Below are 144,179 nucleotides of genomic sequence, written 5' to 3'. Positions count from 1 at the left end.
ATTTATTTGAAAAAATATTTTCTGATTATCAATTACTATATACCAACCTATCTCAAAATTTAGTAGCTTAAAATGAAAGACATTTATTATGTACTATGACTTATGGGGGATAACTTAAATAAAATTTGGCTAGGGACTTTTGATTCACAAATATGACCAATTCTTCTTGGTTTTATTCAAATGTGAGTGGCTTTTTTTCTTTTATTTTGTTCAATTTTTTTACTTATTTAATTCAACTGTGAGTGTATTCTAGCATACTTAATACACTGAAATGAAGAACTGACACTCTCTCTCTGCTTAGTTTCAGAATCTATGTATTTAGCCTCTGTATTTGGTCTCAGTAGACTGTAGAACATCACGTTTTGCAATCATTTCAAGGATCAAGATACCATGGTAAAAACCTCTACCTTCTTAAAGGCAAAAATCTCGTATGACAGAATTTTTTATCTGGGCTATATGCAGTTGTCCTTCCAAACCTGAGGGAGATTTGTTCCAGGACTCCAATGTTTGTACCAAAGTACAAACATATCCAAGTCCTTTATATAAAATGACATCATATTTCCACAATTACATATTTTCTTATACACTTGAAATAATATATTTATTGTTTTAATACCTAAATGATGCCAAAGCTTTGCAAATCATTTTTGATTATATTGTTTTCTTAAAATGAGGAAATAATTTTGTACATGATCAGCACACACATCATTATATTTTTTAAAATGTCAATTTATTTGGTTGAATCTGTGGTTGTAAAACCTAGAGATATAGAAGTCTGGCTGGGCTAGACTGATCAGAACAGTTACAGGCCAACCAACATTCAAAGAGAAAGGCACTAGATCCCCTCTCATAAGACAAAGTCCTAGCAAAGAATTGGTAGCAATCTTTCCCATAGTTTGTTCTCTGCCCACAAATTATTTACATTTTTCCTACATATCAAAATCCTCCATAAATGTCACCTTCTCATGCCATTTACAACTCCATATCAAAATACCAAATAGTGAATTTTATCATATGAGATGCAGTACATAATAAAGGATTAACATTCAACTCCAACTAATTTGTGATAGCACATGGATGGTGATTTTTTACAGCAGTACTAAGAACTCTTTCAAGTTTATCCCTCAATGTTGTATTCCTCACCACTATCCAATTATTCAGCCAATTTCATTGCTGGGTATTTGTACTGATGCTTACCATAGACTCCATATCCTTTCTAATTTATTTTACCTTTTCTTTCACAATCAAATATGGTTGTTTAAATGTTTATTGCATTCTTGTTATTTCTTTTTAATTTTGGAGGGGACAGTACTAGAAATTGAACTCAAGACCTCATACTAGTAAGAAAGTACTCTACACATAAGCCATGCCTCCAGCCCCTTTTTGCATTGGCTATTGTCAAAATGGGTCTCAATTTCTGCCCAGGCCAGCATGGACTGTGATCTTTCTATGTCTACTTCCCTATATCAGTGAGAATGACAGGTACATGTACCTATGCCTACCCATTGAGATTCCCTCATAGCTGAGATAGCAAGTATGCATCACTACAATCATTAATTGAGATGGAGTCTCATGAACTTTCATGCCCAGGCTGGCCTTCAACAACAGTCAGCTGATTTTACTTCTCTAGTATCTGGATTAGAGGCTTGAGTCCCTGCCTTAACCACATTACATTTTATTCAGTAAGTATATTCATAAGAGTCAGTTCATGGGGCTGGGGATATGGCCTAGTGGCAAGAGTGCTTGCCTCATATACATGAGGCCCTGGGTTCAATTCCCCAGCACCACATATACAGAAAATGGCCAGAAGTGGCGCTGTGGCTCAAGTGGCAGAGTGCTAGCTTTGAGCAAAAAAAAAAAAAAAAAAAAGAAGCCAGGGACAGTGCTCAGGCCCTGAGTCCAAGCCCCGGGACTGGCAAAAAAAAAAAAAAAAAAAAAAAAAGAGTCAGTTCATGATAACTCTAGAATCTCACTTAACTCCCCCTTTGTTTTGCTTCATCAAGTGCTGATTCACCTAAAGTGTTCTTCGTGCTTCGTGGTTGGTTGGGATCTTTCTAAGGCCTAGGCATGTAGTGTTCTTCCATGAATGGTGAGAAGTTTTCCTATCCTTGTGCTAGACCCAAGAAAGACACAATCACTTGGAGAAACTGTTTCTACATCTGATTATGCAGCAAACTGATACACATGTAGTATGCAGTAAAAACATTTTTCCCATTTAACTTATGCTCTGGCTTCATAGCTCACCTTCTGGATGAAGCTGACCCTCATCCTGCAGAAACCTGTGCCATGGCCAACAGAGATTCCCTCTATGGCCCTCCATGTTGTGGGTGAATAAGAATCCATGAGGATACCATGCCTTCTGTGACCTCACTGATTATACATTATCCCCCAACATCCCCAATAACCTTATAATTTTATATATTATATGTATAGCATATATAGTATATATAGAGAGAATAATATGTTGCATGTATTAATCTATACACTATATACCTATATATCAATCAATATGCTATGTGTAGTTATGCATTACTCTACATGCTAAATACATATAACTCTATATGCTAAATATACATTTACTCTATATACTCTATAGGATACCACTGACCCCATACAAACATATTGTTCAGTGAAATAAAGAGCAAACATTCCATCATTTTTCCCATCAACTTAAAATAATTGTATTTACTTAGCAATGGAAGGATTACCCTGGTGCATTTAAAACTAAAAATTGCTGGCCAAGTGTTAGTTTCTCATCCTTGGAATCCTAGATGTTTGGGAGTCTGAGATTTGGAGGGTTATGCTTCTGGGCCAGCTTGGGCAGAAAAAGGATCCTTTCTCAACCTCTCACTGAATACAGGGCATCTGTCTTCACAAGATTCATGGGAGCTACAATAAGGTAAAACTTCATTTTGACCAATAAGGACAACATAGTCTGAGAGATCCCATGGGAAAGAAAGGATGCTGTAAGTAACTATTGTAACTATTATTGTAACTATGGAAAGTCAGAGGTAGTCACATGCGGTGTAAGTGTATTCTTGGAAGGGTGGCTGGAGGAATGGCTTAGAGATAGAACTTCAACCTAGCAAGTGCAAGGCCCCAAGTTCAAATATCTGTGCAATAAAACAAACTGTAAATAAAAACTTACATCAAAATTTGTGGAACCAATCATATATGCTATTTTTTCCTTAGTTGGTTCATGTATAAAGACTCAGAACACAGAGAACAAAGGTGCATGGTCTCGCTGATATGTGAATGTTGGGGGGTGGGGCACGACGGGGAACAGTAGAGATCATGTCTGTAAAATAACAAACTTCTTTTCAAATGGTATCTCTACATGTTTTGGTCAGTGACTTTACATCATGTTTCTAAACCCAATCAATTACTAAATAAACATAAAAATGTCTAGTATAGACCTGTCAGAGGATCACAATAGCTCAACAGCTATGCACATATGGTTATATAAGATGAGGCTAAGCAAAATGAACTCCAAGAGATAGAAACAGGAGGATTTTATTGTTGTCTTTATGTTTAATATACTAGGTGAATTTCCTATGGCTTATCCCCTGTGGTAACTGTATATGATTTTGGTACATTGGATATTGTATATATGTTTATGAGAGCTAGGGAAGGGAAAGAATAATGAGGGAGGATTTAACAAATATGGCAAAGAATGTACTCACTACCTTATTATGTAACTGTAACCCCTCTGTCCATCACCTTGACAATAATATTTTTTAGAAAAGACTCAGGCTTTGCAGTTTAATGATTTGCATTAATTTTTTTTCAAATTTTTATTATCAAACTGATGTACAGAGAGGTTATAATTTCATTCATTAGGCATTGGATACATTAAAATTTTTAAGTCAATAATGTAGTTTGCTTAGTGGAAAAGTCTACATTACGTCTCATAAATAAGCTTTTCAATGAATTTTATTTTTCCAACATCTGCTAGAAATGAAAAATACTTCGTTTTCAAAATATAATCTATTGTCCTATCAAGTTAACTTTGACTTTGATTCGTCAGTTCTACTTCACTGTGTATATTTGGAGCTTCTCTGTCAGAAATTTAAGAATTATATTTTAGGAGATGTTTGACATTTTTTGTCAACATGAAGTAGCTTCTGACACAGCCTTTTACAATCCATTAATTACCATCCACAACACTCATATCATTATAATATCAAGTGACCTAAAAGACTTGGCCATCTGTTCATTTATACATAACTATTCCTATCTGTGTAATTTATAAGATATTTTATTGCATTATATGTAAATGTAGGACCTTAGAATATTAAAATGAATGATCTTAGAAACAATAAAAATAATTGAAAACTTTTCTAGTATTTGAATCCTACTGGGATATAAATTTCTGGATATATAGGATTTTTAAAAGTTATATTTTCAGCCAGGAGTAGGTAGGAGACCCTGGTTCTTATATTCTACCTAAAAATTTTTTGTCAAACATAAGACATTCATTGAATTTTTAAACTTATAAAATATTCTATCCACAGATTTTCTATCAGTACCCTGACCTGCTCTCTATAGGGTATCTTAACTTTCTAAAATAAGGAACAAGAAATTATTTCTTTTAATTGGGAGTAGCCTTTTCATTATATTCTTAGTTATATTGGATGAAATTTCAAAACAAATGTGATAAAAGATGTATGACATAAAATTAAATTTAAATGCTATCAGCTATTCTTGTGACACATAAAAATAATAATTTTTGTGTTTCATGTTTACTACTTACTTCTCTGTTTTATTTTCATTTGATAACATTTGCTTGGAAACGCAATTACTCTTCATAGAATGCTTGATCCTGTGATCCTGGTCTTTGTTTTCCTGAATTAAACTGTCTGGGAGTGTTTCATTATAAAAGGGTGTATGAAGGATATATTTGTTAAAAGTGTTTACATTTAAATATCCTGTACTACATTCCTACCATCACAACACTTTAATAAATTGCAAGTCGTGACAGTGATCAAGATGCATTTTACCCATAAATTGACAAGTTGAACTAGAGTCTTTTTGAATGACTATTTAAAGATAATTAAAAAAAAATTGATGCTGGAAAACATCCTTAATTCAATATACTTTACAGTAATTTATTTCCAATATTTTTTCCATTGGCACACTAAATTTTGATTTGTAGAAACATTTTAATGCAGGATATACTTATTTTTCCATTGTATCTTTAAATTGTTACTGGCTACTTCTCTCTCTCTTTCTCTCTCTCTCTCTCTCTCTTTTGGTCAGTTCTGGGCCTTGAACTCAGGCCTAAGAACTGTCCTTGGCTTGTTTTTGCTCAAGGCTACCACTCGGCCACTTGCTGGCTACTTTTCTCTATTAATTCCTCCAATGAAATCAATTGTCTCCCCCTCTTGTTCCCCTGCACAACACTATCTGCACTTTCAACGTGAACATTAATTCTGGTACTATATTTTGTTCTGCATTCACTATTTTGATTTCTTTTGTTTCCTTCCAAATTGGGCAATTAGTTTGTAAGATGTGGAGCCTTAAGTCAAGACTTTGTGGTTAGTGAGTAAAACTGATGTCTGTAACAGAGACTGCACGTTTATGCATATCTTAAAATAATGTTTAAGGATTAAATGACTTCTGTAAGCCACATAACAAGTGTGGTTTAATTATATCAACCAGATATGTCAGTAAGATGATAAGTAGAATTCTACCAAACAGCCTTAATATTTGGAGATGAGTTTGTCATGAGTTGTCACCAGAATAATTTTAATATTTTGCATGCTGGTGACCCAATTCTAGTAATTGAAATTAGCTACAGTTTATTAAAAAAAGAAAAGAAAAGCATCAGTAGTAGATTTATATGAAAAAGCCATAAGGAAGATTTGAAACTCCTATTGTTTTGTAGTGCTAAAATGAAACAATCATTAAAGCACATTAATATGTCCACATGTTTCTAAAGAGAACATTGTGGTTTGGTGTCTATTACTCTGTTAATGTTTACAACTCTATTTACAGCATCTCTAGGCTATCCTTTAATTTTTAAATCACCCATATGGGGTGCAATGTTGGCAAATAGATAGTCAATAACTACAATGAGTAAACAAAACCAGGAAACACTTCTGTAAAACAATGGTCTGCTCCTCAGCAACTCAGATTATAACAACAAACTCATGCTCTTAAGATTTATGTGTCTTACATTATTTACTTTGCATTATCATCATAGAAATAAATTTCTCATAGAAATAAATTTTTTAGACTGCTTTTATTGTTGCTATATCCAAAATGTGGCTTTTATCATACGTATTTTGTACTTGTTAGCCAATACAGTAGTGAGAACAAAATTAGGCAAAGGGGAACCTAGCAAGTGAGTCTGTACACATTGTCAAAGCTATTTCTTAATCATTTGAAATTTTTCTGTCATAATAATAAAATTTTCACTCTACTATCTTCAAAAAAATAATAATGAATTACCTAAGAAAACACCTTCAGATATCTTATTGTACTTATAAATATTATAGAGTCAAGACAAGGTTTAAAAGACACCTTTGATTTGATCATTGATTTAGACTGAGCCACTCCAGTTTTAATTGGTGAGCTACACAGAAGGCAAAGTATCTGAGAACATTGGAAAAATAAACTTACAATGAACAGTCACAGATCGAATTCATAAGCACATGTGATTCCTAAAATGAAAAAATTCAGGAACAACATTTGGAACAAGACAATGAAGAACAAATAAACAGAAGCTCCCAAATTTATTTAGAGTGACAAGTTAAAGAAATGTGTTAAATATAAACAAAAGTTATACTAATGACAGAAAACAACAGATTCCAAACAAAAGGGAGAGTTTCACAATATAGTGGGCATGTAACAGTGTCAAATGTTAAGATTAAATGAAAATATAAAATCGATAAGTGAAAGCACTGAAAATTTTTAATTGCTTGCTTTATTAGTTTCTGATGAACAAAGTTGAGAAAGAATACAGTAAAAAGAAATGATCTGAAACACAGAAAGAGAGGTTCTAAAAACTGTAGAGAGGGAGAGGAAGAAGGATGGAGGGAGAGATAAAGATAGAGACAGAGAGAACTATGTTGACTAAATGCCCAATTACCTTAGTATTGCAGACAGTACTTAGACATTACTTCCTCGAGTGTTATTAACATACAATTTTAGCATGATTTAATATCAATATAAAAGGGAAATTTCACTGTACTAAACCAAATGCAAAACAAAAACATTTTGGAATTTTTCTTGAGTTTATCTCATTTGCTTTCAAAATAAATAGTTTACCAAAATATTTACTATCTTTTAGAAAACAAGGCATGTGTATTTTTTAAAGTGCTTGAGAAAGAGCATGAAATTTGTCAGAGATTTGACAAGATACACCAAAATCAATGTAAAGCCAGTATTAATGTGACACAAAATGGAAATGATTTCAAAGCTTCTTATAATAACCAGTTATTAAAATAAGTAATCCATCACTTGAAAGGTGAGACCTCTTAAAATAGTACTCTTGGAAAAAGAAAGATGTTTTTAGAAATTTTATATAAAGAAGACAAAATTTAAGATGTTGCACAATATTTACTTTATTGTTTCTTCTTCTGCATTTTTACTTTTACCGTAGTGTACCTCTGTGGTCTAGGGTTTCTTTGGTTTATTTATTTATTTATTGTCAATGTGATGTACAAAGGGGTTACATTTTATTTTGTAAGGCAGTTCGTACATTTCTTAACCAACTTGTTACCTCCTCCCTCATTCCCTCTCCCCCCTCACCTTCCTCCCTCTCTATTGCCCCTCCCCACCATTAATTGTGCAGTTGTTTTACAGCATATAGGTTTGTATGTATTGCTGTTGCATTAGTTTGTCTTTTTATGCTTTGTCTCTCAATTTTGATATTCTCTTTCCCTTCTCTAGTTCCAATACACGTATATACAATATGCAGGGTACCAAAATCAGTTAGAGTGACATCAGAGGTAAAACCATGGGAAAGAAAGCCAAAAGAAAAAGGCAGACTTTCATATAGTATGGTTTGTAAAGTCAGAGTTAATCTGAGACTTGGGTTCAAGTTATGGTTCTGCACTAACAGTATATCTAATTCTAGCCACTTCCAGAGTCACAAATAGTTGTTTGCATGGTTCCATCCTTCTTTTTAGCATAACCAGGGCTGTGTTAAAATTAATGATGTAAATGTAATTTTGCATAACAAGAAATGTATAATTCTGAAATAAATGTTTACATTGTCAGTACTGTTGATTGTAACCTCAATTTAAAAGTTATAAAAGCTAGAGGATATATTAAGCAAAGGAAACAAAAGTAAATATAAAACAAAATTTGCTAAAGACTGGAAAATCAAGTTTATCTCTCAACTGTGGTTGCAATATTTCCTTTGGGGGAAGCTCTGTTGCTGTCACCTTTGCAACATGAATGGATCAAATCAAACCAAAACTTCTTTGCCACCTGATGCTGGTGGCTTACCCCTGCAACCCTTGCTAATCAGGAGATGAAGATTTGAGAATAACATTTCAAATGCAGTCTAGGCAAGAAAGTCTGAGACTCTTATTTCAAGTAAACTGCCAAAAAACTGGAAGTGGAAATGTGGTTCAAGTGGATGCCTTGAGCAAAAAGAAGCTCAGGGACAGTGCCCAGGCCCTGAGTTCAAGTCCCAATACAAGCATCAAAAAAAAAAAGTCTCTGCCTATTTCTCATTTTTATATACACATATGTATTTCATATTTTAATATGTGACATGAACATAACACATATTTTAAAATATTTCCTTTAAGTATAATTTACTAAGTCAGCCATGTTACTATCAATTGTAAAGTACAGTACTGACTCACAGTTGGATTGTTCCAAAATACTATAGAAATGTCTTACCTAAAACTGTTCTCCTAATCACTTATAGGCACTGCCACAAAAATCTAGGCTCTTATAGAAAACCTCTGCTTTTAACTTGGAAGTGATAATCAAATATACACAGTTGTAAATGTCTTTCTTTGGGGCATGTTCTAGAATAGATTTATCACTCACACATATCAGGGAAAGAGCTGCTAGATAAATGCCTTCCTCCCTTTCATAAAAATACCTTCCTTCTTCATTGTTTTATGTGAAATGACTAGGATAAACACCATGTAAAACTCACAGTATTTTCTAAGACAAAGTATTAATCAACCACCAGGGAGCTCACCCTGTATTAGACCCCCTGAGGATTCTGAAAGTATTTTCAGTAGAGCAATCCAAATGCCTTTGGCAGACAAAGGGCTTGAGAATGCTAAACTCAATTGCAGTTTCCATTGAATGAGTAGGGGGATGCTTTGGAATGCTTAATGTGGTAATATGAAGCTGTTGTCACAAAGGTGTAGATTCAGCTGTGCATTCCTACATTTATTTTACCTGACAAGATATTATTTGTCTTCGATATTTAAGTCATGAATACTAAAGGTGACAGTTTGGGGTAATTTAACAAACTGCATACTCCTCAGTTTCCTGGGTGTATTTCTTGGGGATATCTCCTCCCCAATAAGAAAGAATGATGTTGGATATCAGTGAAGAGTGTGGGCATGGGTAAGAGACTTTGGTTCAGATTGATTTCATTTCACAGAAGCATGAACAAATTTCCCAAGTCAGGAAGGCTCCAGTAAATTGTATTACTAAACAAAATGTTCATCTCTAGTTTTTAAATGTTTTAGAAACTATGATTTGTTTACTTGGATACTGATTGTATTTGGAATTTCTTATGACATCTCAATCATTTAAGTTTAAATGCAGTCATAAAATGAACTGCCCCTGTTTTGCATACATGGCAAAAGTGTAAAGGGAGGGTAAGGTATGGCTGGCTTGGCTGTTTTAATTAAAATTCTATAATGAATTACTTACAAAGTTTTTGTTTTTTTTCACATTCTACTGTTGGCTTTATTGACCTTGTGCTTAGAAGGAGACTAGGGAAAAAAATGTTTCCTCCTCTGATACTTACAGAAACCCATTGTATCTGGATGTTCATCTTTCATAGTCCAAATGCTGCTTAGTTTTGCATAGTAAAGAATTTTCTGATCAGGGGTTGAAAATGTTGACTGTTTTTCTAATATGTTTTGATTGCATCTAGTTTTCTTTTAATATAAGAGATTTTTATTATCTAAGGATTGTTATCAAGAAAGTTCAGTTAAAGTAAAACTACATTTACAAAGTCAGGATATGCCACACTTGGTATATCATCTTAAAATAAAATAATAAAGATTTATTTTCTTCCTCAATGGTTAACATTGCAATCATGAGATGTTCTGCATTTGATTTATTTGATTGCAACAGTTACAGTCCTCTAATACATTTCCTTTGCTTTCATGAACTCATATATATTTCTTGAGAATTTCAGTTTTCATGATTGAAATGTGTCTATGTTGGTATTGCATTGAGCATTGTTGCTTATAATATGGTATTCTGAAAGGTAAACAGCAGCTAGAACTTTGATGTAATAAACATTGAGGTTGACCAAAGCCCTAAATAAGTTCTCTCTTCTTTGTAAAATTCTCCTATACCTAGTCAGACATTTTTAGTCTAGCCTGTCCATGATTAAGAAAACGTACAATGCTTTCCCACTTCATTCCATTTTCCATGATAGCCTTTTCAGAAATTCAGAAAACCTGAGTACTACTGCATAACCTCTTTTTGTGAAAATATTTTCATCTCTTTACCCTGATCTAGGTACATAATATTCCTCTCTACACTGTTCTCTGATTATATAATGCAGTAGTTCAGCCAAGATCTGTTAATTTACTCCACTTTTAAGACCATATACATGGATATATTAAACAAATTTAGACTCTTAGTCCATACTATATGTTCATACCCAAGTAGTAATAACATTTTTCAAAAATGTGATAAATGGTAGCATTTCACTAATATTTGGAAAAAACAAAATAATGACTTTGTTAATTCTGAAGAAAGTCTTCCATTTAATTAAATGTGAGCAGAGGATTTAAGGTACTTACTTTTCTCATGCTAAGAATACTAACTAATAAAGAATTATTAAAAGCTAAAATAATCTACATAAATTTTAATATTAATCTATTTAATGTTAGTTCTAAGTTTTCCATACTGTATAAATAGACATGAAGGTGGAATATAAATGATAACTTGCTTTATTTTCTAAAAATCTTGTGTTTGATTAATTCATTCTTCCAATAGCAAGGAAAAAAGTGAAGTAATAGTCTTTTTCATTAAGTAGGATGAAAGAATGATTGATTGATTGCTTAATATTTAAACTGTTCTCCCATGTGCATTGAATTAATGCCTCTATTGATAGGATCTTTGTCATGCACAATGCTTAGACAGCTTAAATAACGAATTGTTCCATTAAAAGAACTGCAGTATCATCCTTACTATTTGTTATTTTCACAAATTATGCTAATGATTATCATGTCATTATTTTAAAAAGCTTAAGTGAAGTAGCTTATAATTGGTCAGTGGTTTTAGGACAGAATAGTAATGTGCTAAAATATCTGCTAGGGTTTATATATGTACTTAAACAAGGTGTTTTCCAATTCATCAATCCACTGTTTTTATGTATCTTGCATACATTTATAAGTGTTTGATGACATTCATTCGCAAAACCTCATAACCAATTTCTGATATGTTGAAACATTGGTTATTTATGTTGGTGGTTGTGGTGGTATTATATGTGTGTGTTTTATTTCTGCTTCTTAGAGGTGCAAAGTTGGGGCACAGAACAAGTGCAATCATGGTATTCAGTATACACTATTTGGAAAAAAAACTATGTACTTTTTGGCCAAGAACAAGATGGGGATGATGGAAGAAAGCAAAGGAAGGTGTTATATTATCTAAAAGAGAAATCTGTGCATTACCTGAATTGTGAAAGGTAACCTTCCTATACAACATTAATAACATCAACAAAATTAAAACTTAAGAAAAGAAATATTAAAAATAAAAGGTTGAACCAGGTACCAGTAGTTCACATGTGTAATCCTAGCTACCCTGAAGACTGAGATATTGGAATCACTGTTTGAAACCAGCTCAGGAAGTGATACATTCATCTCCAATTACTTACCAAAAGAGCTGGAAAAATGATCTCTGGCTCAAGTGGTAGAGTGCTATTTTGAATGAAAAAGTCTCAGAGACAGAGCCCAGGCTTTGAATTTAAGCCCTAGGACCAGCATTTACACACACACACACACACACACACACACACACACACACACAAACCCCATTGACATATTTGTCTTTCTTAACTTACACACTCAGATGTTATGCCACAAATATTAAGCATTTTTTCATTTATCTTTTTGTTTGTCCACCTGCAATAAATGTTTATCACAGCTACTTGGACCAGTTAAAGCCAGTTCAGATGCCATAATTGCATAGCTTTTCTGACTGTTGTGTTTTAAAGCAACTGGAGAGACATGGCCCTGAATTAGCCTATGCTCCACTAAGCCTTCTGACAGCAGTGATATAAAATTGCTAAAGACACGCACAGCAAGTTAGAAGAGGGAATTGGAATGTAGCTTGGCAGTAGAGTGCTTACCTTGCATGCACAAAGCCCTGGGTTCTATTCCTCAGTACCACATAAGCAGAGAAAGCAGGAAGTGGCTCAAAGTGTAGAGTGCTACACTTGCCAGGGACAGTGCTCAAGCCCTGAGTCCAAGTCCTAGGACTGGTAAAAAAGAGTTAGCACAATTTAATTCAACTTTTACTGAGAGGATCCTATCTACAAAACATTTGTGCTAAATACTATGGGATACACCAAAATAGGGCTTTCACTATTGTATTTCATTTCTTTAAATTTAGGGATTTAAAATGTGAAAAAAATGATTAAACAAAAATAATAGTGTCAAGGGCTGGGAATATGGCCTAGTGGTAGAGTGCTTGCTTCACAAACATGAAGCCCTGGATTCGATTCCTCAGTACCACATATGTAGAAAAAGCCAGAAGTGGTGCTGTGGCTCAAGTGGTAGAGTGCTAGTCTTGAGCAAAAAGGAAACCAGGGACAGTGCTCAGGCCCTGAGTTCAAGCCCCAGGACTGGCAAAAAAAAAAGTGTCAATCAACATTTTTCATGAGAATTTGTAAATGAATTGTTTTTATTGTCTAAGAAAGGACAAGAACAATGATAGGATTTACAGAGATGTACAATTACTAAGTAGGCCCTAACACATATTAAAGACAGCCTCCACGAATGTCAATATAAAATAGATTTAAATAGGTAGAAAAATAATATGTTGAAAGCATAGTATTCAAGAGGGAAAATACATAAAGACATTTAAGAGTCAGAAGATACCATGTATTATCTGATTACCACTCTATTTCACCTTTAGTGAAAATTCCATTTCATTGTTGAGTAAAATCCTAATCCTAATTGTTGTGACTACAAAAGAAAAAGATTGGGAATATATATATATATTCCTTTCCCAATTCTATCACAATAATTGTCTAGATTTTTTTTTTGTATAAGTCTAATGGCTACTACCATAGATGCAACATCAACATTCTAAATGAAAAAAATGGGTCATGTTGTAGCAAAACTTTCCCATGAGATAGTAATGTAAAGCAGCTAAGAACAAAACAAAATAGATATAAAAATAAATCAATATGAAAATGGAGTATTATTTGCCAAATATTTTCTTTTTTAATTGAGTGGTTTTTTTTAATTAATTTTATTGTCAAGGTAAGAGAGAGGCTACAGTTACATATGTAAGGTAGTGAGTACATTTCTTGCCACACTTGTTATCCCCTCCATCATTTTTCTCCCACTTTCCCACAGCCCCAGTCTTTCCCCCACCCCAAGTTGTACAGTGAATTTCTAAAATACCATCTTGTGAGTATTGTTGTTGCACTGGTTCACCCTTTATCCTTTGTCTCATCATTTTGATGTTCCCCTTCCCTTCCCCTAATTCAGATAAACATATATACAATAACCATGGCATCAAACTCAAATACAGTGACAACAGCAGATAAACTATAGGAAAGAAAAATGAAAGAAAGAGAAATGGTTTTACATAGTACATCAAAAAACTACAACAATAATTAAAAAGCTCTTGTTTCCGTATCTTGGAGTTCGTTTCACTTAGCTTCATATTATATGATCATATGTACATAGCCATTGAGCTATTGCAATCCTCTGCTAGGACTGTCCTAGATATTACTACCTATTAAGAATGAGGGAAACCATAGAATCTGTTTCTTTGGGTCTGGCTCACTTCACTTAATATGATATTTTCCATCTTTCCATTTCCATATGCATGAAGCAATGTCATTCTTTCAGCTGGAAGCAAAGAATTCCATTGTGTATATACACCATATTTGCTTGATCCACTTATCTACTGAGGACCATCTGGGTTGATTCCATATTTTAGCTATGGTAAATTGGTAAATAATGCTTCAACAAACATAGTTGTGCTTGTAGCTTTAGTATGGCTGTGTTTGTTATCCCTTGGGTAAATGCCCAGAAGTGGGCTTGCTGGGTCATAAGGGAATCTTTTGGGAAACCTCCATACTGCTTCCCAAAGTGGTTGAGCAAGTTTGCACTCACACCACTAATGTAGTAGCATTCCCTTTGGACCACATCCCCACCAGCATCTTTTGTTATTAGTTTTCTTGATAATGGCCATTTTTTTCATGGCTGAGGTTGAATCTCAGTATTGTTTTGATTTGCATTTATTTTATGGTCAGTGATATTTAGCACTTCCACATGTACCTCTTCACACAGTCTCATTTCCTCTTCAGAGAAGTCTCTCTTTAAGTCTTTAGCCCACTTATTAATGGGGCAGGGTTTTGGGTTTTGTTTTGTTTTTTTTATTTATTTTATGGAGACTTAATATTTTGAGTTCTATGTATATTGTAGATATGTAGCCCTTGTCTGTTGTATGGTCAGTGAAGATCTTCTCCCAATCTGTGGGCTTTCTATTTATCTTGCTAGCCCTGTCCTTTGCCATGCAGAAGCTCTGCAGTTTAATTATTAACCAAAACCGTGAAACATCTGTATGATGAAAACCTTACAAAGCTGGAAAAGGAAAATGAAGCAGAACTAAGAAAGTGGACAAACCTCCCATGCTCCTGGATTGGGAGGATTAACATCGTGAAAATGGCAATACTGCCAAAGGATATCTACAAATTCAATGAAACTTTTAATGAAATGAAGTAGTCCAAAAATTCATATGGAAAAATAAAAGACCCTAAATAGCAAAAACAATACTTAGCCGAAAGAACAGTGCTGAAGGAATATCAATACCAATTTTCAAACTCTATCACAAAGCTATAGTAATAAAAACTGCATGGTACTGGCAAAAGAGCAGGCCTGAGGACCAATGGAACAGAATTGAAGACCCAGAAGTGACCCTGCAGACTTTGCCCACCTAATCTTTGACAAGAGAAAGAGAAGAAAAAAAAAGGATGGAAAGAAGACAGCCTTTTCAACAAATGGTGCTGGTGGAATTGGCTAAACACCTGTAGAAAACTAAAATTAAACCCTTATATATCACCCTGCACCAGAGTCAATTTCAAATGGATCAGACCTCAAGGTAAAAACAGATACTCTGAAAACATACAAGGGGGAATGGGGGGAAACACTAGGGATTCTTGTCACAGATCAAAACTTTCTTAATAAAGACCGAGAAATGCAACAAATCAAAGAAAGTTTGCCAAATACTTTCTAGAAATTTCTGTAAATATCTGCTTGGTAGAGTGTCACAGAACGTGGTTGGATGGCACCATCTTTGTCTGCACTATTCCATCATTACCTCTGACAGGACTTTTTATGACAGTAAGAGGAATCTTAGAGCTTATTATAATGTTTATCAATGAGAGAGTATTGGCAAAGCAAGGTATAGGTTTATTTAAGAACTTTCTCTTCCTATCTCCTCCTTACCCTTCCAATCTCCTCTTTCCTCCCCAACTCTTTTTCAGAAGTCTTATTTATACAGGACCAAAAAGTTTGGCCAAACCAAAACACTTTAAATAACCCATGCAAGTATATTTGGGGTGTGTGTGTGTGTGTGTGTGTGTGTGTGTGTGTGTGTCTTCTCTAGGAAGGACATTAGCAAACCATAGCTGACAAAGGAAGAAACTATACCTGGTTTGGCAAACCATTTTATTTATACACTATGAACTTCCTGAAGACTATTCAATATTCAAATTTGTCCTGATTTAAGTGATTTGATCTAAAATAGCTGAGACATATATTTCTGTCAAGGCTTCATACTATCTGAATACAAATTAATATTAATTATCTCATTAATGTTAGTGTTTGCATTATATAAAGGACAAAGATTCACTTGAAAATTTTATCTTCAACTGTAAAATCAGTAAATTCATTTTACTAATATCAAATGTAAGAAAAAATATTTCATTCTATTTTAAACCATTCTATTTTTATACCCACTAACCAGTTATTCATCATAATTTTATCACTTATCACCTATAACTTGTTTTCATTTAAACATCATCTGTGGGAGATGATGAATTCATGAATCGAGTTAAACAAATTGTCACTTGTAGTATTATTAAGATGAACATGTACATGCAAATAACCAATTCACATCACAGAAAAGTTATAGATATTCTAAAAAAAAAAAATAGATAGTAAGTGGCAAACCCAGATGTTAATCAAAACAATATGCCTCAAGTCCATGATGTTATAATACTCTGCCATAAGGGGAAATCAGAGAAGGAAGCTAGGCAGGAGCATTGCCTCGGGGGGCTGGGGGAGGGGAGAAAAAGAAGACTATTACTTAACATTTAAGTTGAAAAAACTAAAATTTCTAAACTTCCTTTAATTTGTGATCCTACTTTACATGACACCTAGGCTTAATTACCATAATGAAGTCATAGATGTAATTTAGAAGAAAAAAACTAATAGAGGTATTCATGATATTGTCTCACAAAAATACATATCAGAAATTATTGTATTATAAGGTACATGGATGCTGGGGAAAATTGGGTAGTGTTTTTACATTTTCTTAAGGGAAAACCTACTTAGGTTAGAAAAACTAGACAAGTGGGCCAACTCTGCCTACAAGAGTCTGCAAGTGCCCTTGTAGGTAACGCTTTTGGGATGACCTTCTCCACAGCAGTGAGACTTCCCTCTAGCTGAGTCAATATATTCAAGCAGTATCTGTCAGTATCCTTATAAAGACAGTTAAGAAGTTGTTCTTCTTAATTATAGATTATTGTTCATACTGCCAGATAATTAATGTTCAGAACATTATTATTCCACTAATTATTTCTGAAAATAGCAGACAAATATACAAAATGATGCTGCAATTTCTTGGAGCCACAGAAGAATCACTAAAAACATATTGTGTGTATTTGGATTCACTTTCTTGAACAGTTCTGAAAAATTTGACTTTGAAAAGAATTAAAATAGAATGCGAAACAAAAGACTTTTTTTTGGATAGTTTTGATCAATTAGTATTCTAGTTCTTGATTCTACTATTAGATATCATGACCTTATTTCCTCTTCACCACATGCATTGTATTAAGTACAATATATTATGACTTAATTCAAATTCACTAAACTACACAATTAGCAGCATATTTTAATGCATGCTCCTTGCTTTTTTTTACAAATGATTCTCAGAGATTTACTTATGAAAATAAATGAAGTGACCTTGAAGAAGGCTCAGTAACTGGGCCTTAGTAAATATTATAAAAACAATGATGTCTTCATCAGTATGGGGAACGTGTTTCAAAAAGCCTGAAGAATATGAATTAAATGTTCTCTGGGAGAAATGGAAAAGGTTAAAATTCATCATTTTAACTGATAGGTTTTGTACCGGAAAATAAGCAATGCGAAGAATACCAAATGCAGTTTTAATTTTAAGGTCTCCCAAATACATTTTCAAAGGGAAAATATCATTTAATTATTTCTATTGTAAACAAGCTGTTATGACAATTATTGATTTTATACTTAATTGTCTTTAATGAGACACACTTCAGAGTGAAAAAAAAAAACATCGAACAAAAGAATTTAGCACCTTTCTTTTTTCAAATTCAAAGCAGTGTGTAATGGTACTAACAACCCCTCTGTGTTTGGTATGTTAAGGCTCATATTTGACTTAGGTCTGAAGCTGTCCTTCATGGGTATAGACAAATAGAATTAATAAACTAAGAGTTTACCAACAAATGCATTGTTTCTGTCTTTATGATGTTTATACTTGCAAGGCAATAAATTAAATAAAGTATATAGTCATTAGCAAGTCTACATTGTCATCAGGGTAGAGGGAAAATTTTAAAAAGTGATGAAGTTTGATTTCAAGTGGAAGGAATATATTTCATTTTCAATTTTGTACTGATTAATGCCAGGGCAAACATGGTTGTCATGATGAAAGGCTCTAAAATTATTCACTTTACTTAGACAAAGAAAGAGAATAATTCTTAACTGAAGATTAAGTTACAGATTGTCTATAGGCAATAGAAGCCAGGGAATAGGTGTTTTACTTTTGAATTTGTGTTCTGTTTTGTTTGCTTTGGTTTGGATTCTTTCTGTTTATTATCATTTCTCCTTCCTTCTTTCCTTATCTCTGTTTTTCCTTCCTCCCTTCCTTCCATCCTACCTTTCTCTCTCCTTCCCTTTTCTTCCTGCCTTCTTTCTTTTGTTTCTTCATTCTATCCTAACTTACCTGCTTCCTTCCTTCCTTCCTTCCTTCCTTCCTTCCTTCCTTCCTTCCTTCCTTCCTTCCCTTCCTTCCTCCCTCTTTTTTCCTTTCTTTTTTTGTTCCTTCTGTCCTGTTTGGGAAGCCCATAAACAGTATTCCTAGGCCAGAGTGAGAACACAAAATTCCTAAACATAGTCATTGAAGGTACAAGGAAACATGATGTTAAGTGGCATTAACAATTTAAAAAGAAAGAAAGAAAGAAATGTTGATTTTATTTGAAAAAGGAACTTGCAAACATGGTTCCAAGTGAAGTCTGTGAGAGCGTTAGGAGAAAGTTGGACAACAGGCTAAACATGAAGATTCAACAATGGAGAATCATTTGCATACTGAGCTCTCTAGTCATCCAGATGGGCTTTGGAATTTCTTTTGTGGAAGGTGAAATAGGGTTGACTTTTCTAGGAGCACTTTATATAAGTAAAGCCAAAGAGAATAAGAAGAAAAGGAGACCCAAACAAGGTCAGAGTCAGTAAAGTATCCATTGATTCCAATTAAAAAAAAAAAAAAAAAAGCCTAAAATCCAAAGTGCAGTCTAAAGCTGAGCTAGGAAGGAATACTGAGCTGACAGCTAAAGTGGAAAGACACTGACTTAATACACAAATAATTGAGTGAGGAAATCCTTGGTCTGCATTTCAATGTACAAATGCATTCCCAACACCAATTTTTGCTTGCTTAGTTTATTTTACCCAGTTTTCCATGACTTACATTGTATGTCCACACTTAAAGAAATGTAATCAACTTAATAAAATAATAAATGGAAATTGAGTTATGAGTATTTTTAATCTAAACAATTATTACCCAAATATAATTTTGATTTAAACATTAACTAGGATGTTCATGAGTCTTCGTGGAAGTTTGTTAATCTTGTAGAATTTCCTCATGTAATTTCACAATCAAAATGTGCCTGGGACAATTAAAGATGTATGTGAAATGTCTGGTAAATAGCTATTAATAAATGACAATTATTATAACTCATCGTAACATTCTCTCTCTGCTCTCCTAATTGGACATTCTGAAGATGGTTGAATAAAAGTTTTATTTTAGTCAGACATTGGGCATGTTAACTTGGCACCACCCATTTTCCTCATTATTATACTTCTAAGTGTGGCAAGTAATTATCCTTTGTCATAGCTCAGGTTTGTTTGTTTTTTTTTTTTTTTTAATCCCAAGGCTGTAGAAGAGAGGATCGAGGTCAATAAAATCTCGTTATTGCCCTCAAGCTATTCACCATAATGAGCAATTAATTTCCTTTCCTGGATAGTTTCATACAAAGTCTACTTTGGCCATGAAAATAGCCTAAATATAATATTGAAGTATTTGTTAACAAAGGGGTAATTACATATAAATATCTAAGCAACATAGGTTCCCTGCTCTTATAAATTTGCAGTTATATTTTGCATTTCAGTGTTGATTGAAGGGGCCTAATTTTCTGTTATATTAAATCATTTTCCCTGTTAAGAGTGTATATTTTCTTTAATATACATTAATTCAACTATTTCCCATGTATTTATTTCTCAATATTTTATCCTATAGTGTAATAAAGGTAATATTATTTACACCAGGGCTCAGTCTATTCTTTGCTCACATAAATATGTATTTCTAAAGCTGTATTTCATTACTATAAGCATATGAGTAACTAGGTTGATTAGTGTATATTTCTAATACGCTAAAATTGTGGCATCTTTTCAAAGGCCAATCATGTTACTTGGTCCACAGACCATAACCCTAATGTAAGACAAAATTATACTAAAATTGAATGTTCTCTACTGCAAGGAACCAAGATGTGAAATGTATATGATTTTTTGTCACAACTGGGGAAAAAAATCCATTCCTACACCTGTACAATTTAACCACTGTAGTCTTACAAAAATATAGCACATTGCTTTTTAATAATCTTTACTGTATAAAGTCTTGTCTTTTTTTCCCTATTCTTTGGCAACAAATTAGCTCATTGATATTCAAAGCACTTTAGTTTGAATCCTTGTAATTTGTTCATTCCCTTTCATTTGAATAAGTCCTGCCCATATTCTTCAAATCAGGAAGATGAAAGATAGTTCTTGCCATGGATATTCTGTCTAGGTCTGGAAAGCTTACAAAGAGCTTCACCTCTCATTTTATTCTCCATGAGCCCACAAATGAACGTATTATTTGAACTTATAGGTCAGTTTCTGTTTTTACACTGAGTTTGATGGATGATCGTAGCTATAGCAGTGGTGTGAATTCAGTTTATGATTCCTACAGGGGTGGTGAGCCTTTAGAATACCACCAATACCTCTCACCATTAGTTAGTCGCGAAAAGTGTGACTGAACATTTCAAAACAGCTTATAAATCATTACAATTAACAACCTTCAACTGCCCATCTGAAGCCACTGGCTTAGCATGCCATCTGTTATTTTTCTCTTAAAACCCTCTAGTCTGTCTAAGGCTCTCATTTAACATTTAGAATGATGTTCCTTTTTAAGGTGCATGATGTGCCGATGAAGACAAGCTTTTGTTTTAATTATCAACAATTTCTGTGATGCAATATAATTTTTATGGTACTCAGGACCCTTTACAAATCAAAAAGAATCCAACTAAAACAGTAATTAATGTCAAATGAGTAGTCACAAAAGGACCTATTTAATTTAAAAAAAAAACAACTTCTAATCTTTGATTAAGCCTCATCACATAGTCTCCTGATTACACAGTGTTGTCTGATAAAAAGGAAAGTAATTGGGTACATAGACTACTGTTGCTCCAAAACGACACCTGCAAATTATATCAAATGACTATGGTTGTCTTGAGAGTGGAAACTCATTCTTAAGTCAGATCTATAGAGTTGTTGTTTCACTGCTGTTGCTTTAGACATTGTTTTTACTATATGTTATTTCATTTTACCTAACAACGAATTCATTTACCCTCTGTGCTTTAAAGAGAAACCTTATTTTCCACCAAATAGAATAAAGTTGGAAAACAGAATGATGAGATAAAATTCACTGTACATTAAAAGTCTGTTAATGATATTTTCTGACAACTCTTTCTTCAAACTGTAGTTAAGTATCTTTGTCCTTGTAAAATCAATGGACAAAACTGTGAGAAAATGTACTATTGGGCCAAATTGTTATGGCAGTTGTATGTTTCTAAGTAGGCATCCTTTGAAAAGTAAATGATTTTTAAATTCACACATTTTCTTTGAATTCCATAAGCAAATTGTTTTTCATTGTGTATTGAAGTCATAGGGGGATTCAGTTTTTTTTTTTCTTCTATCTTGTTTACTGTTGTACTTATTTAGATCTTGGCCACAGTGTTAGAGTTATTATGGGAGACCTAAATTTGAACTTAGTGTTCTGGTGTTTGTTGTTGTTGTTATTTTTGTTCATTTAAGTTACCTAATACCAAGTGGAAAAAGAAAACAAACATGTCCTATTCCTAGAAGTTCTTACGATTATGTGGTTTCCCCATTTTGATAGCAGGAATCTAAACCATGCCCAATGACAGAGTATTCATTCAAATGTTAATTCATGCTATTCACTAGAATGTAGTCTTAAAAATAACTTTTATTATTATAGTCCGGTCTATGGTGGCATCATTTTAAATTACTATACAGACACCGATTTTATGCTAACCTCAAGCGCCATTCTAATCTAACTAGTATCATTTTGATCATTTATATTTTTTCCAAAAGAAAGAATAAAAAAAATTTAAGAAAAGCTAAAGAGCCCAATAGGTGTGCCCTTAGGAATACATAAGATGATGCTAAGTGAAATGAACTCCATGTTATGGATACAAGTGTTATATCATTGTTGTAATTATTTTCAACATGCCATGTAAAACCATACTTTTTTTATTCTCTCGTATTCCCTTCCTGTGATTTTACCCCTGCTGTCACTATATCTGATCTTAGTACCTACTGTATATATGTGTATTAGAACTAGGGAAGGGAAAAGGAGTACAACAATCAAGAGACACCGAATAAAAAGACAAACGATTCCAAAAGCAATACTTACAAAACCATTTGGTGTACACCAACTGTACAACTCATGGGGGGAAAAAGAAAAGGAGGAGGGGGAGGCCGGGGAAAAATGAGGGAGAAGGTAACAAGTTGAAAAAGAAATGTACTCCCTGCCTTGTATATGAAACTGTAACCCCTCTGTACTTCACTTTGACAATAAAGGGACAAAAACGAAAAGGTATAGAATAAGGTTAAAGGTTGTTGCTTTAGACATTGCTTTTACTAAATATTATTTCATTTTACCTAACAACCAATTCATTTACCCTCTATGTTTTAAAGAGAAAATTTATGTAGATACATATCACATGAAATACCTATAACAATGAATATGTAAATAGTATCTTAATTATATTTATAAAAACCACACATAGTGTAATTAAAACTTTTTGACAGCAGAATTTTTGCTTACTGCAATTCAATATCTCACAAAGTATTTTCAGTTCTAAGAGCAAGCTAGTGACTAAAGAAAGAAAAGTATTTCCTCCCTTTTAAAATAGAAGATATACTTGATTAATTACCATAGCACATTCTAAACTTCACTATAATGTTATTTGTATATATGGCTTACATGTATAAAGCAGTATGGTAAAATTTGTGAAATGACACTTATTTAAAAAATGCAATTATCTTCATGCAGATAATTGAAACAATAAAGCAAGTTAAAAGACATCTTAAAATGATTGCAAAATTCATCTTTTAACATATGATGTCAAAATTGATACCATCTACCTAAATGAAAACATATATAAATTCTTATTGAAATTTGATGACTCTCTTCACTGAAAATTTAATATGGCTCTATAAACCTTTTATACATAGTAATTTAATTAATTCTCTAATTCTGGGGAATCATTTTATGAAAAGATTTGTAAAAGAAAATTGCAGTGAAAGTAATAAAAGCTGTATTCAAGACTGCAGTAACAGAGAGAAGAGACTGATCACAATCCTGAAACTCCAAATTACAGATCTTTTACATGCTTGAGGATATGAACGCAAAACTATACAACACACACGTATCAATTTCTTTTGATATATCCCATATTACATTTTTTTTTTGCCAGTCCTTGGGCTTGAACTCAGGGCCTGAGAACTGTCCCTGGCTTATTTTTGCTCAAGGCCAGCAGTCTACCACCTGAACCATGGTGCCCACTTCCGGCGTTTTCTGTTTAAGTGGTGCTGAGGAATTGAATCCAGCATTTCATGCATCCTAGGCGAGCACTCTTACCACTAAGCCACATTTCCAGACCCAGATGTTTAGTTTTGAAGGAGACACTGGCTACCTGACTGCATTCTCCCCCCTTCTCCTCTCCTTTTGTTTACCCTTTCCCCCTTGAACACACCCCACCCCTTTCAAGTTCCCACTTCTGTGTTTAATTTAACTAGGACTTTGACTTTCTAAGAAATTATGTTATTTGAGTCCTTCCTTGAATCCACTGTATTTCAGTTACACAAGTATATACCAGTGTATTAGTTTCTTTTTATAAGGCTTTTTAAAAAAGTAAATGTTATTGTTTGTATTATGAAACAAGTTCTTATCAGGTAGAAACATTGCCATACAATGAACAAGCACATCTGTTTCCCCCGCCAAATCATGCACTTGGAGCAGAATATTGCTGATAATTGGAGTATCTTTTCTTTTCGAAAGCAAAATTCTAACCTTTCACTTGACAAATGTTTTTGTAAAATGTCATGTAATATTTTGAGAGCCTGTCAATATAGTTCTGTTTATACTGCTCCATGTTGGAAAAGAAACAAATGAAAAATAAACAAAAGTGAAAGTATTGCCTAGTGAGCTACTTACAGATAAGCACACTAATTAAAAGCAAGTTAACTTCATTCAAATGTGTGAAACATTTAAGAAATTGATCAAATAAAATAACAGCAAGAATATTCAAAACATTTAGAACATATGATAAAAATGAGTTGTGGGATAGTAAAATGATTGGTAATTAAGAAATATAATAATGTCTTCTGTTAAGACAAATTCATGATTATTACATGCTTCCTGCACTCATTTAGTGAAGATTCCATGACAAATGATCACTGCTATTATAAAGGTAAGAATTATTCTTCTTAAAGTTAAAAAACATGTGTCACAAATACTACGCCATCCCACAAATGAAGTAGGAACAGTATTAGGTACTGCATTATCATTGAGTTGCAGAATTTTAGTTTCAGTAGTTAAATGATTTTGCTTTAGAAAAAAGAACAAGTTTTTTTTTTTCATTTTCAGATGAAAACCAAGATTTTCTGCTAGCTTTTTCAGCATGATTAAGGAAGAATGCTACCCTGAACAGTACACTTACATTCAACTCTAAGACTTTTAGAAAAATTTAGGAACAACTAAGACTGCAAATGACCCCAGGTTCTTTATCATGTAGTATGATTTCAGTTTTTAATGTGTTTTTGAGTAAGCTCAAACACTATGAAAATGCTTACTAAGACGACATAAATTAGTTTTCTATAAGTCTGCATCAGTCATATTAAACTCATCTGAATAAATGTGTTCAACTACACATTATTAGGACAACTGTTTTAAATAAGCAGGATATATTACAACACTTTATAAGCAAAATCCAATATTTTATCATTATGACATTAATATAATATTTATTAACTAAAGAGAGTCATCAGATATTGAACTTTACATATCTGGCACTAACAGAACATCATTTGTCTTCCTGTTAAGTTTCAGAAACAAAATTGAAAATACTAATATATTTTTGAGATGTCCAATAACAGCATACCAAGATATTGGGCTTGGATTTCATTTACCTAAAATTTAGTTCCTGTTATTCTCCTTAATTTGCTTCCTAAAGATTTGCCGGAAAGATGTTACCAGTTACACAAATGATATTGTTACTCCACTTGGGGGATAAATTATTTACTACAAATGTAATAATGGAAAACAAGAGAGAAAGCTATATATATGTATATGTAACTATACATACACATATATACATTTATATATATATATATATAATCAGTTGCTTGCTTGGGAATTCAAGAATTGTGGAATCTTGAGAGACTTTTGTGGAGAAAAAAAGACATGGTAATGGAGAAAAAAACAAACAGGGAAAATCATAATCTTATTATGAGAAGTATGTTAATAGAAAATAACACTACTGAAATTGTTTACTTACATCTTTTAGCACATTAATATGTTTATAATAAAAGTGAGTAACATAAAAGAGAATAAGTCATCTACCATCCAGACAAATGTTTATTCCTTAACTTAAAATGCCTAATATTTTTGTGTATAAATATGTACTCACCAATTTTTAACAAAATTCTTACACTATATATTCAGATTTTTAGTCTTTTTCATATCAATTTTAGTTTTATTATACGTTTTTATTACCAAGTATATAAAATTTTCCTTACAATGTATTCAATTTTTTCATTTACATACCCAGTTTTTTTATATTAGTCAAGATGCTCTCCTAAATATGTCCAAGCAGTATCTGAAGTCTACTAAGATGTTGTGCAATGTGGAAAGAAGAACTTTCGAGATGCAACTAAGGTTACATAACTTATTGGATTGAGTACTTGAACAGACCTAATTTAATCACTTGAGCCTTAACAACAGAGAAGTTTCTTATGCTGGAAGCCAATAAGATAAATTTGAGGAATTCAGATAGAGTTCAGTCTTGAGAAGAAAGAGGCTGTGCTGACTGGAAGCTGAAATGTCAAGAGGACATGGGAGTACAGCCAGCCACAAAATTCCCTTGGTGGATAGCCAGCATAGGTACCTCAACCTAGAGCCACATAGGGCTGAGTTTAGACAGAAACTTTGCATCTTGCATAAAGAAATTTATGTCTTACCTGTTGGCTCTTATATTACAGGGTCTAAGGTTTATACCTCATTTGCTAAGTCAAAGAACAAACTGATTGTATTTCTCTTTTTATAGATTGCTTTTGAATGTCACTTGTAGCACTTTCTTGTTCTTTATCCTTTAGAGACAATCCATCTACTCTTCCTGATTTATAAGAGCTAAAAGTTCTGTATTAAATATTTACCAAAATAATAAATTTAGGAGAGGAATCCTTTTTATACGAAAGAAAAATGACATCAAGATGAACTAGTAACAGCAGTTGTTCGGCAAACTATAGGAAGAAGTACAGAATCAGGAGATGGAACACACACACCACATACAACAAACTTTTGAAGTTGTCTGCCATAATACTCTGGACAAGTAGGGAAACTCATGAAGCAGATGGACTGGAATGTGAGAATCAAGGTGTAAAAAAAAAAAGGCAAAATAAAGTTAAATCACTATACTTGGTCATGAGGGGGAGTGAGGGTTTAAAATGACTTCTCTATAATTAGTGAAGTCCACAAGGGAAACCTGTTTATACAGTGTGGATAAAATATTTTACACTGAGGCCAAGTGCTAAAAGAGCTTTCGAGATGTTGCAGAACTTTGTTTTCTTTTATGATTTAAGGACAACAGATTGCTCAAAAATCAAGCAGCAAGCAATTGAGTTTTCATACTTCATTGCTCTTTCCTTCATCAGCCTTGCTGTCCACAAATGTCAGTGGAGACAAGAGAGGCCCCTTTTCTGTGGATCAGTGAGTTGGAATTTGAACAAATACGGTCAATTTCTGCTCAAGTGGATTCCTGCTCCTAACAGAGAGTTACTCAAAGCAGCTCCAGCAGTACAACCTGAAGTGAGAACCTAATGGTAATGCTTTCCATCATCCTTGAATTTCATTAATTAAACAAATATACATTGGTTTATATACTTAGACGGATAGCAGATATGCTAGTCTAGTTTTAAAACACAGGTATTTTACAACTTCTTCCGAAGAGGTTGTGTGTGGTTTTTTCCTGATTTTTGTAGATATATATATATTTTTTTTCTCATTCTACTGTTTTTCTGTTTCTTTCATTAACTCTGTTAATGGATACTGTTTAGCTGTGGCACTTGTTTTTCTCTGATATTTTCTCTTCATCTACTTGTTTGCTCTGAAATGATGAGTTTATGTGAACTGCTATGTAGGTTTTCTTTTGTACTTTTTCCAGTAGTTTTGTATTTCATAGTCATGATGTTTTTACATTTATTACGTATTTTTTAATGGAGATACTGAAGTTTGAATGCATGGCCTTACATTTCCCGGGAAAATGCTCAACCATTTGAGTCACTCCTCTAGCATTTTTAGTCTGGTTATTTTTTAGCTAGTCTTGACTTTTGCCGAGGACAGCCAGAATCATGATTCTCCTATGTTAGACTCCCTGTCATAGTTTGGATCACGCAAATACCAACATGCTCAACTTTTTCAGTTGAGGGTCTTGCCAACTTTTGGTCCATGCTGAACTTGAAAGGTAATTATCCAGCTCTCAGATTCCCAGGTTGCTAGGTTTGCAGAATGAATCCCTCAGGATGGCTTAGCTTTCATTTTTCTTCATGAGTCATATTCCCACTTTCATTTTATGGAGATGAAATAGTCTCTATAATGATTCCATGTGTGTATCTGTAGTAATTCTACCTCACAAAAGTACATAGCTATCATTCTGTGATATCCAATTTACCAGAAGGATACCTACATACTGGTTCATGAGTGCAGAGGAAGGTTTTTATTTTTTTTCCTGGTACTGGAACTTGGCATTGAGTTCTCATGAGACTGGTGTTCTACTACTTTAGCCATGCCTCTACTTCCAGCATTTTGCTGCTTCATTGGAGTTAAGAGTCTCATGGACTTCTCTGCCTGGGCTGGCTTCAAATGGTAATCCTGAGATCTATCCTGAGTAACTAGATTATAGGTATGAACCACCGGGAATGCTGGTGAGGAATACTGGTGATGAAGGTGAACTTCCTCAGAGGGTCTAGATTTTGGTAAGGTCCAAACAGAAATCAGGGCTTACTCATCATTATTTTCCAGAACTAATAAAAAACAAAATACATAACCAACTCTCTCCACACCTGATTTTCATTACTTCTTTTTATATAATGTCCAGGCCCTCTCCATTCCCATCTCCCTCTCCCCTTTTCCCTCTCCTTCTTTTCCTGTTTGTCTCCCCCTTTCTTCCAAGGGAATGAATGAATCTGGGAACTTGAAGCTTGAGTGATCATCTTCAATCTACTGTCATCATATCTGTATGCACACATCACTGTTATTCAAATCTGTTACTGACACTTATTCCACAGCCTTGACCACTTCTGTTTTCCAGTGCTGTTCAAATGAGAGCTTAACAAGATTTGAGGAACACCAGTGATAAGTATTCAGGCTGCCCATTCACTATGCAATCTGAACAAGAATTTAGTTGTTGTTGAGTGTACTTAAAATCAAGAATATATAAGTTTCCTTTTCTTTAAGATTTCATTTGTTTAAATTTTACTCACCTGAGGTGAATCATTGTGCTGCTCAAATAGCTCAAAATTCTTCTAATCTGGGGTCAGTTGCAAGGAATTCCATTGGTTGCCTCTTTACGGCTACTCTTGTAAATAATTCTAATATTTAAGCATAATAAGGTACTATCTTAATGTCTATTTATATGAAAACATACTGGAAATACATTTAAAATTCAAATGCTTCCAATGATCTCTTGGAAAGGCCCATGACTCAAACGTCTAGTTACTACTTTCAGCATGTGTTTTTTGTGTCTTTGTTAAAATGCTGAGCCATAATATAAACTTTCAAATCCTCATTATCTTTAACTTTCTTCTCTGACTTTTCTTATCAGTTGACATGAGCAGTGCCCTTTACTGCTAACTAGAGACAATTAGAATACACATCTTTCACCAATCAGAATGAGAAAGACCCCATGGGATCTGTTGCTGCAGGACCTGAGTGATACAGTGGAAAGCACAGATTTCTTTGGCTTCTCTGCCGGTTTAGAGTATCAGTGAACTCAGGATGGTTAGAAACTATCAAATATTCATTGTAGATGAGACTTCTGGCCATAATTACAAGAAAGTTTTACCTTTTTATATATATTTTTCAAATAATACAATAATCCAGAGTAGTACAATTCATCACACAAACCCATCTCACTTCTTGAGGTTTTTTTTTCTTTAATATTAATGTTTTCCTAAAATATTCCAGTGAGTATTTGGTCAGGTCTATGTAATTCCTACAAGAGTTCATGAAAATATTATTATGAACTAAATTTAGTGATCTGTCAAACTAATGGCAAGGATTTCTACAGTCCTCAGCAGAACCGTGAATGGATCTTGGTCACAAAACAAATAAATTATCCCTGGTTTCATTGATACAGTCTCAGAATGTTATTAATTTCTATTTGTATGAGTAGCTTCATAGTGTAATGCCTTTTAAAATTTTTATCTTTCCTTTATTTACATACCATACTCATGTAACCTTGAGTCATCTAATTATTTTAACCTACATACATCTAAATTCGATCTGTCCTGTTCTCAGAAAAATTAGCCAATATTTTTTAAAGCATAAGGTGTCTCAAATGTATTTGTTTAATGCCATTTTCATGAAGGTCACATATCAATGTGACCTTTATGAAAACCACCTTCAGTAACAACTACACATGTATCATTCACTACAGTTGAACTTGAGACTTTCAGTGTTTAATTAAAATATTATGCAATTCGATTTCTCTTTTAGTTTTGGCCATTATGAAGAAGCATGATCATTTTTCAATTTACTTTTCTTACCATTGTTTAGAAACAGATGATACTAGATTGATTCAGAAAACTAAGAACAGTCTTCAAGTACTTGAATTTAGATGCTCCAAAAATCAATTCAGACACAGTGATTTTTAAAGATGTTTCATTGTAGTGATTTGATTTGACATGATTACAAAAAAATATCAAACAAGCAAACATAAAAATTATTTTATTGGATTATACTTCTTTATGTTCGTTGCAAGCCAGGCAAGCAAGGAAAGGTTATGTACTTAAACAATAGCATGCTATTTTGAAGATGACAGACAGTAGCTGTTTTGCCAGGCTCAGTATTCAACTGAACAGCTCCTAGGTTTTTCAAAGATAAAAGGAACTAATATGACTAACTCACTGAAAAGAGGAATTTACATAAGGGGGAATATAATTATCCAAGTAAGACCTTGTCACTGAAACTTAGGAGGGTTAATGATTATGATGATAATTAAAATGCAGAGGATTTGTAAAGCACTTATTTGCTTTCTGAAGAGTTCTGCCAGAATTCCTTTGGCATAGTCTTTTCATTGATCTCTACGTGATAGCTAGCAGGCTGCTTAAATACCTTAGTATTATGAAAGGAAATGTTCGACCTCTAATAACCATAAGTGATCATAAGCTTTTGGTTTTTGCCTCACCTAAAGTCAGGACCTTCTCTGAAACGGTGTTTTGAAATATCATTTCAGACCACCATTGTAAAACTGACTCTGAGGAAAGAGTGCCACCTACTGAAGGAGATTTCCCGGGTCCCCTCTAAGGGCTCCCAGCCTAAGCTTTGTCCTAACATGTTTAACTATTTTTAAAAAATGTTTAAAAATTATGATGATGGTGTGATTACTACACCTAGCATGAAATAATGTTATTTTCTTTGTTCCCTGATGCAGCCACTTAATTTTACCGATCTCTAAATTAACTATTTTGTGCTGCTTTTCATTTGCATATAAAAGAAACAGAAAAAAGATTAAAGAAATCTAATTTCCCCATGCAACAAATTTAACAAGTAATTTTCTGTCATCTGTACAGTCAAATGCATCACAAGGGGGCGATAGCAGGCAACTTCTCATGGGGCAAGAGAATTGAGAAACTGAGAGGTTGAATGATTAATCAAATCCTTTTATGTCTGTCTGCCACGACAGAGGAGATATGAGCATGACATTGGGAATGCATTATGCTGAAGAGAATTTTTCTAGAGTTTTAGTTTACACGATTCAAGTCCCCATTTAATATATACTAGCCCATCTAATGTTATCTTTTTGGTCTGATAATTACATTTCTTGAGTGGTGTAGCGTGTGCACACACACACACACACACACACATTTTAGCCACACTGAATCACATATAATTGCCAAACTTAAATAGAAAATTCTTATCATCTTAAATTAGGCATTAAATCTCTCTTCTTTAGAATATTAGACCTAAAAATTGTATAACTGTTTGAATTGATCAACAGTTACTAATTTAAGATTAATCTCTTTTGATTTAGAAGCTTGGGTATCTGCAGAAAATATACAGATACTTGTAAATTTAGCTCTTCCATATGTGAATTCAAAATTAATACTTTGAAAACAATAGCTTACACATGTTTAATTCTATAACTTTTAAGTGTTCACTGGTAAAACAGTGCACTAAGGAAGAGGCCACATACACATGAGTATTTTATTATATGTAAACGTGTCAATATAACATGACACATACATAATAGGAGACAAGAAACATTTTCTGACTTAAATTTTCTAATATCAATATATAATTACAGTAAATACTAGGAAAATTGTATTTAAATTTTAAATACTGCATAGAGACATATTTTTAACTTCCTGAGTTCCAGTGTTTTGAAGAGACATTGACTTCTCACAATAAAAAAAACAAGTTTAAGTTAGAAAACACTTCTGAAGCTTCAAAATTGGAGTTCATTTTCTTTGTCTTTATAACTCATTTATCATTATCATATTTATCATATATTATCATACAATTATATTTGTCATAAGTTTACAGAAATATTCTTACTAGTATTGTGGATTTCTCATTTGTTGAAAGATAATACTTAGATTGGAAGTCAGTAAATGGTCAACATTTATTAGATATTAGTCTACAAATACCTCTGAAAGCTAATGCTATAAAGGCAATAGTAAATTCACTTGAGGATTTAAATGTCATAAGAAATCTTTGATACCTCTAATTCCTATCATTTTAAATTCATTTTACAAATTTTATGTTAACAACTAAAAATAAAATAAGGTAGGGAGGGGGTAGTAAATAAATGGTAGAGAAAGAAATACAAGAAGATTTTTTCATTCCCATAAACAGTGTTATGTTGTACACACCAGAATAAAAATGTCTCTCAAGAACTGTTTTCATTACTAAGATTGAGCTAAATAGCAACCAGTACAAAATGCAGAAGAACATTATAATCGCTGTCACTCTCAGAACTACAACTTTACCTGATAAACATATATCGAAATACTCATTCTGCAGAAAAACAAAACAGATTGCAAATAATGATATCAAGTTGCATTTTAAGTTCATCCCTCAGTAATAATGTAATTATCACAATAAATAGCAGTATTAGTTTTTAATGTCTATAAAAAGGTATAAAATGCACATTACGTATATACACATATATTCATGTGCATACATCTATGCATAGCTAAAAATATTATCTTCAATGATAATGTAAACATAAAATCTACTGATGTGTAAAAGATATAACTTAGAATATAATAAAATTTAAATGTGTTGATAATATCTAGTTAAATTGCAAATGAAACCATTGGGATATGATACAGTTCAATTCCATCTCCAAATATAAAATTAGTATGGGACATATAGATAAGGGTTAATTATATGTGATATATGTTAGCCTTTAGCAACAAATTTCAATACTCTAAGTTGAATAAAACATATTCGCTTTATTTCTCTTTATCTTTAGCAGAAACCCAGGAGTACATAATGTATGAATGTAGTTCTCTTCCCACACACAAGGGGGCGGTGTGGCATAATTACTCTGGAGGTTTTTTTCCCCCTCCCCCTAGGAGGATGGAGGATGTGTTTTTCATGCCACTGGTTTTCATCTTGAGAACTGTATTTTTAATCTTACACACACACACACACACACTTACTGCATGGCAATACTTTTAACAAGACTAATCAATAAAGCATAATATTTGTTCTTGCGATTTTTTCCTCTTGTTTTTACCTTGTGAAGTTCAAGCAGGCATATTTCGACTTTCTTCCAGTTGGTATGCAACTCAAAAAAAAATAAGTTTGTCACATTAGGAAAGTAACTATTGGGGCTGGGAATATTGCCTAGTGGCAAAGAGTGCTTGACTCGTATTCATGAAGCCCTGGGTTTGATTCTCCACTACCACATATATGGAAAATGGCTAGAAGTGGCACTGTGGCTCAAGTGGCAGAGTGCTAGCCTTGAACAAAAAGAAGCCAAGAACAGTGCTCAGACCCCGAGTTCAAAACCCAGGACTGGCAAAAAAAAAAAATTAGTCATAAGAAAGTAACTATTAATATGGATGGGGCTGTAACTGAGATTAGAACACTTGTCAATCATGTATAAGGCCCTGTGTTTGATCCCACTGTTAGTGTAATTCTACATAAATACGAGTGTGCAATCAGTATGCTTTAAGTTAGATACTATTTTCAAAGTCTCGCTTTTGGAGTATATGTGCTAGGCCTCATCTCACCCAGACATAAACTAGAGTTTTTCAATCCCTGGAGGTTAATCACCCACTCAGCAAAACCACCATGATTTCTAGAAGGCTCTAATCTCTGGTTATTCATGATAAACTACCTGTTTAGAAAAGGCAACGACATTTTAGGACATGAAGGTCTGGCTGTGAAGAGCTTCTATTTGAATTTTTAAACTGTTGAGTTTCCTGAGGAAAACAGCTCAGCATGCAAGTTTGGGCTTGGCTTATCTTATTGAAGCCTTGAAGAAATAAATAGCTAGCTCCTTTACCTGAATCTTTAAACAATTATCCCAACAACATTCTAAAGAACTTTCTTGTAATTCGTCTAGATTTGATTTTCTTTGAATCTTGAATGATTCATGTTACAGAATTGTATGTTAGTCATTCACAATTTATAAATGGCAACTTAGCTTCAGTATTTATGAATTGCAATCAATACTCTAGCAATCAAAACACTCACCTTTTCTATTTCAATACCATTTTCTTTTTTTATCTTAACTATTTCCCAGAATGGCTGGGACATGAGCAAACCAATCTTCACTTGTAGAAATTTTTTTTATAATACTTTGGGGGATTGAGGCAAAAAAATGAATTTTGAAATTTCTGGAGTTGTAGGACAATTTTGAGACAGAGAGAGAGAGACAGAGACAGAGAGACAAGAGACAGAGACAGAGCAGAGCAGAGCAGAGCAGAGCAGAGAACAGGAATCTTTACAGATCTACTTACTGTTCTACCTACATTTTTCAGTTCAGCCTCCAAGCCACTGAGCTTTGGCAAATGTAGCTGTTAGGGGTTAGCAAGATAAAATTCAAATTGCTCTGTGGAACTAAAAATTTAAATAGATGGATGAAAGCAGAATGAAGGTGAAGCAGACACAAAACTGCTGCGTGCTGGGTGGGGCCTGGGATTTATCTTGAACCTGAGCTGACTTTGGAGGAGAGATGGCATGGCGATGAGCACAGTAGGACCTAAGTATGTAGCCACACTTGAGTTTTAACCAGTTAAAGAGTTGTGTTGATTACCAAGCTTTCTCCTAGAAACAGGGATTCTTTTTCTCTAAGGAGACACAGCCTCACTTTCCAAGGGAGTCTGCTTTTCTTCTGAAATACTTTCATAATCAAGTGACTTGCCTTGCATGAGTGCCTGGGGACGGCTGATTTTCCTCTAAGGATGAAGGGAGTTACATATTGTTGCTTTTGTATCATGTTTGCTTTGGCAGGGAGGGAAGCACCCTGGAAGTTTCTGGAAGTCTCACCCCCACTGAATGTCCAGGCCATCCGTTATCAACGCACACACACACACACACACACACACACACACACACACACACACACACACACCCTCCTTCGCACCTCAATTGGATGGGCCCACGAAGAGTCAGCAAATCTGCTGCGTCTCCCGTCTCCCTTTGCATGGATGTGTAAACGACGATGGCCTGTGAGCATTAATGCGGTTGTATTTGTGTGTGTGTGTGTGTGTGTGTGTGTGTGTACAAAAATCCAGCAGGGAAAACTGCAGCTACCTTGTTCTGCCAAGCATGCGGTGATTCCCATTCTAGTACACATCCAGTCAACCAAAAAATAAATCTACTATCAAACTTTCATTTAAAAAAATAAGAGAGAAAAACAACAACAAAAGCAAAAACAACAAGAACGCACTGGACGTACTGCTCCCTCCCGAGTATTTAAAATATCCCAGGAGCCCCGGTGTCGGCGAAGCTCTGGGCGTCGCAGCCACTGGCAAAGCGCAGGCTCCGCAAACCCCAGTGTGGTTTTCCCTTCTCACTGATCTAATCAATGACTCTCAAGCGCTGGGGCTCCTGGCCCCGCCCCCCGCCAGCCTCTTCTCCGCCTCCCATTGGGCGTGGGTCGAGTGGGCGTGGCCGTGCTCCTCCCGCGGATTGGCTGGCAGGGAATCAGTATCAATGTTTAAGCGGCGGCGTGAGGTGAATAGAGTCAGTCAGCGAGAGACGCTGGGGAGCGAGCTGCGCGGCGAGCCGAGCCGAGCGCGGCGGTTGCGGCGGCGGTGTTGGTGGCGGCGGCGGTGGCGGCGTCGGAGGGCGGCTGTGGCGGGGACAGTAGCGGAGACGCCTCTCCAACTGTTGAATTGAATTTCCCACCGCTCACGCCCTCCCTCCGTGGCTTCGCGGGAGGAGATGGATTTATTTGGTTTGAAACCCGCACGTCGTCCTCAGGCTTTGGGGTGAAGCGCCAGACTGAAAAGAGACCACCCGTGACGGGGGTAGGGGGTGAAAAAGGAGGATCAGACATAAGACAAAATAAAATTCTCCACCACAGACTGCAATAATTATCTCATGCACACCGATGCTGGACTTTGTGACCAGAGAACACTGAGAGGAAAATAAATAAACATGTATATGTATATATACATATATGTGTCTTGAACTATATCCTACTGGACTAAGCTGTGAATAATTTCTGAAAACGTTATTTTTTCCCCCTACTGAGAGATTTGGGGTTTCCTCACGCCTACCCAAGAGAAAAGGGTCTGTGAGGCTTTTAAAAATAATAAATTAAAAAATAAAATACACCTAGCAAAGCAGAAGCCTTGATTCCAGAGCCTGGGACTCCGGCAGAAAGAGGTAGAGTAAAAGTACTACTGGATTCTGCTTCTCCTTCCTCCCCCATTCTCTCTTCTTCGGCGCTCCCTCCCACCTACCCCCCACCCCCAAAGACATGAATCTTTTTTTTTTTCTTCTTCTTTCCATTGAGTGAGTCAGAGAAAGCCTTAGGAAGAAGCCTCAACTAATGTCTGTCGTGAGCCGCGAGTGAATACGATTCGTTCCGCTGCTTTGGACTCATCTGGCAGATCTGAACACCTGCATTTCTGGATGTGTCATTCCCAGTTAAAAAAATTAATTAATTAAAAATAAATATAAATCAAGGCGCTTGGAGAAGCCGAAATCATGTGGAGACAACCCTGCGCCTAAACCTCCTCTCACAAGGGAGCTCCCCGGACTAGGGTGGCAAGAAGCCCTGGCAGGACCGCCGAGCCTGCAGCAACTCAGGCCCTGCACTCCCACAGTCCACCCGAGAGACTAAGAGAGGGAGCGAGCGGGAGAGAGCGAGAGAGACTGCAGAATGCATCACGCCAAAACCTTGATGCGTTTCTTTCATCCAGCCCACTCCTTCTACTATTAAAAATATTCATCATCACCATCTTCCTATCCTAAGGAGAAAAGGGGGGAAACCCCACAATTCTGCACTTTCTTCTCTTCCAATAGTCACCACTTTTTAATTCCTCGCCAAGGTTTTCCTTTCTAAATGAAGAGGACTGGGAGGCTGGGCTATTTGGAAGGAGCTTCTGAATAGAAAAGAGAAAGAGAGGCACTTGACTGTGAATGCGGAGACTGTTTCCCTGCTAGGGTAGAGACAGGGAGAGAGTGTGTGAGTGTGCTTGTGCCCGCGGGAGGACCAGGGAGGGCGGCTTTCCCTTCCTTTTCTATTCTGCCTCCCGCCCTCCCCCTCCGAGGCTGCACGTCCAACCATGAGTTGCCTGTTGATTTCCTTTCGCCTGGAAAGCACAGCAAACTGGAATTAAACTGCATGGGAGTGAAATCCTCGCTCACTGCAAGAGGATGGGATGGTAGTGGAAAGCCACTGGCTCGGCGTAGAGACATCCCAGTGTGTTCTGCGAGCAGGGGCGGAGATAGATCCATTTTTTTTTTCCCCTCCTCCCGATAGACTCACCCCGCAAACGCTGATCAGGCTGTGGCTCTCTTGATTTCGCAAAGGGGGGAGGGGGAGGCTGGGAAGCCTTTTCGGAGGAAGAGAGGGAGGAGCCTGGCAGAGGGAGGAAACTACAAATCGGGACACTAGTTCTTTGCGCTGCATTTCCTCCCCTCCCTTTGGCTGCTCGGAAAGGAGAGAGAGGGGGGAGGAAAAAAAAAGGAAAGAAAAAAAAAAAACCGCTTGGCTGGGAGATGCAGTCCGCCGCCGCCGCCGCCGCTGCCTTCGCCAGCAATGCAAGATTAGATCTCTAAATGCAGCAAAACACTGCCTGAACACAGACCAGCCTGCGCCACGAAGCAGACATTTATTTCACCGTGGGCAGGGGAGGGAAAGAAGCTTCAGAAAGGACACACACACACACACACACACACACACACACTATCTGTGACTCTCTTCGTCGTGGATCCTCACTCGCAGGAATTTCATCTCGGAAGACGAGAGTAACAAGTAAGGATTTCACTTTCCGGATCTGCCTGGAGACACACCTCCCCAGCCTCCCCCGCCCCATGGCAAGACTATTCGGGAACCTGCCGGCGGGAGTGGATTTCCAGAGCCCTAGCGGGAGCGAGGCAAACCTACCGATCCTCTAGCTCATTAACAGCCCTCCCAGACTCCATCTCCTTCTCCACGCCGCCTTCCCCGCACAAGTTTGAGCCTCCTGAAGTCCGGGCGAGAGAGACAAAGCCCCCCGGGGCTCGCCCTCCAGCCGCAGGGAGCCGCCGCCTCGCTCCGAACTGCTGCAGCTCCGCGGCGCCTCGGTTTCTAGCTCAGTGCGGATGCTGTAGATCAACAGGTTCGGGGAACTTGAGCGGAATTCAGGAGAGGACTGACTGCCTGGGTGCCGCAGCTCGGGTGCAGAGGGAAGGGAGAACCCACAGACTTGTGGCTCTCGGTTCTCCCGGCGCGCGCGCGCGCGCTCCGCCCCGGCCCCAGGCTGGCGCGCACTCACCCGCTCGCCCCTCCATTCCGGCTGCTCTTGCCCCCACCCCACCGGTCTGGGATGTACCTATCCATCTGTTGCTGCTTTCTTCTCTGGGCCCCTGCCCTGACACTGAAAAACCTGAACTATTCCGTGCCAGAGGAGCAAGGGGCCGGCACGGTCATCGGCAATATCGGCAAGGATGCTCGACTGCAGCCAGGACTTCCGCCGGCTGAAAGAGGCGGCAGCGGCGGGAGAAGCAAGTCCGGCAGCTACCGGGTGCTGGAGAACTCGGCGCCGCACCTGCTGGACGTGGACGCCGACAGCGGGCTCCTCTACACCAAGCAGCGCATAGACCGTGAGTCCCTGTGCCGCCACAATGCCAAATGTCAGCTGTCCCTGGAAGTGTTCGCCAACGACAAGGAGATCTGCATGATCAAGGTAGAGATCCAGGACATTAACGACAATGCCCCCTCGTTCCCCTCCGATCAGATCGAGATGGATATCTCTGAGAACGCAGCCCCAGGCACCCGCTTCCCCCTGACCAGCGCACACGACCCAGACGCAGGTGAGAACGGGCTCCGCACCTATCTGCTCACGCGCGATGACCACGGCCTCTTTGCCCTGGACGTCAAGTCCCGCGGCGACGGCACAAAGTTCCCCGAATTGGTCATCCAGAAAGCATTAGACCGCGAGCAACAGAACCACCACACGCTCGTGCTGACGGCCCTGGATGGGGGCGAGCCGCCGCGTTCCGCCACGGTGCAGATCAACGTGAAAGTGATCGACTCCAACGACAACAGTCCGGTGTTCGAGGCGCCTTCCTACTTGGTGGAATTGCCCGAAAACGCCCCGCTGGGCACCGTGGTCATCGATCTCAACGCCACCGACGCCGATGAGGGTCCCAATGGGGAAGTGCTTTACTCCTTCAGCAGCTACGTGCCCGACCGCGTGCGGGAGCTCTTCTCCATCGACCCCAAGACGGGCCTGATCCGTGTGAAGGGGAACCTGGACTACGAGGAGAACGGGATGCTCGAGATCGACGTGCAAGCTCGAGACCTGGGACCCAACCCCATCCCGGCCCACTGCAAGGTCACGGTCAAGCTCATCGACCGCAACGACAACGCGCCGTCCATCGGTTTCGTCTCCGTGCGCCAGGGGGCGCTGAGCGAGGCAGCCCCGCCTGGCACTGTCATCGCCCTGGTCCGGGTCACCGACCGAGACTCGGGCAAGAACGGACAGCTGCAGTGCCGGGTCCTGGGTGGAGGAGGGACTGGCGGCGGCGGTGGCTTGGGCGGACCGGGGGGTTCTGTCCCCTTCAAACTCGAAGAGAACTACGACAACTTCTACACGGTGGTGACCGACCGTCCCCTCGACCGGGAGACTCAGGACGAGTACAACGTGACCATCATTGCGCGGGACGGGGGCTCGCCTCCGCTCAACTCCACCAAGTCCTTCGCGGTCAAGATTCTGGATGAAAACGACAACCCTCCCCGCTTCACCAAAGGGCTCTATGTGCTCCAAGTGCACGAGAATAACATTCCAGGAGAGTACCTGGGCTCAGTGCTCGCGCAGGATCCCGACTTGGGCCAAAATGGCACCGTGTCCTATTCCATTCTGCCCTCGCACATCGGCGATGTGTCCATTTACACTTACGTGTCCGTCAACCCCACCAACGGGGCCATCTACGCTCTGCGCTCCTTTAACTATGAACAGACTAAAGCCTTCGAGTTCAAGGTGCTGGCGAAGGACTCCGGGGCGCCCGCGCACCTGGAGAGCAATGCCACGGTGCGAGTGACCGTGTTAGACGTGAATGACAATGCGCCGGTGATCGTGCTGCCCACCCTGCAGAACGACACCGCCGAGCTGCAAGTCCCGCGCAACGCCGGCCTGGGCTACCTGGTGAGCACCGTGCGCGCCCTGGACAGCGACTTCGGCGAGAGCGGGCGCCTCACCTACGAAATTGTGGATGGCAACGACGACCACCTGTTTGAGATCGATCCATCCAGCGGGGAGATCCGCACTCTGCACCCCTTCTGGGAAGACGTGACCCCCGTGGTGGAACTGGTGGTGAAGGTGACAGACCACGGCAAGCCCACACTGTCCGCGGTGGCCAAGCTCATTATACGCTCTGTGAGTGGCTCGCTGCCAGAGGGGGTACCCCGGGTGAACGGGGAGCAGCACCACTGGGACGTGTCGCTGCCGCTTATTGTGACTCTGAGCACAATCTCCATCATCCTCCTAGCGGCCATGATCACCATCGCTGTGAAGTGCAAGCGGGAAAACAAGGAGATCCGCACTTACAACTGCCGCATAGCCGAGTATAGCCACCCGCAGCTGGGCGGGGGCAAGGGCAAGAAGAAGAAGATCAACAAAAATGATATCATGCTGGTGCAGAGCGAGGTGGAGGAGAGGAACGCCATGAACGTCATGAACGTGGTGAGCAGTCCCTCCCTGGCCACCTCCCCCATGTACTTTGACTACCAAACCCGCCTGCCCCTCAGCTCGCCCAGGTCAGAGGTGATGTATCTTAAACCAGCCTCCAACAACCTGACGGTCCCGCAGGGACACGCAGGCTGCCACACCAGCTTCACCGGACAAGGGACTAATTCGAGCGAGACCCCTGCCACTCGGATGTCCATAATTCAGGTAGGAAACTTTTAGCCTAACTGGGACTTCACTTTGATGAGCTAGTTTGGGTGCTGTCCTCACACCTTTGGAACAGAACTAGCCTCAGGCTGTCAGCAGCAATGAAAGAGGGGGAAATACACGAAAAGGGTTTATTTACCTTTAACCATTGTATGTATCTCATATTCACACATAAACCCTCCCGTGTAAATGAGTTTAAAACCTACAAAACTGGATGTCTAACTTCTACTGCATTTTTCAAGTTTATTTCTATATAGATAAAATGACGGTAGTGTTCAAATATTCAGTTGGTTTTATTTGTTTTCTTTTTGGTTGTTTGTTCAAACATTTATTTCCATGACAGGTTCCCAGAGTAGAAAAAAAGTAGAAATTTTAATTCCATTTTAATGGAATTTTAATTCCATTTAAAAAATGGAACATTTTAATTCCATTTAAAAAATGGTGTGAAAAGCCATAGGAATTTATGCCCAAAGTTTAACCAAGTACAGAATAGCAACCAGTCAGAATTCTACCACTTAGATCATTTGAACAAACTTTTCACTCTTCTCCAAAGTTGTTCTATGTTTTAAGTGTTCTAGGGGACCCAAATCTCCTTTATGCTTCAGAGGCAATAGCAGAATAATTCACTAGTATTACTTAAGGTTTGTAATCTGAATTATACTCACAAGTGCTTTCAGAAGTTTGAGTAAAAGCAAGCTGTTGGGGGGGGGTGGATTATTACCTGGAAATAACTTTGAAAATGTGTTGTTTGTTTTGTCCTGTGGCTTTGCGGTCCCCTCCCACATCTGTTTCTGGGAAGTCATTAAGGAATGAAAAGTACATCACTAGACAATTGTGCTGTTGAAAACCGAAGACAAAGTTCTATGAATTTCAGGCTGCATCTATTTTGCATAGTGTGTATTTAGAGTACATCTATATATCTAATATAATACATAGTGTCATGCAAAATTATAAATTCGTGATAAAATCTATTGAGGAGCAAACCTTGAATATTAATTCTTGAAACAAAAAGATGACTTCTGTGAGTGCACTGTTTCTAGTCACCACTGTTTTTTATTTTATCCACTACTGAATTGTGCCATAGAAAACTTAATTCTTGCTTATGAACGTGTGTTGTTACAAATTACTTTAGATGAACAGTGGTTGAAATTCAAAATTGAGCTTAAATGAAAGTGACATTTCAGGAGGAAGATTAGTTTGAGCTAAATAAAGAGTAATCTGTCCATATCATCATGCTTTTAAAAGCAAATAACTTTTAATGACATATGATCAGTATTGTTTGCATCATCATAATGGAGCAGTGAATTTTTAAAATCTTGTCCTTTGGACATAAAGAGTGTTCTATATACTAATACTTAATAAAATATGTTTCCCAAGGATAGCCTGAGCTTCTTGTTAAAGAGACCATTATGCTTGATGCTACTGAACACCAAGGCATCAATTGTAGTGTTAAATCTAATTTATACTGCTTGCTGAATATCCGGGTTTTTTTTTTTCAAGTGACAAAAATGGTGTTTCCAATGAGAGTGTGTGAAACTGATATTTGTGGTCATCAAACTATGTATAGAAGAATAATTGCTAACATTTTTCTAGATGTGCTGCAGTCACTTTAGAAATACAAACACATTGCATTCCTTTCTTGTAGCCATACATTGAGAAGATGGTGATGTCACAGGGGGTCAATGCTCCACACGAAGTGCTGTGAGTTTTAGTCTCACTTGAATTCTAGTAAAAAAAAAAAAAAAAAAAAAAAAAAAAGAAGGAAAGAAATGTCGGTCCAGTAGAACTCCTGCAAGTCTGATTTCCTGGTCAGACTAGTTTGATTAAAATATCCAAAAGGTTTGGTAGGACAGTGCTGCCTCTACTGTACATACAACCTGTCCTTGAAGGTGATAATGCATAAAAATGGTGGTGATCCTTTCCTGATTAACAGTAAAACAAAGCAAATCACACAGAAACACACCCAGAATTCAAACAGAAAGAAAAATGATCTTTTTATTCTTTTCCATTGAGACTCATAACCCATATAGTCAAAACACATAAGGAATTTTTAAATTATTGAACAATAGTTTTTTTCAAAGTGACTCAATTTACCTACTGCTCTGGCCCTGGAAATAAACTTAACATAAACTGCTAAAAAATAACCAGCTTTCCCCACATCTACAGAGTGACTGCAGTCCTCAGGGGATGCTTTGTAAAATCCTAACATGTCAATTTCAAATGGCTCAAGTTTACCTTAGTACTTATGGAAGATTTTATAAATTAAGGAATTACTGGTCTTTTTTTTTTTCTTTTACAAATTGGTGTGCTTCAAACCTGTGGTACAACAGCATGACTAAATGAAAATCTACAGGTATCTATCTCATCATGTTGTTTCAAGTGCTTGTATCAGTGTGGCTATGTAATACACCCCACACAGGAAACATGCTACTTAAGTGGATGAGTATTTTGGAAGGTAGACTTTACTGCACAAAACCCACTGGCAGTAACAGCTGCAAGGTTTGGTTTACCTGCATTTTCCAGCATTTTGTATGCTGTTTAGATGCTGCACAATACACACCCATGAATAGGTTGGAAACAATGTCCCAAGTGGGTGGCAATTCTCTGGTACAATATGATCATAGAAATCCGGGAACATCAGTGCTGAAAGACTCAAATTACAGCTAAATTTGACATTGGTTTATGCATGGATTCTTCTTAGGCAAAAGTACATACTTTTAGAATATGGACACAATCACAAAGAAATAAAAACAAAGCTTTGTGAAAAGAGATTTTATTTGTTATCAAAATTTATCAAGCTCCTTAAAAAAGTCAGTCTGTAAAGTTTTCAAGGACTATACTAGTGACTGAAATATCTATAATAGCATGTTTTAATTCAACAAGGTTAAAATGAAATAATTCATTCATTTTAAAGCTGTACAAGAAGAGAGACCTATTTTGTGGTAAAGCAGATAGATTTTTGTACATATATATATATAAAAACACTTTCATCGTTACAATTTCCATGTGAATTACTTCATATTTAAATATGAAATCTACCATTATGAAGAGATCATTTTTAACTGTTAAGAACAATTGTTACTTGTGTTATATCAAGTATTATTTGTTAAGCCACAGGCCACTCCTCAACAGGTGTTTTCAAGGAGGTCCTCTTTAAAAAGAGGAGAGGAGGTTAGGGACTTTTCACTGCTGGGAAGATTTCTAGCTCTGAGGATGTTTTCACATCAGTTTTGTGGCACAACTACAAGTCTTTTTAATATGTTCTACAAGGATAAATTGTATTAAGACTGAAAAATATGGTTTACTATAATAAAAATAAGCAAATGTATTCATCCTTATAAGTGTTTCACAGATCAGTCTCAGAAGATTCATGTTAGAGTTCACTTCAGAGCTCTTCCGCTAAGAAAATAAAATTCTTTTGAAATACTTGCCTGTCCTTTTCAATATAAAAGAAATAAGTACATGGCAAATGCCTACAGCCAATTCAAACACATAAAACATGAGATTTAAATGTAGAGGACTAAATTATCATAGTATTAAAGGCAGCAACATGAGAAAGGCAAAAGTAAATATGTCTTTAATAACAGCATCACCCTGACTGACTATCCTTATTCTTTCTTCCCTATTATAAAAGGTCATCCACTACATTCATTTAGATTAGTTTCCAAGATCATAGTTTGCCAAACTTCATAATTAAAGAATGAAGTATACACATTCGTATAGCAACCAGTGCACAAGGTATAATTGATTTCTTTAGTCATTCACAATTTTGGAGATATTCTGCTGCTGTTTTGTTCTTCTAGGAAGTCACCATTTGATGACCTACATGCATTTGTTTCCACAAACACTATGAGATTTTTAGGATTTTGGTAGGCCGAGAAGAATCCTACTACAAGCCTCTACAAGTGTTCTATACACTCTTTTTATATAGAAATCTTTTGAAAAGCAGAATTCATATTTAGTGACAAATGAGTACACAATCATCAAGTCTCTTTTTTTTTATTTCTTGCTCCTCAGGTTTTGGAAATAGTGAAGACATAAAAAGTTAGTTCAAATGCAATCTTGCATTAGATCCTTGACGTTTTTTGTAGAAGAGTTTAAAATATTTCTTCAAGTTTTATACTTACTATGTTTTAATCTTAGTTGTGTATGAATTCATGATATCTAAATTCAAATATGTATCAGATCACATTACTTTTTTTCACAATAAAACAGAACAAGACTATAGTATTTATATGACCTAGAAAACATAGGACTGTTCTTTTAAAAGTGTCAGTTGATATAACTTTTCATAAAGTATCAACTTCCTTATATATTAGTTCCCAGTTTTCAATAGTATTTCCCAAATATAAGCAAGGTAACATTGATTTTAATTTGAGGGGTAATTCATCAGGCTTTCAAAATTATAAGAATAAATTTTGCTTTATTTGAATTGTGTGCATTATATTTAGTCAAACTATATAACAATTTATAAGTCTACACCAAGGATTTTTGAATTCTATTCTTAGTCACATATATTATTTAATGCTGTATGTGATCATAGAACATAATGTCTTAAAATTCATATCTCAACACTTTGAATTTAGTTACAAATAATTTGTTTTCTAAAATAGGAAGTGAAATTATGTATTATATTTCCAGCTATTCAAAAACTCCATACACAAAATAAAACATATTTCCCAAGAGGTTTTTCCAAAGGTGGTGTATAACATATATTATTAATTTCCTTACGATACATAGAAAAAGCTGCATTCTAAAGGTAAAAATACAATTATCCTTAAGTTAGCCCTAAATACCATTTCTCTTAAAAAACTGTGAAATCTATGTATTTTATGAGGAAAACTCCTAAATCTTTCAAGTTTTATTACTGGGTAAAATATATTATTTATGTTTTATCATGTTTCAGTACTGTCAGGCTTCAGATTTCAAATTTCTTCCTGTTAGTGCTTGTGTATGTACTATATTGCAATAGAAATATATCCATTAATAAATGCATGCAAGTTAACAAAATACTTGTTTTTCTTAAGATTAATGAAGTCTTTACATGAGTTTGTAGCAAAGAAAATTGCCTTTTCCTATGAAAATATAAAAATGAAACCTTTTGCAAGGTTACTTTGCATGAAGTACATATAAATAATACTCAAGCAGAAATATTGGCCCATTTTTTAAGTACTTTTCTTGCTTAAAGTAATTAATTTGTATTTCTATGGGTCAACTCATTCCTGTATTTTTTGAAAATACATAAAAAGTTTATGATTTTAATATTTTAAGATTTCCAACAATCTGAAATTCATAGGAGAGAGACAATTATTCTAACGAATAGATAAGGCACAGGGCCTTCAGTGAGCAGTAGACTGAAGCTTGTAAAGGTAAAAAGAAAAAAAAATGTCCTCAACTTTGAGTTCTTTGTAGGAGGGAAGATGGCTGGACACACTGCTAAAATATATGGTGCCAGCCTGATGATGAAATAATGACAGGAGGAAAGTCAGTAGAACTCTTCTGAAGCCAGTTAGGAAGTAAAACTTAAATCCCTGATGCAGAGAAGTCTTGCAATACACTCAATAGTGGGTAAATTCTTACAAATGCATCTAATTATGATATTAGTCACTGCTTTACAATGTATTCCCCTTGGTGGCACTTCTGTTTAATAAATCCCACAGGGCATTACCTTGAAGTCATATTTTAGTAAAGCCATTAGGGAAGTGATATTTTCTGTATTAAATTCCTTCAACCAATGATTGTGTAATTGTTAGAGAAGAGTACAGAGTTCAGTTTGCCTATCATTTTGATGATAATGTGACTTCTGTCACCCACCTATAAAATACTTTCAAAGTTCATCAGACCTACACTAATCTATTGTTAGCCTACTTTAGTAAAGGAGACTTTGAAAAGAACTCCCTACAAAGGCATACAATATTTTACAGGGCGTCATAGCTTTCACCATTGGGTTTGACAGTGATATATTGGTATCCTTTAGTCTCTTGAAATAAATCATCTATAATAAAGAAGTCTTTAATGACATCAACATTCTGGGTAGTGAGTAAGCAGAATTATGCTTCTGCTACCTTAAGACTGCAGAAATATAAGTTCAGTATTTTAGAATAACAACTTTTAAGGATAAAAGAAAAACCCAAAGAAATACAGATGTGAAACTATGGCAGGTGGGGTACATTTTTTCAATATATTTCCAGTTCTTCCAGGAAAAGACTATACAATTGGTTTTAGATAGTCACATAATCTTTTGCTAGACATCGGACACACTTTTGTCTGTCTTGGTCCTACAATGTTCTAATTACTGGTATTGGTAGGGCTTGCCCTGGGTCTATTCCGGGAAGTTTATTCTAGTGAGATGGTTCTTATGGTTCATTGAGCATCTCTCAAAACAATGCTGAATATGATTGGCGCGTTTGCATATATTTATTCAAAAAATAAGCCAGTTAAACAGCATAATTATGGGAAAATGAATCATAACAATAAAAGACTATTTAAGTTAACAAGCTTTGTGATCAAAGGATAAATACAGGTTGGATAAATGAAACTTCAGATGTAACTAATCTACATAAATAGACTTTGCTCTGATTAGAGAAATGGAATATATTAAAATAATTTAAAGCAGTTGTAGATGCATTGTATCTGTGTCATATTTAAAGGCCTGTGTTATCATACTTCCTTTTATCTCTAGTCCATAAAATATTCTTTGAATTATATTGTCCAAAATATCGACTATGCAATTTTATAAGATTATAATTTTACAAGATTCTGTTCAGTTCTAGAAAGTTCCCTCCCTGAACAATATTTAATACCTTTTAAAATTGTGATGTTTTGATTGACTTTTATTATGTAGCACACTAAAGGGACCTTTTAAAGGACAACTTTCTTTGTATTCTCTTCCTCAGCTAAAAGACTCCTTTGTGGAGTTGGAAAGCCTAAAAATTAAGAAACATTTAATTGGAAAGACACACATTCACAACTATTTTGTAGTTGCTTAAAAAACACATGGGTTATATGTTTGCAAATTGTCATAACACCGAATGAAGATAAGAACTTCATATTCTGAAATATGCTAAAGCTACTTCAATAGCTTCAGTGATTTAAATGATCAGATTTAGCTTACATCATGTATAAATATAGTTATGAGATTAGTATCTCATGTGACTATGGTAGTTAACATTTTTAGTAATGATTCTTAAGAAGTGAATAGCAATATTTTATGTATATGTGTATATTTATATCCTGAAATAAAACTCAAACCAAAATACATACACATAAAAATTTATTTAACTCAATTCCAATAACTACCTTTTATTAAATGGAAATGCAACAGGTATTTTATTATTTGTAAAAAGGTTTTCAAGAGTCAACATATTTTTCTTATTGTTATAATCAACCAAAATGAGACTAGATATATATTTTATATGACTATACAAATCCTTACCTTTTTAACTTTTTGATATAATTATCAGCAGGCATTCTGAAATCCTAACACTGCAGTTTTCAAATGATACCTTTTTTAAGGTGGAATGTTCCTTCCCATATAATCATCAACATCAATACCTTTGTTAAAACCTAAGCTGTTTGTTTTTCCCCTAGCAGAATTTACAACATATTATACTACTATTGTTTTGAAACTGAACAGTTTACATGATTTTTTTGTCATTCTTTCACAACGGCATAACAATTCTGTATGCAAAACTCAGCTGAAGTGCTGTTATCACAAAGTAATTCACTTTTGGTTGTCATGAGACAAACTTCCTAACCACACGTGTAAAGGGGCCTTCCTGGTGGTTTGTCTGTGTTCTCATTTCAGGAGACAAATGAAAGTAGGAAAGGAGAATGTTTGAGAAATAATATGGTCTTAGAAAAATTTACTAAGAAGAAAACATGATTTTATTCTGTATTTTGGTACAGAATTGGATTAGTTTCAAAAGGGAATATTTTCCAGATCAAATCCAATTAATGAACTGCAAAATATAGGGCATAAAGAAATAAATGAATTGTCCATTTTATTATAATTTTCATCAAAATATATTATAATAGAATATTCTGTTGCAGGGTTTCAATGCAAGATATTTGATCATTTGACTTATTTTTTACTATTATTTTAAGCTTTGCATGAGCTTCTAGTATGTGTGTTTGTGTGTGTGTGTGTTGGTACTATCTATAGCTTCTGCTCAGGGTCCCTATAGAGTTCAGACCCTGAGTTCAAGCTGAGTTGCATTCAAGGCTAGCTCTCTACCTCTTGAACCACAGCTCCACTTTCAACTTTTTGGTAGTTCATTGGAAAGAAAAGTCCAGGGACATTCTTGCCCAGGCAAGATACATTAGATACATTAGATACATTTTTTTCTTTCTGTGTTAAGTAAATGCTTTATGTCATATTGTAAGTTGGCTGATCATATTATAAATTACTAATTAAAATGTAAATTGGAATATATACATTGTCCTTTATTGGCATGATCCATGTGAACAGAGGAAAAATGTCTCGTTTCTGCTGCATGATCCTAAGTATAGTGTAAGATTCAGAATTACTGAGATCATACACACTCACTCACACACACACACACACACACACACCTAGACTCATTTCTGTATCAATTCATACATTGAAGAAAATACCTCTGACCTTGCAGTGTTTATTTGTCCAGAAATATGGACAGTAATTATTAGTTAAGTTTCCAGGTCTTGAAATTCTGAGGAAAGCTGATGTTTATCCTTAGATGATCATCAGAATGGATATTACCACAGTTACAGGATTTTAAAGTGTTATTTGCCAAAGGCCTGTTCTACAATGTGGCTTCGATATCAGATGTGCCAATATCAACAAATGAAGCAAGATGCCTAAGAAGTGAAAAATGAAACACAGATGAGGAGTACATTTAAGAAGACTTTTTCATTATGACTTTTAGCCATAGACTTCCCACACTTTTTTTTTTTATAATCAAGACAATTACATAGTAATTTGGGTTAGAATGCATGCCCATTTTCCCATCTCCAAACACAATTTGTTACCACCTGTGGCTATTTCTATTAAAAAAAAAGAAACATAATTACTATGAGTCTCAGCAGTCTTGGAGTAAATTTTTGCAATTACAATACCTCCCTTGGGCAGATGTGTGAAAATGGTAGATTAATTCCTGCCAGGATCTTTCTGTTCCTCACACATTTTGAGGTTTGGTGTCTCCTGCTTATTAGAGTAGCTCTGTTTGTTCTGGTTGAAGGTTATGTCAGTGTTTCTATAGTAAATCTGTAGAAATAAAGATCCACAAATCAGCCATTAAATTTTGCCCTGGGCAAGAAGTTGACACGTAACATCTCAGCAAAGGAGTAAGATAATGCTTTCCATCACTGTCCTCTGTGGCCTGGTTAAATTTGAAGTAAAACATAAAAATAATCATTTGGAAATTTTGAGGAGGGTTTAAAGTAGTAAGTGAAAGAAAGAACGAGGTAAATTAGTGTCTTAGTAGAAAGAAGTGATAGAGTTAATTTTATGATTGATCCCAGAGCTATTTAAACCTAAGGACATAAAAAACCAAAGAGATAGTCTCTATAGATGGCAACTCTGTAATAAGTGTCATCTTCACTACCATCCATTCACCTTTTTGGTTGTAATGATGGCACTCTGTCAACCCTGTTCCTGATAAAGATGTAATTGGTCTGCACACACACAAAAAAGTGAATGAGTTAAGCCTCTGGATCAGGGTTTTAACTTTTAGCAAGTTCAAGTTACTTTGTCTTAAAGAAATGTGTATAGAAGAATACTTGAAGACAGAGCTGTCTTGAAAGTCACTTTAATTGAGTGCCTAGCACTATTTGTGATATATAATAAATACTGTAAGAATAGGAATTCTTAATGAGGAATACGGGACTAATTTCACAAGAGGATTTCCAGTTATAACCAATTTTATGCATGCTGAAGCTCTACAATGGCAAACATCTAAGAGAAAGCACACAAACACAGACACAGACACACACACACAAATACACACTCGCTCATTCACAAAAGGTATAGAGAAAATGACCTTTTGGCAAATAATTTATTTGAAAGCAGCTGGTTTTGTTAACTTAGTTGGTACTTTTGTGGTAGCTATAATGAAAATTACAATATATAATGATGTATCACTAATAAATGGAGAAAACAGGTGATAATAGTTCTTATAAACAGGGTTTTAAATTAGTTTTTTGTTATGTACATCAATAATATATATGGGTATGCACATAGTGTGCCAAAATACAGTATTTTGATGGTAGTCTATTTTCAAATATTTTCCCAATTTTTGTAATCTCTTATATAGTATTTAAATTATGCAATTCAGATGATATTCAAGTTGTTAAACTTACCTCACCCAGACCTACAAAGTTAGTAACAATTCAATGTAATCACTTTTCTACATTTTCCCTAAATTTAAATATGTTTATATCATATGGAAGCTGTATAAAATGTATACATTTACTTTCTGTACCATTGTCATAAAATAATAAAATCTTATCTAAGCTGTAAAAGTCATTTCAAGTTTACATATATTTTTATTTGTTGCTGCACAATTTTATGATTTACTCTAGTACCTAACATATGCTATATGTCAATGGGGTAAAGACAATTGCATTGGCAATATGCATGTGCATATACAGACAGACAGACAGACACACATATTTAGAATCAGTCAACTTATAAAATTTTAAACTCTTACCTTGTGCAGGTGGTAGCAAAAATTTCATGTACACACAGAGAAATCATGGAACCAATATTCACAATAATACCCTGCAGTTCATTTATATATTATTTCTTAAAACACTGCCACATTCTACCAGATTTTTGAAATTAGGGTCATTAATTCAATAAATAAATAACAGAATAATTAATTTGGAGAGAAATTCAATGAAAGTGTTTTTTTTATTTACTTTTCAGTGATCTGGAATTTAAAAATTAAGTTAAATTACAAAGTCTATATCCAATGATAAAGAGGCTTCTCAGAATAAATGCTTCATATAAAATGAGTTTTTAAAAATTATATTGAAAGTTTATTGAGCCAGGCTCTGATACATCATGACTGCCATGATAGCTACTGAAGCATCTAAGATCAGAGAGTCAAGGTTCCAATCCAGCCTGAGTAGGAATATTTGTGAGATTCTTTCCTGCAGTTAACCACACAAAAAGCTGAAAGTGGAACTGCAGTTCAAGTGGTAGAGCACCAGCCTTGACTGGCAAAGCTAAGGGACAGTGCCTATGCACTGAGTCCAAATCTCATTTCTAGAAACACACACACACACACACACACACACACACACACACACACACACACGAAGTTTATTTAGGGCTGGAGATGTAGCTAAGTGTCAGTATGCTTGCCTGGCATGCATAGACCCTGGGTCCAATCCCTTGTAAATAAAGAAGAAAATTAAAGGAAAGAATAGAAAAGAAAATGAAGAATAAAGAAAGGAATTGTGAATTCTCATTTGTCAGTGTAGCTTAGGTCAAGAAGTGAAGAAAAATCAAACATAAAAAGGCACGCAGAAATATAATTTCACTATATTTAAAATTTATCTTAACATTCATTACTAAAATGAAGACTTTTTAGAGATTAAACAAATAGGGTTAAATCTTACATAAGTTTGCATCATAAAATAAAGAATTCTCAGTGTATTTATTTTCTTTTCTTCATGCTATCATTCTAGTCTATTTGTAAATTGACATTGAAGTGTTTGTCTTTTTTTATTTTTAAAGAAAAGTGCTTTAACAATTCAGAGGAGAGGTTCTTCAGGACTGGTAGGACAGGTGCTAGTAGAGGTTATTACAAGAATGTTATTACAAGATTTCTACTTGCCACTTCTGGACCACCACTTGGCCTACAAAATCTGTATGCATTTTATTCACTTCTCCCAATATGTGACTTTTTCTGAAACAATTATACACGTGCATATTTCTTCAACAAAATACAGCTCAGATGACTACTACACATGCAACTTCAAAATAATGTTGGTAGAAGTCTCAGTAGTATGCAGATTAATTGCAAGAATTTGTTAGTCTTTTTTTATCAAGGAATCTAATCTTAAAAAAATCATCTATTTCAATAGTCCTTTCAAAGATTTGGAACGTGTCCTCTAAAACATATAATACTGAAAGAAAAGGAAAGCAATTAATAATTATGTACTAAATTGACTTATACTACCACATTTCCTCTTATATGTGCCATCTGATATTTAATCTCATAGAGGAAAATAATCTTTTTGTTAATATTTTGAGTACTTTTTAATTGTATATCTGTGGTATATATATATGTGTGTATATGTACATATACACACATATATGTACATGTATATATATATATATATATGTATATGAACTCAGTAGCCCAGAAGCTGGTTAATATTTTTTCAAAATACTTTCTTCAACTTCTTTTATTATAGACATGCATATATAGTCAAAATTTTGATATTATTTCATATAAAAGGTATAAAATATACTTCCTAACTGTGATTCCATCATTTTGTGCTTTGAGCAGGTGTATAAGCTCATATAATTCAGTAAAGATAAAAATCCTCCCTCTGATTCTCCTGAAATATGGAATCATAACATTTTCCTTCTTGAAATTATTTCTATATTTATGACTATAGAGGTCATGGTAAGCTGACATATTTGTTCTTCATATAATGACAGTGAAAGGAGTTTTAGGTTCATATTTAGTCAATGAATTATTTTCAATCATTTTTATTTGAAATTTCCTCCTGAATCTTATGTCAACTTGGTATTTGTGTCAAATACTTATGATTTCACCAGAGAAATCAGATCTTCAGGGAAATATTTGCTTCCTAATCTTATTATACAGTAGAGTTTTAAGATACTAGTGTAGGATTGGTGATGGAAACACTCTAGGGGTCTGAGAAGGAAGGGCATTCTGGTTCAATATTGCCAGGTCATAGGACATGAATAATTGGAATGTAAAAGATATCATTTCACTTGGTTAATTGTAATAAACCTATTATCTTGTTAGAACATAAGGAAGAGTCAACAAATAAAAGGTGCATGAAAGCATTTCAAATTCAATCATTAGGTTTCATTGCACACATCTGCTCCCAAGAAATATAATTAGAAATTTGATCCAATAACCTTTAGTTGCCATTTTGGGCCATAATTTCAAATCTGGATTTTTCAAGTTGGACATTGTAAGTTAATTTGATAAGAGCTCTACTCAGTGAATTTTTAACCTAGTTCCCTTCTTGAGCAAAATTTGAGAACCTAAAATCAGGCTTAATGGACTGGTGTATATTTAGCAGAGTCAACACAGTTATTTAATCTTGAACCTGTTTAAAAGCAACTGATGTTCAACTTCATTAAAGTTTCTATTAACTAGAGTGACTGCTGAAGTTCTCATTGCTATTCTATGCACGAACACTTGCTTCTCATTAATTATTCTTTGGTTCCAGAATACTAAAATTATAACTGCAGCAGCTAATTACACTAAAGTTCCATTCCATGGAATAAGACAAGCCTCAGTGCAGGTATCTAGTATTTCAGGTGGTTATTTTAAACCTTGAAATTTTAGGTGCCCTTGACTCTTTTTGTCATCATAAGTGTGATAGTACAAAATCTTTCCAGAATACCTGTTATGTATTCACTTAGAAGGGCAAAATATGATTAAAAAGTATGTGCCTAGCATAAGAAGTGCATTATGCAAATTATCCAAGATTTCTTGTCAGCATTTGTGCACTGAGCTCTTTACTGAAGTTCATGTAACCTGGAAAAGACTCATGATTAGACAGGTGTTTCTTTAGCCCTGGAGATCAAATTTCTGAAGTATTTATATAGTGGCAAGCCAGATGTACACAGTTTAACCTTATAATCCCATTTCACAGCTTTCCTAAATACTTAGAAACTTGTTAAGTATGAAGCTGATTATTTTGGCAGCATATCTTCATTAATAGGATTCAAATATTCCTTATTTACATGTCACTGCTGGTAATATAATCTAGTCTATTAAATCAAGAGGAAAATGGAAAGAGGAGAATCCATCCAAGGACTAATTGATAGGGATGGTTTTTTCTAAAGCTTTTTAATTTGTTTTTTTATTGACTCTAGGATATCAGTAAACACACAGTACAAATGAAGGATGTAAATGTTTTGGATACTATGCTATCACCATTTTAGTGTGAAGTACTTATTGCTCAGATCTCTTGTACTTCCAGTATAATCTTGATATAAGCCATGTAAGACCATGCATCTGTTTCCTACAATCATTCTCTTCAGCATCATCTCAATTACAGAGCTTACTGTCATTTGACATGTGGAATTATTTTAAATGCATTCATCTGGTTTTTTTAAATGAATAGAAGCAATACAGAGTAATGTAATAATGTGTCATGATTTTCATTATGCTTATTTATTGGTTCTGCAATAATGGAAAAAGAGCTTATTGTTATGCTTTCAGCTTGAGCTATTTATGCACTTTAGTACTGGGTAGGCTATGTTATATTCCTGATATGTTGTCATGTCAGGAAAAACGGGTATCAGGATTCTTAAATCAAATTAGACTAGGGAAAGACTTCTGTACTTTGTTTCTGCTATATTAGGCACAGAGCATTTTTAATCTACCTGAGAATAGTAGAATAAGCTCATGCATCTCCAGAGAAAGGGAAAAATTGTCAAACTGTAGATGTCCACCTGATTTTCCTATCCTGAAATAAAGAAAAAGGAAAAAAAAAGCTATCATAGAAAAGAACCTTTTGTTTATTTAGTGTTTTTGTTATTTTTTACTTTTGTATTTCTTTTAGGGAAAATTGAAGAGTTTTTACAACATATGTCAATGAACCAAAGAGAAAAGGGAGTAAAAAGTAAATAAAACTTAAAGGAACCCGTGAAGGAAATGTATTTCTGCTCAGATGAGATGCAAATAGTTGAGATCTTTGGACCCCAGATTTTATACAATGACAGATACGCGACACATAGAGCTACTCCAGTGAGACTTGGTGCCTCCAGACCATGTAGCTATGACTCAAACCCTGTGAGTCTCATGTGTTTAGATTTCACCAACTCTGACATTGAACTGGGGATTTGTAGTCAGACTCCAGGGATAAATCCCCTGCATTTGACTACAGGGCCACTTTTTTCCTGGTGTGTGTGTGTGTGTGTGTGTGTGTGTGTGTGTGTGTGTGTGTGTGTGTGTGTGTGTGTTCATGCGCACGTGCATTCACATGCGAGTTCTTATTTATTTATTTATTTTTTTGCAATTCAAAGAGACATTGCTCTTGGGAGAAAGAAAAATGGTAGCTTTCTCAAAAGTCTGATCTGTTTTTGCACTGAAATTGCAAGTTGTTGGTCAGTTTTATTACTTATATACTTTCTTTTAATTATTTTTTCCTAGTAAAAGAATAATTCATAATGCAAATATTCAACTAAAAAGAAACCGCACTAAAATTGTCTACTGTGTAGTAAGAATTCATTACATAATTGTGGGCTGCAGATAGAGCAGGTTGCATTTATAAAGTTTAATTGTCTGTAATTTACTATTCAGTTGTAGCTATTGTTAACCTTTTGTTGTATAAACCTACAATTCCTTCTTTCTAATTACAAATTCCAGAACACTCTACCTTCAACTGATTTAAGACTACTTATAGTCTTTATTTATTCTATTTAGTATGAATGTTAATTTATTTCCTTGTGGCAACAGTAAGATGCTCAATATTGAGATGTTGCAATCAATTCTTAGTATTCCCAAGTTCATGCTACTATGAAAAATAAATAACATATGTTTTAAAGTATCATTCTCAAACATGAAAGAGTTAGGACTTATAAAACTTCGTACATACAGTAAAACGGAATGCAAAGGTAATTGGGAACCTACATACACTTCCACTTTTTCATCTATATTCACACATACAAGTAGATTTTTTTAACAGAAAGTTGTATACTCTAAACATAAAATCTGAAACTATATTTTCCTTAAAATTATATAAATATGTCTGAAATATTTTCATATTAATAGTGTTGCTTCTTGTACTCTTTAAATGGTGGAATTCTGTTTATGAGTTACTCTCCATTAGACATAGTGTTTGTAATTAAGATGTATTCCCAAGATTCCTATTTTTTTAAAAAAAGAAAGAAATAGTTCTTCGTTGCAGGGAAAATTGCTAAATGTTTTGGATATCTTTTTCCTATATTTTAAAAATAATACATGAAATTACTTGCTACTCTTGTGACAGGTCTAACAAATTGAGATGAAATGTGATTATTAAAATGTAGAGTCAACCTTAAATACTGAATAAATGTTAACACAACTATTGTCATTAAGAAAAAAAGTTACATGAAACGTGCAGGAGGAAAACAATGGGCACTTATATGAATATAGTTTTCTTTGAAAAATCCTATTTCATTGACTTAAATGTTAATGATTATGTAAGAATCAAATTTCACTCCAAAACATCTGTAAATTATGTTTGTACTGGAATGATTATTTTATTGAAAATTGCCATTGCATTCTCTATGAAAGATTTTGTCTTTTTTGGTTTCCTTTTAAATGAGCATATTTTTAAATTACATATTTTGAGAAGAATGTCTTACACAAATTGGTCTCTTGATATCTTTAACTTAAGTGAGAATATATTATTAAATCAGCATAAAGAATTGTGCTTTTTGAGCACAGAGTCACAGTGAAAGAGTTTTTGTCAGATATAAAATGAAGTCATTCTACAAAGGAATTTTGTAAGATAATGAATATTATATATATATGCACAATCACTTCAGAATTCATCCATGCTTCATTACTATTAAGGCAATTAAATTGAGAGGTGCTGCCCATGTACATACAGCAAACTAGAAACTAGTATCTTCTGACTCAAGAGTTCAGAGTTCTTGTTTTAAACCTACAGTTTCTTGTACTACTTGGCATCTCAAAATTGGCATATATTTACTGAAGAGTCAGGGATGCACAGGCATATCATATAGCATGAATAATCACTACTGATAATACTGCAACTCAGATTTAGACTGTAAGCCTAATTGTAGAATTCTTTACAACTAGCATATACTGAAAATGAATAACTCTCCCGGATCGTAGGCCCAGCATAATGTAATGGGATCTTTCAAATTCAAGATCATAAATTGTCTGAAGCAGTTCTCTTATCTTCTTCCTGTGTAGTAGAAGTATTCCAGAATTTTGGACATCTCAGAAAGAGCACAGGGTTGTCAAATATAATCGTAGAAGTGGTTTAAATTCTTTTATTATGAACAAAATTGTTCAGTAACTTCATTATTTTTATTTTTAATTCAGTTATTAGTAGTTATGGGAACAAAAGGGAATCTGACCTGGTGTTGGATCTCTGAGGGGAAAAAAATTTTAACAAGCATTATTCAGATGAGAATAATAAGTCTGTAAAATAAATCTGTCAGTGGTAAGCAGGAAAGAACAGGATTGGAGAAGAAATACGGTACACAATAGTTTGATGAATCATATATCAAATGATAGCATGCAAAATTACAGAGCCAAAAGAAACATGTGTCATAATAATTACTCATTTTGGAGCCTCCAGTTAACCTTCTACGGATTCCACACCATTCTGTTTCTTCTTCTCTAAAAGAGCAAAAATGATTATAATGGTCTCTAGGTAAGATTGAGAGAAAATAATGGATTTGAAAGTGCTGCAATATAATGGCAAGATTACTTTGCAAAATAGGCTAAAAACAAAACAAAACAACAACAAAAAACACTAGGGATTAAAGAGTACCATACCCTGGCCATACGAAGGAGCAAATTCTCTATCATGACCAATTGCTGAGGAAGTGTCACTAGGAAAGAATGGGTATTTATTTTATCCTAGGTACATCCTAAAGAAACTTTTCATACAAGTCAGGAGACTCCACATATCTAAGTGAATGTTATTGTTTGTGTGGGGTTTTTTGGTTTTATTTTTTTCTTTGTTTTTGTTTTGTTTTGATTGTCTTCCCATAGAGGAACTCTTTCCTCTCTGCCTTATGGAGAAAGAAGATCAGTAGTGAAGTTTTCTTGCAGGGGTGGAGTGTGGGGGGGAGGTGCTGTTGTTGCCTATAACCTAATTAATGATAGTATATATAAAATTCTTTATTGTAGAAGGAATAGAGAAAAGTTTAATTACATAGTGAAAACTGAGATTTGATTTTCCAAAGCTTCATGCTCCGTGTGTGTATGTATATGTATATATACATACATATACATATACATACACACACACATATATATACATACATACATACATACTGTTTTTACCATATGATCAGTTTTGTCTCTGCAAAGTCTCTGCTCTATCACTGAGCCACAGCTCCATCAAGGTCCATGTGGAAGTGAATGAGCAATGCTGACTTCTGCCAGATCTTAATTTTCAAGTACCATGAGTCAGGAGCTAAAGACTGTTATAAGGAATACTACTTGTTAGCAATATTTCATCTTTTTTCTTTTATTTTTATGTAGAAATATATTATACTGTATTTATTATAGACAATTCCTAATAGAGGCAATGTTTTAGTCTATAATTTCAAAACTAGTTATAGAAGGACATAGGTCCTTGTGTCACGAAGTGATACTCACTGTGAAAGTCTACTTCTTTTGCCAGAAAATATTGTGGAATGGAACTGTTCAAGCATGGTACAATGAGGTATAGAGTTAGATATTAAGTGAGACTAGTAAGCAGATATTTTTTTTCATTGAAGCTAATATTTAATCAAAACATTAATATTACTTAAAGGACACTTTAATTTTCAAGCATGAATGCTTATTGAAAAATTATTATTTTTTTATATTTTAAATCTGATAGTTGTTCATTTCAGAGGGAATGTGATAGTTTGGTAATCTAATATTCTTAAGTTTTGTAAATAATTTTTCCTTAAATGTTAGAGATCCTATTTATTTCTAATAATAATTTCTGAGGATAATTCTTTATCATTCTTTGGAAGTTTGCAGTTACTTTTTGCAAAGTACTATTTTGTTTCGAAATCAGAAATTCAAACTATTTGGAAATGTAAACATTTATATTATTTGTTATACAAAAAAAGGCTAGCAAATTACATTTGAAGCATACAATTTGAGGACTTGAAAATCCATGCAAAGTATTTATTTTGTAGTCATAATAAAATGTATTGATGACTTAGTTGGTTAGAGGAATTATTATTTGCAACCATAAGGAATTAATAACTTAAATTAGACAGAACTATTTCCATTGAGCCTCCTGTCCTTTGTTTTATTTGTTAAATTACAAATTAGAATGCACCCATAAAATTGATTATTTGAAATGCGAATACAAAACTCCAGTGGAAATTTGGAGTATTTTTTAATTTTTAAAATGCCATGCATTTTGAAGTAATAATCAACGTTATCTTTTTTATTAATGAGTTCATAGTTTGAAAACAAAAAAGATAGGTTACCTATACTCTTCTGAGCATTTGTAACACTTTGAATATCAGCATTTTTTTTTCTTCTTCTTTTTTTTTTTTTTTTTTTTTTGGCCAGTCCTGGGGCTTGGACTCAGGGGCTGAGCACTGTCCCTGGCTTCTTTTGCTCAAGGCTAGCACTCTGCCACTTGAGCCACAGCTGGGGAATTGAACCCAGGGCCTCATGTATACGAGGCAAGCTCTCTTGCCACTAGGCCATATTCCCAGCCCTGAATATCAGCATATTTTGAATCAATATGTAAACTGAAGTAGTGAAACAGTCTATCATGCATACATTTGGTTATCTTAAATGTTTTTAGATCTGAAAATTTTATGTAATGATCAGCTAAAGGCAACATCTTAAATTTCTTTTGTATTTATAAGGTAAGTACTCAAAAGTGCCTGTTTTGACCATTTATAGGAATATGATTATAATGAGCAACAATACAGTTTAACCCAGGGGGTACATTAGAATATTTGCTAGCAAATAGCCAATATTATTTTCATCAAACTAAAAATCTAGTTTATATATTCAGCATATGTGGATAACATTACATAAAGATGTAGAAATACAGAAGTTCAAACTCCTTTAAAATTTTATTACTATTAATATTATTTTTGTTTATATGTAGCTCTTTCTAAAATGTATAATCAAAGCTATGCATTGGTGGCTCAGTCTATAGCACTAGCTACTGTGAAGGCTGAGATCTGAAGATTACAATTCAAAGAAAGCCTGGGTTAGGAACACCTGTGAGACTTCTTTTTATTTCCCATTAACCACTAAAAGCTAGAAATGGAGCCGTGGTTCAAGTGGTACAGAGCTACTTTGAACAAAAAACAAGCTCAGAGACAGTTCCCAAGCTCATAATTTTAAATGCCAGGACCAACCCTACGGTAGAAGAAAGTATTTTCAATACAACTTATATTAGTTTCTCTCATCACCTTATTTCTAGAAATATTAGAATGGCTCATTCTTTTGTGCATTGTTTCAGAGATAAAGAGATTAACTGCTTTCTATTGGCCATCTCTGAAACCATTTATTATTTTATAAATTAATGTGGAGTATGACAGAGAACTGTATGAAAATCATTTAATAGAACTTCTCTATTAAAAGTATGTGACAATAACTGCAGTACATCAACAGTTGAGCAGAATGAAGAATACTTTTGGAGACCCTAACATAAGAAAGTGTATTCTATATTGTTCTCTATACATTGTATACAATGACATGAGAAAGATACACTGTACTGTATCCAAATGACAAATAAGTGGACACAGTACAATACACTCAAATAAGTTTACTAGGAGTACAATACACTTTCAAAACATGCCAATGACTTCCAAATGAATTAAGCTGAAAATTGGCTTGATTCTAAATCATTTAATTTGTAAAAAATAAAAAGTTCCCCCAGCTTATTAGAAAGTTTCTTAAAATTAAATATATGTATAATTTAAAGAAAATATACCTATCCAAAGACTCCCCATTCATATTGTTAATCAGTAACTATTGTCACCAATTTATCCCCCTCATTTTTTTCTCTCTTCATTTGCTGAGAACAATTTCTGAGCTGGAATTAATTTTAACTGACCACATGTAACCTTTAAGCTCTTAACCCTGAAGGTCCACCTGTGCAAGATCTACTATAGGACATTGTATCTAGTGGGGGGAAAATACTTCCATACTTTTAGAGAGGAAAAGAGCACTCAGGGGAAAAAGTGGAGTCTCCAGAGGCAAAGTTCTCACTGAGTAATTGCAAAAAGCAAAATTCAGCTTTGGATATCTGCATCTTTCACTGAGCCATAAAGGTCAGCCCAGTGTTGGTTAGAGCTGGAGTGGAGAGGAAGGAATGACGGAAGCAAGGGTATAGCAGCCCTAAAGAATGCTTTCCTTAGACATCTGCTGCTGGGACAGTATTATACTTTTGCCAAGGATCAAGTATATTTGACCTTCTATGGCATCTGGGTAGCTCTTGGGTTTCATGACACAGAAATTCAGAAAGAGAATTAGTGTTCTCTGCTTCCTGCTCTTCTTTAGATAGCAAAGAACACTTATCTTACCTTTGGATTATCTCAGTTTTCTTAGTTCTTATCAAGGATGATTCCCCCCTCCAAGATTTCTAAAAATACATAATTAAATTCCAGCTTGTTGCCAAATCAACCAATATCGATGATAGATATCCAACATTTGCAAGAGATTGTAATAGATAACCATCATCTTAAAGATAGTTTAGATTTGTTCAGCAGTAGTCTCAAAATCTTATTTTGCAAGTTATAGCTTGCTCCTATCCTCCAAGTTTTAATTTAAAGGAACACTGGCCTTTGCTCAATGTGGTGAAAATATTTAATGTTTTTATTATGCCATTAGTAACAAAACACAAATGTCTACTACACCACACTTGTATAAAATGCATTATTTCACAAACCACTCATAAATATAGTTATTGCCATACTTCCTGAGCTTTAAAAATTCCAAAGCTATAGGTGCTGTCAGATAACTTTATAACTAGTGGCTTGAAATGTCATTGCCTACTTCAGCAGTGTAGGAAGTACCATCCTATATATTCTTTTGAAGGCAATACTATCAGAAGCAATGTCGGTATGAAAAGGCTTAACATGAATTATTTGCCTCTTAACACTCCCTTGTGTTTAGTCTGCTGCACAAAGAATGTTTGCTATCAATGTGGAAAGCAGTGCCTTTGAATTAAGGGATAAGTTCAACTTGTTTTGTTTTCAAGCTCATAACATCAATGCTTGCAATCAAAGAATGTGCCGAATTCAAAGGGATTTTTTTTTTCCCTTAAAATTTCACTCCCTTATATCTGAACACTGAACATCCAAGTTTACTTGGACCTATCATGTGATTTAACACATATTTAGAACCAATTACTTTTTTTTTTTTTTTGCCAGTCCTGGGGCTTGAACTCAGGACATGGGCACCATCTCTTGACTTTTTTGCTCAAGGCTACCACTCAAGCACTTGAGCCACAGCACCACATGTGGCTTTTTTCTGTTTATATGGTACTGAGGAATTGAACCCAGTGCTTCATGCATGCTAGGCAAGCACTCTACCACTAAGCCACATTCCCAGCCCACAGCCAATTACTTTTGAGACAAAATGGTTTTGTTTAATTCACTTCAACCCCAAATTAGTTTGTGAGGTAAGTTGATCTCTTCATGATCATTTCATAGTTAAAGACACACTTTCATTTTTATTCATTATGGCCTCTTTGGTCAAAACATTTACAATGGAAGCCTTTATTTCTGTGTTGCAACCAGAGGGTGCTCTTTTTTTTTTTTTTTTTTTTTTTGTATTTAAGATGTGCATAAAATGCAGAGCTGTGTGATGTGTCAAGTTATTTCTTTCTTAGGAATGCTCTGATTGTCCTCTGCTTCCGTAATGGATGGATAATTTAAGGAAATCTTGTGTAACAAAGCATCTAGTTTATTATTTGTATATTAATTACTAGAGTATAATGGCGCTAATTACACATTGAGTTCTACTAACATTTACTTAACTAGTGTGTAAGGGGTAAAAAGCTAACCATGGAATCTGGCTTCTATTGCTCACATTCTTCTTGTCTCTTCCTTTTGCAGGATGCAATTGAAGACTAGTATTCTGAGGTGTTTTTTTGTTTTTGTTTTTTAGAATCTGTTAGAAATGAGAGTCACGATGATGAAATATTTATCTCCTTTATCCTACATCTGTCCCACTTTATAGAAGTCCAAGAAATTTCCTCTAACATCACTCATCTTTAATTATTATAATTTCATATCATAATCATGTCACAAATAATATTTTTAAAGTTAAAGAAGTTGTAATAGAGTTGTGTGATTTATTTGATAAATTTGCAACCTTTATCTCATGGAAGACACATCTTAGATTGTATTATCAGTTTATCAACAACTTTCTAAAATTATTGTTGACAATTATTTTGCCTGCAGAATATTTCTCCAAGTAGATCGCTTTACAGTGCATATCTTTTCTATCTTTACAAAGGTATGCTATTAAACCATTTCTAAATATATAATCAATTTGACAATGCATTCCCTTAATGGAAAAAATAATTACTATTTCTGAAGACAGAACTCACTTCACCATCATCCAGCCATGTTTATTTCTGCAGTAAGAAGAAAGCTCCTGCAGGGTTTTGGATGGCAGTCACAAATCTTTACTTTAAAAACTCATTTTGTGGCTGAGAAAACAGGAAACTCATGTGAGAAAAAAATATTTCCCCCATGTAACTAATATTAGCTAATAAAAAGTGATCTATGAAAGAAATTAAATGTGGGTTAAGTAATATATAGTTAAATTGACTCCTTACTATATTGCTCAAGTTACCTAGTTACCTAATGTGGTTAAATAGGTTTTTATATCCCAAAGTCATGTATATTCTGTCCAAATTAATATGGCCTGTCCTGTTGAGTCTAGAAAGTTGGCTCACTAACTTGTCAAAAGACAAGTTCAAAATATTCTTTACTAAGAATATTTAATAAAAGAATGTGAACTTTTATAATTGTTTTATTGAAAGCAGGAAAGAATTCAGCATACATGGGATACAGATGATCATACTAGATAGATCTTAGAAATTATTAAAATTAATATACAGTAAGATGATCCTTTCAAATTATACTGTTTTATGAATTTTTATATGTAGTTTCATGAGACAGTTTTTCACCCTGAAGAGTTTCTTTAGAGAAAAGAGTGGTCAGTATTCCTTACCTTTAGCCCCTTGGAACCACAGATTCATTATTTGTTATATTAATGTGTTTTAGAAATCCTATGAACTGAATTGTACAATATGCATTTATTCAGAAGTTGCTTTAATCACTCATCATACCACTTTGGAGACTCACCAAGGTTATTGAATCAATTTAATTTTTTTAAATAGTGTCTTACTTCACATATGTGTGATGGTTTATTTATCTGTTGAAAGATGACTAGCTTATTGCAGTTATTGGCAAGGAAAGCTCTTGTAAGTATTCACAGACAAATTTTCTTGTGAGAATAATCTCTTTGGAGTAAATTCCTGGAAGTAAAAACTTCGAACAATATAATACATTTACATTTGACTTTATAAGAATCTCCAAGTTGGATAACAGTGACTTGTGACTGTAATCCTCGCTAGCAAAGAGGATGAGATCCAGATGATTTTGATTTGAGGCCAACACAGAGAGGAAAGCCCACTTGATTTTCTTGCCATAACTAGCAAAATGCTCGGCTACAAGCATGGCTTAAGTGGGAGAGTACCAGCTGAGCACATGTGATGCCCTAAGTTCAAATGCCAGTACTGGCAAAAATATAATAATAACAGTAATAATAAAATAATAATAATTTTAAATTCTATTTTTTTCTCAAAATAACGTAAAATTATATATTATTTCCTAAATTTATCAAGTTTAGTTGTCCCTCATTCTTTTCAGCAGTATTGTTAACCTTTACATTTTGTCAAAGCAAATGAAAATATTGCAATACCCTATTGTAATTGTGATTTATATTTCCCTAGTTGCTAATTCCATCGAATGGCTTTTTATTTGCCCATTTGCCACTAGTATAAGGTACATGATGATTAGTCTCTTCAAGTGTTCCCTGATTTTGTACTGTTTAGTTTTCTTAGTCTTTTATACATTTGCACACGGTGCTGTTGATGTTATTAAGTATTCAATGGCAGTAGTCTGCTTTTAAATTATTAGCAATATCTTTTGTAGAATCAACATTATAATGTAACGGAGTCCAATTTTTTTTAACCACTCTCTAGATTATACTTTCAGGTCATGTCTGAGAACTCTGCCTAAGATCAATTAATGATTATTTTCTTAGTTTTGTTCTTATAATATGTTTTTATTTACACTTAGGTCTGTGATCTTTGTGTGTGTGTGTGTGTGTGTGTACACGTACACATGCATATATGTGTGCATATGTGGTAAAAAATGTGAAATGTAAGTCATGGTTAGTTGCTGAATTGGCTGTTGAACTGCATCTGCACCTTTTTCAACGTCACTGCCCATTTGCGTGGGTGCACTCTGGACAGCATAATCTGTAAGGATTACCTCTGTGTCCATCATTTGGCAGGTCTGCGCAGTCTTGATTAGTGTAGCATCAGCATAATTTTTTTTTTGGCCAGTCCTGGGCCTTGGACTTAGGGCCTGAGCACTGTCCCTGGCTTTTTCTTGCTCAAGACTAGCACTCTGCCACTTGAGCCACAGCGCCACTTCTGGCCGTTTTCTGTATATGTGGTGCTGGGGAATCGAACCCAGGGCCTCATGTATACAAGGCAAGCACTCTTGGCACTAGGCCATATCCCCAGCCCACATCAGCATAAATTTTAAAATAGACTAGCATCATTCTTTCACCTCAATTTTTCTTCTTCAAAACTGTTTTGGCTGCTAAAGCTCATTCAAATTTCCCTATGAATTTAAGGTGGAATTATATCTATAAAAAAAAATCCTGCTGGCAATTTAAATGGAATATGTTATATGGTATTATCCAGTGGAACATTGATATCTTTACTATGTTGATCCATAGGCCTGAGCTAGCTCTTCATTTATTTAGATCTCTTTGTTTTATAACAATATTTCATATTCACTATATAGATCTTATACAGGTAATATGTAGTTTTTCACTATTCTCTTTTTACAGAGTTGTTATTAATAGGGTTGAGTATAACTTTGAAATTTAGGTTTCAAATACCTTATCCCAGAACATAAATGTAGGATTGATTTGTGTATAATGTGCTTGAATAAAGAATCCTTGATTAATTCATTTCTTAATTCTAGAAATATTTGCTTGTGTGTCCCTTCAGTATTTACCACTTAATCAATAATGTATTCAAATTAACCAATAATACTCACAGACAAGAAAATGATATTGACTCTGAAGATCCTTATCCTTTCCAATTTGTATGAACATTTCTTCTTTTTTTTTATTACTGAATATGGTAGGCCTTTCAATACAATAATGAATAGCAGTGAGAAGAGTGGATCTCTTTCATAGGGGAAAACCTCTCAGTACTTCATCATTAAACACAATGCAAGCTAGATCCTTTTTTATGTATAGATCCCCTTTACAGAGTTAATGATGCTTTCTTTTGCAGAAATATTTTTTATTATTCTGAGATATCAAATTATGTCACAAATTTGATATATTTTAAGTTTCTATTTTTAATATTTAAAACATCGTTCTTTCTTTCTTTTTTTCTGTGTTCCTTTCCGACCAACTCCTGACCACCTATGAATGGTCATATCAAATCCATCTTCTTTTTGTAAGTAAAGACCTTTCTGATTTCAGACAACATGATTTAGTTTTACTGTACAATTTTTATAACCTTTCTGAGATATAACCTTTATAACCTTTCTGTTTGTCATTTGATGATTTGTCCTTCAGGATGTTTGGCCTACCTTAGGAACCATTTACTTATTTAGTTTTTCATTTATTACTCATTTTTGAAACAGAGTTTTACGATGTAGCCCAATCTGGTCTGGTACTTCCTAAGTAGCCCAAGCTGGCTTTGAGCTCACAATCCTTCTTCCTCAACCTCCCAAATGTTGGAATTACAGGCATGTGCTACCATGTCAATTCACATAGTTTATTACTGATTACTGCTAATACAATTTCTGATTTGTATATCATTTATAAAAGTACTACAATGTTCTTGAATACTAACAAAGAAACAAGACAAATTGTCTAGAAACAGTCACATACAAGAAATTGTCACCCCCTTCAGACCTTATTTAGCTGAAGTTTTTACATCAGCTATTTTTTTTTAACTAAAGCTTTCTTTAAATATCCACTTGAAAATACTTGTGTGTCTACTCTCCAGTTTAAGGTACACATTTATACTGATTAGTTATATGCTACTAATAAAATAGTTAAAAATCATTGTGTTTGGGTTAAATTGGAGCAGAAACATCCCAATGATTAGATTTTGTGGAAAAGGATGTTTCCAAGATTTATTAATATATACATGAAATTATACTTCTGAGACCTAAATAGTTAAATAGCTCATATTTTACTTTTTGCCAAGAATTAAGATTTAAGATCATAAATGTGTAAGTTAACACTAAAATTTTAAAGCGCTATAAAATAATTTAAATCTTCTCTAAATTAAGTTATTCTGAGATACTTTTCTTAAACTTCTAAATTATTGTTTTTATGCACATACTGTTATTTTATATTCAGCTTATTTTAAATGATTTCACCAACTCCCTTGAAGCCTCCATAATGAAAGCAATACTGTATATTTAACCAGTATGGGTTTTAAAATAGTGAATTAGTTTTATTATGCTAATTTTGCAGACACACACTCTCTCTCACTTCTATCTGCTTTATTCCCTGAATACAGACATCATTAAAAATTTCTAATACTCTAATACTTATACACTTAAGTTAAAAATTATGCATTGTAAATCTATCATCATAAACTAAATATCATTTTATCTTCTACATTTCTTCTCATCCTCTTCTTCCCTGCTTCTTTCTCTTTCATCTTTTCCTTTCGATCTCACTTTTCTATTATCTCTTGTTTTCTCTCTGTGTTTTCCTTTCTTCTTTCTTTTCTTCCTCAGTCACTCATTCTCTTCCTTCTTGTTGTTTTGTTATCACTAAAACTACATTGTATAGCTAGATACTCACAGTGTCTGACATAGTCATATTTATGAAAAAATACACATAATACAACTCTTTCACTCAAAGAGAAATATATTTTCTTGTTGATATTTCATCAGATATTTGAAAATATGCAAACATTTTTAAAGACTGTCCTTCAATGAATGAGAGAACTTTCTCCAGTCTTTTCTCCTTCTGTCTGAATGGCTAGAGAATCATATCCTATGAGATTCTACTTATTTAAAGACATTAAGAAAACACAATACTCATTATAATTGCACCTATGTTTCTATCTAAAGCCTATAGATTTTCTTTATAGCATCACACCACCTTTCTAAACAAGTTTCTGTTTTCTTCAAGTATTCTAATACATTCAGTTTTAGCTCTTAACTGACAGCAATGATGGGTTGACATGTGTTTTTGACCAACTCCCAATATATTAGGGCTTCTAAACAATCATAATTTTAACTGGCAAAAAATTTTGCAAACATTTTGTCCCTGTATTGGTTAATGCTATTAATTTTACTAGAAGTCAAAGTTATCCTTTCAAGCAGATACTTTTGTTAAAATTATGGAATCAAAACTTAAGATACTTCACAGAATCTAGAAACCAGTACAGCATGTTAGTGAGAAATGCCTGTTGTCAACTATTAATGAAAGATGGCCAGGCGTGAGAAATTAATCTACCTTCTTCACATTCCTCTTGCATGCCATTTGATTAAGGTTATTTGGTTTAACAAAGAAAAAGATTACTGAGGAGAAATTGTAGAACTGTTTCCCTGTTGTCAAACTTCTTGTGGGAAATTAAATTTACATGAAAGTTTAATTTTTCTTCACATATTTTCCAGTAGTAATTCACAAAACCAAATAGGTTGAATGGCTGTATTGAAAGGAAACAAAAAGAATACTCTTATTTTAAGTTAATCTTATTTGCAAAGAAAGCACATGTTACCCCCTATGACACCTTACCTTGGGCCCTCTGCGTGTAGATGGCCTGCCCTCTGTGTGTTGTATGGTCTTGTACTAACCCCATAGCTGCTCCTGGCATAGTGGGGTGATATGAAGTGACGCAGAAAACAGGAGCAGCATTGTCACTCAGTCAGCTGCAAGAAGAAGTAATGTGTATGAGTGTACAGTATAGGGAGACCTATGAAAGATCCAGTCTCTTTCTCCCAAAAGACTCTGTTCCATGATACAAGGAGAATTCAGTTCTACTTGGCAGACCTCCAGGCTAGTTGGGAAAGCTGTAACAACAACCACAACAAGAAGATTCGTTTCTTGATATCTTTCCTTTCCATGTTTTACGTGATTTATTTTTCTTATTTGTATTTGTATTTTATTTTATTTTTAGAACCAAGAAGTAATACCCATTTCCTTTGGAGTTTTTGGATACGATTCCCATAATTGGGCGATGGGAGAGGATGAGTTAGGGATGAGATACACTCCTGTATGTGACGCATTTAGATCCATTCCTGACAAAATTTGAAGGAAAGGGCCTTTTGTCTTTTAATTGGGGAGTAGGTGACTTGAAGTGATATTCTATTAAGAAGAGCATAGAATCCCAGAGATGATGCAATTATGCCTAAAAATGAGTATCATTAAATAGTTCACACTTTTAATATGGAGAAATTAGGTCATTTCTCCACTCCTCCCACAAATATTTGATCTTAATCTCTACATAAGGAAGCAACATAGTGTTACCTGTCCTGATAGTGACGGAGAATGCCAGTTATGACAGGCTCATTGTTTACTTTAACAGGTAATTTGTGGACCGGAATCATTTAATTGTTCTGAGTACATAATTACATGTCAGCAATTTCCAATTTAATTAAAATGAACAAATCTGAAGATTAAGGGAATTTTTGAATTATTAATCATTTTTCCACTAGGAAATCTTGTTGCTCTGCAGGAGATTTGTCCAGTGTACAACTATACGTATTTTTTTCCTTCTCTTTCACAGACAGACAATTTTCCCGCAGAGCCCAATTACATGGGCAGCAGGCAGCAGTTTGTTCAAAGGTAAGGCCTATTAAATAACTTTCTCAGCTTCCTCATTTGCATTCGTGTCAAAATTGCTTTGCAAGAGAGTACACTTAAGATTTAAACTGGTAGAGACAACATTCTCTCTTCTTTTTCTTTATATGTATTTCAGTAGCTCCACGTTTAAGGACCCAGAAAGAGCCAGCCTGAGAGACAGTGGGCACGGGGACAGTGATCAGGCTGACAGTGACCAAGACACAAACAAAGGCTCCTGCTGTGACATGTCTGTTAGGGAGGCACTCAAGATGAAAACTACTTCAACTAAAAGCCAACCACTTGAACAAGGTGAGTGAAGTCTTCCAATGCTTACAAAGTGTAAAGCTTAAGCAATCAGTAGCCACCTATTAGATCTAGAGTTGCAATGTACCATGTTAGATTCGAACATTGATAATTTTGCTGAAAAATCCCACAACTACCCTAGACAAAAAAGTAACTACTAAATATCATGATCACAACTGAAAAAAGAAAGCCAGTGGAGAGCAGCATTAAATCTTCTTTAAAGGAGAACTTGACTAAAGTAACTAGAGTGTGCTTTTGTGGCTATTGCCTAAACATTCCTTTACTCAACAGGGGAAATATTGACATATATTAACTAGATTTGGACATTGTAATATGCTAGTTTATAATATTAAAATAAGTAAACTCAATTTTTAGGAGAAACGGAAACTTGATTGGGATTTTTTTTACTACTAATGTCAGTTTTTCTTTCATTACCTACAAAAAGGCTTTTCAAAAGTAAACCAAGAGCATGGCAACACTTTTGGCTTCTTGCTTTAATTCATATCTATGTCTTCATAGATACCAGATGAATATAAACTTATTTACACTGACTGAGATAATGAGATATTTATTTTTAATTAGAAATTACATTTAAACATTGTGACTATAGCTTATAGGGTTGATTACTGATTGATGATGCCTAAAAACAAATTTTTATTAACAATGCAGTCTGTACTGCCATAGATAAAACATTATCTATAGAGTTTTAAAAATTTTCAAATCACTTCATAATTTCCATGTAAATGAACATACACTCATATATGTATATAATACATTTAATATACTTATTTACATATATTCAAAATATGAACAAATGGACACATTAAATATGTGTCCATTAATATATATGCACTGAGTATAATTTTGTTGAATTTATTTTTAGAGTGAAGCTTATTTAAATAATAAATGTTTAGACCATTGACTTCTTTTGTAATCTTTTGCCATACAACTTTCTAGGCAATGATACAATATCATTTGAAAATTTATTTTTCCAGCAGCAATTAGAATATTTGTCCAATACACACAATTCCTATCAACTCTGATGTTCTTATTTGAAAGGGATGATGTGGTAATGATGGCTGGTGACCCTGTGTGTTTATAATACAAAAAAATCTAGGCACACATTAGATGATGATAGTTGGGTATTGATATGTGAATATGTACTATGAAGTTGTACATGATTTATAAAGTGATTCATTGGGTAGTATTCATAATGGATACTGTAATGGAACTATTTATCAAGAGAAAATAAAGAGTTGGCATATATTGTTGCATCACTGGAGTTTTGATAAAAGAGAATCAACCCCAAAAAGCATAAAAACTTACTTTTCACATGAATTTTGATTACTTTTCATCCATAAACTAAGCCATACATTTTATTGGAGTATATTTAATGAAAAAGAAAAGTCATCTTTATTATTTCTCTAAATGTAAGTTACAATAAAAAGCTATATTATCAATTTTATATTGAAAATAATGTCTTAAGAATGGAATTTTATTTTTATATGAAAAGCAAAGTTCACATACACTGTAATTATTATTACCTGTGAAATAATTGCTAATATTAGCAATGAAATGGCAATGAAAATATCTCATTGAGTTTATGTAGTTCCCTACGAATAAATATAGGAAAATTATTGTTAATCTGAGGTTAAAGGTCATATATGCATTAACCTAGAGAAAATTGATTTCTACTTTAAAACATATTTTTTTAAATTAGCTATAACATTCCTTAACTTACTTATCCATTTAATTTAGTCATTGATAACATAAAAAAACTGAATATCGAAGGGAAGTCGAAATTTCTAGGGATGTCAAAAATAAAATGAATCCTGCCTTCAAATAGTCTTATGTGACAAATAGACTTGAAAGAGCTCACTGTTTCTCTCTTTCAGTTTCTGATTTTCTGTCTCTATTTTTCTCTTCCTCTCTCTCTCTTATCTGTCTCTTCCCACTCAAATTTACACACAGTATATACCTCTATCACTTCTAGCTGGTATTTCTCTCCCTATCTATATATCTAGTTATCTCTTATCCACATCAGTTATCTATAGTATCTGTCCCTGAGTCTCTCTTATCTATTTATCTATGCTTCCTGTCTAGCTAATGACATTCAGAGAGGAGGATTCGATCTCATTGAGCTCTTGCTGCTTAACATAAACAGTGACCTTTCATCCCTGCATTAACTATTTAACTGAAAATATCTAAACATATGACAAGTTAGAGCTTAATGAATTTTTTTAGCCTGTATAGCAAGTTTTAGCTTAATGCTAGGTCTTGCTATAGGCAAAATGTGATCCTTTTCTGACAATCCATGTGTGAGGTCTTGATTTTCAATTTCACTATTGGGAAAAACAAAACAAACAAACAAAAATCATCAAAAAATCCACCACAACCACTACCAACTTCAGTGAATTTAAGAGAACAAAGAGGAAAACAATTAAAATATCTCATATTAACTGATGACCAACTGACAACTCATTGTACATTGCTCTGCACTTAAAACATACTTTCATTTTAATTTAATTTTTAAAACAATTACATCAAGTACTGTTCTACTCACACCTAAAAGATTTGAGTACTTGTGTGTGTGTGTGTGTCTGTATGTACATGCACATGTCTGTGTGTGCAAGCACATAGGCTAGTGTGCATGCCAGTCTCACATCTTGAACTCAGGGCCTGACCACTGTCACTGAGCATTGTTTTTGAAGGCTAGCACTCTACCACTTGTCATTCAGCTCCATTTCCAGATTTTTCAGCAGTTAATTAGAGATAAAAGTCTCACACACTTTCCTTCTGGGACTGGCTTGGAACCATGATCCTGAGATCTCAGCCTCCTGAGTAGCTAGGATTACAGGATTACAGCACCAAGCTTGAGTACTTTTCTTTATAATAAGCAATATTTAACAATGAAGCTATTTAATGAAGAAGACAAAACAAAGCAGGAACAACAACAAAACCCCATATTTAGAGTCTGTCCTGTCAGCCAGCAAGCAGTTTCTATTATTTATTTATTCATTTATTCATTCATTCATTCATTCATTCATTCATTCATTCATTCATTTATTTATTTATTTATTTATTTATTTATTTATTTATTTATTTATTTATTTTTGGCCAGTCCCTGGCTTCTTCCCGCTCAAGGCTAGAACTCTGCCACCTGAGCCACAGCGCCCCTTCTGGCCGTTTTCCATATATGTGGTGCTGGGGAATGGAGCCGAGAGCTTTCATGTGTAGGAGGCAAGCACTCTTGCCACTAGGCCATATTCCCAGCCTCTATTATTTATTTTGAGTATTATAGTCACAAATATGTTAAGAATGTTGACCAAACTGAACTTTTCTCTTTATTTATTTGAAAGTTCATGACAGACAAGGCTTCACGTAATTTGATGCACATATATTTCTTTTTAATAATATTTTAATTATCTGTAAGTAGTTATATAAACTAGTTACCATTCAAAAACTCCATTTACAAGAATGATGCATTTTGATTGATGCCATACCTTTCTTCATTCTCCCCCATTCCTACCAATCACACCCATTCTCTTAATTTTAATTGCATAGGGTATGCTTCGAATATTATGATTGGATTTTCTTCCTCTTTCCTCTCTTGCTTAGTATACTCCCTTACATACCTTTCAAGTGCCAATTTTCACATATTCATTTATCTTTCTTTACTGATGACAGAAGTTGACATCCATATGTAAGTAATTATCTCATGTAGCCTTTGGATATTAAGTAATCATTTTCTTAGTATTTTCAAAGACTTCTGAAAGAAAATAGAAAAACATCTTATGAGAAAGAACCTAAGACCTAAACAAAAGGAATCTTGTTTTTTACCCTGTCACCCACTAAAAGCTTCAGTATTTTTTTATGTTGATTTCAATGGGAAAATCAAGTAGCATATTATATTTTGCTTTTAGTGTTATTTTGTTTGGGTTCATTCCTATCCCAATAATCCCATTTTACAATTTTCCTTCATAATTAAAATATTTGAACCTTTAAAAAATAAATATTAATCCAAAGTAATTTATGCCTGTGTCAATGCTACAGTTTCTGTAGAGGTGACTTAAGGTTTTTGAGCACTTATTTTTATTAGCTTAAGTGTTATTTTGTCTCTCCTCTTTGTTGGAGTTAATTCTTTTCTATATGTTCTATTCCTAATTTTTGCTACCATACCATCAGCTTAAGAATTGCAAATACATACAGAACTAGAATGTATTGCCTATTATTTTAGAAAAAAAATGATCCAGCTGCTAATCAATGGTGTGAAGGACTGTACTGCAAAGGATGATAGCTTTAAAGTTTTTAGAATGCTAAAATAAATTCTCAAATGTTACATTTAGCTTTTCAATGTGGTTATATTTTTGTGCATAGTTTCTGAGAATTAGATTTTTTCCATGTTTTCTTTATCCTTTGTCAAATATAGGAATATAGGATGGGTAGATGGGTGGGTGGATGGATGGATGGATGGATGGGTGGACGGACAGAACAACACAGAAAACTGACCAAAATACATGTGCTCTTATTTTATTTCCATATTTTAGAAAAGGAAAATTGACTCTTAAAGTAAAATAAATGCAGTAAAATACACATAATGTTATTTTGTTGTTTTCATTAAGCAGTTGTACAAAGGAGTTTCAACATGTTAGTTTGTGAGTACATCTTGATCAATGGCACCCTTTCATCATTCTCCATCATCCCTCCCATCCCCTCCCATACCATCAGTTTACTTAAGTATATTTCCAGATTTTTACACTAAATATTATGATACCATTTGCCTATCACAATGCTATTTTTATAATAAACAGCAACATATGATTTTATAAAGCATAACACTTTCAAGGTTTTTGAAGCTCAGTTGATCTTTCTTTCTTTCTTTCTTCCTTTCTTTCCTTCTCTCTTTACCTCTTTACCTCTTTTTTTCTTCTTCCTCTTGTTTTAGTACTGGGGATTGAATTTTGGGGCCTGGGAGTCTAGTTTAGCTTTGTAATTCAATGCTGATCTCTACCACTTCTGCCAAGCTTCTATTTCCAGCTTTTTGTTGGTTAACTGGCAGATTTGTCTGCATGGTCTGCCTCTGTACATAGATCCTCAAATCTCAGCTTCCTCCATTTCTAGAATAACAGGTATGACACACTAGCACTTGGTTTTACCTTAATTTTATGCATCAAAGCATTATTCACTTTTTGATCAAGATTTTGTACTACATTCCCCTTAGTTACTATGTATTATTTTAGCAGTGTCTTCACACTGTAAGTGATTTTTTTCTTTTTTACTTTTCACATTTTTGTTTTAAAAAAAGCAGAACCAATTAAGTAAGGGCTTTATGCCTTTGTCTCATGTCAGAAAGGACTTTAATTCTTCATGGATTCATATTCCACATCTATGATGGATTTATACTAATGATTTTCAGTGGTTAAAATTTGTCATGCATACAAATCACAGCAAAATCTCTGAATTCATTTTTTATGCCCGATGGTTCTTGTTTAAAATTTGATGTATTATGTGATATAATATTTTCAATCATTTATAATATAGTATTGATGAGCCATTAAAATTGTTTTAAAAAACATTATTTACAACTTGACTTTTTTCACAAAATACTTTATCTTTGAATCACTATCCACCTGAAGCCCTGTAAATAATTACTTGTTAATAGTAATTTTTTTTCATCTTGGATGGTTTAATAAGAATTTCCTAAAGTTCAGTATTCTCCATCGATGTCTAAGTAATAAATGTGCATTTGCATAAATGTTCATCAGTGATTTCTAAGAGCTCCAGGTAAAAATACTCAATTTTCCAACAATAATCAGTCCTTCTAGTATCTAATAACTGACTGAAGGAAAGTCGTTAAAGCCTGCAGCTAGTTGAATAGAATTGCACATTCAGATATGTCAACAATTTGTACCAAGTTTTCAGCAATACATCATCAAACTAAAGGACTATAAAGCAGTTAATGCCAGTCCTCTCTACTGTGACTGCATTTTAGAACATTTGGCTTTGTGGAATTTGTTCCATTGAAGATACTTCTAATATGTCATTGTATTTAATTTCCTTGTGGTATCTGTAGTTCTTTTCACCTTTATGGGCCCCTTGTCCTTTCACTGCTACTAGAAATTCTTTCCTTTTCATTTATATTAGTTAATGGGTGAAAAACACTTCAAAGTGGAATCCCTGGTTAAAATCTGTCAAAAAGACCCATGGAAAATTGGGAGTGATAGAATTGCCAAATGATGTAGATTTGATATAATTAATTCCAGTTTTAGAATTAAATGATGACCTTAAGGTTTATCCTTTTGCACAACTGCAGTAGAGCTATTGTAGAAGGTCATAGTGGAGAGTGAGGGTGCTTGCCCACCTGGGCAAGTATACCAAAAGTTAGATTTTGGGAGGAGCTTGTAAGATGTTGAACACCTACTTAACTAACTTTGCAGTTTTCTCTAAATAGGAGTCAGGATAGTACTACTGCATGCCAAGTCCTGTGTTTTCATTCTATTATTCTGTTATGCATTCTATTATTCTATTATCATTCTGTTATGCATAACAGTCCCTGAAGTTTTATCTTCTAAGTTAGCCATTCTTTTCTTCAGAGCTTCCCATGGCAGGATAGAGCAAACCCACTCCTTTGTAAGCAAAATAAAGAGGTGATGACAGCCTCTTTCCTACTAGCAGGCACCTACCAATCATTGATTCTAAATTTAGTGTTGATGTTAACTCATTAACAATAAATTTACCATGGGAAGGAAATGAAATAGTATTGTCACATATGAAGAATTAGAAGGAATTACTGGGAATTTAATATCAGACAAACATGTACAAATATTTAAAGGCAAATCCACTTCATAATTCATATAAGTTGCAGTTAAGAAACTTTTTTTCCCTTTTTGTTAGGACTTACCCATTTCAAACTCTAAAATTTTATTAGATGCCACTTATCTAATAATACTTCAATGTCAATATTTCTACACTCATATGTTGTTATTTGGGAATTTCCCTGGCATTATATTTTCTTGGATAAAACACTCACTAAATTGCCAACAGCTTCAGTTTATTTTTGTTTATTAAACTATAGTCACATAGTTCACAGAACTTTATACGTTTCAATGGCATGTCTTGTTCTCATGTGCAAACATCTGTTTTTAAAATCCAGCAGCTGGCATCATGAAAATAGAGATTTTTATCACGCTCACATTTGTTACTCATTGTAAAATCTCTTGGTAAGTGTTGAATGATTTACTGTAGATTCCATGTAATTTTGAGAATCTATTCCTTTAAATAGCATAGCAGAGAGTTGTGTTAAACATTTTGATTAGAAATGTAGAACCATTATTTTAAATAGTCTCAAAAGCTTCCCCTGCCTTGAAATTGTTTTACTGGTTAAATATCCCAATGAGCCAAGAGAATTTTATTTTTTGTAGTATTATATACTGACAATTTTTGAGAAAAATACCCTTTACTAATATTTGCATACTCTTAGGAAATTAGAAGTGTGCCTATAAACTGTAAAAATTCAGAATAATTCTCAGCTTTTCTGTTAATTAAGAAATAAAGAAAACAATTTTATTAACTGAAGAGGTCTAAAATGCACCCCAGATACTTTCTGTTATTTTATTTCAATCGTATATACTAATATTAGAAGCTTTCTATTTTAAAAAGACATAATACAAAATACAGGGTAAAAGGAAAGCTTAAACAATAACTCTTCTATTTTGTAGGTAGAAAGAGCGATTCCATAGCATACATGTTAGTGTTGGGATAAGACATTCACAGAATATAATAGTTGAGTTCTTTCTATCATACTGTGGGTTTCCTATAATACACAGTTGAGAGTTTACTGTCTCCAAGAAGGTCATTTTATTTCTTTTTGACTCAAAAGACGTACGTCTCCACATTTGAAAGGTGGATTCCTGATTCAATAACATGCATTTAATAGAAGTTCCCAAAGGACTACAAAGTATATCATCCTAGATGTAGCCATCATCTTTACTGTGTAAATTATCACTGAGCATTAAGATTGGATGTATTGCTTCAGTCTAGGCACAGTATCTGCATGTAAGTGTTGGTATGTGACATTTTAGAGCTTTGATTCATTGTGGATACAGGAGAAATTTTCTTTTATTCATTTATTCACTCACACATTCTTTCTTTTAACAAATGATGACTGTGCCAATGGTAAGAAAGGTAAGCTTAGGCACAGAATGAGTCCACAAGGAGCTCACATTGTCATTAAAAAGAAATTGGCATAATGTATGAGGTGAGTGCAGCAAGATAAATTCCACACAAATAGTAGAGCAATGAAAATGAAAACTTAGAACAAATTTAAGAGATTGGAGATTTCTGGAATGAGAGACATATGAGCTGAAGCTTCTGCTCGCTTGGCAAAAGGATGTTAGAGAAGGAGGTTGACAGGACACACTTAGAATCACAGATGAAATCAGGCAATGTGTGGCAAGTTACTGTAAGGAGCAGATGAGAAGCGATGTGGGAGACTAAGGATGGCAGATGTGAACTTGGGGAAGTGGCTCCAAGCCCAGTGATACAAAACCTGAGAGTCACTGAAGGTATATAGTAGGTGTTCACATTTTCATAAAGAGACACTTTATTTTTTCCAGCAGTGCACATGTAGACAGATATAATCAGTAAGCTTGGGAAGTCATCCCAGACAAGAGAAAATGAAGTCCAGGGAAATAAAATGATAGAAGAAATAAACAAGGGAAAAGATTACAAGAAACTTTCCATGAACTATAAAAATGACTGTTAGAATGATCACAGTTTTCTTCATATTTAACTTAAAATTGATTTCGAGCTAGATAATTCTAAAAGAAAAAATGATTTGATGTAGAAATAAATGAACACTAAGTGGATTATTTTAATTCATTGGTTAAGATTTGGACATGTATATGCTTAAATAAAAAACATACTAAATGTGAATATATGTATATAAAAAAGCTACAATTTGGAAACATGTATATGATAACTTTCTCTAAATGACAGTGCTTATTTTTTAATACTGGAAAGGACAAAAGTGATGGATCAAGTGAAACTTTACAATTCATAGATGCTAATAAAGTACTAAAAAGACAACAACTTCAGATTTGTGACAGAAACTTCAGAAAACAGTTGAGGTCATTTAAAATACTGGTATCTTATGAGTATGATTTCTCTTATGGGGAAGAGAATGGTTCAGTTTACTAATGTGGTGAGAACAGCAAGTAGATACTACATGGGATTTTTGATTCAAACATTCTCATTTAGAAATGTCTGAGGCATCCATATTGAAGCATCAGAAAAGGCAACTGGCAATATACTTTGGCAGTGAGAGAGATCAAGACACATACATTTGGAAGCCATTGGCATTGAATTATGCTTGAATCAAATTAAATTATTTATAAAGAGTATTGATAGAAAAGAAATAAGGACCCAGACAGATTCCCAACAGAACATAACATTTCAAAGTTATGAAGAGGAATAATTCTATAATAATTCAACCTGTCAAGATGAGTTTATTTCATGTGAATTTAACATCCAAAAAACTTTAGCTAATGTCTAGAGTTTTCAGATTTCATTTTCAACTAAGTACAATTGATCTGATACCTGCATAATGCTGTTTTGGTGTAAGACAATACCATCCTGATACAACTGTATTAAGTGGCTCACAAACTACGTCTAAACACAGTCTCCAATATGATCTGACATCACTGGCACAAAAGCAAAAAGTAAGACTTACCAAGCTCATTGTTTTGAAGGAAAACTCACTCACTTAAGAAAATGTTTTGAATGTTTTCTTTTTATGTCCATTATGCATATGGGACTATTTTAGTTGCTATGCTGAATGTTTGTTCAACAAATATTTATTAGATTTCAGGCACTGTTCCAAGTGGTACAAATTCAGGAATAAGTGAAAATAGTATCCCTGCTCACATGGAGCGTACATCCCAATGAATTTTAAAGTTCTTAGTGATCCCTTTCAGTAATCATGGAGTATAATTTTGAGAAATTTATAGTCTAGTAAGGGAAATACAGTATTAAACATCTAACAAATTGTGGAAAATAAGATGTTACTGTTTGGGATCAGTATGGGAGCCTGAGATCTTCAAAGATGAGAGATAGGCTATAGATATTTGTTGAATAAAGACTTCATAGGAGATGAAATATAATAGATGTTTATTTCTAGAGATAGAAAAAAATAAACAACAATCGGATATTGTAATCATATGTAGTGTTATGGGCTCAGAAATAGTTTGGCAAATCTAGATAATGAACAGGAAAAAGGAAGAAAGTGTTACAAGTCACACTCAGAAAGGAACAATCTGTAGGGAAGGGAGAAGATAGGTAGTTCTGTTCTCTCTGCAGTCAAATATTGCCAAGGAGAAAAAATATTAGTTTTTCAAAGGAACTTAATAAGGAATGTATGCATAGTTTGACAACTGGCAGATCAGTCTAGCTTTTCAGGAGAGGAAATTATGGTGAAGTAATGAACAATGACAACAAATTGCAATAGAATATATAATAGACGTATGGTCAGAAATTATAAGCACAAAATTCCCTGACTTTTCAAGAACAGAAAATAGGGAAGAAAGGTCAATGGAGTTGGGAGACAGTAGCTAAGGGAAATAATGCTTGGATAGAAAATCATTTGATTACCAAAGCTAAATAATATCTGTGTAATGAGGCAGGTGGTCCAGCTTGAAGGAAATGTTGAAGGATTGAGCTAAGGAGAGGATATTCACTGAAGAATAATGAGGATGCTAGCTTTAAAGTAAACCTGTAATGGAAAGAAAGGTAGAAAAGTATATAATGGGAAAAATAATGAACACATAATTTCCAGGTGCTAAAAATAGTTCCAAATGTTCTCTACAAAACACTAAACAGCGGTCATCATTGCATGAAGTCCCTTACATCATATGAGCACTTTCTATATAAATGCCCCTCAGAAATGAGAAAAAAAAGAAAGAACTAAGGAAAGTCCAAAATGGTCTACCATGAGACACTATTTTGTCAAAAACTGATCTGACTATTATTTAGCATTTACAATTGTTAAAAACTAAGAATTGTGTCCTGATGATATATCAAACAGAATAAGTTAATGTATTTTTAAATCTACTCCTTTATTTTTGATTATATTTCTGATAAATTTTAAGCTTATGCTGTGATATATATTAATACCATGCCTAGAAGGAGATTTTTTCTAGAATTAAGAAATGTTTAGATCTTAGAAAGGTGATATATTAATTTACATATACTATCTAACACCCCTGGTGAAATCTGCTGCAGTATACAAAACTAAATAACAATTTTGTAGTGGAAAGCCTGAATATTCACACTAAATAAGCCAAGTGAATTATATATGTGTGTGTGTGTGTGTGTGTGTGTGTGTGTGTGTAAGCTGCCAGTTCATGTTGGCTTTAATATCAAATGAATACTTTTAATTTCACTTTTAAATTACAAATGAGGAATATGTAGACTTTAACTGTATTTATATATTGTGATTGTTATTTAAAATCTTGACAATAAGTTACAATGATGATGATTCAAATGTAATGAAAAATATTATCTATAATCAAGAGAAATTATTTTATCCATTTTCCTGTGAAATCATAATAAAATCATGTAGTTGAGCTCTTGCTTCCACTGAATATATAAAAAATAATAATCCATCACTCTGTAATAGCTTTAACATGATTGATATTTGCCTAGAGATAGTATAAAGTAGTCTTGGAAGATTTAAAAGTTTAATCACAATATAGAAATTTTCTGAGTAGCACATTTAGGATTTTTTATAGCAATAAAAATAAACCTTTACATCTCATACCAAGCTTACTTTTGAAACAAATTTATATTTTATGGAAATGGTTTGTCTGCTCAGGATTTTTTTTTTAGGTTTTAAAATTTACAATAAACAATGAAATTGCTTTGCCTTTTTTTAGTTATTTACTTCCTAATTCTAATTCCTATGTTTAGTAAATAATAGTCTCTATTGATAGCTAAACTTACATAGAGGCACTAGTTGAAAGCTTGAAAGTAGAAAAAGCTAAATATATAGAATAACCTCATGTTGTACTAAGCAATACTTCTTCCTGTTAGATTTAGTCTTAAAGAAGCAAAATCCAAAAATAATTGTTGGCTGAGAAGGTTATATTGTGTTTCTCAGGGAGAAATGAAGAGAACTTATGTGTACCAATCAATATATTAATATTTTAATTAGTAACAATCTCTAAGGTTTGCAGAAAAGGAAACCTACCACATGGTTCAGGCAGAAAAGAGTTAGTTTAATGGGGGGAAAGCAAATTGCCAGCCTATACAAGATGGAGGTGCGGGGAGACAGAAGGGAAGGGAGAAGGGGAAAAGAAAAGAGCAAGAGAGAGTAAGAGAAACGGAAAGAGAGCAGGGACCGTGTTGAGATGGATTATATAGAAAAAGGTGGGAGATATAGCCACATGGATTGGATGTGACCTCAGAGAAGGAGGAAGTAATTGCCTCCAGGTGTGCCTGTTACCTAGGTAACTCAGGTTCTGGGTGCAGACTTAAACAGGTGGGGGACATCTGCATGGAGCAGATGTCTACCTTACACAATTTAGTGCTCTTGAGGATGAAACTTTTTATCTTCAAGATGTCTAGTGTTTTAGGATGCCAACCTTCCCTCCATTTAGCTATAATTTCACTAGGTAAATTCCTAATTTATATACATATACATAGATAACTTAATGCTACTAGGTACAGTAGTCAATAATACCTTAGAAGCTAGATCTTGAGAGGAGCATCACATTAACAGACCAAAGGGAAGTTGAATATCTTAAGATAAAAAAAGATACTATTAAAGAAATAGAAATGTATTAAGCCACAACCAAAACAAAAAATAGGAAGAAAGTCAAAATATTTTTATTTTGATAGGCTTTGAATGGAGATATTTGAAACAAATATGTAAAATAGTGTGTTTTTGGTACAGTAAAAACTTTATATTGCATTCTGTAAATCACTAATATCTTGATTTTGAGTACTGCTATTTGAGCTGACATTTATTTTATAGTTTTAATTAATGATACTCTAGAAGAATAGAAGTAAATGCTTCATGGTCACTTGGATCATTTTTCAAGTTTCAGAGGTTCTATTCATAGTTACTGGGCCCAAGAGATGGTTTATTGTAATTATTCCAAGCAGGAAACAGAACTTGCCATAAATTTCAAATATTATGAACAATAATATCAGCCTTTTCTGATTGTGGATAATAATCAAAGTTGAATTTTCAAGTTGGTTTTTAAGTTTTCAATTCTGCTTCCATTAACATTTATTTAAAAATCTTTCATGTATATATCAACTTATTTATTATTTTTGAAACATAGTGAAACTATTTTGTTGAGTCTGCACCTGAACTCATCTCTAGATCTTCCTGAAACTCGGTTAGACCCCAGAAGTCCCAAGTAAGGTCTGGATACTGGCAGTTACATGTCAGATAAAGAAACCTGGAGAAGAGCAGAGGGGAGATTTCTAACAGCCATGAGAAGAGAGTATTTCAATATACTTTCAGCTATGTTTAGAGGTATAGATATTGCCTTCAGATTAAATGGGGAAAACTGAGGGCTGAGGGTGAGAAAGATACAAACTGTGGCAAATCACAGATATAGCCTACTTGACCAGTAATTCAGTCTTTATTTGTGAACAAATACTAATGAAGTAGTTATCACTTTATTACTGGGAAAGAACAGGAGTGTCCTAGTCTCTGGAGTTTTCACTCTTTTCTTTTGGATGGTTAAGTAGAAGGTGTGGCCTGTTTAGGAAGTAGATTTTTTTTTTTTTTGTCCTCACAAGATGTCTATCACTGAGTCTTCTCTTTCCTAACCCAAGGTAATTGCAAAGAGACTACAGAAGAGAATAGCTCAGATTAAAGGGGACAGGTACAAACTTGGGGAATCTTTAGTTTATTCAATGAGTTAAACAAATGTTTTAGATCACCTTTTGTGCTCCAATGACAAAATAGCTCTCTTCATTTTGAATTTTCATTTCCTTTTTTTTTATCTTTTTCTTTCTTTTTATTTTGTAGAAATGATGATATACAAACCTTAAATGTAACCCTAATTCACCCTGAAAAGATTTTAAGTATACATAAAACACTGTGGATCTATTTAATCAGATAACAAAGAAGACTCCCTAATAATAAGAAATTGAAAGGAAAAAAATAATTTATTAGAAATGTGCTACGTATCAAGCACTGCAACTGGCATTTTATCTGCTTCAGCAGATGAAAACATGAACAGTAGAGAACTGAAATTTCCTTAGATGAGGTGCAACTAACTTTTGTCCCTTCTGCTTTTTTATAGCCTTCAAAGAATTTATGTGCAAAGATGATTTTACAAGGCAGTTGTACAAGCATTTCCCAATAGAAAATTGGGAATGATCTTTTGAAAGCAGAATTGAATCTGTTTCTCTAGTTAACTTACATGTAACTCTACCTCTCTTTCAAGATAGTTTGAGTTTATATATTTAGAGATAGATAGATAGATAGAGGCCCAGTATACTAATTTATAATTACTGGTAGAAACAGACAACTCTAAATATAGATTCTGTCTCCCATTTAGGAAATTTAAAAATTTCAAAAATAGCATAGTCATTAATTCAGAAAAATAAAATCAATTTTGTTTTTAAATCCTGAAGTTTATTAATTTCTATCAATAATTGTATGATCAGGACTCTCAGACTATTCAGATATCCATATTATACAAACCAATTTAATTATGCTTTATTGAGAATCTATAAGTTGCTTTGTGGTTCATCAATATTCTAAAGACATTTCATTGTTCTCTAGGTACTTGTTCAAAATTTTTGCATGATTAAAAGACTGCAAATGATACTTGATTAAATTCTATTCAGCTATTTTTCTTCTCTCTATCCCCAAACTGCCAACACTTTACCTCCATTCATCTCAAGCCCTGGGCAGCCAGCTTCCCTTACTGCCTAGGAATTCCATTGAAATTTTCTAGTTCTTGTACCTCCCTTCCTGCACTAAACAGCTTCCCATTTTCAGTGCATCATTTCCTCACTTGCACTTAGTGGTCTGTTCATTTTCTAATCACTGAACTTTGAGCAAGATAGTCATCTCCTTGAGATGTAAATGAGATAATTTTACTGTTCCAACTAAAACTCTTTTGTAGAGTGCACAGAGCTTTGGGAGAAAAAAAAATTCTAAACTTTTAAGGTTGGCTATCACAAGTCTTTTGTAACCCTGTTCGTTCACTTTAAAATAGCCTGGAGATTTCTTGTTTTCTTCTCTGTCTCTCATTCTGTTTCTGGCTGCCTGTTTGGCTGGTTGCCTCTCTCTATCTGTTCTCTTTCTCTTTTCTCCTCTCTTTCTTTTGATATGTTCATTTTTCTAGGTAAATACTTCCAGTATTGGGACCTTTCTCCTTCAGTATCTGCATGCTTCATATGGAAAGGGCCTGTTCTCTTATTCTTCAGCTTATTTTCAAATCCTAGTTAAAAAGAAAAGAACCTCCTAGTTAAATAAAAACAAAATAAATCACACAGTGATTTATCAACAACTAAAATGTAGGTTGAAAAAAATGTAGGATGAAGAGATTTTAGAGAACTCTGGGTACTTGGAGAATGATAAGCATCTTAATCAGGCAAATTAGGCAATTTTTAAATTTTAGAAGCCTAGTCCTTCCAGATCTACTATGTAACACATTTTTCAAGGAACTGCACTGTGCATTGAGCTAAAATTTCTCACCAAATTTCACACAATTTTCAGTAGTTTTATCATTTGCATTGATAATTCCCTTTTGAACAGAAGAACTAGCCAGTCTAAAGTGATTTTAATTTTGTATAGCTAAGACAAAATTTTAGATTTGGATTTGTCTTTCTAATTTTGAAACCAGAGTTTTAGACTGCTTTCCCAAAGCCCAGGAATCTCAAGTGAGGTGTAGCCATTCATAGCCAAATGTCAAATAAAGAGACTTGGTAAAGGATCGAGATGTACTCTATGGCAGCTACAAGAACTCTGCACTTCTGTTTATCTTCGACTGTTTTCGGCTGTATAGATACTGACTTCAAATTAAAGAGGGAAAACTGGGGGCAAGGACTGAGAAAAGTACACAGTGTTAAAACAGTGACCAGTCATTAGTAAGGTGGACCTTTTTCTCAGCCTTCGTCCCTTGTCCTTGGAGGAGTTCCAAGTAGTTATTATCACTATGGAAGCAAAGAGTACCTGCCAGATTATGTCCAGGGGTTTTGGCTGTTTCCTTTAATATGACAAGAAGACAGTGCCTCTTTGAGGCGTAGTTTGACTTATCAGTGATTTTTTTTCTTTTCTATCCCATAGCTCAAAGTGACTGTACGGCGACTATGGCAGAGGTCACAGGTCACAGATACAATGTGGGATACTTTAAGGAAAGGCCTCAGAAAAAGCATCTTTCCAGTTATCTCTTGCAGATTCTGTAGATATTTAATTAGTTCACAATGGCAATAAACGTGAGAAATAATGAAATTCTCATCCAAATCAGTGGCGCGCACCTGTAATCTCAGTACACAAGAGGCTGAGACAAGTGGATGTTGAGTTAGAGATCAATCAAGGTTAAATAAAAAGAACTAGTCAGCAGGAAGGAGGGAAGGCAGGGAAAGAGGAAGAGAGGGAAAGAGGAAGATAAAGGGAAAGGAAATTCAAATATAGCTAGGGGATTAAGTAGAATGAACATATTTGATTAATAAGGTTTTAGCTTTTAGATCAAGAAAGAATTGCCATTTTTCACTATGCAGAACCTCCAAATATTTCTTAACAATACTGTTATATTACAGATAATCAGTGTATAAAATAAGGATAGAAGAGAAGAGTAATTGTCATTGCAGATGGATGAGGGCTTTCCTTAGCTCTCCTGTTTCCAGGAAATATCATAGGTCTTGGTGACCCACATGGGACAAGTATTTTAGAATGCTTAGGAACAGGAGAGTTTCACAAGGTGAAAGTTTTAGCAAGATTTATTTTAGTATAATAAGGTAAATTAGGGAGAAACAGAGAACAGAAACATTTCCTGCTCCTCAAACAATTAATATGAGTTAAAGACTCAGAATGCTCCTATCTGTAACCTTTATACTTTCTGAGCTGGGGAAATACTCTTGGATCATTAGCAATTACTAATTTTTAAATAATGGTTCTAGATGAATTAGACAGGTTAGACTTATCCAATACCTTTGGGATTTCCTTTTGCCAGACCTGTCTTTCATTCTTACTATCTCTTTACTTGTCATGAAGAGTTTACACACACACACACACACACACACACACACACACACACACACACACATTTTAAGCATGCATTAGCTATACATGAGAGGATTTCATGGCAGCATTTCCACTCATGAGTATACAGCCTTTAGAACAAAGGTTTCAACTCCTTTCTCCAAGAAGAGTACAAATGTAGAAAATCCCTGCTTGTCTCCTAACTTGTAATGTACTATTTAGGAGTAGGTGGTGGAAGGGAAGTTTGATGACTATCTAGTTAAATCCCTGATTCCAATATTTGTGTCTAGCCCCTTTGAAATTTGTTAAAAATAGCATATAATTGCCCTTATATCTCCATCTATTTATCTTGCCTCAAAATGAAATATAAAAGGTGACCACAATTAATTTTGAAATATGCAGATGTTGAGAATATAGTGTGATATAATGGGGAAGATGGATAAATGTAAGGAACCTTCTGAGTGTCAGAAACAAATCCTTGATTGCCAAGGAAGGACGAGTGGAAACCTGGTGCATTCAGGCCAATAATGAATCAAATTGACACTGAAAAACACAAGCCCTAAGTCAGCAAAATAAAAGTTTATCCTGTGAGTAAATGCAGTTCCAAAATTTTGGTGAAACTGGTGAAGATACCACAGAATACAGAGGTGACAATTCATATTACTGCACCCACAAATTACATTTGCTTAGCAATAATCAGATTTAAATAGCCAGATGAAAGTTTTCATTTATTTGAGAAATGCTGACACATTTAGCTATATGTGTATATTCACCTGAAAACACATCAGTTTAGGTAGGTCCATCTAGAGCAATAAAGATACAGTGAAAATAATGGAAGAAATGAAAGATTTTCCAAAAGGGATAATAAAATATTACTAAGAAAAGAAATAGCAGAATAGTACACTATTATAAGTATCTGCACGAGGGGTGAGTGAACCTCTTCCAGGCATGACAGGAGAGGCCATGGAGCATAGGAGAATGTATGTTTTAAACAAAAACGGTCAGAAATTTTCAGGTTGCTTCCCTGCATATTTTTTCTTATTTATTGTCAAACTGATGTACAGAGAGGTTACAGGTTCATACGTTAGGCCTTGGGTACATTTCTTGTACTGTTTGTTACCTCCTTCCTGATTCCCGCCTCTCCCTTTCCCTCAAACCAAATGGGTTTGCAAGAATTGCTTTTAGAGTCTTTTGTCTTTTTATCCGTTGTCTCTCGATTTTGATATTACCTTTCACTTCCCTAATTCTAATACCAGTAAATACAGTATCCAGTGTATTCAGATGCGATACAGTGATAGTGCAGGTACAACCACAGGAAGGAGATACAAGAGGATCACCAAGAAAAGAAGCTACGGTTTCACATGGCATGTTGAAAGTGATTACAACAGTGATATAACAGTCAGATCCTCTGCTGTGACTAGCCTAAACCTTTGCTAATTACTTACTATGAAGGAGACCATAGAGTCCATGTTTCTTTGGGTCTGGCTCACTTCACTTAGTATAATTTTTTTCCAAGTCCTTCCATTTCCTTACGAATGGGGCAATGTCATTCTTTCTGATAGAGGCATAAAATTTCATTTTGTATATGTACCACATTTTCCTGATCCATTTGTCTATTGAGGGGCATCTGGGTTGGTTCCATATTTTAGCTATGACAAATTGTGCTGCGATGAACATTGTTGTGCTGGTGGCTTCAGTGTGTTCTTGTTTGTGGTCTTTTGGGTAGATGCCCAAAAGTGAAGCTGCTGGGTCATAGGGGAGCTTCTTTCCTGAAGTTTATTGATAACAACATCACTGCATTTCTGCAGAAGTATTCCTTCTGTATTATACTATTAAAAAACTTAAAAATCAGGTATCTAAAACCTTAGTGGTTATGAAATAAATCTTCTCTCATATGGAATTTTGTTATATTTGATTATTGAACATGGTATTTATAGTCACACATACAGGGAAAATTTTCTAATTAAAAAAATTACATTTAGCTTACATCCAAAAAAATATATTAACATCTCAAATATAGTATAATTGTTCCTGAAAACTCTATCCTGTTGTAAGGTATTATCCTTGAATTTTCAAAATGTAAATAATATGTAATAAAGGATTTTTACATAAAGTTAGCCAGAGTATTGTCCTAACTCGAATATAAGATCATTGAAAACTATTTATCAATTTAACAAAATGTGTTCATATGACAATATTTTATTAATTACTATCTCATAAACATTGAATGTTGAACAGAAGGGAAATATGAAGCCTTTTTAAAGCCGTAGAAGATATTTGTTTTATGCTATGAGTATATATTATAAGCTTATGAATAAATGGTAAACATTTTACTTAACATGTCTTAGAATTGGGAAGTTACAAATATAAACAAGTACATAAATTTCTGTATGTTTGTTCCTTATATAACCCATTCCACTTGAAATCTCGATATATTTGTTACTGTCATCTCTTCGGGTGAAATGCTGTTATTTCCTTCAGAGATAACCAATTTTTCTCTGATGTCAGTTAAATAATGTCAAACGACTCAAATTCACTTAATAATACAACATAGCCATTAATTCTACCTTGGAAGGGATTTATCTGCATCATGAATAACTTTAACAAGGAGACAGAGTTTTACTTGCTTTGATTCAACATCATTGTGAAATTCAAACTGAATCAGTAGTGTGTCATCCTATAAATCATTATTGTAATCTTCAGAGGAAGAGGTATCATAGTAATAATGCATTTATAACTTGTGTGCAATTTATTTTGTGCAGACTAGAAGTATCTGTTCCCTTTAATATTACAAATGTCTCCTTATAATTAGGTTTAGTGTATTATCTACTAAAAATAGTTCTACTATAAATTATATCAGTGACTGGGTGCTGGTGGCTTACTCCATAAACCTAGCTAATCAGGAGGCAGAGATCTGAGGATTGTGGTTTGAAGCCAGACCTGGCAGAAATGTTTGTGAGACTCCAGTCTCCAATAAACTACCCAAAAGCTAGAAGCAGAGATGTGATTCAACTGTAAAATGTGAGCTTTGGTCAAAACTGCTCAGGAACATCACCCATACCCTGAGTTCAAGCTGGAGGACCAGCACACACAGAACAATATTATGTCAATGTCTGAAGTAGTAATGATTTCCACAAGTTGTTGTACTTTCTTTTCTGCCTACTCAAATATAATTGGTGATTCTTGTCAGCTTTTGAAGGTAGTGAACAAGGAGAGCCACAAAGAAGGTTCTCTGGGGAGAGGTCCACACAGAAATAAAGAACAGTGTGGTTCTCACTTCTCTGAAATGTTGAATTAAAAATAACCAAGAGATCCAACATAGCTGTGAGAATGAAGTAGAGTTGGCCCGATGTTAGATAGGAAAGGAAAAGGGAAAAAGTGGGCTGTACAGGATTTTATAGAAAATGAGAAATGAAGCATAACAATGTCATATTAAGTAACGCTGAGTATGTACACAAGGTTGTTATTTTGAAGAATCATCTAGATGAGATCCTTTCACTGAAAAGTATCAATTTTTATGGAAATGAAAGATTATATTAAATTTTCCTAGATCTTTCTATGTCTGCTTGTATATCACTTCAACAAGAAGCTCTGAATGTATGCAATATATAGAAAATGGATACATAACAGTTTTGTATATTTACATATTCACATACCTTTAATGCATTTTATATGCACATATAAAAGTCATTTAAAATACATCAGTTGAAACTATTCATGTCATATCTTGATTAATCTACTTATTTCTAAATTAAGGAAATTTTTTCTAAGTTTCTTTAACTTAGAAATCAATAAGAAGGCATTGTCTTTATTAAATCATGATTCTAATTTAAGCAGAGGAAAATAATATTATTTGGGGCTGGGAATATGGCCTAGTGGTAAAGTGTTTGTCTCATAAATATGAGGCCCTGGGTTCGATTCCTCAGCACCACATATATAGAAAAAAAATGGAAGTGGCTCTGTGGCTTAAGTGGCATAGTTGCTAGTTAGCCTTGAGCAAAAAGAAGCCAAGGACTGTGCTCAGGCCCTGAGTTCAAGCCCCAGAACTGGCAAAAAAAAAACCCAAAAAACAAAGAAAAATAATATCATATAATTACAATTACCTTTTAAAGAATAGGGTTTACTAATTACATTTGCCAATGACAATACAGTTGAAGATATCTCTTATAATAATAACTATTCCTTAAAATTTGGAATTAAGGATAAAGTTACAATCTCAATTTATAAGAATATTTAGAAGATTCTTGATTAAACTATAAGAAAATGAACTATAAGGTCCTTATGTTTTCATTATACAAAACCAGCCCATGTCCAAAGAGGAAATATTAATAAAAAAGTTAGATTTTCATATATCATATTTAATACAATTTCAGAAATCATATATAAAAATAAGTATTTTAATTTAAATAGCATCCTAGATATATTCATGTAACTATTTGTTATTCTGTTTTTTGTTTGTTTCTGGGCAAAAGTATTCACAAATCAGTTTTAAGAATTTTCATAATATTTTAAAATAATGGAAATTTTAGAGAATTATGTTCAAAGGCCCTTTATCCAAATAGGATGTATAGAGCATTTAATGAGGTCAGTTTTTAAATTCGGTAGTTTAGAAAGCTTAATATTTTCACTACAAATAAATGTATCTTGTTTATCAAATCATGGACTTGAATAGGAAAGGTGATAATGAGCAAAATCTTGCATTTTGGTAGGTTAAATAATAAACTTTGTAATCAGAATAAAGCAAACTTTTCATGCATAGAGGGGAGTGATGAAAACATCATCCATAAATACAAATCCTTCACTGTGTCATCATACACATGTAATATAATCCAGTAGTCTTTACTTTATGCCAGGTACAATTTAAAAACACACCAACCGTATCACGTTTATTAATTACATTGCTCTTGCCATATTGTATGACCTTGACTTGACATAGACCTGTGGAACTTTTGAAATGGTTTTCTGTGATTTTAAAGGAAGTATGAACATTTTAAAGAGCATTTTGAAGACCTTTACGTTATTTGTATGTGAGCTAAAAATTACATCCTTAGAAAAATATTTCCAGTACTTTTCATCTGCTTTTGCTTATTTCAAGTCCAATAAACTAATAATTCTTTGATGATCACCTACCAATTTATTAATCATGTGTTATCTGGAACCAAATGTAAAATGATTGCAGCCAATATTTAATTATTCCTAACAAAATCTTATAACTAAATGAAATAAAATACAGAGAGAAAATTAAATGTTACTTTAAATTGAAATGAATTTCAATTATTCATTAGTCATAATCATTTTCATAGCACTTAGTGAGATTATTATCCAAAATAGTGAGCTTTTCGATGGCAAAAGGAATGGTTTTAATACTTACAGCACAGCAAGTTTTTCAGGAAAATTTTGAACTTATAGACTTTCTAATTTAGAAATATTTTAATATTGACCTTAATAGTAAATTTTCTGGGACGCTAAAGTATAACTAATGGAGAAATAGAAGAAAAGTGGAACCAAATATTGTTCTGTTAACTGTCTTGTGATTATTTTTTAATGTGAAAGCTTTTAACATTTATATTTAAAATTTTAAAAGAATGAAAGCTATTTTTGTTGTTCATAGTTTAATATGTGTATACATTAATTAAAAGTCTAATAGCTTTACAAATAGCTTTATATATTTCCCTTGTGTGTTTACAAAGAGAAGTGGGTAAGTTACAAAGGAATCTCTGGGAAAGAAAGTTATTTAAATTTAAATTCAGAGATAAGAAGACTTGTCTCCAGTAATTTTCAATTGCTACAAGTAGGAAAGTATATTTTCCTTAAAATTTTTGTTTTTGCCTAATTAATAAACATATTTATAATATAACATCTGACGAAAGAACTTTATCTTTGAAGTAAAGACAAACTTGTGTTTGAGTGAATGTAAGACTGTGCCTTTCTATTTTGAAAGTATAGCTGAGCTTATTAAATTTTAATATAAGTAAACCAATTTAAGGTGACTTATGGTTTAATAAATGCCAGTGAGAACAGGAAGTTAAAAGGATTATAAAATACAGGATGATAATTTTAACTTGATAATGTCTCGTGGCTCGGGATGATAACATTTCTCTCACTATTTCTTTTTCTTGTCTATTTTCTGGTACCCAGACACTGATATTTTAGCCTTTGCATGCTTTGAATAACAGTTTTGTGCCTATTACTAAACTTTTTGCAATTTTAGAGATGAGATAATCAGAAATTCTCAATTTCTTTCCCATGCCCAGGAAATATTGTTCTGATTTTCTTTCTTTAAAAAAAAACTGTAAAGTTGATGTACAGTGGGGTTACAATGACATGAGTCAGGTAATGAGTACATTTTCTTTCGAAAAGTATCACCCCTTCACTCATTGTCTGCCAGTTTTTCCCCTCCAGACTTCTGTCCCCTATTAGTTTGTATAGTTCATTTCCAACCGTGTCTAGTGACTGTCACTACTGAATGATTCATTCTTTGTTCCAGCACTTCTGTGATTTCCCTTCCCCTCCTCAAATCAGATAAGCTTATATACAAAACAAAAGGTACAGAAATTAAAAAACAAACAAACAGAGACAGAAGGGAATAAATCCAAGGGGAAAAAAGAAAAAAGAAAAGTAAAACATAAACAGTACAATTAAAAACCTTACATCCATTTCTTGAAGTTCATTTTAATAAACATCATTTTATATCTTATTTTCATTTCTATGAATCCATTACTTTTTGTGTCAGTTGCTTTCTTGCCTTATCAGTAATAGTATCTGTATTAATTTATATTACATATTACCTTTTTGTAGTATGTTTCAAGTTTAATTATGTTTGAGTTACAGATCTTAATCATATTCAAATAAGACTTGGCAAACATTTGTACTAAATGAGTTAAGATATATTAAAAAGTAGTTCAGCTATTTCTGTAGAATTTACATGTTTTAATAAACAAAAGCTACATCTGGGAATTTTTAAGTGCTAGATGATTTCGTAATTTTTTAATGGAATTCGTCTCTGAATGTGGTAATATGAGAAGATATAATATCCTCTGAATTAATAGAATGCCAAATAGAAGGCAAAACCACAAATTAACTTGAATGAATCTTAAAACATTTACTTGTTTTAGATTAAGGATTGCTGTTGTTTGCCCTTTTTTTGCTTTTCAATCACTTCTTCGACTTCCTTTTAAAGGGGAAGAGGGAGGATTGCTTGTTTAGTTTTCCAAAGTTAGCTCAAAGAAAATTTAATTTTCCAAGTTCCCATTTCAAATAAAAATTATGTTAGTCAGCCATACACATAAGAACTAATATAAGATGATGTATGAATTTACATTTATTCTAGCTTGTTGTACAATAACATTAGTTTATGTCCATTTCTATCATAAGTGTGAGCTATCTTCCAGGAGATACACTCATGGTTTTAAGGATTTCTTCAGTTGAAATAGAGACAAAAATTTCACAGACAAAAATTTTCCATTGCCCCCAAGAAATCTTTACCTCAGCAGGCTATGGCAATGGCAGCTCCTGACTACTTAGCCCACAGGTTGTGTCAATTACCTGCACTGTCACATATTTCCAATACCAAGGGAGTCAGTGCTCTTTGAAGAAGAACAGGTGAACACCCATTAGTGCAACATTTTTTCCTGCATCAATTTGGTAACTCATGGTGTAATGAAATAGTATATGAAGTAAAGCCTTTTTAAAAGAAATTTGATATGCTCAGTGAACTTCTTAGTGGTTTGTAGAAGCTAAGATCAAATTCCCTTCTTCAAGTAGTTCTCTGGTCTCAAAATTCAAGTCAATCACAAATTGTTACACCTTATTTTGATAAAGGTTTCCACATATTAGAGGAATACTCATGTTAGAATAGGCTAGAATATCCCTGTAGTATATGTATATATAGCAATAATAAAAATCAAAATGCTTAAAATAATATGGGTCTTTTTCATATATCATGGCAGAATCACAATGATAGCTTATTTTTTTTTAATTTTCAGTAACAGAATAAATTTTATAAGAGGTTTAAATTATTACACAGCATTTCTTTCCTGCCAAATACTTTCCTTAAGTGCAAATGGCTTTTTAAAGGTATGTTTCTTCACAGTTTATAATCTCTTTATTTCCTTGTGAAATATCCTTTTTAGAAACATGCCTTTTTAGAACTATCCAACACATTATATGAATCTTGGATTTTCTTGTCAAAATTTCCAAAGCCTTAAAGTTTTAGAGCATCATCCCATTCTATACAAACATTTAACTATGTCTTCAGGGACCAATTAAAGGCAAAATAGTCTATGCTAATACTCCCAATTTATAAATGATGGGCACATAAAACCTCAGGACTACATATGTAGTGAAGTATTTTATTTTCAGGCCAACCATATAAACCATGGTGTGTAAAAAAAAAGCAACATACCTTGAGTATTTGGTATTTGAGTGAACATACTAGTATATATATATATATATAGAGAGAGAGAGAGAGAGAGAGATACATATACATATATGTATATATGAATATATAGAAAAATAGATTCAGAGAAAGAAATAGAGACAGAGCCAAGGGAGAGGGAGAAAGAGAGGGGAGAGAGGACATTAGATGAGCTCTTGCTATGTTGTACAAACTAGTCCTTAACTGCTGGACTAAAGCAATCCTCTTGTTTCAACCTAAACAGCTGAGACTACAGTCATGTGCCCACTACATACATCTGAATGTAAGCTTTCTATTTCTTTAGGGCCAAATTAGATAAGACATCAAATAAATTCTGGCTTGAATAGATTGACTCCATTGTTAAGAAGTGGAAGCAAGAAATAGATAAATGAGTCTAGTGTGTGAGTCTTAAACTGTTTTCTCAGCCAAAGAAGTTTGTTGCTTAAAATGTCCCAATAGTTTATTTCTGCAATAATTTTTAGAGTACAATGTCATTCTACCTATCTTCTTATCTATAAGGACTGTATCTGCAGGATTTTGCATATTTACCATAAACTGCAATGGGTAGAATTTAGTGACAAGATTTTCATGAGAATGAAGGATTGTCTTTTTGTGTTTTAAGTATGGAAATACTATTTCCAGGATGGGGGAAGGGAACAGGGAGACTAACAAAGTGAATAAGATTGAATGCAATATATTATATCCATGCTTGCAAAGGTAAAATGGAAACCTCTCCCCAACAAATGAGAACTAATACAGTAAAAAAGAAAAGTGGACATCTAGAATATACTAGAGAATTCAAAAGTTAAAGGGAAATTAGAGGCTCTAAAATAAAATTCACATACATGCATTAATTGTTGAAGAAATGCATTTATTAGTAGGTTAAAGTCTTTAAGTACATTATACAATGGTAAAGTTTATCTTTCTTCTTGTCATCTGACAGTGAAATTGATTTTTTGGGGAACAGTGTTTCATTATTCCTGAAAACATTTCATTTAGCCTATTTTTGTTTTTCTATTAAGCCTCTAAGTGCCCAAACAGCTCCAGAAGGTAGTATTATAATTGTTCCATTTGAAGAACCTATTTTTCCCCCTAAATCCTCAAAGATCTTATGTAGGCCACCTCCAGATGTACAGATGTATCATTCTCAAGTATATTAATCAAGGATCAGAACTGGGTAGCAACTTCTGTATGACCAAAGATCTGGGTCAAATGTTTTTGTATTTTCTCTAAGATCTGTAGAAGGATATTGGCCATTTGTGCTACATTGACAAGTGTTTTGTATTTATTAACCACTTCAATGCTGCTCAGAGTATCTCTAAATAGGAAACTTGTTACAGAGAGAGAAGAGCTCAATCAGCCAGTTTACCAAAGGGTTTAGAAAAGGTTCACAGTACCTGAAAAAAATGAAATCAGTTGTCTTTGTGAATGATATAAATACCAGGTATATGGAGAAGAGAAGCTTGAGTTACTCTTGATGTATTGTGGGATATATGCTATATATCAATGGCTTCAAGTATGTTGTTGATTCACAAATTTAAAAAACAAGTACTTATCCAAAGGAGGGATATCATCATGCTTATTTCTAAATTATTACATCTCAGTCCATACTTCTAATTTAACCTTTTTCTTTTGAAATGTGACCAAAATTATAGTTTGTAGATGAAAAAGATACTCAAAGTAAGTTTGAGATTAAAGAAAATAAAAGGAAATGAAATCCTTGTGATTTATGTCTGTAATCCCTAGCTAGGTAGAAGGAAGAGATAGAGAGGACTTTGGTTTGAGGTAAGCTTGTGCAGAAAAGTTCAGGCTGAACTCTTCTCAACTCATATTTCTGTGCTCATCCCAGTGTCATAATGAGGCTGAGAACTGGACAGAACAAAGTGTATAAGATTTCATCTCAACTGAAAAAGCTCTTATTAGTGGCATGCAAATGTCTTCCTAGCTACAATGGGAGGTTTAAATTGAGAAAGACTAAATGAGGATTAGATAAAAAAGGAATGAAAAGGGGGAAGGAAGAAATAAAGGAAGGAAAGGGGAGAGAAAGGGAGGGAGGGAGGAAAGAAAGAAGCATAAACCTTTCTTACCATAAATTGTGATATATCATTTACTCTTTAATACTTTCACTAACAGCAAAAGCATGTTTCATAGAGCCCGGGGGGGGGGAAAGAAAGGCTAAGAATGATATTTTACAACAACGTGATAAAATTAAATTGTGTCTTCACTGAAAAGTAATGTATTTACTCTAATTATTTCGAAGGAAATTAGCCAATTTCTAATTTGTACTCTGACAATATTTTCCTCCAAAAAGCAAAGGTTTTCCTAAAAAGAAAACAAAACAAATTAAGGTTTATCTGAACAAGCATTAATTTTAGTATGGGAATTTTAAGCCATATACAGCAATGGGCTAACACATACATTTAATACATTTAATAAATGTACTTTCTACATACTCTTATATATACCACTCTGTCCCTCACAGCAGTAAACCTCTAATTTAGATGTCATTCCCACACTCATTGTATGAAAATAGATTTATGTCTCAGTAATCATTCTTTGTAACTTAAAAATCTCCATTGTTACAGTGGAAGTTCCTGCTTCAGGTAGAAGAAAACATTGAAACAAAATAAGAAAAAACACTTGAATTTAGTTAATTTTGTATAAATCAGATGCAGAATGATGTCCCTTTAACTATTCAATTTCAAGATCATTTTGGCAATTCAGAGTTAATAGCAATCACCTCTTCTTATGAGCTATTCAAATCCATAGATATAGGTGAATGCAAGGTGTGAACTGTGTAATGCTATTTAAATAATATTATCGTATCAGTTGTCCTTAGCAAGTAATAGGAATAAGTACTTGGTATGTATTGCATTTTATTTGTAACTGCTATTTGATTTTACAAAGCTGTATCTTTAAATGTGAGTATATTAAATTGGGATGAAAATATTAACTCTCTTGTTCCTAGAAAACAGAACAAAACTTACAGATGATATAAAATTGTTCAAATAGTATTGTTTAACAGCCAGCAAAATCAGACAGAGTTTGTAAATGTTCAAAATAGTAAAATAGAAAATTACTATTTTCATATGAATTAATTGTATTTTAGCCCTACTACAGAAAACATTGCTAATTTAGTAAAGAATTGTAACAAAACAAAAAGTTTAAATGAAACTTTTAATAGAAACACAGATATGTTCTCTTAGGCAAGCAAAAAAAATGGAGGCACATACCAAACTATTTTTCAATGCCTGTACTTAATTCTTTGCAGCCAATTTTAATGTCTATCCACTAAAATACATTACATATTTCAAAATGTTAACAGTGAGATTGTATTCATTTTATCATTTACATTGGATGAAAGATAGAAGAAATTCTCTTTTTTTAGCAGATACAAGATTTTACACACACTTGGATATTAACAATAGAGATTAGAAAGGAATTATAAATTGAAAGCCTTTTTTTCTTTTGAATGGCAAGGGAGCTGCTGCTAAAGTTTTTTTTTTTTTTTGTCTGTTGGTAGAATAAAAAAGTCAAGAGAGAAGAAGAGCAATGCTTTTATCTGTTTAAATTCCTCCCACATCCAAATTGATTGACACTTCCAACAAATGGATAATTGCCCACTTGGTTTGTTTTAAGTAATTCTGAAAATTTTTGAATTTTTAAGAATTCTTGAAGAAATTGTTAGGAAAATCTTCCTTCAAATGTGATCATTTGCTTTGATTATCTTAGGAGTCTACCTTTTGGTAGACCCATTTTATGTCCATAAACATCCATACTTGTTTTTGTTTGTTTGTTTCCCCTTCATTGATTTGCATGGCTTATTTCCATTAATTCATTCTGTTTTACTACTCTTTCTGGATTATGGATATACAGACTAGATCTTATTTAGTCATCAAATAAATCATTTTTGTTCAATTATCATTGTTGAAGAGGCAATGATTAGCAAAATTTTGCATGGAAGTTCTATTCTGGAATCTCAGATATTTTTTTCTTTGAGGATTTTCTTCTAGATTTCTGTAAATATGTTTAACAACTAATGTGCACAAGTTACATAAGAAACAATTCTATGCTTGTGCCAAATAAGTAAACTGGGTTAAATGATAGCATCAAGCTAAACTTTAATATTCTTCATATGTATTGCCTCTTAATGTGTTATTTGATTATCAGGCTTATAAGAATACTTTTCTACCACATTACCTGTGAAACACATGCTACCAAATCGCACAGCTTGGATAAGGAGAGCTGTTTTATATAACTTATATAGAGTCAGAGTTTAGGATGGATTTCTAAGCATACAGAATGGCAAAGAATACAAAAAATGAAATTTAACCACCTATATGTTGAGTTAGGTTCAAACAATAAGGACTTTCAAGGAAAATTCAGAGAGCTCAAAAATGAAGCACAGAACCAGATCTCCTAATCGGGAGCTGAATGTCGAATCAGTCGAAACTATATTGTCCAGATCTTATGGTTATAATTATATTTTATTCGCTTAAGCCTGTCACTTACAGAGCACCTGATTTCAATAACTGACCACATGTAGTGTTGCTAAAGTCATGGATTGTATATTTCAGCATAACATTATGCATACACATTTTACTAAGATTTTTTTATTTTACATTGATATATTTTGTGGTGTCATGGACTTATAAAATATTCTGAATTGGTTGGACTGATTTTATATCTCCTCATAAATATGGAGATTTCATAAAGATTTGAGCATCTTTATTTTTCCTAGATTGTGTGAGTGTGTGTGTGTGTGTGGGGGGAAGTTCGCTCGCGCATGCGCGAGCATGAGCACTCGTGTGTTTGTGCCAGTCCTTGCTTGAGCTTGAATGCAGGGCCTTATTATGGCCAATGCTAGTGCTCTACCACATGAACCACCGCTCTTCTTTCAATTGTTTGGTTGTTAATCGTAGAAAAGTATCTCACAGATTTTCCTGTCTAGGCTGACTTTGAACCTTGATCTTCAGATATCAGCATCATGATGTACTACTAAAACAAATGTGAGCTATGCACAGCTACCTTCCTTTATTTTATTACAAGTAATATTTCTTGAAGATATCCATTGGAAAAAAATACTGTTCTTTTTAACTATACAATAAAATCAGTGCTAGGAACTATGTCTTATGTAAATCCATAAGTTGAAATAAGTAAAATCATAGTTCAAATATTAGTTTTCATCAGTTTATAAAATCATGATACTTTCTCTTGATCTTCCTGGAAAATGAGGCTTGATTAAAAAGATTGTTCTTGCTTTTGGTCCGGAAAACATCAGTACCTAATAAAAAATAATATTCCATTCTTACTTTCGTTGAGAAGTTTCACTTTAAATTTTTAGCCCATTTGTTAATGGGGTTGTTGTTTCTTTGAGAATATATTTTTGAGAGTTTTAAGTTTTTGAGCTCTAAGTAGATTTTAGATGTGAGGCCTTGGTCTGAGGCACAGCTGGTAAAAATATTTTACCATTATATGTGCTTTCTCTTTATCTTGTTAAGTATTCAATAGACACATGAAGAAATGTTCAACATCTCTAGCAATAAAAGAAATGCAAATCAAAAAACATTGAGATATCACCTCATCCAAGTTAGAATATCAGTATCAAGAAAACTAACAATAAAAAGTGCTGGCAGGGATGTGGCCCAAAGAGAATACTACTACACTATTAGTTCAACCACCATGGAAATGTTCCCCAAAAGATTAAACATAGTCCTTCCCTGTGACTTAACAATTCTACCACTGGGAATTTATCCAATAGACCACAAAAGTATCGTACTAAAGCTACCAGCACAACTATGTTCCTTGCTGCACTGTTTACTATAGCTATTATATAGAATCAACCAAATGCCCTTCAGTGGATGAATGAATCACGAAAATGTGGTATATAAGCACAATGGAATTCTACGCTTCCATCAGAAAGAATGGTATTGTACTGTTTGGAAGGATAAGAATATTTATCTAAAAGAAATCCAGGAAATGGCAACAAGGTTTATTTTGTTTTGTTTTGTTTTCTTTGTGGTTGTTTTTGTTTTCATGTCCTTTTGTCTTGTTTGTTCATTTATCTGTCATTGGGAGAATAAAGGGGTCACAGAAATTGGGGGATAAATGGTGAACAAGTTCAGTAGTGATACTAATTATACCCTATGTAGAAAATGAATTATACAAATTATGGTGGGGATGCAAGGGAAAAACTGGGAGAGAGTGAGGGAAGGGATGATGTTGTTAAAAAGAAATATACTCTGTATCAGACTTATGTAACCATGACCTCTCTGCACATCAACTTTAAAATAACAATAAATAAGTTTAAGAATATATTCCAGCACATTGTGTTTTGCCCTGAAGCTGATTCATTCAGGTCAGAGAAATATGAAAATCAGATATGATGTCTTGTACAATGGCCTCGCACCCAGCCGAAACCAGCTTTCAGAACTGAATAACTCAAATGAGCAGTCACCTTCATGCTGTGTCGCATATCTACATGAGATAAAAAAAATATAGTAATGTGAACTTTAATCCTATGTAGAAAATAAGATTATAAAACCAGCTAAAAATGTCATTTAAATATGGAAAAGGGGAAAAAAGGTAATTAAGCAAGCCATGACATCTTTTTCTCCCACTCTGATCCAGTTATATGTAAACAGAGCCCCATTCTGACAACGGTTTAGCTCAAGGCAAAGAGCTGAAGTATTAGAGATAATGCTAGATTTATTAGTTTAACTTTTGCCAGAATCTTTTAGTGTCCTAGATAATTACTAGCTGTGGTATATATCAGAATGGATTCAGTTTATATTGTTGTGATGTGTATGCATTCCCTTGTAGGCATTGATGCTGTGTCAAAAGTGATATTACAAAGTTTATACTTAGTTATGCTTCATACTATGTTTCATACTTAATTATGTTTTTTAATTTTGTGTGTTAAACAATTCATATATTTTTTCTTTCCTAAATTAGGAAAAGTAAAAAGATTGTAGTTTCTGCAAAGACCCAAGCTTTTTCTGAAACTACTTTGTTTTCTATGTTTATCATTTTAATTATGGATTTGTCATTCTTTGACTTTTCAGTTTGTGCCATAAGAATCCTTTCATCAAATTTTTACATTATATTTTCCTTCACATTTCCAATGACTAATTTGCATCATTTCTTTGCATACTTAATGTCTTCATTCTGGATCTAATCTCTCTTATCCTTTGTGAAATATGCAATTCTTTACAAGTTGGTTTGTTTATTAGACTTCTGCAAGACATTGTTTTAAATGCTTGATTACTTTGATCAGTTATTATAGCTTTCCTTACCATTTCCCTAATTTTACACAGTAGTGCCAATTATTTCTTGCAAAACAACAAAGATTTTACCATATTTTTCTATGTACACACCCAAGATTATTTCTTACTTAATCAATATATTAATGTGTTTCTAATTTTACAACATTAAAATCTATGTTATGATCCAGAAAAGAATTATTAGTTATTGGGCTCTAGAACATCAATTATGGGCAAGCAAATGGAACAAACAAACAACAGTAACAAGAGATTTTCTGTGATTTTAAAATGAGTCACAAAATAAATATCATTCATTTGCAAAGAGTACAAATTCAAATGGAATTTTGTCTTAGTGATATTGTAATTTCCTTGAATTGTCCACCTTGGTATTGCATTAGAAGTTATCAATATATTTACTGATTGCTTTCTGTGAACTGATCTGAATTTTTCCACATATACATGTTGTTTAACCCCCCCAACTCTAAAAGAGTATATCTATTTTGCAGGCAATACAGTGAAAGACTTCAGAACTTTAGATAGTTCATCTAATGCATCTGCAGTCAATCCAGGCAAACTGTGAGCTTTAACCCTCCATTCCCTAGTACTGTACTGTCAAATATTATTTGATCACTATTTGTAGAACTGTTGCTCTTAAAGTTGAAATTTTTCAGTTTAAATAGAGCAAGTAGCTAGAGTACTGTTGCATTCCTTATGAAGTCTTGTTATGTACAAGAAGTCATGTTGGCATATGATAAGACAAGCAATCTCTGATTGTATATGACCTACAGAGACTGCCTGTAAATGACCCCCTCCACGTGAACCCACAGGAGAATACACATCTCTCCTCATTTTCCAGTGTCTAGAAAGAATACAAATTCAATAGAGAGAGAACGGAAATAACCACTAGAAATGCCAAAGGTAGGGCTATTCACAGACATCCTGTGATATGACACTAGCCATTCACCCTCTCTCTACAGATCTACATTATGTGTGTATGGTAGGTATGCATGTAAAGTATATGCACACATGTGTGTTATGTGTATTCAGTTTCCATGCTTATTTGTCCAATTTACTTTTATGGAAATTTCACAACAGAGTAGATAATCTTGCTTTCATAAGGTTCAGCTTTTCTAAGGACACATTCTTAGCCCAAGAAATTAATTTACAAGTTCAAAGAAATGTGCCTTCTTTCTCTCTTCTATTTGAGATTGCTATACAAACTATGCCCATTATATTATATGAATTTTGGTATAATTTAATCAGCTAAATGATTTTAGTCCCAATATATTTTTACACCAGTAGAAATCTTTTGGAAACAAGTTTATTTTTTTACACCAGTAAAAACTTAATCAATGTGAAGATGTAGGAAGAGTATTAATTGGAGGAAAGAGGAAGGAGAGAACAGATATAAAAGAGTAACTTTGTGTCGCTTCAGAGAATCTTATATATATCTAAAAGGATGGATCTAGATTTCCTTTTCTCCTATACTTCCTTTGTTTTATTGTTCTCTGTTGCTAGAATTAATTGACAAAAGCTAGTTTTACGAATGTATTTAATATTATACTTCAGTAATGCTTTGAATGTTAGCATGTTTATGGAAACTAACCGAAGAGCCTATTTAATTAGGATCTTTCTTATGTAGTAAAATATATTTCATTACATAGTAGAGTTTGAATATCACAAGCCAGAATAATCAATAACCATTCCAAAAATAACTCATCTCTAATTATAAATATATGTATATATATATATATATATATGCTTAGTATTTTCAAACACCTAGGCTAGCATGTGTTGTTTGTGTTCTGTAACAATAAGAATATTGACTTATATTTTTCATTTTGCAGTTATTGCTATTGTGTTAAATCTACACAGAAAATTCAGATTAGATTTACCTATGACTAGTTTGGATATTTGTATACTTTAAGATATGTGTCCTGTGATTTCAAGACTAAGTGAATGAGCATTGAGTTATATAGGTTTGTAGTCTCTGAAATTTAATCACAACCTAGAGTGAACCTGTCAGTGTGCCATTTTGTTTTGACATCAAAGGGAAAGGGTTTTAGTGATTTTTTTCTCTACTTTGAGGCCATTGTCAAGGATAATGATGATTACATGGCTTATTATGTCTTCATGAGTTTATGGTAGGCATTACAGATAAAATCTGCTCAAGAAAGCAATCTAGTAGGCAGCAGAAGTTTTGTAGAAATCAGAGATTATTGAGCATTTTCCCCTTTGATTATAGTTCTGGTTATATAAACTGGATTTTTAAATTCAATATTCTGTTATATTTCTGGGTCATCAGAATGATTGATAGGCAAATATGAGGAATAATTTTAATTTAATAGCTGCTCCCTACTGTAAAGCCTGGTTCTGTTACCCGAAATCACTAAACCATTGAAACCTAAGATGTGGGTATAGTACTTGGAAGGCAATTCTTGAAGCAGAGTGACAAGATGTAATTTGCTATGCTACAATAAATCATACATTGATTTTTCATTTAAAGAAACTAAAATAACATGGCAGAAACATTCTGCTGTGAACAATATCACAAAACAATCAGACTCATTTCTTTGCATTTGCACAGTAGAGACTGCTGTTTCATTTAAGACAACAGTAGATTCAATCACTTTGAGGGACATTACATAATTTAGATTAATTATTAAGTGTTGCGTTTGCGAAGTGCACTGGAATACTATATGTATTTTAGTGATAAAATAATGTTGCTGTTTATTTCTCTTTCCAAACCTGAAAAGATTTGACATAGTTTCTTCTTTAAAGCCATTTGATATTTAATCTTCTCCCTTTCTACATTTATTTTTTCCCTACAGTATAATGTTTAAGAAAATAAAAATATGACAGTATATTTGGAAGTAAGTTTAAAATGAAACAGTGTGTTTGTAGCAACCTAACATGAAATAAAATGTATTTGTTAATGATGTGTGAATCTAGTGCTAATGTACAGTTTTTTTTTTAATTTTCACCTTACTTTTTAAGGAAAAATTTATTTTTCCATTAGGTTAAATACCTTCCAAAATACACAAATATGAAATACAAGCTGATAAAACATTATTAATATGTACATTGAGATAATATTGAGAACTATCTATTTAAATAATCTATACTGCCAATATCAAATTTCTCAGTAAGCAGTTAAGTGTGTATGACATGATTATTCGAAATAGAGTATTAAGAGGTGATTGTTTTGATTTTTAGCCTAAGTACCCATGTGCACTCATGTACACACACACACACACAATTTTTTTTCTTTTAGCTGCAAGTGGTTTAATAACTCATTAGTAAATAAGGAAACACTCTAAGCAAAATTGGCCCTGCAAATGGTACTAAAAATATAAAAATTACTAATACAAACTGAAAAAAAACACAAAAATCTTAGAAAACAAGCAAACAAAAATTAATTGGCAAATTTTTAACAGGTATTCTATAGGACCTTCTTGACTTACAATGAGGTAAACTGTCTTAAAAAGCTTATACATTATAAAGTTATACATTAACTTTAAATATATATCACGTCAAAAGCCCATTTAATTCATCTAAGATAAAAAGCCAACATTGCTGGAAAACACAATGTCCTATATATGGCTGATTATTTGTGTTTTTGATTGGCTGTCTGGCTGAGAACTGTTACTCAAAGAGAATATGCCACCCTATATCAATTGCCCAGATCAAAACTCAAAAGTTAGTTTCTACAGACTTTGTATGATTTTATACTCTTATTTTTAATTCTCATAACTGAGGAATGTCAGTAATAAAAGTATTTTATATAACTGGGGAAAATATAAATCATGGTCACTGGGAAAATTCCACTGGTCTTGTATTCAGTGATTTCAGTTAAGCATACCTTCTTAGTTCCTAAGCCAAGTTGTTTATTTATGAACAGTCACATTTTATTTTTATCCTTTCAACTTTTACAGAATGTACTTTTTAATTCATCCTGTTGCCATCTCAATTAATTTTTTTCTTTTCATAGTTTATGTTTTGAAATTGCTTTTTGGACACTCTGCTTTAGTTTCCTATGGTTACTGTAACAAAACACTTCTAACCTAGAAGCTTTTCAAAACAGGTACTAGTATTGCCACACACTTGCAAATTAGAAGTGTAAAATCAAGACAACAATGTGCTCTGATGGCTGTAAGGAGAATTTTTCATTGCTTCTTCCTAATTTCTGGTGGTTGTCAGGAAAGCCAGAAGCACCCTCCAATCCCCTTAGCCCCATGATCTACTCCCTGCCTGTCACTATGGCTTTGGTTTTCTTCTGACATCATTCTTTGAATTAGGGCCAATTCTAATCCAAAATGACCTCCTCATACTCAATTACACATGCAAAGATCTTGCTTTCAAGTCAGCTCATATTGTGAGGGACATAGTATTTTAACCCAGTGAACAGCCTACAACTGATTTCTTCCAAGTTAGATTAGATGGATTTTCCTGATAAAAGCAATTCTGTGATTTATATAACTCTAGTTACATTATATTTACAATTTTAAATATATCTAAAAAGACATTAGGTATTGAGTTTGTATTTTTGTCAAGTGATCGTATATAGCTTTTACCTGGTGAAATAATCATCAGATACCTCGTCCCTCATTTACAAACAGTAAAAGAAATGTACCCAATGCCTAATGTATGAAACGGTAACCTCTCTGTAATTCAGTTTGATAATAAAAAATATAAAATATATATTAAAAATCATCAGATAAAATAATAAAAGTCCATTTACCATTAGGATTGCAAATTTAAGAGAACTGTGTCACATGTAGAAAAGACAATGTTTCTAGTAATAACACAATCATAATAAAGAAAGTACTATATGTTATCCCTATATTTGACTATATATTTGACAAGAATTACAGAATTTTAAGTGGAACATACTGGTAAGCTGACTATAGACTATTTGTCCTACCCCTAAAAACTATTGGGTATATTCTGTGTTTACTATATCATAATAAATATCACAGTAGGCATAATTTAAGCATATGCTTAGCAGAGACTTATTTTCAGGTATTGTTTAAGAACAGGGAAGAAACAGGGGCTGAGAATATGGCCTAGTGGCAAGAGTGCTTGACTCCACATGAATCTCGGTTCGATTCCCCAGCACCACATATATGGAAACCGGCCAGAAGGGGCGCTGTGGCTCAGGTGGCAGAGTGCTAGCCTTGAGTGGGAAGAAGCCAGGGACAGTGCTCAGGCCCTGAGTCCAAGGCCCAGGACTGGGCCCTACCCCCCCCCCAAAAAAAAAAAAAAAATCTAGCCCAAGAACAGGGAAGAAACATAATCAAACAAAAAGGCAAGGGAATAAGGGGGAAAAATAAAAACCAAAGAAACATCTGTAGGGCAACAGTGAGGAAAATGTTTGAGCTGCCTGTTTTATTACCTACTCAACCTGTTTTAAAATGGAATTCGGAACAATTCAATTCCAGGGAAGATATGCAGTAGATGGTGAATAAAACTTAAGCTCTAGAAAAATGAGAGCGTTTTTAAAGATAAAGTCACTGTTTCTGAAAAATAAGACTTTTTTTTCCCAAAGAAGTTTATTTAAACAGCAATTGATTTCTCATCTCTGCTACACTTTTCACTACCAGTAATGCAAAACAAAATGTTCTTTCTTTTTTTTTCTTCACTCAGGAAGAATATCAATTATACATAACATATCTAAGGCAGAAGCTTACAAAGAAAACAAGTAAAAAATAAAATATGCATTGCATTTCCTTAATTTTTTATTATGGGCGTGTTTCATGGCAGATGGAAAATAGGAGTTGCTATTCAAAGTAATATATATGCATGCATGCATATATATTGAAGAGTATGGAATTAGTGTCAATTGATTGTAAATATGTGTATGAATATATATGTGCATATACATATATATTTTGAATATGTATAAACATTTATAAAATGCACTTTTAAATATTAGCCAAATGTAGTCAATTATTTTGAAATCTAGGTAGCATACGTTGTGTAACTAATTTCACAATGCGGTATTAAAGCCTTGGTCTTGGGGAGTATGACAGAACAGACAGTTTCACTGGTTAATTTCAGTGGTTTGGTTGTTGATATCTTCTTCTCTCTAGGATGAGGATTTATTTTCATTTAGATAACTGGATGCATCATCATCATCATGACTGGTTTTCCCATAGACCTAGGATTCATATGGTTACTTCTTATTGTTTCCATCTCATTTAAATTGAAATAATCCCTAATAGTATTTTCTTTTGCAGTCAGACTAAGTCATATGTACCTAGGGAAATGGCAATGGCAATATCTCTTAGTGACTGAGCACTCTCAGGAATTTCAATATGAAAATTAAAATTGATAGAGAAGGATTCATAATTCAGTTGGCCCTTTTTACCCCACCTGGTTTTTCTCTTTGTTAACTAAAAATATTTTATTTTTCAAGCATTCCCGACTTTGCTTTCCTTTGCTATCCTCACCCTACACACCATCACAGCTAGACTTCAATCTGTTGATCTGCTTCCTCCAGGTGAGCAATTTCTTCATCTGCTAGCTTTCTTCTCTGTGGTCCGAATTTTACCTGTTACATAATGGGCACTCATGTGACTGTACATTCTTCATGCAGAACTTATAGACTTGATTCTTTAAAAACAGAGTAGTAATTTACTGTTACTTCTTCACTAGTGTTTCTAGCATTTCAGAAAAATGTTGCATAGTAGTAAGTTTTGAAACAATATTCTATTGATTCAAATTAGGTTCTTTTTGAGTTTATTATTGAGTTTTAGTTGGTAAATTCCTAATTATCTCAAATAAAGTATGACTAACACAAATTTCACTTTATAAATGTATAGAAAATGCTAAAGAAGAAATTCGTGGAATGAAAAATTGTCTGTTCAGGAAATAGGAGGCTGAATGTTTGCTTGTGATGTGAAGTTGTGGGTATAAAGTAGACTGTGGGTATAAAATACTGTTCGAGCCTTTATGTTAGTAAAGAACTCTGGGTCACCAACTTCTTCTATCCTCTTGGGCAATTATAGGTGATATTACATGTTTCTTTTCTGAAAATGTGTTAATGTCTACTTTATACATTACGTTTTGAGTTCTTTATGTATGATCTTGATATAGAATCCTGGAGGCATGGCAGAGCCAAATTTATGTAACTTACAGTAACTGATGAGACTCAGTATTAAAATCCCCTAAACTAGATAACTTCTGTCAATGTATTCCAATCACAAAGTATGCTCTGGCATTGATGTAGATAATTTGGTAAAGCTTATTAACATTGGAAATAAGTGGGTGGATTAATGAGAAAGCACAAAGGGTGTTTTTATCACAGGTAAATTTATCTCACTATATTATATTTTTCTATGTTGGGATTATACTTCCAACCCTCTGAATCACTTGAATATATTTGAAGGATTTAATTGCTTTCTGAGTACGTTGATCTTTACATAGGAAAAGACAAGATGTGGGAGAAAATGCTTATATTTATTAGATACCTGCCTATTCTAGCAATCTATGAGTCATTATTATAGTTATTTGTATTGCTTTACTCATGCTAGAGAGAGAAGATACTTTTGTTCTTGAAGGGAAACAAATGCAAATTGGGAAAAAAATATAAGCAAAAAGTTTAGTGAGTCAAGATATACCTGTCTTTGGTTTTTGAATGGAAAGTTGCACAATGTATATAAAGTCTTGCTGTTCTTAAGTAGCTGTGATTTCATATTAATAAATTGAACATTGACAAGTTTTAGCATTTCAATTAATCTTGGAATCATTCTTGCATAAATAGCAGCCACAACTGCACAACCCTTGTGTTCCATTTACAATAAATAAAAGTGACTTACATATGTTAAATGTATACATTGAAAAATAAATATTAGTAGATATACAAATTCATATCGTTTAGAATGTTTTCACAAAACTGTCCACTTGTTTGTTTAATTATAAAATAATACTCTATAAGAAGTGTAGATGTTTCTAGCTACCAAGTACTTCTAATATTTGTTTCTCTTTTGCACTACTACACATAGCTAGATATATTTTCTTTGTAATCACATACATTTTTATCAGTTCAGTAAATGAACATTAAATATTTTACTAGAACCATTTGCAATTAAGTAGTTAAATTATATTCTTTTTCTAGGTGAACATTGGGTTCTAAGCCTAGGTAATTTTAGATTAAGAAATACAGTCGTCTATAACTGGTCAATCACTTACAAACTTTGAGATGAAGTGGCATTCATATTCAAGTTCTTTTTTTTTTATTTTTTTTGGCCAGTCCTAGGCCTTGGACTCAGGGCCTGAGCACTGTCCCTGGCTTCTTTTTGCTCAAGGCTAGCACTCTGCCACTTGAGCCACAGCGCCACTTCTGGCCATTTTCTGTACATGTGGTGCTGGGGAATTGAACCCAGGGCCTCATGTATACGAGGCAAGCACTCTTGCCACTAGGCCATATCCCCAGCCCATATTCAAGTTTTTGCTTCCTTTTAAAAGAGACTTTGTGATTTTGATTTTATGTTCAATAGCTTTCTATATTTCCTGATTTATATACTGAGTTGTATTCCACAAGGAATTTTAGAGTTAACAAGTTTTCTGTGATTTTCCTAAGCATCCTTAAAACATATTTGCTCAAAGAAAATCCATAATTTTGAATTGTTAGAATTTCTCATTGCTTCTGTGCCTCATGAGTTTATGTTAGCCATATTGTAGAAGTCTTTGAACACTGAGCTATGTAGTTGATGTTACATTGTTTTTCCTTAAGGACCACTGGAATTCTAAATATCAACTTCTTGAAAATAATTTTGGCAATAGCAATAGATCACTTTTTCCTATAATGAAGGGAAATGCTCAAATAAAGCATGCCCGAATTAGCAAAGATTGCCTTAATGAATTCTCCCTGTGATATTAATATGAATTAATTTTTAGATTAGATTTAGAATACAAGTCTAAACTTAAAATAGGTTCTCAGATATTTGTGTTTCTTTCTCATTGCTGCTATTCCCAGTGATGGATATGTCTTACTTTTATCACCTGTGCTTTATTCTGACCATGGTTGATTATCAATCACTGAAAATTTCTCCAAGATAAGGACAACTCCACTGTAGACTCCTTCTGGCATCTGAATATACATTCCATGAAAAATGCTCATATCCTTTAGGCACATATTTTTGTCTTCCCTTCAATTTAGATAAACCCATCTTCAGTAGCTTTGGATCCTTGGTTTGACTCCATGACAGGATAATCAAGAGAACACACATCTTCTGTCTTTCTGCAGGAAGATCTCTTTCCTAAGTTCTTCGTTGCTTCCATGTGCTTTAGTAATTACAAATTATTAAAGCTGTTACTAGAAAAATGGCTTGTCATTGCCAGTAAAATCCATTATAAGAAATCTTTCAGTATATTTACTCTAGAATATGGGTATTGAGGTACTGATTTTACTTAAATTTTCATGCATAGGTTGACCCAAACACACAGAAAAAGAACTCAGCTCCAGCATTCTCATCCTACAATTATAGATACTGGGAACAGAATAACTTTAAGGAAGTAATTCCACAGCATTTATATAAAATGTCAATTGTCTTCCCTCTCTTATCCTTCCTTTATATGTCATTAGTTAATATAATAGTATATTAAATTACCTTAGGATCAGTACCTTAGAGGAAAGAGTCTGCCTTTAAAAGGACCACGGCCAAATTATTAAGGTTTGCACATCCTGTAATTTATTTGAAGCATACCTTTGAATATTATCAGGTTTAATATTACATCAGAAAAAATTTTCTCGGAGGACCTATTCAGTAAAAAGAGTAAAGCTGCATGCTATTTCCTTTTGTGTATGTGTGTGTGTGTGTGTGTGTGAGTGTGAGTGCACTATCAGTCATGCATCTGGAAACAAGCATGGAAGGATATCTAGCTCTATTTATTAAACTTTTATAATATACAGAGACTTTTTGGTATATTTATGTACAAGTCTGCTTTCATACATATTTCTCACTTCTTAAAATATTTTAACAAATGTATTTTTTCCTTAAAGGAATATTACATTTTGAAAAATACTCATTTGGGTTTTTTTTTTTTTTGCTAGTCTGGGCCTTGGACTCAGGCCTGAGCACTGTCCCTGGCTTATTTTTGTTCAAAGTTAGCACTCTGCCACTTGAGCCAGCACAGCACCACTTCTGGCTGTTTTCTATATATGTGGTGCTAGGGAATTGAACCCAGGGCTTCATGTATATGATGAAGCAAGCTTTCTTGCCACTAGGCCGTATTTCCAGCCCCCAAAATATACATTTGAGTAGAGCATCCATCTTCACAGGGAACTACACTTTATCTAACTGACGGTGACAACTAAAACCTTAGCTTTATCTTTGGAGTTGAATTTTTTGAGTTTAATGATTATTGTTTGAAGCCTAGGATATTACTGAAATACTAAAGTATTTACTTCTTAAACATCTGTCCACTGCTACTACCATATCCTATTGACAGACATTTATTACTTATTAATAAGCAGTAAATTAGCTAGCTATGCATAGGCTGTGTTTTTTACAAGGATAAAAATGAATACAGTTTTGATTATTAGGCCTAGAGATTTTAAAGAAAGAAGTACTAGAAATAAAAGGAACTTCCAGAATTAAGTTGGCAAATAGATACACCTCCCCAAAGAAATCAGATACCAAGCATGGGAGAAAAGCACAAATTGTACTGTCATGCTTGATTTTACCAAGGTTCAGCTTAACAGATATGTTTTTATTGACCTTCTTTACTGGATTATCATTTTGCTAGGAGAATAACTGAATCTTAGATGTGTTCATTCTTGTTTTCAAAAATGCTGTCATTATCAGAGATGGGGTTAGCGTGCAGAGGCAGTACAGGCCTAAGTAGAAACAACCTTTCTAAAAGCGAAGAATAGTAGCGTATTTACAGTCTTGGGTCTGAAATTCACACAATTATTTCAGTTGCTAGAATTTAAATTTGTCCGTGTGAACTAAACAGCTTTTTACTAACTAATGCCCTACAGAACATAGGTTTCTCACTGAATATAAATCAAGTTCTTTCGAAAGATGAGTTAACTCTTTTATAATTCAAAAGTCATAAATACTTTTTAATTAAGTTATATGTTGATGATAACTCTCAAAAATGATGAAATATAAAGACTGTTAACATAAAACAGATGCTGGATTATTTTAAATATTACACCAGTGGAAGGGAAACAAAGCAAAACAAAAGCTATGAAACAAGCAAAAACCTGTAGAAGCTTAGATATAGGTTTTTAGGATACTCACTGATTTCCTCATTTTCAAATTGTAAAGAGTTAATTATTTATATATAGGATTTGTGTGTAACACATAACTTAGTGTTACTATATTAACCTGACATTTAATAGGCAGATCTTACATTAAATAATGCACATGTCACAACAACACAAAGCTATTGTTCACAATCTCTTATAGATCCCAAGGTTATTCTGAAAACTGACGTGGCAAGCTCATAAATGAATGCTTCAGCAGTAAAGAATCTTTTAGAAGTAGTTGCTCATATTTTAGAATACCAATATATCCAATGCCTTATTAAATTTTCATTTACAATAGTTAAGCCATTTTTCATATTTAGAAAATACATATTTTGAAAGACTGTTTCATCAAGAAGAATCTTAACCTACAAAGGGCATAAGATCTTAATGGGACAAATAGATGGGGAAAATACTAAAAGTTATACAATAATGCTAGGATATGCAATTCATTTAGAAAATGATGGCCTTTTTGTCTGAAATAATAATGCTCATTTTGGAGAAAAATTTTAATAATTTTAATTATTCTTCTTGATATAAAAGATGAAAGGTATCTAAGATTTAAAATCTGCCTTATATTTTTTCTTTCTATTTGCTGACTTGTTTTATTCCTAAGTACATAAGGACCCCTTTTATTCCAAACTCTTTGTCTTCTCAAAGAACACTTTAATCTTCAATGTATGTGACCATATCTGATTATTATGGTTGGTTAATTATAACAGAAAGGGAAAGAGAAGAGAACTAAAGTAGATATAGAATGAAGTACTTTTCTATAATGCAGAATTATAAAACGCATAATTAGACTGGTAATCATGAAATTAGTTGAAATCAGCATGTGGAAATTCTATTTTTCAGTACAAGGGGAGTTGAGTAAGGCACAAACAAAAAAGACAAAACTTGGGAGAAGAATGAGTAATTCTCTGAGGTCAGAGAATGATGTCAGATTCCATTGTAGCTATTGTAGACATCAACATTCTAGATATATGTTTCCACAAATAATGATGATTTGGATGCAGCCATTCTTATGTCATCACAATTTTGTAAGGCTGTAAGTGTTATCCAATATTTACCCAACTAAAGTATTCAAATAATTCAAGATTTATGAGGCATATAAATCACCTACTCAAATATCCTGTGCTATATTGCCAGTTGAATTTGGACTTTTACTTAGAACTTTTCTGTTTGCAGTGTTGCTCAGTGTTAGGACAAATGCTTAGCATTTGTGTGGCCCTGGGTTCCATCTCTAATGCTGAAAGTGAAAACAGCAAACAGTACTTTTCTATTCTTTGAAATGTCAGCTAATTTCACCTATATTGTTAGTTCTATCAGCATTGTAGCATAAATGATTGGACTATGAAACCAATCCCTACAAAATATGCATTGTTCTTTAGTGGTTGTTTCTCTTTCTAGTCTCTTGTACAGTGAATTCTCTATTTCTGTTGCATTAAATGTCGATCATTCTTTGAATAACATACCAATTTCCGTATTTCTGTGGATTGATACTGATAAAGACATAGTTCAAAAAATTGAATTGCTCCTCTATGCTAGTATCAAATCTAGTTTCTAGTTTCTGCTCCAAATTTAAACTCCTTGCCAAAATTTATAGTTTTGGAAGCCTGAGAATTTAAAGGAGGATTCACTTGAGCTCATTTCCCATAAACCTCTGCTTAGTGAAACATGTGTTCTAATAAAGATATCTCTGTTGAAGACATCCAGTACCTAGATACAAATGAGATGTTTATGCTTTCTTATCTTATGAATTATTGAGTGCAATTTCTCTAAAGTAAATTTCCAGCTACACACATCTAATGCACCCACAGAATTCACTCTGTGTTAGGATATTTGAAGTGCATTGTCTTTTTTTTCTTGGAGAGATACTATGAGTCTTTTTCAATAATAATAATAAAAAAAACATTCTGTTCTTCTATCACAGTACTACATTAGAGCTACTTCTCCTCAGTGTATCTATTAGGAAAGAGATGACTATTCTCTGTGCCTTCACTTCCAAGCACCAGCTACTGTCCAAGATGATGGTGGGAATGGAGAAAGAGGGACAGCTAAATTTTAAGTATTAATCTCCCAACAGCATGCCATAGGAGACACTTATATTTGTGTCATAAATCTTCGATTCATGGTTTACGTTCTCATTGTTGTCTGTATCTTGTGCTTCCTGTTTGGCATCTGTTCCAGAATATAAATTTTTATTTCAACTTATCTTGTTTTTTCTTCATCTCAGAGGACTATTTATACTATTATGTAGACCAAAAAATGACACTCTGATAGGCATTTATTACCACCCAAAGGTCACCCTTAAAACCATCCCTGAAGATGTGCAGGTGTGTTGAGTAGTAAGTGCAAATGCTTCTCCAAAGTGCAAAAGCTGTTATTGGATTGACTTGAATATGATATAGTATAGGCCAGTGGTTTCTTGTATCTGAATTCATGCAAGGCAATACTTTTCAAAGCATTATGTGATGCAGGTGCACGCTTGAGGACTGTTACTTCGTTGCTGCTATGGCTTGATTATTTGATGGCATTATTCCCCTTCAAAATGTGCTCTCTACCTATCAAAAGCAGAAAGAGTGGCATTTCACAACTAAAGTAAAAACTGAATGCCAGGTTGGTGGTGCATGAACTTAAAATATGTATTTTTCATATTATCTCTACTATATGAAGACCATTTATAAACTTTTGTTCCATATGACAAAATATTTTCACTTATCAGAGACCTCAATGTTGTGCCCTCTTCTTTATATCAATAGTGTGTGTGCAAGCATCTTCATGAAGTGAGCACAATGTAATATGATATAGTCCCCTGCTTTGTATTAGAAAAGCAAAGAAGCAAAAGGGCTTCTCATATCTATGTATTTGTTTATCTTTCATGATACTTAATACATAGAATAACACAGGTCCTAATGCACTAATACAAAACACCAGAAATGTAATGTAACAGCATTTATCTGGATAAATTACTGATTTTCTCATGCTTCATTTTTCCTTTTCATCTTTGTTCTTCCCTGAAAAACTGGCAAACCAAGCATATTAAAAATAATACTGAGGGCTAGGAATATGGCCTAGTGGTAGAGTGCTTGCCTTATTTCCTCAATTCCTCAGCACCACATACATAGACAAAGCCAGAAGTTGTGCTCTGGCTCAAGTAATAAGACTGCTAGCCTTGAGCAAGAACCCAGGGACAGTGCTCAAAGCCTGAGTCTCAAGCCCCAGAACTGGCAAATAATAATAATAATAATAAGAAGAAGAACAACAACAATAATACTGAAATACAGTCAAGTAGTCATGTGAATGATTTTAGGGAAAAATACCCTGCACCGGATAAAATTGTGTTATGAAAATTTGTTTTTAATTTGAACATAGGAGATACAGTTTTGAGACAACTTTTTGCTCTGCAGCCCAGTCCTTAAAAATAGTAAGTGTAATGTATACTTTTATCCTAGGCTGACTGAGTGAAACTAGACGTGTATTTTTTTAAACATACTAGTAAATGGGACACAGAAGTCACAACTGGAAATAATTTGTATGAATATAAATTGCCAAGGTCTCAGATGTGAAATGACTCACAGTAGCACCACAGCAAGTGTCGGGTTTTATAGGATAGCAAAGGGAAGTAAGTGAATAATAATCAACATAGCCTAGAAAAGAAAGAACAGTTTATGTTAGAGAAGTGTCAGTTCACAGGATGTGGCAAATGATGCCAACTTAGTGAAGGAAAAAACTACTTTTTTAGCAGTATTTTTGGACTGTATTCTGACATGATTTCTATTGTAGCATCGATAGTTTTCTCTGTCATGTGAGCATGTATTTGGATTAATTGTTAGGTTCACAGAGAAATATGTGCACATGTGTGTGTTGTGTGTATATGCATGTGTTAAAGAAAGAGTAAAAGCAAGCTATTGTTGCAGCCCTAAAACCTTTTAGTGGTAAACTACTGCCAATGAACTACCAGTCGAAGGTCTTAGCTTCTGAAGTTTTTTGGGTAGATAGACAATCATTGATGAGCACTAAGCTTATATTCTGCCGAATTAATGGACAGAACACTGTCATCCATAAATAGAGATGGTGTCTATTCTATTTTTTTAAACAGCTAATTAGGTGTTATGAAAGCTTAGGTTGGTGAAAGGAAGGTAAAGTAAAAATAAAAAAGGAATATGAGAACAAATAAAAGCAGGTTTCCATTTATAAATTTGTCTACTTGAAAACAATTCTAATTTTAAGATGCTGTTGGAAAGAGTGCCAACCACCACAGAAGCTGTTTACAAAACAGAAACAAAACCATTTTGTTGTAGTCCTAAAGCAAAGAAGACTTTTAAGTATCTGTTTTGTGTTGCCACCACACTTTAGAATGACCTCACTGATGGATGCCCTGATTTGTTATGGATGTCAGTAAAAAGAAAAGAAAGTAGTAGGAAGTGTAAACCAGAAGCATAAAGGTAACTCAAGTGCTGGAAGCCAAAGTTCTCAGATGTGCCAGTATAGAAGCTCCTGAGGAAACAGGTAATTTTGTAAGGCAGGACAAGAAATCCTTTTTTTTTTTTTTTAACATTTCCCTATGTGGTGGCAACTGAGTTGCTATGTAATTTTTTTCCTTAGGGTGTTGTATAGTAATTCGAGGTCAAGGAAAATAAGTTTAAGCTCCAAATTTGTGATAAGTTCTTATCCAAGAGCAACACAGAGAAGAATAAAGGTGTGGATTGACTAGGAAGTTAGAACTAGTTTGGGCTGATCTTTTGATATTTCTTTCATAGATGACACCACAAACATCATAGCACACAGGTATTCCATTCGAGGCTTCTAAAAATATCTATTTTTGGCAGAGGTTTACTTAATCTTTGTAGATTGCTGATTTCAAACACATCTTGGCTCCATATTTTAATCTTAAATATGGTACTTATCAGCTCCTTTCAACAGAGCATTGCTATCCTCTATCTCCTAAGGATATAATGACATTGAATAATGAGAGTCACAGCATACAAATGAAGTACAGTAACTTCTGCAGCTGAATACAAAAGTCGAATAATACTAAGAGCAGACAATTTAGTTGGGTTATTAGAGCTCAAACTTAGCTGGTGTCTGACCATTAGAGCCATGCTCACAGCCATTTCTTGATGGTTAATTTGGATCTAGGAATTTGAGTAAACCTTTCTGCCACAGCTGGCCTCCATCCATAATCATCTAGACCTCAGCCTCCTGAGTAGTTAGGAGTACAAGTGTGAGCTGTGAACACCTAGTGTCTTTAATAATATGATATTCTAAATTTGAAAGTACGAAAAAGTTTTGAGCTGTTCAGTTTTTACATTCATTGCGGTAGAACACAGGAAAAGACTGCAATGTCACTCCTTATTTTTCTTTAATTTTTAGAGGTATCGTCTTGCTATTTGGTTTAGGCAAAGCACTGAACTTGCAATTTTTCTCCCTCAGTCTAGAATGCTGATACCATCATAGGCATATGTTACCATGCCTGTTTTATTGATTTTTAATTCAAAAATCTATACATATACATTTATATATAATAATTTCATCAATATATTACTATATATATATAATCTATTGGCCCCAAACAGAAATTCACTCTTATGCTATTTCTTACATAGAAATAGAACATGTTCCTATTTACTTGTATTTTTCACAAAAGTTTCTCTTATTAATGTTCAGGAATTCCTGGTTATAAATAATTTAAAAAAATTAGATCATTTCTAGACAAAACAGACAGAGATGATTCTGTTGAAAAGCAAAAAACAATAATTCTGTAATTATTTGAATGATGTTACATCATTTCCAAAAGTATTATATACATTGAAATACAAATTAAAGTATGATTTCTATAAATATTTCCCTTTCAGAATATGTGATAGTAAGACAATAGGAATGTACCAAAGTATTTTTCCCTCCCTCCATCCCTCCCTCCCTCCCTCCCTCCCTCCCTCCCTCTCTCCCTCCCTCCCTCCCTCCCTCCCTTCCTTCCTTCCTTCCTTCTTTTCTTTGTTTTTTGCTCAAGTCTAACACTCTAACACTTGGGCCAGAGAGCCACTTCTGGCTTTTTCTATTTATGTGGTGCTGAGGAATGGAACCCAGGGCTTCATACATGCAAGGCAAGCACTGTACCTCTAAGCCATATTCCCAGCCCTTATTTATTTATTTTTGAAAACAGGAATTCTCTGCATTGTCCAGTCTAGCCTTGTAATTGTGATCTTCTTGTTTGTGCCTCCACCCACTCTCCCAAATTTCAATATTACAGGTGTGCAGCACCACCAAGCTGAAATGAATCCTAATACTGAAATTAGACAAAGCCAGTGCAAGTGGGTCATGCCTGTAATGCCAACTACGTGGGAGGCTGAGATCTCAGGATATAGGTTTGAAACCATCTTGAGCAACAATATTCGTGAGACTCTGAACTCCAATTGACCATCAAAAAGCTAGAACTGGAGTTGTGGCTCAAGTAGGAGAGCCCTGAGCACAAATGTTCATGGACAATACTCAGACTCTCAGTTAGATCCCCAGAAACGGCACTGAAAAAAAAAAGAAAATAGTGAAACAGTTATTAAAATTATTTGATTATTTCCTGTTACTTTTGGGGAAGAATGCATTTAAGAGATTAGATACTGTGAGTTTTACTTACAGAAAAAAATGCCAAGAGTTCCATCAGTTACACTCAAGAATTGTTTATTTCTTTACAGTATATCCATGCTTAGTTCTGTTTCACGTGCCTGATAATCATTTGAGTTATACATTACACATTATAAATTGAGGAAAAGATCTCAAATTTGACCAGAAAAAAACAAAACCAAAAATAAATATTGTATCCATTTATTTCTGTTTTGATTTGCTCTCACATCTTTAAATGGTTTTCTGACATGAATGCTAAAACTTTTTCAATTACTGGAAGTCTAGATAACAGTCCATTAAATTTTTTCTGTAGTTTTTAGAATTACACATGCTTATTCTGTGACCTACTCTCTTTGAATATCCATTTGAATATCTTTATAGCCATAAGTTTGTAGAGAAAATATTCTATAATATTATTCTATATTGTTATTCTTTAAAGTATGTATTTAGTTTATTGGGATGATTTAAAAATATAGAGATACGTAAGACCAAATTTATTTTAGCTTGTCTTATTTTAAATGACCCTTTTTATTAGCAACCTTTCCTCGAGACTCAGTTCCTACTTTGCTTCTCCTCCCTATGTCCCTCTTCCCTTACTGTCTTTCTCCTTTTCTTTCTCTCACTCTTTGTTATTTTCTTTCTTCTCTCATTTTCTCTTATTTTTTTCTTCCCAATTTCTTTCTGTGTCTATCTAGTCATTCACTGTAGATTAACTGTGTCTCTTTTTTTATCTACCTATTCATCTATTTATTTATGTTCTTTCAGAAATAATTCTACTCTCATAAATTCCAACTTGACTCTTGGCAGTTGCAGTTCATTTTGTGCTCATAGATTCTGCTGTTTATACAAAAATGTCCATTCGATTTTCTTCAATGTCTGTGAACTGCTGGCATCAAAATTACAGTCTAATCACAAGGTGAACAGCTTGTAATGTACCATAATCAATACTCAAAATTTCTTCCCCTGGATGTGACATAAAGGAGTCAAGTAAAAAGCTTCAGATTTTCAGCCCTGAAGTGCAAACAATCATTTTGTGTTGGTGGTTTCAAATTCAAAGTCTATTTACATTTTCTTACCTCTGGATTAGTCTACCTCTTTCTCTCCCTCTCTTCTTAAATTCATATTGAATTCATTCAGCACTGACTACCCAAACAGCCAAAATGGAAGGCCAGTCAATGTTGGAATACAAAACTGTATTGGCTTATTTTAAGGCGAGTGCATTGGTTATAAATACATTTATGAAAATACCTATGGCTCTAAAAGATTTCAAAATATTAAAAATGAACAAGAGCAGAGTTTTCTGCTGTGTTTTTGAAGATCAAAAATAGGTTAAATTAAGTGATATAACTTTTTCACATTCACTAACTGACATAGAGACAATGTAAACTATTCTCATTTGAAATAGATAAAGAAAACCAATCATTGATACTGAATATCTCTAACATCTTTCTGTTTTTATTTTAAATTAATCTCTAACTTAAACATAACAGACTGATTCTCAGAGGCAGTATATATCTAGACTTGGTAACAATTTTGTGGCCATGTCCCTCCAATAGCTTTTCAAGTCATTGATAGCATATACATATCTGGTAAAGAATTTATTGTGAGATTTAATCTCAGCAGCTTTGCTAAACAATAAATTTTATTTGCTCAACAATAATTTTATTTTCTCCTGAAGAAAACATTTATTTAAAAGATTACAAATCAAAATAGATATAATCTACTTTTATTTTAGCATGTCACAAGTATGAATGATACATGCTAGGAAATACCACCGTATTTTTGTTCTGTCAAGACACCATTCTGATACTTGGTCCCACATTTGAATCCTGTAGGAAATTACTCATTGCTCAGTTTTTTTAGATAAAATTGGCCATGGATGTTTGTTGGGTGAATTGATTAGAGGCTTCAAGTATAAATTTAGAATTTACATATAACTTGGAAAAGTAGAAACTGTGAAAATTTAAGAGTGCTACTAAAATTGATATTTTCTATTTGAAATATCTTTGATACAGGCTATTCTGCCATGCATTAGGACATTATATATTGGTAGGGATCTTCTAGCATCAATTAAAAGATATTCCCAGGGGATCTTAAATGTGCAGGGAATTCATATTCCCATCACATGGAGGTAAATTGTAAATATCCTCTCCTGAAAGTAAAAATGGATCATTAAACATAATGGAAAACACCATTTGTAGAGGAAAGGGACAGTAGGAAAATGTCATTCAAAGTCATAGTTAAAAATATTGAGGTCAATGGAAGTACACCCCAGTTGTCATAATGAAGGAATTTCTTTTATATTTCCTGGATCAGCATCTTTAAAATAGGAATCATTAAAGTGCGCTTTAAATAGGTACTTCATATGTCTATCAGCAAAGGAGCAAAAAATTCTCTTAGAAAGCATTATTATTTAAAACAGGAAGTCATCATTTGACATGTATCCTGCTTTATCCTGTATGTTAGTCTGTGAGTAAATCCATTTTCACCTACTTCTGACCAAAAAAAAAGGTGAAGTGAAGAAAACTAATTAACTGATCCATAAGCATACTTTGTAAAATAGGAATGAACAGTTTGTTTTATACCATGCGTGTTCATAAAACACTCCGATAGAAAATTCCATTTGCCACTCTCAGTAGGAAAAGTAGGTTTTCAAAGGAAATCTTTCATGACTGTCACCAAAATAAAAATTACAGGTAAAAGAAGGATAAACACTTATCTTAAAGCAGCTTCAGACTTGTTATGGAAGTTTGCAATCAACTTTTTGCCCTGTTACTTGATTTGGAAAAAAAAATAATAATCCTGGTAATCTTTTTTGAAGTTCACTGTTTCTAGGATGAGTTATACAGAACAAAGATGGATGGCCCCAGGAGATTGCATTACAATGCTGCTCTATTCTCTGGAGCCTGATTCTCCAATGGCCACTTTTTAACTTTTTCCCAGGCTATGGGAATTTGTTAATATCCAGAGAATAGCCTTAAATAAAACCATTGTCTCAGCCAGCAGGTTTATGCAACCATCCTGAAATGCTTTAATTATTGTTTTCTTTTCCTTTTTAATTAAGAGACCAGAGGTCAAGCAAGCCCACAGAGAGCTGAGCACTGCTGTAGTAGAAATCGAAAGGAACCCCTACTGATGGGATGTGTTGTTCTCTCTTTTGTTTCTGCAGAACCAGAAGAGTGCATCAATTGCACAGATGAATGCCGAGTGCTTGGTCATTCTGATAGGTGTTGGATGCCACAGTTCCCTGCAGCCAATCAAGCTGAAAATGCAGATTACCGCACAAATCTCTTTGTACCCACAGTGGAAGCTAATGTGGAGACTGAGACTTACGAAACTGTGAATCCCACTGGGAAAAAGACTTTTTGTACATTTGGGAAAGACAAGCGAGAGCACACTATTCTCATTGCCAATGTCAAACCTTATTTAAAAGCCAAACGTGCCCTGAGCCCTCTCCTCCAAGAGGTCCCCTCAGCATCCAGCAGTCCAACAAAGGCATGCATCGAGCCTTGCACCTCTACCAAAGGCTCCCTGGATGTTTGTGAAGCAAAACCCGGAGCCCTGGCCGAAGCAAGCAGTCAGTACTTGCCCACTGACAGTCAATATCTGTCCCCCAGTAAGCAACCGAGAGACCCTCCTTTCATGGCTTCCGACCAGATGGCAAGAGTCTTCGCCGATGTGCATTCCAGAGCCAGCCGGGATTCCGGAGAGATGGGTCCTGTCCTGGAGCCACCTGATCACCCCAACCGGGATCTGGGCAGAGAATCCGTGGATGCAGAGGAAGTTGTGAGAGAAATTGATAAGCTTTTGCAGGACTGCCGAGGGAATGACCCCGTCGCTGTGAGAAAATGAGGAAAGCAAGCAAGCAAGCAAGCAAGCATTGGCAATTTCTTGTCTCTTCTGTAGAGTTCAAAAATGATCGCTGACAACCCCTTTTCTAAGAGATGGAGGAAGACCAATGCTGCTTCAGGATTTTAGTGAACATCTGAGGTGCCCACAGTATGTTCTTTTCACTGCTGTTTCTTTTTCAGAAATAACAAAGGTTCCGTTTCCACCAAACTTATATTTAGGACAGAATTAATGATGCTTAATGAGAAAAGAGAGAAAACAATGGGGAGAAAAGCAAGAGAAGAATGAGGAGACGCGTAAATCTTTTGACAATCTGTTAAGGTATGCAGTGGCCTGAACTGAAGTATTTCTCATCCCTCTAAGACTGTCCTCCGCGATTTATGCTGACTTATCTGTTTACCTATGAATCCCATTAAAAACAAACAAACAAACAAACAACAACAACAAAGCAGCAGGGTCATAATTTTGTGATCTGTGGTGGATTTCTAGCAACCATCACAGGCTTCTACTGAAAGTCCCGAAAAGACCTTGCAGTAGTCCAAGCTACACCAAACATTAATACATAGTTGTGGTAAACATTTCTGTATAAAGTTACCTGCCACACATATGAACACAAAGAGCATTCCGTATCATTAGTCAAAAACAAAACAATACAAAAACACACAAAAAATAAAACAACAAAAAAACTTTCCTTGGTCATTTGTAAGACACCTCATGTCGTATAAAAGTTAAATGTAAAAAGAGATATAGTCCATTTTGTCCTGCACACATGTAGACTAATTCACTTCACTAAAGAGAACAAAATTTAGGACAAGGTAAAATAAAACAAAGGAGAAAATTAAAGATGCATATTGAGTATTTTAGTGTCCAACAAAGATACAAACCATGATAGGTTTGTTTTAAATTTAACATAGAAAAAAAACTCCTGAAAAAGGGTTACCATTGAGTGGTCATATTTGACAGAGAGAATCAACATGATGATTATGCTTTCTTCATTTGTGGACACTAAAAGAGCTCAGGAAAGTGAAAATGTCTTAGACCTACACAAATCATATGACCATTTAAATGTGCAAATGTAAGAAGATTCAATGTGTTTACATCAAATGACATATTTTTTATTGATTTATTGCAGATTCCGTGCATATGAGCCAAATTGTTGAGTGTATAAGAGCTATATTGTGTATTTTATTAAATTAATATATAGTTGTGTTGCAAAAATCTTTGGGCTTATATTGTAAATGGCAAGTGTCGCCTCGGTAGCTGTCGAACTCTATGAGTTTTGTTTTCCCCTGCTTCCTTGTCCCCATGGAATGTGGGAAGTGCTGCCTCAGAGCAGAGTCTCTCCTTCAATGTATAGTCTACCAAGTACTACAGTAAATAACCTGTTCAGAATGTGTTTGAGTGAGCTGATGGAGCTAACTGAAAGGTCAAAAAATTACATCTGTCAGTCATGTTTCTGTGCAAGTCCTTGTAGAAGCTTTTATTAAAGTCATGCTAAATCACAAGAATCACCTTTGTACCAATACCTGAAACTTCTTCCTGTCCTTTTCAATAACATACAGTTTCTACCTATGTAGATATCTTACCATTAGTTGGTTCTCCAAAGTATCTTCAGTGGTTCAGATGTGTGCCTCCATTTCTATTTAAAAAAAAAAAAAAAAGAAGAAAAACAACATGAAAAATGTTTTAACGCATGTATGGTACCAGCACTGGTTATTTGCAGTGTGTAGGGTATTTCAAGACATCTGGGTCTTAACAAAAATCTGTTTTCCTTTTTACATTGCTCCTCCACTTCTTTTTATTGGTGTCCTGTAAGAACAATATACTTTTTCTTCCATTGTTTGCTTGTACTTTTTTTGTGATATTTACCAAGTTTCACACTTACTTCCATTTGAGGCTAAGAAACCTCTAATTGCAGGAATTGGGGAAAAATCAAATTAACACTTGCAGAAGTAGTAGCAGATGGGAAAATGCCTTGATTGACATTTTCCTTCAGCATTTATTTTACTTATTTAAATTTTTTTTGGCATATAACAGCTTCATGGCAAACAGTTTTGAGCCCATACCATAGAAAATGTGGTGCTGAGTTAAATAAAGGCTGTTTGTACACTGGAGCAGAAAAAAATGTCTTATTTGCAAACTGGTGGAGAATTCTGTGCCTTCTTTCCTGGCCACCAAGCCAGTGTAGAAACAGTATAAATTTTATAACATCCTTATACTAAAAACAAAAGCAAAACCAAACATTGAATTAAATTAAGTTTTTGTCATTTTAAACCTCAAAAAAATTCTACTCAAAGTATTTCCATCAGATGGTGTCAAGATTTTGGACTGTACCTCGTTTGCAAAATTGCTTTGGGGGGAAAAAGTGGTCAACTCCTATCAGCCTTATTCTCTTGAGAACTGTTTGGTTCCTGATAACAGCCTTTCCAAAGCTCTACTCCTTGTTTTCATTATTCATCAATGTTTAAATTAGAAAAGAAGGAAACTTGTACATGTGAAAGTTATAATTGATTCTATATTTTGAACAATTTATGTATCTGAAATTTGTTCTCTGTTATATGATGTTGTTGGCTATTTTTTTTTTTTAATTTGCCAAGAGACTACAGGTTGCTTTAGCTTGATAGTTGAAATTTGATGGAAAATTGATTTCCATTTAGTCTTGCCAAGTGTTAACTCTCTCTTACTAGACACATAGTCACTTAGTAAATCTGAAGCAGGATATAAATGAAATCAACAGAGAGAGTGTGGTTTATTTTTAAAATGTGCTTAATGCTAAGTAACCAGTTCAATTTGTTCATGTGTCTGAAGACATTACAACACCCGAAGTTTCTAAGAATTGGTTGTGCCAATGTGGGAGGGACTTACCTTCAGGCTCTCTGTCACCAGTAATTTACTAGTGTTAGCTGTTTAACACATTATCCGTATTTAGGAATGATTATTTATTTACAAGTTTGTGGTAATTCAGCAGTCAAGATTCTAAGCTTTTCTAGTTGAGGGGATTCTGCTTTTATCCATTCCCTGGCAACTGCCTTTATCACAGACCTCTGGTGCTTGGCTTTCAAGAATGCCTATGAGATGCCAAAATTTCACCTTTGGGGATCGATTGCTCTTATGGGTGGTGCATAATCATTAAGACCTGAAAAGGTTTCTGCATAATTTAGAATGCTTAAAAATGTTTTTAATTTACAGTTTTCGAACACTAACCCCTCAAGAAAAATCCCCCATTCTCAAAATGAAATGTTTGGTAATTTTTTTTTTCTCTTAGGTCCTTATACAACTGAAGTTAAGCACAGAAAATAAATTTGTTTATTAGTGTCTTAGTAATCAGAAAACAAAGTTCTAAAACTGTTTTACTGAACTACAATTTTTTTTAAAAATCAATAATAAAATCATCTTTTAATGAGATGTTACAGATGAATAAACTTTTTATCAATGTTAAAATAGTAAAAATCAGTGTTAGTTATACTATACCAAAGTAAACATTAAAGAGACATATCATGTAATTTCAATGAATATTTTCATGTTGTTTCTAACCCTGACACACTTATCTATACTGTAGGCAACATTCAAAAAGTGACTCCCTTCTCTATAAATTAATTGAATTCCTTGGAAAATTGGAGTCCCTCTCCTTCTCCCCCGTGGAAATTAGCTGAGATGTTGTAAATCATGATTTCACTTTAAAGGATCTAGACACTGCTCAATTTAAAAAAAATGGCACCATCAAAAAAGTCATGTAGGAATAGTGCCGTATGCTTTATTAGAACCAGGTTAATAGCTGTTTGTTGTCTAATGGAATAGAAGTTGCTGAGGTCAACAAATACACTGAGGTCTGGCATAATATATGCCCACTCATTATTGTCTAATCACCTTCTTTTGACATAGACAGCACTTATCAGAGCACTAATTCAAAAGAGAGTTTTGGCTATCAAGATTTGTAAATTCAAAATGTAATTGAATGAGACCTGATTAGAGTCTAACTTCCCTGGTCCCAGTGTTTTGCAGGTTAGCTATTCCATTCATCAACCTCATCACTCCGTAAGGTTCTTTGTTGTGCCAAGTGATTGGTGAACAAGGACAATAACAACAAAAGCAGCATACATTGTATGGATTTATCTCAACGCTCTTGTTTAATGGCTGTGTTTAATGTGACCTATCTGGAAAATGAGGACTCCGAATAAAAAACTATTACTAATAGTGGTGTTGCCTTCCCTTGAGTTCATTAACACAGAATTTATGAATAGCACAACACATACACAACAACAGTTAAAATTATGTAGGAAAAGCACATGTAGTATAAAAACTGCTTTTGCTAATTATTTGTTTGTCAATAAAATGAAATTAAAAAATAACTTAATGAAATGTTACTAGTTTCCTCAATAGGAGTGGGACAACAATTGTTTCTATATTATTAGAATGCTTTAAATAGTCAATACTTAATATGGATTAATAGCCTAACAAATTTATTTGTTTATTATGCTATTTTCATATTTTATCAGTACTGACATTTGAATTCCCAGTCTTGCACTTGCTGGCAAATGCTCTAGAATTTGAGAGTGCTCCTCTTATACCTTTTAATTTTTACAGATGTTGAAATAATAATTTAGTACAAAATGCCAAAGGATTTAATTTTAAAACCTTATAATTTCAAATGATACTTGAAAGCACATATTTATAAATCATATTTAAAATGCTTGCCTATCCTGTTATTTTTAAATGATAAGTTTGTACCATTTCATCAAACATCTACTGAATTCCTACTTTGTGTTTGTCTTGCGTTAGTTATCTCTAGGGATAAATAGAAAATACATAGTAGTGTGTGGTTTACAAAGTATTTGGGCAAGTTCTAATATATGTTACACTTTATAAACGGGGTTTCATTGCTTGCTATTTTCTCAGTTAATACAAAATACTATATTTCTGTTATCTCATTTCCAGGAGATAACATCTTCTAGATTTCAAAACAATGAGATGCTTTTATTGTATTTTTTATTTTTATATGTTTAATATATGATATAATAAATACATATATAATTTCTATAATATATACAATGTATAACATACACTACATATTACAATAACATATTATATATGTTGTATAGTTGTATATACTACTAAATTATAATATAGTAAAATATAGTATGTATTATATAATGTATTGTATGTTATAAATATATATATACTGTGTAGTATATATACTATGCATTATATTGTCTGTTATATAACATATATTATATTATATTATATGGTATATGAAATTAAATATATATTATATTATATATGTATATATATTATGCATATATATACATATATTATGCATATATTATCCAATAAGACTAACCTTATGATTGTGTTGCCTTATTGGTTAGATTTAGAGGCATAAGCTAGTAATTTATCTGAGTTTGTTGTTGTTTTTTGTTTGTTGGACTTTTTGTTTATATTGAGCATACCCTCCATAGATGTTATAGAGGATTCTATGATATTGAGAAAGACAAAGTCATGAACATAAAATTACCCTTCTCTTATACTTGACACTATTATACATAGGAAAACCATTTCAGTAGTAAGAAACACATAAAACATATACTTATCATGCCTCTCAGAGTAAACAGACTATTAATTCTATCATCAGAACTAGAGGGCCAGGGATGATTGAACCCATTATCCTTTGAATGACAAACCCTACCTAATGAGAGATAACTAAGAGGAAATCTTGAATGTAACTTATGACACAGTTCTTATCCATGTTAATACAATAGGCTTACATCTTAAAAATAATGTACTTTAAAATGCTTGTCTACAATATTGAATGATTTGGTAATTACATACAAGATGTGAAGAAAATGCTTAACAAAGCTCACTACACTATCAATATTGCATGCAGAAATAGAGTATCAGCAATTGGATTACCTCTAAATTATTCATTACCTTCTTTAAGAGATGGTGAATGAAATTGTGCATCACCCAAGTTAACTTATCACTCATGAGTTCAAAATATAATGCTCTATTTTTTGTTTTGCCAAAGGAACTTGTTACTTTTAGACATTTTTTATTTGTCCCATCTAATTTATTGACCCATTATATTATTTACATCATTCTAGTTATGTATATTTTGATTATAACAGATATAAAAATATCTTTCTCATGTTATGTAACCCAATTTTTCACCATTTCTAAAAGATTCAAAAAGTACTCTAAATTTTGAACTTCCTTTGTTCATTTTATGGAAATTGTCAGTATATTCATACACACACACAGATACACAGACAGACAGACAGAAAGACACACACACACACACACACACACACACACACACACACACACACACTGCCCGTCTTGGGGCTTGCACTCAAAGCCTGCGCACTATCCCTGGCTTCTTTTTCTCAAGGCTAACATACTACCTCTTGAGCCACAGCACCACTTCAGGCTTTTTCTGTTTATGTGGTGCTGAGGAATCGAACCCAGGGTTTCTTGCATGCTAGGCAAGCACTCTACCGCTAAGCCATATTCCCATCCCAGTAATTTTATTTTTAAAACTGATGTTCAAGACAGTTTATATGGAAAGTGTAGTTATTTCCATAAGAGTTTCTTTAAAGTGTACTGTGGTTCACTAGAATAATTATAAAACCTAATTGATACTGCTAAATTATGTATGTAGAGAACTTTTCCATTCACAGACTTATAAGGCATTACATGATTAAACATTCCAATTCAGTAAGTCAATTGTCTAAGGCAACTAGCAAGGACATCTGAAACTCAGACTTTAACAAAATACTGAATGCTGCTGCGTGTTGTATATATTGTGAGTTCTGCCATCCTGCAATATTCAGTTTCCTTCCCTAACATCTTCCATTTGTCATTTGAAAACTATTTTTATGTTTTTGCAACTAAAATGATTTTTCAGGTTGACAGTCGCATACTATCTTCAAGATCATCTCTATGTTAATGACTCATCATTTCATAGTAAATAATCTGAAAATGAAAGACAAAGCTTTTAGTCTCTGAGAAATTGAAAACATGTAAGAATTGCCTTTGTCTTAAGATTATCTATATTCTCCAATGCCATCTTTAAAAGTGTTTCAGAAGTTTGGATCATTTGTTATCACTAAAAAATATGATGGAAAATCAGGTTACTCAAGCCATAGTGATATAGCTGAATGCTGAATAACATATTTTTAAATTTCTGATTTTCCTCGTTTACACACATTGAATAAGTACTGTATTGGCTTCTTCAGTGATCAGATGAAAAGGAAAGATTACAGATTTTTAGTGTTTAATCCAATGTGAAGTTGTTTTGGTTCTGCAGCCTGGATTTCATTTACTGGAAGTTTTAGTATCTCTCTGACAACTGACAGAAAGCTCTCCTTTTTTTCAATAAGAGGCTCAAAAAATCCATATCCTATTAATACTAACTATATTTATAAATCTCAGTTAAAATAAACAAGGTACTATTCATTCATTCTATTGATTGGCTAAATACCTCAGTACTACATCTCTGTCTTAAATCGTGTTATCTATTTGTACTGTAGTAGAAAGTCTGCTATAGATATAATAATTTTCTTTAAGATAACACTTGGGACTTTGGTACTTTAACAAATTGATTACATTTTTAATTATTTTCCTGTAGTATATGTGAAACAGTCATCCTATAATATATAGGATATAATAATATATAATACTGTCTCTTCTGTAACTATTCTTTAATTTTGACGATCCTTTCATAAATTTCAATGTCAGCTAAATATTGTGATACCTTTCTCGTGTTATAGATTAATCATAGAGCTAGTGAGAACTCAAACAGAAAAAAATCCTACTCATAATTTTAATCCCACATAAATAGTAGTGACAGGTTTTAGATATAACCTACAACAAGTGTTACAATGACAATTTGTGTAAAAATTTGTAACAGGAGGTATATGAAATGAGACTAGATTAGGATGATAAATTTTAGAAGAAAAAAAACTTACGTAGGAGTACTTAGCTACTTTTTGAAACATTGCCTAAGTGATTGCAAAAGGGAGTCATCTTACTATATTATCATAAATTCCTATATATTATATCCTTATTTTAAGATCGCATCATGTTAAGTGTTCATCTTTGATTGAAGATAGGAAAAGATCCTATGAGACTGTTATGATTTCTTAACTTGTGCTCTTTCCTTAAACATCTCCGAAATTAAAATCATATTCACTACATTTTTTCTTTTACAACTACAAAAATGCACCATCTTCATAATACCAGGAGGAAAGAGAATAAATGAATGGATCAAATGTGCCTCTTTTAATGCCTGAGATTATGGCAACCTAATGTAACACTAACAGTGGAGCATGCATTGTATATTACCTGCTGCTAATATACCCTTTACAATACAATGGAAAGTAAACATACTTACAAAATATGGCACATAGTTGCTACAGTTAGAAAATACAACTCACAGTAAATGAGGCAGAGAGAAATGAGAGAGGAAGAGAGTGAGTACGTGTGAGAGAGAGTTCTACACTAAGGAAATTAAATGTGGTGAAAGGAATCAATAAAAGCTTCTTGAAGACAGCAGCTTTAATACTGAATATTAAGGTAGGTTAGGATTTTGGCAGTAGAAGTGTGCAGGAAACAAATTGTGGAAAAGAGGGAAGCATTGTGTACAAAAATATTTTAAATAGAGTCAGGATATTTTCTGACTAGAAAGTTAGATATGGTGGGAAAGGTGGGATCAGTCAAGTAAAGGAGGTTCCCAATGTGTCATTTAGATGTCATGTAGATGTCTATCCTCCAGAAAAGAAAAGATGCAAGGATACCTGAACTAGCCATACCAACTTGGAGAGCTGTGCAGAAGGCTTGCCAAGCTGAATATGAACTCGGCAAAATAACACTAGGACAGCTTGCTATTGCCTGGTGATCTACTCTTTAGAAGATGTTGCCTAATAGCACCTTGTTCTTGGGTCAGATCCAACTACCTATAAGCAATGCCAACAATGCTGAATCCTAAAATTCTCAGCTTAAAGTCATCCACAGAGCATTCATGTGCATGTTTCCAATGTCTCAGAAATAATTCTTTTTATGAAATCTATAATTCTACTTGAAGCCTTGGGGGGGAAAGCCAGAAGACAGAGGTGAAAATCAAGGTTATTAAGAAAAAGCTAGTAGGCTTTTTAATGTTCCTGCATTTGTCCAAGCATACATTGGAATCTGGTGTGTAAAGTCTGTTATATATGGAAAAAATTAAGAATTACTTCTATCCACTGTCCCTGCTTCTTCAAACATTCTCAATTCAAGATTCCATAATACTCTGCATAATAATTGTTGATTAGTTATGCATTAACATAAGAGATAAGTGTTTTAGGTTAGCAGTTGCCAATGTCTACGGAGAAGTTTTGCTTTTTTTTTTTTTTTTTGTGATACTGGGCTGTCAATTTTGAATGTTATACACTTGCTAGGCAGGTACTTTACCAATTGAACTATGGCTCCAGATGGCCAGTATTTAAGACATGGTGGCCTATTGATTTTGACTATTGACATGTAAATGGAAGCTAACAGTGTTACACAATATGCTATAATACACAGGATACCAATGCCTTCACCAAATAAAGAATTACTACGTGTCCAGGTTGAGAAATTCTACCTTAGAGAGAAAGGATGTAGTTAAGAAAAGAGTGAGCAAGGGCGCTATATCCGTGTATTTGGTAATAAATATTAAGTAGCTTGATATATTTTCTTCCAGAGTTTAGAAAAAATGTACTGTTTTTTTTTTCTCTTATGAATTTCTTAGTGGTAAGTACTTCTTTCCCTCTTTCTAGGGGTACATTCTCTGGACAGTAGCAGGCCAGTGTCACCCTGCAGATGAGCATATTATTGCTGGTTCAAGTAGTGCAAACAATCTATACATTGGAAGATGCTCTGTGAATGAAGAGGAAAGCTATTGCCTAGGCAGTTTCACCCCTTGTTGCTGGTGTCCACAGAATACACAATGAACTTGGCAGGTCATACAGAATCTTTTAGCTAATCATGAAGAGAAGAAAAAGAATTTGCCTCTGATCTGTCTCAAACACCTAGCTTTACCAACCAATTGGTATGGGTACTTCTTCCCCAGTTGTTTGTCTTTAATGTAGATGTGAAATCTGTCTCTCCAGGACAAGGAGAAATTCCCCAGCACCACGTGAGTACCTCACATCTATAATCTTATCAACTCAGGAGGCTAAGATCTGCCAAATGACGTTTTCAGCCAGTCAAACAGAAAAGTTAAGCAGCCAAAAACTGAAAGTAGAGCTGTGGCTCAAGTGGTCAAACATTACCTTTGAGTTAAAAAGCTAAGAGACAGCATCTAAGTTCTGCTTCAAGTCCAGTACTGGCATATGCACACACACACACACACACACACACACACACACACACACACACACACACGAGAGAGAGAGAGAGAGACAGACAGACAGAGAGAGAGAGGTAGAAGGAATTTGTATTTGTACAAGAAAGGTGATGTGATGATGGAGGGAGTTGGCAGATCAAGGAATGCAATGTTCAAGTAAGTAGTTAACTATATAATCTTAGATATCATGTTCCTATTGATTTTTTAGGCATCTTCTACCCATAAATACTGCTTTTAATTCTTACAAAGTAAGACATGAAATGCCAAAAAATGTCAGACTGACTTTCTAGATGAGGTGAGGGGAAGGTGAGTGCAAACAGTTTCTTGAAAGTTTTATTTCTCTTGACACATATTCTGTTTTACCCATCTGTAATGCAGGGTAGGCGGCTCCAATGCACATTTTATGAATTTGAACTTGAAATGACTCTACTTTAAAAATAATAATGGTAATGTGTTAAAAGGGTGACAAGAACTCTGGTGGCAAAGTTGAAAGTCTGTGCATTGACAGGACAATTAATATAAATAGTAATTACCATAGCCAATCCACAGTTGAGAATGGATTTTATTTGGCTAAATATGTACCAAGTGCATTAACAGATAAAAGTTATTACAGACTGTAGTGTATTCCAATGTTACCTACAGACAAAGACTACTTAAAAATCAGAGGCTTTCACAGAGGGCCAGAAGAGAAACCATAGCTTTAGCCTTGAAAGTGCTCTTTTCAGTGCACACACAGTTCCCTCCTGCTCACACACTTTAGTGGACCTTCCAAGACTGAACTGTCCTGTGCTGAAAAGCAATGCAATTGTGACACACTGACACTACTGTTCAAGCTGATTTTCTTTCTAGTGGTCAATTTGCATAGTAGAATTTGCCTTTTATTTCACAGCAAATGTTATGATGCCACTTGCCCCCTTTTTGACAGAACACCAAAATCAAAAAAGAAAATGGAAAGTTGGAAAAGGGAATGCAGTATTCTCATTTTTATTTGGCAACAGTGACTTTAACAGCCAATATAGAGTATGGTAAATCCTAATGTTGTCTGCCTGCAACTACAAGTGCAATTGCACTGACTCTTTGTTTCTGCTTCTATTTGTTTCCTCTGTCTCTGTCTCCTCGCTTTCTCTCTGTCTTTTTTGCTGTCTCTGCCTCTCTCTTGTCTTTACTGTTACAGTTCAACGAAGGTAAATTCCACAGGTGTAGTAGGTGGTGCTAAGTTCATTGCGAGGGTGTATTCCTTTGTGAAATATTAAAGACAAGTGAGAAGTTACATGCAGAAATAGAGTGATATCACTCCTCCTACCTGACTTTCATTGCTCTCAGATTGACAGAGGTCAAAACCTAAGGATCACAGCCTAATACTACAAAGCATTTGCTTCCTGACCTCCTCCATCATCAACAGGAGGGAATTTGGGGGTACATATTTCCTTTTTGTGGGAGCATATGCCTCATTATATACACATTTTTTTTCTTTCTTCAAGGTTCAAATCCTTTGGTGAAAGCTGCCATTTTAGAGGTGACTCATTCCAGTCATTTAGAGAATCTCGAAACAGATGGATAGCACTTTGTGTCCCAGGGAACAAGTGACAGGTTAAAATTTTCAACAGCTTTTAATCAGTTCAACAAACTTGCACACATCTGTCAATTACTCTATTCAGAAAAGTTAATAATACAGCTGAGAGTGACAACATAATGCACCGAAAAAATATTCCTCAATTTTTTCTTATAAGAGAAAGGAAATTAGAGGTCAAGGAATACTTAAAATGTATCTATTTTTCAATTCATGTATAAAAGTCCTTTTTTATCAATAACAAATTTCAGACATAACTTTTCTTTGAAAAGAATTCCTGAATATTGTATAAGTAAAAGAATTAGGCACAAATTAGAAACATATAACATATAATAATTAAAAAGCAAATATTTAAATCACAAAATTAAGCAAACCCACTTTTCTCTTTGCAAACTTACTACTGTGCAATGTAGGTATCCAAATGAATAATAGAATTGGAAGTGTTTTAAGCCACGGAGTAGCAGAGAGAAGTAGAGGATGGAAGTTAATGTCATGAGCTGGAATCTTTGGAGCTGGAATCTTCACTCTTGCTTAACATCTCTGGGCATTTAACTTTCCATCACAAGTAGGAAAAATATAGCCATTGGCAAAATCTTGGCCCCAGACTCTGATGATTTATTGGAAACTTGCCATGGCTCTTTTATTTACATATTGTTTTTGGCTGTTTTCCATCTACAGAGTTCAGAAGAAAAGTTTATCTTCCACAAAGCTGAATGTACTATCTGGCACTTTGCAGATGAAATTTATTAGTCCTGCACAATGTAATTACTGTGTATTTCAATTTCTGCTAAGAGCAATCCCTATAGTAATTGTAAGGAGTAAATAAGGTAGTATTTGAAAAGTACATATCCATTTGGAGACATAGTAAACCCTTAATGAACGTGATCAAACTGTCATTGGAAATGTACTATTGACAACAGTATAAATCTATCCAAAGAGAGTATTGGTAATAATGTCAAACCCTGTTGAAGATCTTTTCAAACAAATTATTCTATACTTAGCTCAGCCATAATTAAGAAGAAGAACAAATAGGTCAAGGATTTTCCCAGTTTGTCGCAGTTTCACAGTCATTATGAACAATTGTTTTCCTTGCACATGAATAGTCAGTAAGTCACCAAAGCATTACATTACTACTATGTCACCAAAACCCTCAAGGCCTTTACCTTGTTTGGCACAAGCTTGAAGAAGTATGTATTCCACGGTCAAATGCTTCTCAGTAAAGTTAAACAAGTGGCAGCTGGCACCATACAGCTCTGTTATAATGAAAACATGAGGTGGCTGCCATTACACAGTCCTGCACTAATGAGAACAGTAGGAGTCTAGCATTACAATGGTCTAATGAAAACAGGAAATGGCTGGCATTAAATTGGTATCATAAAAACAGGAGGTGGCTAGCATTCTACTGGTAGAACAAATAAATTAAGATATGTCAAGCCTTTCCAACCACAGTACCCACAATTGAAATGACCAGACTCACTTCATCAACCTATCACAGATGATAACATGACTTTTTTTTTTTTTTTACTATGCCTTAAAAGTTCTGATTTATTTGTTTCTCTGGGGATGATACAATATATTAATACATACATACATATATATATATATATAATGTGTGTATGTTATATATATGTAAAATACAACATTACTCTCCTCTCTCTCACACACACATATACACACATATAATTCACAGTAAATTATTTTTTCTTCCTTAATCCCCTAAACATAAAAAGCAACATTACTTTTCACTTGGATGATTGGCTTAGAAGGTAGAAGCCAAAATTTGAAAATCAATTTCTAATTCTGTTCTTCCTTTTTACTCTTCTTTTTCTTTAAACTATCCAATGATGACTAAATGCTTACAGCTGCACAGAACACTAAAAAAGGAGCTGAGAAAAAATGTTATAGAGAAGAAAAAATATGTATAAAATTAATTATTTAATTAATGGATTTCTTTTTCTCATGCCTTCACAAACACACACATACACATCTTCTTTTAAATTACTATTGTTAAAGAGAGGACTCTTGTGTAGAGCTCTCAAACAATATTACAAGAATCTTAGGCTTTATTGTAACTAGAGACAGCAGAATCTGATTCATTCTGTACTTTTATCTAAAAAATAATCTGGGCTGGAAGTCTGGCAACTTGGCATACTTCAGGGGAAGTACACAAAGAAAGCATATCAATATTCCATCATTTAATCATTTGGTAGTTCTAGCTCTTATTTCTAAAACTGCACACCGTTATTTAATATTTTCTTCAATATAAAATCATATTTATTTGTTTTTAACTTCCAAATAAAGTGCATGCTAAAAAGGAAAATGTAATGTTCCCATAGGTTTTTTTGTTTGTTTGTTTTTTCCATTAATCATGGGGCTTAGACTCACTCTGGGCCTGAGCTCTTCAGCTCAAAGATAGCACTCTACCACTTGAACCTCAGCTCTACTTCCAGTTTTGTGGTGGTTAATTGGAAATAAGAGTCTCATGGATTTTCCTACCTGGGCTGGCTTTGAACTGCAATCCTCAGATCTCAGTCTCCTGAGTCATTAGGATTACAGGCATGAACCACAATTGCCTAACATCCTATTGGTTTTGATGTTACCCAAAGGTTGTTTAGCCTCTCAAAACTGAAAAGAGAAACATTCTATTTAGGGTAAACAGGTCAGAAAAAAAGAGATAAATGTAAAATAAGATGAAACTACAGATAATTGAATACATCTTTGTAATGCAATTTTATACAATAACACTTGATTTTCTTTCCTCCATTATTGTTACTAATCTCTGAAATTTCTGATCTAGCTTACTGAATAAATTCCATTTCATGGATAACATTTCTAGCTAATACAAACTAAAAAACTATTTAAATAGAGGGAAACCACTTTTTGCATGCTCTTCTCACTTTATTTCTACATTTAGGTAAGGGTAGTTCTTCCTTTCGGAATATTCCATTGAAAGAAGTTATGAAAATTAAGCAAAATTCATGAATACTAGAAAATCAGATACATCTGAAATAATCGGGGATAACAAAAATTCAATTAACATTTTTTATTCACTCCTCTTTAAAAAGGTAGAATATAATCTAAAAGAAGTAATTTCTGTCACACATTTAAATCCAGAATTAAATCAGAAATGCCCTGAACGTTAATACATGTGTTGCATAAAATCTGTTGCTGGGCTTGTGTGAGACTCACAGACATGGCTTAATCGAGACACAAAGTGATGTGTGCCATGCATTCTAAATTACCTCTGGCCCAGGGCCACTAAATTTGGCATTGGAAGACTGACTCTATCCTCTGCCAACTTTCTGCAGGGACTAGACTCACTGAATTCTGAATTACAGCTTCTAATTTCCCCTGCAACAGAATATCTTTGAATTGTGGAACCAGAGAAACTTGCAAGTGAACATAAAAATTGAATGTGAAAGACAGAAATCTCCAAGGAAGAAGATTTTAGATAAGATATGTACAAAACACAAAATACTTCCAATGAATCCTTTGTAATGTGAACTGCTTAGTAATCATCCCATGCTTTCTCACTTTATCACTTATACAAACAAAACACACTATAAGTTCTTTATGCTGCCAAACTGTAAAGAAATACTCAGAAGCTTATATGTTTTATATATCATAAATTTATTTGACAAGGCTCATCACATGGTAAGCAACATTTCTTTTTATTAGCCAACTTTGTGGAAGAAATGGCAATCTACCCTCTTTCCAAATCAACCAAATTTGTCATGGTTGGCATGTTTATTACATTATTAAATATATCAGTCAATACCACCTGGTGTAATTGAGTCTTGTTATGGAATGCAGTTGAAACTATAGATTTTTTTCTGAAAGTCAAATCAAGAGCCAGAAAAGAATATCATTTTTAATAAAATGTTAGAAAAATGTGTTACAACTGAAAATACTTCTGATTTAAAGTAGCGAATTGACCTTTCCTCAGATTATGCCCAAAATCATTCATAATTGTGTGCCAGTGAAAAGTATTGAATTAAGCATTTGATTATACATGATTTCAGTTTTGTGTAGAACACATAGCCCATGAAATCAAGCACCTGGAAATTACAAAGAGATCATGAAATGAATGAGGTGACAAAATGTCTGAATGACTAGAAAGGATTTGCTTAGAAAGGGCTAGGAAATAGACCAGATGATTGACAAAATGGAAATAGTTACTTGTTTTGAATTCTTAAAAAATATAATTAGAAAGAAAATCTTAGTATGTGTTCTCAAAGATCAATAAAACTACTTAAATATAAGTGGAAAGGATGCTAATGGAGGGAAAATTTAAGGCAAATATCACAAGTGTTCAGTTTTGTTCCTTCCCCAAACTTACTTAAAGAGCTTTCAAAACTCATACAAATTAATCATATAGGCTTATGTTAACTGTCCATAGGCAAAGTCAGAAAAATTAAATAGAAAACATCAGTATTGAATCTGGGAACAAAGCACTTAATTTTCATTTTTTTCTCTGAGTCCAGAAATGTAACAATCACTTAGCTGTGTTAAAAAAAAAGCTCAAATTTTATCTAGAAAGAATAAAATTCCCAAGAGAAGCTCACTGTATTTTTAGCACACCCAAGGTTTTATTTCATATTGGAGTAATTTGTATGTGACTTACTTGAAATAAACCTGAAGAGTTGAATGAAAAAGTTAATCAAAATAGAGAGTAAGCTCAATACTTCCCCCATCATTTTTAATAAACAAATAAAAACAATATATGCACATACACATATAAACATATGGCATAAAAAGAGAAAACTATACTTAAAAAGTATTTCAATCCACATATTTCTGGGACAACAGGATCATATTTCATATTTTTTTAAGTCCACTGAAATAAAAGCAGTTTTTCCATGACTATTCTTTCAATTATTATATGTTCTCACCTCCACTAACTCAAAAATTCTATTAACACCTTATTGACTACTGATAGGATAGAGGAGAGCGCTCTAGACCATACCTGCTGAAAACAGACATTCATATTATTGAATATTTGAATATCATCTAACAGACTCTATTAAACTCTGTGACAAGATAAACACTCTTTACTGAAAAGCCCATATGTTCTCTCACTAACAGATTGTTTTTCTAAAATAAATATCATAAGGGTGATGTACAGAGAAGTTACAGTTACTTAAGTAAGGTAATGAGTACATTTCTTTTCGAAGAATGTTACCCCTCCCTCCTTTTCTCCTGCTTTCCCTCCCCCACACCCATTCCCAAGTTGGAAAGTTCGTTTGCAACATAATGTCTAATATCACTTGTATTGGCTCACTCATTGTCCCATGGTTTCAGTGTTTCCCCTTTCCTTCTCCAAATCAGTTAATCTAACAGATAAGACAAAGGGTACCAAAATCAACAAGCATGATCACAGGGAATAAAGCAGAAGGGAAAACAACAATTACAAAGACCAAACAACAACAACAAAAAAAAATAGCTGCAAAACGTACACTAAAAATGAAAACAACAACAATAAAATAATCTCGTTTCCATATCTTGGCTTCCTTTCAGTTAGCATCATTTTATACAGTCACACGTAGATACTAATTGGGCTATTCTGAGCCTCTACTAAGACTATCCTAGGCATATACTAATTATTATAGATGAGGGAAAAGAAGGAGCTTATGTTTCTTTGGGTTTGGTTTATCTCACTTAGTATAATTCCCAATCCCTGCCCCCCCCCACCCCGCAAATCTTTCCATTTCATTAAGAACGGGCTGATGAACAGATTATTTTGTTGTAGTTCTTTATGTCATTTCACTTTCTTAACTTACACTTACTCTCAGGAATTTAAAGTTATTCAATACTAATTTCCCATTCAGTTCAGAAATCTCAAGGGGTGAAGAGTGAACTCTAACTTGAAATTGACAGTGCAGCACCCAGTGGCTCCACAGTAAGAGGTCAGCTGTGGTATAGATGGAACATGCAATGATGCATCTCCCATTGAGTAGACTATGGCCCCATTATGGATAAACGGAGGACATGGAGAAAAACAAATGATTTGTGTATTAG

At 34.0% G+C, this 144,179-nt stretch overlaps 1 protein-coding gene across 2 annotated transcripts; it reads left to right on the top strand.

Moving 5' to 3' along the window:
* Positions 1-37,152: 37,152 nt before the first annotated feature.
* On the top strand, positions 37,153-127,875 carry Pcdh17 (protocadherin 17). 2 transcript variants are annotated; one of them, XM_048341272.1, is made up of 4 exons: positions 37,153-41,285; positions 71,238-71,296; positions 71,433-71,602; positions 125,552-127,875. In XM_048341272.1, exons 1-4 carry the CDS (start codon positions 38,718-38,720, stop codon positions 126,232-126,234), a joined length of 3,480 nt encoding a protein of 1,159 aa, XP_048197229.1. In that variant the 5' UTR covers positions 37,153-38,717; the 3' UTR covers positions 126,235-127,875. The 2 variants fall into 2 exon arrangements, with proteins under 2 accessions (XP_048197229.1, XP_048197228.1); XM_048341271.1 differs by having other exon boundaries at positions 37,156-41,285; positions 71,430-71,602.
* The last annotated feature ends 16,304 nt before the right edge of the window (positions 127,876-144,179 follow it).

Source organism: Perognathus longimembris, chromosome 3 (assembly GCF_023159225.1).
Source record: "Perognathus longimembris pacificus isolate PPM17 chromosome 3, ASM2315922v1, whole genome shotgun sequence".
Taxonomy (NCBI): Eukaryota; Metazoa; Chordata; class Mammalia; order Rodentia; family Heteromyidae; genus Perognathus; species Perognathus longimembris.
The sequence above is the reverse complement of the archived record's forward strand: the minus strand, read 5'-3'. Positions and strand labels throughout refer to the sequence as shown.

Bases quoted from the DNA above. Each gene is read 5' to 3' on its own strand.
- Pcdh17 (XM_048341271.1), top strand. From the start codon at position 38,718: ATGTACCTATCCATCTGTTGCTGCTTTCTTCTCTGGGCCCCTGCCCTG. The intron at 71,297-71,429 runs GTAAGGCCTATT...TATGTATTTCAG, and splicing joins AGGCAGCAGTTTGTTCAAAG to TAGCTCCACGTTTAAGGACC. The intron at 71,603-125,551 runs GTGAGTGAAGTC...TTGTTTCTGCAG, and splicing joins AAGCCAACCACTTGAACAAG to AACCAGAAGAGTGCATCAAT.